At 38.0% G+C, this 126102-nt stretch overlaps 11 protein-coding genes, 2 long non-coding RNA genes and 3 pseudogenes across 15 annotated transcripts; 6 read left to right on the top strand and 10 right to left on the bottom strand.

Moving 5' to 3' along the window:
- Window positions 1-4780: 4780 nt before the first annotated feature.
- On the bottom strand, window positions 4781-5924 carry LOC126622289 (uncharacterized). The gene is made up of 2 exons (XM_050290976.1): window positions 5455-5924; window positions 4781-5128 (listed from the first exon to the last, which is right to left on the bottom strand). Exons 1-2 carry the CDS (start codon window positions 5897-5899, stop codon window positions 5100-5102), a joined length of 474 nt encoding a protein of 157 aa, XP_050146933.1. The 5' UTR covers window positions 5900-5924; the 3' UTR covers window positions 4781-5099.
- Window positions 5925-7557: 1633 nt separating this feature from the next.
- On the bottom strand, window positions 7558-8688 carry LOC126622288 (protein DMP4-like). The gene has a single exon (XM_050290975.1). It carries the CDS (start codon window positions 8555-8557, stop codon window positions 7757-7759), a length of 801 nt encoding a protein of 266 aa, XP_050146932.1. The 5' UTR covers window positions 8558-8688; the 3' UTR covers window positions 7558-7756.
- Window positions 8689-25374: 16686 nt separating this feature from the next.
- LOC126622286 (receptor-like protein kinase HSL1) lies at window positions 25375-36994 on the top strand. Its single transcript, XM_050290974.1, has 2 exons — window positions 25375-28058; window positions 36137-36994. Exons 1-2 carry the CDS (start codon window positions 25451-25453, stop codon window positions 36526-36528), a joined length of 3000 nt encoding a protein of 999 aa, XP_050146931.1. The 5' UTR covers window positions 25375-25450; the 3' UTR covers window positions 36529-36994.
- A 3640-nt stretch (window positions 36995-40634) lies between these two features.
- On the top strand, window positions 40635-42407 carry LOC126622285 (serine/threonine-protein kinase-like protein CCR1). Its single transcript, XM_050290973.1, has one exon. It carries the CDS (start codon window positions 40948-40950, stop codon window positions 41965-41967), a length of 1020 nt encoding a protein of 339 aa, XP_050146930.1. The 5' UTR covers window positions 40635-40947; the 3' UTR covers window positions 41968-42407.
- A 3435-nt stretch (window positions 42408-45842) lies between these two features.
- Window positions 45843-48681, top strand: LOC126622284 (NAC domain-containing protein 73-like). Its single transcript, XM_050290972.1, has 3 exons — window positions 45843-46417; window positions 46580-46769; window positions 47726-48681. The coding sequence occupies exons 1-3, from the start codon at window positions 46277-46279 to the stop codon at window positions 48373-48375; spliced, it is 981 nt and encodes a 326-aa protein (XP_050146929.1). The 5' UTR covers window positions 45843-46276; the 3' UTR covers window positions 48376-48681.
- A 1587-nt stretch (window positions 48682-50268) lies between these two features.
- On the bottom strand, window positions 50269-56506 carry LOC126622283 (uncharacterized). Its single transcript, XM_050290971.1, has 14 exons — window positions 56081-56506; window positions 55160-55321; window positions 54982-55047; window positions 54761-54901; window positions 54482-54595; window positions 54162-54263; window positions 53853-54038; window positions 53654-53743; window positions 53455-53589; window positions 53089-53211; window positions 52922-53007; window positions 52223-52835; window positions 52006-52083; window positions 50269-51719 (listed from the first exon to the last, which is right to left on the bottom strand). The coding sequence occupies exons 1-14, from the start codon at window positions 56324-56326 to the stop codon at window positions 50673-50675; spliced, it is 3189 nt and encodes a 1062-aa protein (XP_050146928.1). The 5' UTR covers window positions 56327-56506; the 3' UTR covers window positions 50269-50672.
- Window positions 56507-60147: 3641 nt separating this feature from the next.
- LOC126622282 (glutaredoxin-C9-like) lies at window positions 60148-61038 on the bottom strand. Its single transcript, XM_050290970.1, has one exon. It carries the CDS (start codon window positions 60814-60816, stop codon window positions 60394-60396), a length of 423 nt encoding a protein of 140 aa, XP_050146927.1. The 5' UTR covers window positions 60817-61038; the 3' UTR covers window positions 60148-60393.
- A 3650-nt stretch (window positions 61039-64688) lies between these two features.
- Window positions 64689-77488, bottom strand: LOC126622280 (auxin response factor 3-like). 3 transcript variants are annotated; one of them, XM_050290968.1, is made up of 12 exons: window positions 76572-77488; window positions 76383-76439; window positions 75842-76021; window positions 75628-75712; window positions 75371-75461; window positions 75135-75299; window positions 74894-75013; window positions 74744-74819; window positions 66431-66590; window positions 65477-66345; window positions 65261-65357; window positions 64689-64984 (listed from the first exon to the last, which is right to left on the bottom strand). In XM_050290968.1, exons 1-11 carry the CDS (start codon window positions 76854-76856, stop codon window positions 65304-65306), a joined length of 2142 nt encoding a protein of 713 aa, XP_050146925.1. In that variant the 5' UTR covers window positions 76857-77488; the 3' UTR covers window positions 64689-64984; window positions 65261-65303. The 3 variants fall into 3 exon arrangements, with proteins under 3 accessions (XP_050146925.1, XP_050146926.1, XP_050146923.1); XM_050290969.1 differs by having other exon boundaries at window positions 64689-65357; window positions 76572-76830; window positions 77287-77488; XM_050290966.1 differs by having other exon boundaries at window positions 64689-65357.
- A 12344-nt stretch (window positions 77489-89832) lies between these two features.
- Window positions 89833-91491, bottom strand: LOC126622279 (uncharacterized; annotated as a pseudogene).
- A 733-nt stretch (window positions 91492-92224) lies between these two features.
- LOC126622278 (uncharacterized) lies at window positions 92225-93126 on the bottom strand (annotated as a pseudogene).
- A 53-nt stretch (window positions 93127-93179) lies between these two features.
- On the top strand, window positions 93180-94005 carry LOC126622940 (uncharacterized; annotated as a pseudogene).
- A 1058-nt stretch (window positions 94006-95063) lies between these two features.
- On the bottom strand, window positions 95064-96336 carry LOC126622277 (uncharacterized). Its single transcript, XM_050290965.1, has 2 exons — window positions 96041-96336; window positions 95064-95819 (listed from the first exon to the last, which is right to left on the bottom strand). The coding sequence occupies exons 1-2, from the start codon at window positions 96206-96208 to the stop codon at window positions 95217-95219; spliced, it is 771 nt and encodes a 256-aa protein (XP_050146922.1). The 5' UTR covers window positions 96209-96336; the 3' UTR covers window positions 95064-95216.
- An 11550-nt stretch (window positions 96337-107886) lies between these two features.
- LOC126622273 (probable O-methyltransferase 3) lies at window positions 107887-109714 on the bottom strand. Its single transcript, XM_050290963.1, has 2 exons — window positions 108848-109714; window positions 107887-108371 (listed from the first exon to the last, which is right to left on the bottom strand). Exons 1-2 carry the CDS (start codon window positions 109622-109624, stop codon window positions 108072-108074), a joined length of 1077 nt encoding a protein of 358 aa, XP_050146920.1. The 5' UTR covers window positions 109625-109714; the 3' UTR covers window positions 107887-108071.
- On the top strand, window positions 109340-121564 carry LOC126622276 (uncharacterized). Its single transcript, XR_007623387.1, has 2 exons — window positions 109340-109473; window positions 121425-121564. It is a non-coding gene; the product is annotated as an uncharacterized LOC126622276 (long non-coding RNA).
- Window positions 111719-112951, top strand: LOC126622275 (uncharacterized). Its single transcript, XR_007623386.1, has 2 exons — window positions 111719-112434; window positions 112568-112951. It is a non-coding gene; the product is annotated as an uncharacterized LOC126622275 (long non-coding RNA).
- On the bottom strand, window positions 114380-121601 carry LOC126622274 (probable O-methyltransferase 3). The gene is made up of 2 exons (XM_050290964.1): window positions 120799-121601; window positions 114380-114861 (listed from the first exon to the last, which is right to left on the bottom strand). The coding sequence occupies exons 1-2, from the start codon at window positions 121573-121575 to the stop codon at window positions 114562-114564; spliced, it is 1077 nt and encodes a 358-aa protein (XP_050146921.1). The 5' UTR covers window positions 121576-121601; the 3' UTR covers window positions 114380-114561.
- Window positions 121602-126102: the final 4501 nt, after the last annotated feature.

The raw sequence follows: 126102 nt of genomic DNA, 5'->3' as shown, positions 1-126102 counted from the left end.
AGGAGGCAAAACAAGAAATAACAAATAAATAAATAAAAATAAATAATCAAAGAAATAATTAGGAAGAAATTTGATTTTTATAATAAATCTTATCATTAAAGAGATAATTATTGAATTGGATTGATTTTAATAAAATGGACAATTCCTTTTATTGGTTAAAAAAATTGGACTTATATCAAGTTTCCCCATAACAATGAATTTTATCTCCTCACATCTTCACGTGGAGGCGATGGCAACTTATATTGGCCTTCTTTTGGCGTCGCAAAGGGGTTTTCAAAACTCTATCCTTGAGAGTGATTCACTCCAGATTGTGACGGCTCTTATCAATTCTTCCAATGATTCGTCCGGCACTGGACTTTTAATTGAAGATTTGCAGGTGATCCTGTCATCAATCACTGGAGCTTATGCTACCCATGTTCGTCGCCAAGCCAACAGTATTGCTTATCGTCTAGCATAGTTTGCCCTTACTTCAAATTCCACAAGTAACTAGTTTGAGGAATGTCCAGACCTCATCTCATATTTACTTTATGAAGAAGCTATTTTGTAATCGATGTAAGACTGTGTAATTCAGGTTTTCTTATTTGCAATGGAATGAATCTATCGAGTATTATTAAAAAAAAAAAATTATATATATATATAGAGCTTTGATTTTAGGGCTCTGAACTCACGGGATGGACAAATATGATATTGTAAATCAAAAGTTTAAGCTCGAAGTGACAATGTCAATATATGACAATCACTCGTTTCAATACATGAGATTGAAGTTGACAAAAATTGAGTAACACTTAAGTTTTCGCAAAACAATCAGATGTCCTACACAAAATAAGCTTGTATAAAACACGTAAAGTAAAACAACTAATTAGTTTGACAATTGATAGGCGAGAAACTCTACATAGTCAAGTAATTTCTCGTTTACAAAAATCATCTATGTATATATAGAAATTGTATTAGCCTAAAAACATTCAAAGTTAATGAAGATAAAACTAGAAATGCTGGATTTTTTTGGTATTTTTGGATGCATAGATCAAAGATTTTGAGGCCTATCACAGACATGATCCGATATAATTGTGGATTTACCCGATCCACATCGACATCACCTTTCAACCATTGGGCCCAATTCAACAACTCCGCACCGCCGCAGTCAAATGCCTCCGCTATATATCACCACCTTTGGCCTCATGATCTCTCAGTTAGTCTCCGCGAACCGGATCAGGTCCGCAGAGTGTAGTGTTACTGAAGATATTCCTCCCTGTTTGCAGAGGCTATGGCTGCGTTCACAGGCCACTGGACCTGGATGGTGTAAGGGTGTTCACAAGATGGACGACTTTCAGTGCAAACCAACCCAAAAATCTTACATAACCATACGTGGGATTCTTGTTGAAGAATTTGGATAAAAACCATGGGATGTTTAAAGACATGACAACCAAAGGTGTTGCTCCAAATGTGTTTACTTACTGCTCATTGATGGTTGGGCTCTGCAAGTTATAGGAAGCCTGTCTATAAATCTAACAACGCCAGAAGCTGAAAGCAGAATAACAGTTATAGACAGGCTTCCTATTATTTGCATACATGACTCACGCAATACAAGAAGATGTACTGGAATGAGGATCCTTTCCGGATCTTCTTTGTGAAGATCCTATCTTGATCCTTTTTGTGAGGATCCAAAGATCTCCAATCAGATTCGTTCTCGTATATCATGCGACCATAAATCATTATAAATATTTTTATTTAAAATTAAATATAAACAATATCTGATGAAAATTGACCACGTGATGTACGATGAACTGTAGATTTTTATGTTCAAAAATATATGTCTTTCGTATGTATTAAGAGTTAACAACTAACTCATATATATGAGTAGTAAAGAACCGGTTACAACCACCCATCCCTATACAAAACTCTTGGGACAACACAAAGATAAAAAACTGAGAGGACTTATAATACTAACAGCTCCATAACCTTCTCCATGCTGCCCGTGCTTGTCTTTGTCGAAGACCACACATGATGTGAAGATAGAAAGCTGACAGGACAAGAATATATGCTGCCCGTGCTGCATGTGCTTGAGTTTATTGTACAATATTCAAGAGTTGCTGCCCGTGCTTGTCTTTGTCGAAGACCACACATGATGTGGAGATAGAAAGCTGACAGAACAAGAATATATGCTGCCCGTGCTGCATGTGCTTGAGTTTATTATACAATATTCAATGTCCATACTTCTTGGTTCCAACACCCCCCCTCAAGCTGGATCAAGGGGATTTATTGAGCCAAGCTTGCCCAGAAGACGATGAAACTGAGCAGATGGTAGTGCTTTGGTGAATAAGTCAGCCAATTGATCATAACTACGAGTGAACACAGTGTGAATGACCTGAGATTGAACCTGAGATCGAACAAAATGACAATCCACCTCTATATGCTTCGTTCTTTCATGAAAGACAGGATTAGCAGCAATGTGCATGGCTGCTTGATTGTCACACATAAGTGGTATGGAGTTGGAACAATGAAACCCTAGATCAGATAGAAGACCTTTGAGCCAAATAAGCTCACATGCAGTGGCTGCCATTGCACGATACTCAGCTTCTGCACTAGACCGAGCAATGACCTGTTGCTTCTTGCTTTTCCAAGTTACAATATTGCCTCCAACAAACGTGCAATAGCCTGTTGTGGACCTTCTATCAATGGCATTGCCTGCCCAATCAGCATCAGTGTAACCACTTATGCTTGTGGATTGGTTATTTTGCATGAGAATTCCCCGTCCAATGGACCCTTTAAGATAACGAAGGATCCGTTTGACAATGTTGAGATGATCAACGGTGGGAGAATGCATAAATTGACTAACTATGCCCACTGCATAGGTGATATCAGGACGAGTAATGGTGAGGTAAATTAACTTACCAACCAGTCTTTGATAATAACTCACATTATGAAGAGCTTCCCCATACATAGTAAGCTTGAGCTTGCTGTCAATTGGAGAGGTTGCAGGTTTGCAATCAAGAAGATTTGTCTCCTTGAGAAGATCAGTTACATATTTTCTTTGATTTAGGAATAGTCCTTTGGATGAGGTAGCCATTTCTATGCCAAGAAAATACTTAAGCCTCCCAAGGTCTTTGATGGCAAAGGTCTCTTGTAGAGATTGCTTTAAGGCTGCAATCTCAGTTTCACTTTCACCTGTGATTATGAGATCATCCACATAGATAAGAATCATCAATCTTCCTCGCATTCCTGTTCGAACAAATAGAGAGGAATCTGCATTGCTTCTAAGAAAACCAGCCCTTTCCAACACTGAGCTGAGCTTGGCGTACCAAGCTCTTGGAGATTGCTTTAAACCGTAAATAGCCTTGTGAAGTTTGCAGACCATACCATTTTGGGCTTGAATATAACCTGGTGGAGGTTGCATGTACACTTCCTCTTGTAATTCTCCATGTAGAAATGCATTTTTTACATCCATTTGATACAAGGACCAACCAGAATTAACTGCCACAGACAAGAGAACTCTGACAGTGTTCATCTTGGCTACTGGTGCAAAGGTTTCTTTGTAATCCACTCCAAAAGTTTGAGTGAATCCACGTGCAACGAGTCTGGCTTTGTGCCTTTCAATTGAGCCGTCAGCTTTGAATTTTACCTTGAAGATCCACCTGCTGCCAACAGCCTTTTTTCCAGGTGGTAAATGAACAAGACTCCAGGTTTTGTTGTCACTCAAGGCTTCTAATTCCTCTGACATTGCCTTCCTCCACTTAGATGATTGGTTTGCCTCCTGAAAGGTGCTAGGTTCAACATTATTTTCAACTTCAGTGAGAAATGCACTGTGAGACTTTGAGAAACAGTTGTAATTGAGAGTTTTAGTGTGAGGATGCCGTGAGGCATAAGTAACATAGTCCATCATCTTAGCTGGTGGCTGTCTTGTTCGAATGGGATATCTCCTAGCTTCTAGAAGTGGTGTTGTTGGTAGAGAAGGGCTTGGGTCTGTCTGAGCTTCACTTGTATGCTCACTGATAGATTGAGAGTGTAGTTGGCCCACACTTGGAATCAAGTCATCTTGAACTCCTTCAATGATTTGACCATTGTTGATGTGATCCTCTGCTAGTGTATCATGGTCAGTGACTCTTGGTAAGGGAAGCAAATCACTCAAGGTCTCATTCTCATTAATATAAGTCTCATTGCTTTTATAGTAGGGCATTGTTTCATCAAAACGAACATCCCTTGACACAATACATTTCTTTGTGATAGGGTCAACACATTTGTATCCCTTCTGAGTTGGTGAGTACCCAACAAAAATGCACTTCACTGCTCTAGCTTCCAATTTATCACGATGAGGTGCTTGCACATGGACAAAGCAGCTGCAACCAAACGTTTTAAGATGCGCCAAGTTGACTGCCCTATTGTTTAGAGTTTCATGTGGAGTTTTGAACCCCAATACTTTACTTGGAAGTCTATTAATTATATAGGTAGCAGTGAGAACAGCATGTGACCAATATCTTTTGGGAACATTCATATGCAGCATTAGAGATCGAGTTTTTTCAAGCAGATCTCTATTCTTCCTTTCTGAGACCCCATTTTGTTGGGGTGTCCCTACACAACTGGTTTGGTGAACAATCCCTTGTGAACTCAAGTACTGAATCATGTTATTGGACAGAAACTCAGTGCCATTATCTGACCTAAGCACCTTAATATTTGAGTTGTATTGAGTTTGTACAAGTTTATGGAAGTCTTTAAATATGCAGAAAACCTCACTTTTTGATTTCATAAGGTATAGAAAGGTAGTACGAGTGAAATCATCAACAAATATGACAAAATATTTGTAACCATCCATTGATTCAATTGTAGGTCCCCAAACATCCGTGTGTACTAACTCGAATGGTTTACATGTCTTAAAAACAGAAGTGACAAAAGGTAGTCTGACTGACTTTGAAAAATGACATGTTTCACACTCAAAGGGTGATTGACAAAAACCGGGAAACAATTTTGACAAAACAAGTTCAGATGGGTGAGCAAGTCTTTGGTGCCAAAGTTGTTGATGTTCAAAATACTTGGTTCCAGCTTGAAACGCTTTAGGCATGACTGAGTTTTTGCACAGGTAGTAGAGACCATTAAGGAAGAACCCTTCACCAATCACTTTCTTGGTGATGACATCCTGAAAAACGACGTTGTTTGGTGAGAAAATGACATGGCAGTTTAGGGAGCTTGTTATCTTTCCTACTGAAAGTAATTGAAAAGGAAATGAGGGAACATATAGGGCTAATGACTCATTATTGTTTGTGAGTATACTAGCTTTTCCCTTACCCAAAACTGACACATTTTTTCCATTTGCAATTGACACTAGTGAGGGGTTTTTGAATGCTTGAAAATTATGCAGATTTGAAAGTTTGTTTGTCATGTGATCAGTGGCACCTGAGTCAATTATCCAACAATCATATTCAATGCTTGTTTGTAATGCAGTGGAGAAAGCATTGAGAATACCTGAAACCTCTCCTTGTTCTGCAGATTTGTTATTGGCAAGAAATCCTGCAAACTGCCCCAGCATGGCAGCGTGTTCTCCATCCTCCTTTTGTAAGTTTGATGCAGTATTCCCATGATCCTTGGTTTGCAAGTACGCAACAAATTCTTTTATAAGTGTCACAGGACTTGTAGTGAAGTCCATGGATCCAAAAGAACCCCCAGAGGTGACGTTTGCTGCATGATGACTCTTGAAATGGCTTGTTTGTGAAGGTTTTGATGGAATCATCTTCCCATCTTTGGTAAATTTGGGCTTTAACTCGGGATGAAGGATCCAACACTTTTCTTCCACGTGACCAACACCATTACAGTAGGTACACTTGAGATGGGAATTCTTACCTTTGTATATTTTGTGGTTTGCAACATAGGCTAGAGCTTCAGTTGGCCTTGAGCTAGACTCACCATTCATGGCTTTCTTCCTAGCTTCTTCACGTTGGACAATACCACACACACTTTTGAATGTTGGCAGTTCTTGACTCATAAGTATATGGCTTCTGAGATCCTCGTACTCAGAACTTAAGCTTCCCAAGAGTTGGTATATCTTATCTTCCTCCCCTCTCTTTAGTAGCGTATTTGCATCTGTGGTGTGTGGAAGATACATATCCAGTTCATTCCACATGGTTTTGAGCCTGCCAAGGTGTTGTACAAAGGACTTCCCATTTTGTTGAATGCATGCAATGTCTTTCTTCAGTTGGAACACCCTTGCATAATTGTTTTGATTTCCATACATGTCCTTCACCGAGTTCCACAAATCTTGTGAGGACTCTGAGTAGCTAAAAATTTCTGCAACATGCTTCTCCATAGTATTGAGAAGTAAGGACATGACGAATTGATCTTTGCAGAGCCAAGTCTCATAGGTTGGTGAGGTGATATCAGGAGCTTCGATGCTTCCATTTATAAAACCAATTTTTCCTTTTCCTCCTAGAGCAAGTGAAACTGCACGAGACCAAGGTAGGTAGTTGAACTCATTCAGCAAGGCTGAACACAAACGCTGATTGGTGTTAACCTCAGTGTCTGAAAAATTTGAACAAGAATTACGGGAGGTTTTATCCTCAACATTTACTGAATCTTCTTCAGCCATGGCTCAAGGTTGAAGGAGAGAAGCAGCGGAAAGAAATGGCCAGAGACAGGTTAAAGAAGGACCCGCTCTGATACCATGTAGATTTTTATGTTCAAAAATATATGTCTTTCGTATGTATTAAGAGTTAACAACTAACTCATATATATGAGTAGTAAAGAACCGGTTACAACCACCCATCCCTATACAAAACTCTTGGGACAACACAAAGATAAAAAACTGAGAGGACTTATAATACTAACAGCTCCATAACCTTCTCCATGCTGCCCGTGCTTGTCTTTGTCGAAGACCACACATGATGTGAAGATAGAAAGCTGACAGGACAAGAATATATGCTGCCCGTGCTGCATGTGCTTGAGTTTATTGTACAATATTCAAGAGTTGCTGCCCGTGCTTGTCTTTGTCGAAGACCACACATGATGTGGAGATAGAAAGCTGACAGAACAAGAATATATGCTGCCCGTGCTGCATGTGCTTGAGTTTATTATACAATATTCAATGTCCATACTTCTTGGTTCCAACAAGTATGGACATTGAATATTGTATAATAAACTCAAGCACATGCAGCACGGGCAGCATATATTCTTGTTCTGTCAGCTTTCTATCTCCACATCATGTGTGGTCTTCGACAAAGACAAGCACGGGCAGCAACTCTTGAATATTGTACAATAAACTCAAGCACATGCAGCACGGGCAGCATATATTCTTGTCCTGTCAGCTTTCTATCTTCACATCATGTGTGGTCTTCGACAAAGACAAGCACGGGCAGCATGTGCTTGAGTTTATTATACAATATTCAATGTCCATACTTCTTGGTTCCAACATGAACGGATGTAATTGAAGGATGAGGATCCAGATCCTCACAAAGAGGATATCCTCGGAGAGGGTCCTCATTCGCACTCTTCGGTTCATATGAGAAATAATTATCTCAACCGTTTCTTAGTCGGTACCTCAAACGATATTTGTAGTTATCTGATCAAGAGTTGAGATGTTTAAAAGTTCTCTTTCAATGTGCCATGGATTTGAACTGGGATTTACAAAAAAAGGAGAACAGTCATATAACCGGCATTTACGGAACTTGGAGGAAGCCGGAATGGAAAAAAGAATAAATAAGGTTGTATGTGCAGGGTTTGGCAATTTTAAGTAGCACGCAGGCAAATATGAATTAATCAAGCAAAAGAGGTGTTGCTAACTTGCAGACAGCGGGAAGCCAATTCCATGGCGCTTGGTTGGAAACACAACAAACAACATACTGCAAATGACGCCAATGCCAACTGGCAATGCTGTGAGTACCTCCTGAGCCTCATCTGACGGCGTTGGATAGAAGCAATTCACTACATTCTGATCGAAAAGTGCAACAGCTGCGAATACAAGTATTGACATGAAGGCATGGAGGAAATCTATAAACTGCAGCCGGAAATTTGCAGCGACTTCAGGTGATATGTTGGCTGATCCATCAATGATCCATAAGCCTTTGAATGTAGCGAACCCATAGCAGACATTTCCATTCTTGTCCCGAAAGCTGTCAGTGAAACTCAGTAGAAAACTTGAAGCCCCACAGAGGGCTACAAGTCCAGCAGTCATGGACCGGCTGACTGAGTCACAGTTGCCCAGGTTTGTAAATATGGGTGCCAGAAGCTGAAACGCAAGAACCGTTCCCGTTGGCAAAAGATTGGCCAAATGAGCTGTGCTCTGAAAAGTCTGGCGAATGGCTTTCTGTATCAGCGTTCTTTCCTCTTCTGTCGCGGACTTTGGTGCATCTTGCAAGAGGGGGAGTTTCTGCTCACCATCATGCAGGTGCCGGGATTCCTCAGCTTCTACCTTGATCTCCATCGACCAGAATCGTTTGATACGTCTCTTATCCCTTAATGCTTTGGTCTCTTTTTCTCGTCTTATTTTAGCATTTTTCTTGTGAGCATAATGTTGCATAAATAGGAATAGGAATGAAACTTGAGTGGAGGTAAAGGGAGGGAAAGAGTAGTTAGTCATGACTTGCAAGGAAGAGAAACCTAAAACTGGAGCCGAATTATAGATAAAGCAGCAAGCAGAATTCCGAAAGGAGAGTTTGGTTTCGTGTTCGGTTTTTCGCTGTCTGTCTATCGATCACGGTCTTTCAGAGTAGTAGTCACAAAGGGAGGGAGGATCAGGTTCAAGAAGTTGGGGAGCTTTTTTGTTGCTGAAACGCAATGCGCATTGCTTAAGGGGCAAGCTTCACAAGAGGTATTCTTTACTTTTATATTAGTAGTATTTCTAAATTTAGAAGTGGGGACCCACAATTATTTGTTATTTTGCTTTTGTGGTTTTTGCTTGGAAACATGAAAGATTGGTGAGGATGAGAGAGGGAGGTTAGGCTTCACTTTGAAGGAATTTGTTGTTAGATCATACATGGTGTCATATACTCATACCTTGCACGTTATTACTTTGTAAGCAGGTGTGAAGATTGTCTTGGAACTAATTCGCTACCCAAAACAGCCCATATTTTCATTTACGGACTTGTTAGAGTTTGGATTGGAAGCGATTGTCACACACACACTCTCTCTCTCTCTCTCTCTCTCTCTCTCTCTCTCTCTCTCTCTCTCTCTCTCTCTCTCTCTCTCTCTCCCTTCTCAAACGAGAACCAAGAGAAGAAGTGCAAAGGGAGAAAATAGGGGTTTGAAAATCACTTCCTTTGCATCAACTTGTTTCGTGACCAAAGCCTTATAAAATCTTTATCTGTTCAGACATACGAAGCGCATGCATCAAAGAAGAAAAGTAGTAATTTTTCCTCTCAAAGATAAAATACGGTATCTCTTGACATGCTAACTGGATCTATAGGGGTGGATTTATGACACCACTTTTTTTACATAATTTTTTTATACACGTTTTTGTGGAGCCCACTCTGTAATGGGTTTTAACGATTCGAACCGTTTATCTTTTATAACATTATTCATAGGTCATCATTGCAAAAAATGGACAAGGACATTCATTTATAGTGAAAAAAAGAAAGACAAATACGATTATACAAAGACACCCTAAACCTTAATCCAACGGTCATATGGTTTCAGACTTGATGATTTTTGGTAGACACGATCTTGGAGAGAAGACCTAAAAGATAAACGGATCAAATTATTGAAAGACATTACGAAACGAGCTCCACAAAAATATGTGTAAAATTATGTTAAAAAGTGGTGTTACGAATTCGCCCTCATGTGTATTGTGATCGCTTCGCTTGTAATAAAATATTTGGTAAAAAGTTTTCCAATGTGGTAAAAGTGATGGTTTAATAAATAACTTTCTTCACTTCATGTTGAGTGAGAACTTGTTATGGAAATGGTTGGGAGAGGTGTCCTGCATGACTAGGACTGGTACCTTAAAGCCCGCCCATTACAAATATGGTCTAAGGCATCACACACACAAACTAACAACCGAGGTGCTCATGCTGGGCTCAAGATACCAATTTGGGCCTCCAATTCGGAATTCAATCATGCTCTTAAAAGTTTTTTTTTTGTTTTGCTTTACTTCATTTTTAAGCAAATTGAAAATTGTTGGGGTTTACCTCCTCTTATTAGTGAGGACTATCATAACACGAGTAAACCGTTATCATAACGTTTTGTGTTAATAAACAAAAATATATAAGATTTTATTCACGTGGAGTTATATCATTAATACAAGACGCTACCATAACAGTATACTCGTGTCATGCAAGTTATTCTCTTTTGTAAAAGTTTTCTTATGAATGACATGGTCCGAATTTCCGTTAACAAAATTTTCATTCACTTCTCCCAAATAATTGCATTTGATTCAAAATTCCTAACTACTCTCAGTTATTTCACTTCACACCGTAATTGTGACTTGTGTGAGGAAGACAGATGCCAGTTAGGCCAAGTGTCGTGATCGGCGTATTAACGGGGGAGAGAGATGTGATGTTGAAAGGGTTTTGACAAAAGTGTGCGCCCTCCTCTAATTTGGTAATTTGGCATGAACATAGGATAGCCATTACAGACAAGAAAGATCACGCCTGCACCTAACTCTATGATTTTAGCAAGCTACGTTGGGCAGCTGCATGCACTAAACCCTTTTAAGCCTTCTTCCTCGCTTTTTTCCCAAGTGATTAGTCCTAGCTAGTAGCTAGCTTGTGACTTCGTAGCTTCTCAGCCTGCTTTTTGGGATGTCATCCGGTACAAACTTATCCACAACGTACATTTTGGCCATACATTTTGAATAGTGTTTTTCATACATCATTTTTTACTTCACAGTCCACACACCTCTTTTAATTTTTATCTATTAATTTTTTTTAATTCATTCGTCTAATTGCCGAAAATTGAGAGAGATGTATGAGAAGTAAAAATAAATGTGTGGATAGTAATACCCTACATTTTAGTGGTTTTTTTCTTCGTTACAAGGTCTTCAGTTCAAAGTCACATGGATTACTAGTTCGATTTCAAATACACCTTAAAATAGAAATACTGATGTATTAAACAAATGTGAATTTCTACTAAAATATCTTAAAGGTAAAAATGAATCTCACTTTAAAAATATATATTTCAATTGTATATATGAGTTAAATCAATTGATTAGTTAGGTTAACATATATATGTCCTTGCACCTGAGTTTGAATTGACAAATCACTCATTCATTTGTTCCTTCTTGGAAGAATCTTTGAGCTATTAGATTGCAGATTCTGGTCTGAAACTGTTTATTACCAGCTACAACTGTGAAGCTGCTTTAATTCCATAAACAACAATTTCTAATTTCTAACTGTAATTACCAGAACAATACTAGCATCTAGAGCAGGTACCAATGTCCTCCCATTTTTTTGAATAACCTAGCTATTGCCTTTTTTTTATTTTTATGGAATTCATGATGACCACCAACCCCAACTTCCTACTCCTTCAATGATATCAAGATTGTGAAATAATGACCCCATCAAAACTGGACCCATATATTATAATTTTGTTTCTTTAGGACATGATCAAATAAAATGTAACATATACAATGGAAAAGGTTTCTTCTGGTACATTTTAAAGTTGTCCCCATTTTTTGTCAAACATACCCTACAAATGCAAAGCAAATGATCATCTGGAGAGAAAGATATACCTGGTGTGCGTTCTGAATGATGTTTCTGGGTGTGATGATGAATTCTCAACTTTTACTTAACAAATCATGGGTAGCCATGGCCAATGGCACAAACAAGCATGTAGAGACATATGATCATGGGATGGGAAGGAAAGATTTTACCTTTCCCTTCCTTTTTGCTAATTTTGATAGCTTCAAACTTTTGTTGGGTTGTTTATTTCGCCTTCCTTCCAGTTTTCAGTACCTATTGATTTTGTTTCTGCTTTTTCCCTAATTTCAATGATGGTATGTTTTTGACGCCGACTCTTGGCGCAATAAAAAGATTGTTCTTTTGTGAGCAAAAAGTCATTGTTTCAAGTTGTAAAAATAGTTTTTTTGCAAAGCAAATGTAAGACTGGGGACGATAAACGTTCTCCACTCCGACCTCACAAAGCTGAGGTTTTGTTGACTTAGGATCGTCCAATGATGGCATGTTCCCATGCATACCAAAACTATGAAATCAATTTATTATTTTGAACTTCTCAACAATTCAAGATATTTTATTTTACACAAGCAAAAATTAGATGAAAATCGAACACAAGACCTCATATACAAAGATGAATGTTCTTGAGTACTTGAACTCTGCACACAGCTTGCTAACTATTAAGACTATGTTTTACTTCTAAAATTAATAATTTAAATTCAAATTTTCAGTACAAGTCTTGTTCATCTTAAATTCAAATTAACTACAAGTAACTAGAATCAACAGCTTTGACTCCTTTCCAATATTTATGAGAAATCAAATTTTATACGTTGGCTTGGAAGAAAGAAATGAAAAATGCTGCAGTTGGTAAATAAATTAGTCATATGTATAAACCTGATAAATCAGAGTAAAATTGAATATGATTTAAGCTCACAGATTTTGGAAAAACAAGACAAAATGTCACATTTGTTCCTAGATTAGTCGATATAATCCACTTCATATTAGATTTAAGTATTAAATTTAGCAGATTAAGTATTAATTAGACTTGCTGCTTACTGGAATCGCCATGCGTTGAAATTTCATTTTCTTCCAATTTTTATATAACATGCGTTCGTGTCAAGCTTCTGTCTTGCATGATTTCATATCGCAAAGTCCAATGGGTAGTCATGCATCAATCACTTTTCCCACGTCAAGTCTCTCCCTCTCTCCCTCTCTCCCTTCCCTTTGTTTTTCTTCGACTTCAAGAATCTCTCCTCTCGTGGGTCGTCCTCCATTTGACTCTCCAATGGCTATAAATGAAAACCAGGCTTTGAGGAACAGTAACAACAAACATAAAAATACTCATGACTCCATTGACTTGGTCACTAAATTAAGGCTGCCACCATATCAGTCTTTATCTGTGCAAAATTTCTCAATTCTCATCCCCCACTACTACCACTAGTGACCAGTCTTGGGTTTAAAGCGTGAGCAGTGATATCCACCCTTTTTTTTTCCGTTCTACATATTTTCAATTAATATCTGTTAGTTAATTTTTTTCAATTAATTTAATTTGATAGTAAAAAATTAAGAAATATATATAAAAAAATATAAAAAGAAGTGTGCAGATAGTACCACCGTTAATGCATGATTCATTGTTTCTACAACATATTCAAATAATTTTTCACATCATGTTGGTGTGGGCACGAAATTAGAAGACCTTCCTTTAAAACTATATGACATTAATTTGAGTTAATTAAATTAGTTACAGCAATTTACTTTCGCTTCTGTACTCAAATTCTAATCTTTTTCTTCGTAATTACTAATTAGCGTTTATTTATTCATACACATTTGGAAAACCATATTAACTTGGTACATAATGTTTTCAGCTTTTTCTAACTTAGAGGTTTCAAGTTTCTAGTCAAAGATACTCAAGTATGTACTCCATTTCGACTACTAAAGTCAAAAAGACACTGCATTCCCCAGTCAGATTCTGGTCCAATTCCCGTTGATAACATTATTTTTTCTTCACTTAATTTGGTTATGGAATTTATTAGACGATTAATTCAACATTGTCATTAAATAAGCCAGCATCTTACGTGGTGGTGATGTAAGTTGGTTCTTCTATCTTCTAATTTTACTAGTCCATAAGGGTGCGTTTGGTACGCAGACGGAACGGGACGGAACGAATGTGTAATTTTTTAAAAAGACATGGGGTATATTTGTCTTAAAATGGTAAAACATTGTGTTCCACATACGTGGAACAAACCCGTTCCAGGGGGAGGTGGGACGCAAAAACACCCAAAATCTGTCCGGTAGAACAGCCCGTTCCACACATTTTTGGAGCACCAAACGCGGGATGGAACGCCTCGTCCCGTTCCGTCTCGTCCCGTCCCACGTACCAAACGCACCCTAAGGGACAAGGATTGTCTGCTCTCCCACTTCCGGTGCCCTCCCGTGCCCTCATGTCAACATTTTATATTACTATTCATTTTTGTCTTATTATCTCTATAAAAAAAACAATATAAAATGTTGACGTGGCTTAACCATGACCTCACAAAACAGGAGGGCACCAGAATTGGGAGGGTAGACAATCCTTGTCCGTCCATAAGATGTTCAATAGTGTACCTTTCTCAATGATTGTTTTTTTTTTCTTGAAAAGAGAACCAACTAGTGACTTCATCATACAAAAGTTAACTTTTTTGAGAGTCGGGATGAGTCACAAAGCATTTCAACTTCTTCTAACCATCATCATGTGATTCCCAAGCGTTTGAAATCGAGCTCAAAACGTACTGTATGAAATACAGTTTTGAAATTCGTCTCCAACCACAAATTATCTCAGGGTGGTTTTCTCAATGATTGATGGAGATGATAAAGTTTTATTCCTCTTCTTGGACTCCAATGGGATTTTAACACATAACATAATCCTACTCGCATTAATCCTGGTTTTGTTTAAACCTTGTTTAAGAAAAAAAGCTTCCAAAAATCCTCTCAATTTAGAAGTCGGTGCTGGGTTTATGTACAGCTGGGCATGCACTGGGTGTTGGTTTCCTATTGAGCATGATCTCAGCCAAAGACTTGTAAAGAAGTGAAAAAGTTGTCTTTGCCATAACCTTTCTGTCGTTAAATCCTTTGGAGAAGAGAAAGAATGAGCATGCTTTCAGACTTTCAGTATATTCATCTTTTATCTATATTTTTTATGGCCAACATGTAACTGCATCAACTAGAAAATTAGCCACTCTAAAAATAATTCGCCCAAAAACATAATTAAAATTGGGAGCTAATTGGCCCTCCAAAGAGTTACACATCGACCTATAATATGCATATTTTGTATTGGACTTCCAGTTAAAGAATTAGATTAAACATGTACATAATGCTATGCATAATTTCCTAATCCAATCATGTTTAAAAAATAAACTCCAAACAAATCCATATGCTAAAAATAAAAACTAAAATAAGAGAATAAAATCTTGTGGGATCTTTCACTACCAATGATTCAGAAGAGTAGGGAAGTGAGGAGGCCTGTCAGAAAAGAAGAGAAAGCAAAGCAACACTCCAAAAGCCAGATGGGAGAGAATTTCCACAACTAATTGACCCAAAAAAAAAAGAGAATTTCCACAACCAGTTGAGAAATATCTTTTTAGTTCATTTTTATTACACAAAAGGGATTTAGTGTTTTTTTTTTGTTTTTTGTTTTTTTTTTTTTGGTAAACAAGGGATTTAGTTTAGATAGAGATAAAGTGGGAGATGGTAGCATGGGAAGAATGAAAGGCAGGATCGAAGCAAGAGAGGACAATTATTATTGTGGTTAAGGACAGATCACACTAATGTGTTGGATCCACCATAGCCCTTTGGTAATCTTTTTCTATCTTTAATCATCACCCATATTATGATTAATTAAACTTTAAGGCAATATTTTTCTCCTCAAAGTTTGTAAGGCAATATCTTTGCTAGTAGGTCCACAAAATAGCTCTTAATCTATTAAGGGTGATGGAGAAATTTTGATTAGTATTGAGAATCTGAGAATTTTTACAAATTTAGAGTATTCAATCAGGATTTTAAGTCATTTTCTGAAAATTTAAATGTATTTATTCAAGATTTTATACGGATTCATTCAATTAGAAATTGATTTTAAAGAATTTAAAAAAATTAGGAAATTCGAGAGAACTGAAGAGATTTCGTAGTATATTTTATGCATTTTCAAATTTCACCTTTCCCCCTGATAATTTATAAATTTATATAAAATCTCTAGAAATCAATTATATAAACCTTATCAAAATTTATTGATTTATAAATTCATTAAAATCCCTTAAAATTTTAATTGAATACACCTTTGATGTTTTACATGTTAAACAAGAGTAGGGAATAATGACATAGTTTTTATGTTTCACTTCTAATATATATAAACAAATATATATATATATATATATATATATATATATATATATTGGTTATAATATATGTAGAATAGTGAGATATATAACTGTGTGTCGGACAGTCGGATTCACCAAATTACTCAAGGTGAGTTAGAAAAGGTTTATACGACCGAGGTGGATTGTATGTCCTCTTATTTCCATACTCTTCTTATTCTTTTCTGTTTTGTGTGGTCACGGTTAAAGCACGTCAGCATTTTATATTCTTATTACTTTTTTTTTTATTATTTTATAAAAAAATCAATATAAAATGTTGACGTGGTTTAACCGTGACCACACAAATAAGAGAAGATGAGAAGAGTTTGAAAATGGGAAGGACAAACAATCTACCTCCTTATATGACTGAGTTAGAAAAGCTTATACACCACTAGGGGGACAAGGATCCTCTCTAGATTCTTTTTGTGGAGATTTGGATATTAATCAATCGTGTCTATTCATCAGATATATTGCGATCAATTTTCGTTAAGTACTATTATGTTTAATTTAAAATAGTTTATAACCGTACGATGTACAATAAACAGATACGATTGATTGATCATCCGGATCCGATATGGAGAGAATCCTACTCCGCACTGGGGTTTCTCTTTTTCTGTCCTTTCTTTTCAAGGTCAGAATGAGTCTGCTGCTTTGGAGTTTGGAGTTAGAAAAGGTTATAGCACTACGGTTTTTGTGCCTGTTCTTTTCTGCATTTTTGGGTTTCTGGGTATGAATTATTTTCCTTAATTTTAGTACAATAAAGAGAAATAAATCATCATTTAGTTGGACCATGGCTTCTTGATCTTTTCTTTTAGACCAAAAATCTATGTTTAATCAAATCAAAATTATTGACTGCCAACTGTTTGTTTTTTATAGTTGGACCACCGTTTTTTAGCCAGAGAATTGGTGATAGAATATCTATTAGCAGACCACCAAGAAAATATTGTTAATTTAATTTTTCAAAGAAATATAGTTAATTGAAGAGAGGAATGTTACAAACTATACAAAAAGGGACATTTTAGTTTATACTGAGACTAATTAGCAAGGTCGATCAAGCACGAAAGCCACATCAAGCCTGCAATTCTAGCTAAGAAGTGTTTCAGAAAGTTCCCAAAAAAAAAAACTTTAATCCCACTTGAACTTGAATTCTACTTAAATCATACTGGATTGTCTTGATAAATTAGGCATTTTTGTTCAACTAATGGCATCTTTCAAAATTTTAATTTTTACTTTAGTACAGTAATTTAACGTAGTAATATCATTTTATAATTTCTATATATAAAGGAGTATCCTCAAATGGTGGAACGTTCAAAATACTACATATTTACAATTAAATTAAAAAGAGTTTAAGTCAACACATTTTAAATAATTTTTTGATAAAACATATATAAAAAAAATTCTTAAATCATTTTTTTTCATGAAAAAAATTTGATTTTTAAATTATTCTTTTTCTAAAAAAACCATAAAAACAACTTAATTTAAAATACAAAAGTCAATTGCCATGCGTCAAGAGACTAGTAAAAATTAAACCTGCAACTCTACTTAAGAAGTACGTTTTTTTTCAGAAATTTCCAAACAAAACTTTAATCCTACTTAAATAAAAAGTTGCTTTCTACGATGTGAATCATAAGCCTATGCGTATCTTGTAAACAAACTGACAGCAATAATTATGCAAATATAGCTTTTGGCAACAGCGAGTGACATGTAAGCCCAGCCTCATGCAAACGTGATCAAAATTTGGTAAAAAAGGACGTGAAGTTTCGGTTTTACTAGGCTGAATTATTAGCAAAGCTTTCAAGTTCATTTGGCCTTTGTCTGAATCATGCGTATATACCTGGGAGTTCATGGGCACTTGACTCCTCTTTTCACGCGGGTGACATTCAAATCCCCCCCATGATCTACAACAGTCTTTACCTAACAAATTCACTGTTGATGTTCCCCCTCATACTGTTGGTGGAATGCTAGGGCATTCCCCTTTGTGCATGCACGGTAAGTCGTCGATGGGTCGTGAGATTTACTTTCAACGGTTGATATCTACATGCACCATGTAGGCGGCCATCCTAACACAACTCAAATTGTATGTTGTGCTTCGTGCTTCAACTAACATGTCCTGTATTATGTGTATTATATTGTCATACTGTAAATCTAAATTCTGTATTTTACCATATTATTGAGATTGTTAACGGAGTTGATTATTAATTGTATATGAGTACAGATTCATAATCTAACAAAATATATTTTTATTAAGAAAATATTATGTAGTACTTGTTCTTGTATGTAGTAACTTGGAAGACTTCAAAACATTTGCATCGGGGACATAGATAAGTTAAGCATTGTGTCTATCACTCTAAGTCTCTGACGTTGATCGAGCAAAAGAATTGAAGTTGAATCAGATGCCAATTTAATCACAATTAAATTAGAGTGGGTGGTCCATGCTTAATGTTACAACATACGTTAGGTGGCATTCGTTAATGCAAAATTAAACAAAAGTTGATAAGTTAGAGGTACAATTTATGGTGATATTCAAATGTTGTGATGCCGATGTCACTAACATCAGAGAGCAGTCATCATACTTGTTTCTGACATTAAAAAATTATCTCTACTGTATATTTATTATTTACTCGAAAAGAGAGAAAAAACCACAAGAAAAAAAGGGGAATGAGAATTCTCTATGTTTGATGTTTCATGCAGTATCAAATCTCAATCGTACGAAATTTTCTTCAATGGTACATATAGTACTCAGGAAAACTTGAAGTTTGTAAATTCATTGATTAATTTTGCCAATTATCAAGTTAATGTGAATCCAGATTATATGTCAATTTGAGTTTTTGCATTTTCTGCTTGATCTGTAGTGCCAACAATGTACTTATGATCCTAGAACTTTTCATATCAAATGTTATTTGCTACCTATCCATGATCATAAGGGTGTGCCATGTCAATCTATGTTCAAGACCTTCAAGATCAACCTCCTCATACAATTATTCATCTTAATACACTATTTAATTACAAATTTACGCTACTATGCTCTTGGCTATATAGTTTAAGGAAAACTAATAAAAATAACATGAAAATATTGAGTTTTAATCAAAATGACAAAAAAGGTTGTAAGTGAATAGTATCATAAGTGACTTTTTAGAGTAAAAATATTATTTTATTTAAGAATGAACAGTATCAGAAATGTTTAGTTAAAACTTTTTATATTTTATGATTAAAGAAACGTTCTATGAAGTATTTGTACAATTTTTGCTAATTAATAATTACAAACTTCATAAAAGCATTAAAAGGGTACCCATTAATTTACAATTTATGAATGTTGATGCTGTCCACGTATCAAATTTTGATTCGGAAAGGATAAGATAGGATGCTATCTCTTTGTATCCTTCCCAGCAGCCAACTTGGAAAATGTTCAGCACGTGCCTTTGGTTTCACACTTTCAATCAATATCCTTCCGAAGTCTACTCAAAGTCCCAAAAGCTTCTTGGGGATTTCAAGTCACCTTCGAGGCAATCCATCACCATCAGACAAAATTGTTATTAGTTTTTATTAATTTAATATGTGATTTATGAGCAAAAAATGAAGATTAAAAATTGAAATAAAATATGTACATATCATATTGTCCGAAAATTATTTTATTTTATTAGTTTTCCTTTGGGAAAAAGATTATGATTAGTTGCCCGTAAGTTTATAACTTTTCAGCTGTTAGGGATTAGAGTTTGCTTTAATTTTTCTTGATAAATATAATGCTTTGAATTTTGTAAAATAATAAGTTTGTTAAAATGTAATATCTTCGAGTTATGTAGCCATTTCGACAATGTGTTTATTGTTTCAATTAATAAAATATTACAATATTTCTATGTTTTCGATTAATAAAATATTCGTTTTAGTTTTGTATTATCTCTGATTTTTGGTTTATAAATGTGCTGCCAATTCCCAGACTCTACCACCAAACAAATGACGATGTAGGCTCAGCGTTTTATAATTTCTTTTAATTTTCACCAACCTTTAAACTTTGAATTTTTATTTTCCAGAGATCGGCACTTTGAATTTCAGAATTTAACTGTCGGCATAAACACATACAATTAAGGCAGCTACAAATGGAGTTGGTGGAACCTTAATGTAAATTCAACAACTTATGCAATGCATGCATGTACAAGTACACCTGATTACGTATCCGGACAGGCCAGCAAAATAATGACATTGCGTTCTCCATATCTACATGTCTGACATCTACTATGCATGCCTCTCCATGAAGCTTTCTCTAGATCTGCTTTAAACAATTATTTGAGAAAAAATGAAGGTGATTTAGGGCAAAAGCAATGATTTTGAAAATAATAAGCTTATTTAGAGGAAGACAACATCTACATTGTCGAATTACAATCATTTTTGAGAAAGCTTGAGAGGTCAAAGTGAAAAAAAATTGAGGTTTCACTATGAAACTAATTTATAATGTGAAATTCATTCTCAAACTTACCTATAAGGTTCATCCTCCCATAAATGTGAAATTCATTCTCAAACATAAGGACAATTGATGTGTTATTTTGATATATTATGTTACTATGCTACAAATGCGAATTGGTATTTTATAATTATGTAAATTTGTGTTTGACAACCCGTTGTGTTAATTTGAAAGATGCTACGGTTAATCAAATATATATGCACACATCATGGAACGATAATGGAGTACAAGCTCCACATGTATTCGTTGCTAGAGATGTGGTGCTATACGACCAGGGTCACTCACCCATGCATGGTCTGAACCTAGCGTCGGCGTTTGATATGGAATCCTAAATGTATCGATGCTCAGGACAAATCCGTACGCGAGCGATTAACTCTAACTCTACTAAACTAACCCTATAGCGCTACTACTCAGATACAAGAAAAGATTATTGTATGCATGCCAGATACACAAAATTGTACGAAAGTGCATTATGCTCGACAAACTGTGTGGCACTAGTCAAATTTTCAGGAAGGAGAGATTCAAGCCTGCATGGGTTAACATGCATGTCCTAGTATGACAGCAAATGAACAAAAGCCACGTGTAGGTCACCCCAAGGACGTAAACAAGAACATGTCCAATTTACCATGGCTGGTGTCGGGGCATGGAGCTTTGTGGCCTAAAACCGACCCATTTTTGGGCAAGGGAAAATGACAGTGAATGCAGAATGCCAAGAAAATTGATGGGGATTCGTAACAAACAGAAGAAATTGTCGACAAAAGGAAAATATTGGACCAATGTGGCAGCTTTCACTGCCCCGATTTGGACTTTCTTTGGTAAAAAAACAGACACATCTCGTTTACACTATTCAGTTTTGCAAGACCAGTGGGAATTTCATTCGCTCAATATTGTGATAATGTCTGCATGTCACTAACCATATGCAATATAGCATAATATATTAGTATGTCTTCCTAGCGACAAAAAAAATGTACGAAGTGTGAACTTATAAGCTTATTTTTTATAATTTAGGAGCATTGTGTACAAGCCACCTAGACCACGTCATTCGTATGATTAGATTGCTAATTTGTTTAATTGAGTTATATGCCAAGTATAAGACTATAACTCAACAATAAGCTGTCTTTACACAAAAGCATAAGACTTCATATATTTTTTGTCTCATTCAATGTGAGAGTTACCTTTATCGTGCAACATTTGTACACTTGTTTCTCTCTAGTTCAACACCATTGATTGTCACATGGAAAACTATATTTATACAAACATGCACTTGAACTCACTCTTTTTTTTTCTTTTCTCCTCTCTCTTTCTTTTACTTTTTTTTTTGTTTTAAAAATACTCTCGATAATTTTAAAAGTATTTCCGAATAAGCCCGTATACTTTGTATAGCAAAATCAATCACAAGTTGCACACAATGCACATACTAAGTCGTCAAATAAGCTTAAAACAAGGGTTATGTTGCAAAACTCACGCCTAGGGATGGGCAAAATATCGTGGGTTTGGGTAACCGCGGTTACTCACCCATTTAAAGTTCACGGTTACGGTTATGTGTAACCGTTTAGATGAACAAACGGTTATGAGTATAATCGTTTATCTGTGAAATTTAAATTGGCGGTTATGGATATTACCTGCGGTTATAAATGGATATCCATCAGTTATGGGTATTATCCGAGGTTATAATGGGTATCCATTTACCCATTTAATTTAATATATGTAAAATTACCCATTATTTTTCAAAAAATATTTTTTTTTAAGAAAAGAAAGGAATCGATTTTTGACAATGATAAAGTGTCTATTTGTACATTTAGGGTTGATGAATTCATATGTTTTTTTAATGTTAAATAGTTTCGTGGTCATAACTGATTAACTATATGTTAAATTAATTTATTCAATCGATTATGGGTATTATCCTAAGTTATAAGGGGTATCCATTTACCCATTTAATTTAATATAATGGTTATATCGGTTATGGGTATTACTTTGTGATCACTTACATCTGTTGGATTCATGCTAACTGGTGTAGATGTTCTTAAATGAGATACTAATTCAATTTATACATTTCTTTTGTAGGTCTCTTTTGGTGACAACGAGTCGATGAAACTTTGTGATTGAATGTGCTAAAGCATTAGTGTTCGAAAGTGTTTAGTTTCGGAATATTTTGAAGCTTTGAATCATCTAGTATTCAAGATAATGACTATTTTTTGTTTTTAGAAGCTTTACTTTGTAATCATATGAATTATAATTAAAGACATGCTTGGGTGCAGCAAAAAAATATTGTTCATAAATTATTATTTCAATTATTGGAATTGTATGAGGACTTAAATGATTAAAATAGGGAAATGCATACAAAAATGTACCTATAAAGGTATTTAATTGTCAGAAAACGAAAATTATGACAATTTTTTTTTTTGTAATTTTCAATTTGTAAAAAAAAAAAACATGTAGACAAGTGAAAAAAAGGGGTAAATGGGTAAAAAAAAGGATAAACATGTTCAAAAATAGGTAAACGGGTAAATGATTATGGTTAAATGGGTAAACGGTTATGGTTAAATGAGTACATGGTTATGGGTATAGTTAACAGTTCATAAACGGTTATGAGTATGTGTATAACCGTTTATGCAATTACCCAACAGGTAAATGGTTATACGGGTATGAACATAAATGATTATGGGTAAATAACCGCGATTACCTGTCTGCCATAACCGTTGCCCATCCTTATTCACACCCCAAGAATTTGAAGTTTGAAAATTCCCTAAAACACCTGTTGAAAACTTACGACTCACTGAATGAACATAAAAAATCACTTCGGGGTCCTATTTTTTACCAGTGGTTTTTCCAGGGATTTACAAACTGCTGGTCTGCCTCTGGCCCTCTGATCAAAATCTCCAGCGAATCTCGGGCGTCAAATTGATCGGATGGCTTGATGTGTACTCTAATAATTACAATTTTTGGCAGATTTACAACCTTATCCCATTGTACATGAGTCATACCAATCGATTAGTGTACGTAAAAGAAAGAATATTTATGTTGGAAGAGATTTTCAAGTATTTTCTACTAATTACATACTAAAAAGAGTCTACTAACTTCATTAATTGTTTAAAGGGTTTGTTATTTACTTCTCCGTTATAAATATGAACTTTAATAAGTTTTCTTAAATGGTGATGTTTAATTTAATTTTTTGTTTTGGGGTAGCTATATGCATCCATGAATGTTGTTCTTCAATAAACCTAGTACGTATTTATCAAAACTTGTGTTTTATTGCATGCTTCATGGCGAGTATAAATTGGTGTGTTTTTAGTTTATTTTAGAGAATCATTACGTTCAGTTTTATGTCAAGTCTTTTTATTTTTTTATTCAAAGTACTCTATATATTTTCTTAAAGTCTTTTCTAAGTCTTCTTAAGTCTCCCTATATCCCTTATGCCCAAAAATTCTGTTTTGTAGTCACATTTCAAACAAGAGTGTCGGTAGGTTTTTGGTTTACGTGTGCAAACCACCTTAAGTGATTTTCTTTAATCTTATCTTAAAATGCAGCCACTCCTATTTTATCTCAGATATCCTCATTTTTAATCCTATTATTTTTTTACGTGTCCACACTTCCAATAAGATATTTTCATCTCTGCTACACTTATTTTTTCTGGCTTATCCTATTTTTGATAAAATCATGCACACTTTGTAAGTGGGTTGGGTTGGGTTATCCTATTTTTGGTTCTATCATAAACCGGAGACTGCCAGTTGACCATTGCCATCTTAAAAGTTTTTCCTTTCCTCGACCTAAAACTGCCAAAGCTAGCTCAGCCTCCGCCCGCCACGGTCGCTGGTTCCACCGTAACCGTCAGACTACAATCTCACTTGCCAAGCGTGACTCACGCATTTGGTCACGCTAATCTTGCATTTCAGCTTCCACTCAGAGTCACACAGAAACTGATCTGACTCGTAACTGTCTTATTCTGGTAATTAAACACGATTAATCGCAGCCCTCCCTCCAACGCCAGCACTTCCTCCTGGTTCCGCTGTTTTGCACCGCCCTTCTCAGTCACTATCGCAACCGTCAATCGATGATACCGACGTGGTCGGTCCACCAATTCACCTCCACATTTCCTGTCATTTGACCATTCAACAACCTTATCGTCGTTATTGTTTGAATAATTAATGGATGAAAATTAAAGTACTTAAAATATATGTTTTGAAATTGGTAATGTATTTCTATGAATTACTTGAATAAAGTTTTGAGATAATATTAAAATTTTCTTTTATTGTTAATTTGGTATGTAACTTGTTGATACTATAAATGATGACCGCTAATAAGTAAAATTTACAGTCACGTAACATAAAGCGTTAGAGTACGATTAGTCATGTTTTCATTTTTGAGTAAATAATTACTTGTGTGTTTTGTTTTGTGAAAATTTTCATTATTTGCAAGGCAATATTATATGATTCTAGATTAAGAACATAGTTAAATACTTATACGTATTTAGTACAAATATCATTCGACGGTTAGATATTGATTTTATATTAAATACATATAATACTATAAATAATTTTAACCGTTAATTGAAGATTGTATTAAATATATATTAATATTATATTTAATCTATTAAATTACACTAACATAAAAAAAAATATTAAAAAAAAAATATTTAAACCACTGCAATGAGGTTGGGTAAGATTATTTTCAAACCACTTTAGTTTATTTATCTTTTTACACACAAAACATTTATGTCGAGAATGATGTTAGAAAGATTATCTATTGAAATTATATTTTGTAAATCACATGATGTAATGGTTGATAGTTAAATTTCTTTTATAATAATATAAAAAAATAATTCAACGATTAATGATGTGATTATCCACATCAAATAACATAATATAAAAATGTGGTACAAAAAACATTAATCTTACTTTTCCCTCCATCCCACTCTTTCACTAAAAACCTCACATATACGAACACCTCCAAATATTATTCACCCCACTAACACACCGTACCTTACTCCCCCCACTTCTAGAAGCAAAATCACAACACAAACGACAATGCTTCTCTTCCTCCCCCTCCTCCTCCTCCTCCTCCTGCCGCCACTCCCCACCACCCTCTCCCTCAACCAAGAAGGCCTCTACCTCCGACACTTCAAGCTCTCCCTCGATGACCCCGACTCCGCCCTCTCCTCCTGGAACTACGCCGACTCCACCCCCTGCAATTGGCTTGGCGTCACATGCGACGACGCCTCCTCCTCCTCCCCCGTCGTCCGCTCCCTCGACCTCCCCAGCGCCAACCTCGCAGGCCCTTTCCCCACCGTCCTCTGCCGCCTCCCCAACCTCACCCACCTCTCCCTCTACAACAACTCCATCAACTCCACCCTCCCTCCCTCCCTCTCCACGTGCCAAACTCTCGAGGACCTCGACCTCGCCCAGAACCTCCTCACCGGCGCCCTCCCCGCCACCCTCCCCGACCTCCCCAACCTCAAATACCTTGACCTCAGCGGAAATAATTTCTCCGGGGCAATTCCCGACTCCTTCGGCCGCTTCCAGAAACTCGAGGTCCTCTCTCTCGTCTACAATCTCATCGAAAACACCATCCCGCCCTTTCTTGGCAACATCTCCACCCTGAAAATGCTCAACCTCTCCTACAACCCGTTTCACCCGGGTCGGATCCCGGCGGAGCTCGGCAATTTGACGAACCTCGAGGTCCTCTGGCTCACCGAGTGCAACCTAGTCGGCGAGATTCCCGACTCGCTAGGTCGACTCAAAAACCTCAAGGATTTGGACCTCGCCATCAACGGCTTAACCGGCCGGATTCCGCCGTCGCTCAGCGAGCTGACCAGCGTCGTCCAGATTGAGCTCTACAACAACTCATTAACCGGCGAGCTGCCGCCTGGAATGTCGAAATTGACCCGGCTGAGACTCCTCGACGCGTCCATGAACCAGCTGAGCGGGCAGATTCCCGACGAGCTCTGCCGGTTGCCGCTCGAAAGCCTCAACCTTTACGAGAACAACTTAGAGGGGAGCGTGCCGGCGAGCATTGCGAACTCTCCCAACTTGTACGAGGTCAGGCTCTTCCGAAACAAGCTCTCCGGCGAGCTGCCCCAAAATCTCGGGAAGAACTCGCCGCTTAAGTGGTTTGATGTGTCGAGCAACCAGTTCACGGGCACCATTCCGGCGAGTCTGTGCGAGAAGGGACAACTGGAAGAGATTCTAATGCTACACAATGAGTTCTCCGGCGAGATCCCGGCAAGGTTGGGCGAGTGCCAGAGCTTGGCCCGGGTCCGATTGGGTCACAACAGGTTAAGTGGGGAAGTTCCGGTGGGCTTCTGGGGGCTGCCGCGCGTGTACTTGATGGAGCTCGCTGAGAATGAGCTTTCTGGGCCAATAGCGAAGAGCATTGCCAGAGCCACGAACCTCTCACTATTAATCCTAGCGAAGAACAAGTTTTCGGGCCCGATACCGGAGGAGATTGGGTGGGTGGAAAATCTTATGGAGTTTTCCGGTGGTGACAATAAGTTCAGTGGGCCTTTGCCGGAGAGCATTGTGAGACTTGGGCAGCTGGGGACTCTGGACCTTCACAGCAATGAAGTCTCCGGTGAGCTCCCAGTTGGGATCCAATCTTGGACGAAGCTAAACGAGCTCAATCTGGCAAGTAACCAACTTTCCGGGAAAATCCCAGATGGAATTGGGAACTTGTCCGTCCTTAATTACCTTGATCTTTCCGGGAATCGATTTTCCGGGAAAATCCCATTTGGGTTGCAGAATATGAAGCTCAATGTATTTAATTTGTCCTACAATCAGCTCTCAGGTGAGCTTCCTCCCCTTTTTGCTAAAGAAATATATAGGAATAGCTTCCTGGGGAATCCTGGTCTTTGTGGAGATTTGGATGGGTTGTGTGATAGCAGAGCCGAGGTTAAAAGTCAGGGGTACATATGGTTGCTTAGGTGCATGTTCATTCTGTCTGGTTTAGTATTTGTTGTGGGCGTGGTTTGGTTTTACTTGAAGTACAAGAACTTCAAGAAGGTGAACCGAACCATAGACAAATCAAAATGGACGCTGATGTCGTTTCACAAACTGGGTTTTAGTGAGTATGAGATCTTGGATTGCCTTGATGAAGATAATGTGATTGGTAGTGGGGCGTCGGGGAAGGTGTACAAGGTTGTGCTGAACAGTGGAGAGGTTGTTGCTGTAAAGAAGCTATGGAGAAGGAAGGTAAAGGAGTGTGAAGTAGAAGATGTTGAGAAGGGTTGGGTGCAAGACGATGGCTTTGAGGCGGAGGTAGATACTCTGGGGAAGATTAGGCACAAGAACATTGTGAAGCTCTGGTGCTGTTGCACTGCTAGGGACTGCAAGCTCTTGGTTTATGAGTATATGCAAAATGGTAGTCTCGGTGATTTGTTGCATAGCAGCAAAGGAGGGTTGCTGGATTGGCCTACAAGGTTTAAGATAGCTCTAGATGCAGCGGAGGGGCTTTCTTATCTGCACCATGATTGTGTTCCTGCGATTGTTCATAGAGATGTGAAATCAAACAACATATTGTTGGACGGGGATTTTGGAGCTCGAGTGGCGGATTTTGGAGTAGCCAAGGAGGTTGATGCAACTGGGAAAGGTCTTAAATCCATGTCGATCATTGCAGGTTCTTGTGGTTACATTGCTCCAGGTTAGTCAGAAAGTTTCTCACTGACCAAAATTTTGTTCAAATCGCTGTTTAAGTTCAGTTGAACTCCGCCTATGTCTTACATGGCCGGTCCCAAGCCCGGATAAAGGAGGAGGGGGAGGGCGTCAGGTAGTCGACAGCCGGCACTCCATGATCACGTCGAATCCTTATGAAAATGAATCCAGAACAAAATCGCGCTAAAGCTAGGGCGTCACCCGTAAGTGGCGCGCTGTGTGGCCCGAGCACAGTGATAAGTGAGCAAGGGTCGCTGTATCTCCATCGGCACCCGGATGCAGTGTTAAATGAGCAAGGGGGCCATAGAAACTTCTTTTCGAACGACTCCACTCAAAGTTGTTTGGGAGCATATGCTCCTATCAACTTTACCCGGGACACACAAAAGAAGTACTTTGATCCTATTAGACGGGGGAGGGTGAAGAAGCTAGGACAGAAGGGTAGAGTTCAAGAGAGCAAAATGCGTTTAGGAACGTGGAATATAGGAACCTTAACGGGAAAATCTATGGAAGTAGTGGAAGTTATGGTGAGGAGAAGGATAAATATTATGTGCCTACAAGAAACTAAGTGGGTTGGTAGTAAGGCAAAGGATCTAGAAAACTCAGGGTTTAAACTTTGGTATTCGGGCACAAATAGAACGAGAAACGGTGTTGGCATCATCGTGGACAAGACCTTGGTACAAGATGTTGTAGATATCAAGAGGGTAGGAGATAGAATCATGGCAATCAAGATTGTAATAGGACAAGAACTTATCAATGTGATTAGTGCGTACGCACCTCAAGTAGGGTTGGATACGAGTTCGAAGGAGAAATTTTGGGAAGATCTTGGAGACTTGGTGCAAGGAATTGCTCAGACGGAGAAGTTATTTATAGGAGGAGATTTAAATGGACACGTGGGCAGGGAGACAGGCAACTATGGAGGTTTTCATGGTGGCCATGGTTTTGGGGAGAGAAACGAGGATGGGGAAGCTATCTTGGATTTTGCAATGGCATATGATCTCTTCTTAGCCAACACCTTCTTTAAGAAGAGAGAAGAACATGTGATCACCTACAAGAGTGGGTCGTCAAAAACACAAATAGATTTTCTTCTAATGAGGAAAGGGGATCGTATAACTTGTAAGGATTGCAAAGTTATACCAGGAGAGAGCGTGGCTAATCAACATCGCTTGTTGGTGATGGATGTACATATCAAAAGAGTAAGACAAAAGAACAAGACTTGGAAGTGCCCAAGAACTAGATGGTGGAATCTAAAAGAAGAAAAACAAGCCATTTTCAAAGAGAAGGTAATCACCCAATGTGTGTGGGATAGAGAGGGGGAAGCTAGCCAAATGTGGGATTCCATGGCTAGTTGTATCCGAAAAGTAGCAAAAGAGGTATTAGGAGAGTCCAAGGGCTTTGCCCCACACCAAAAGGAATCTTGGTGGTGGAATGAGGAGGTACAAACAAAGGTGAAGGCTAAGAAGGAATGTTGTAAAGCCTTATACAAGGAGAGGACCGATGAAAATGGTGAAAGGTATAGAAAAGCGAAGCAAGAGGCGAAGAAAGCTGTCAGAGAAGCTAAGTTAGCGGCTTACGACGATATGTATAAACGACTAGATACCAAAGAAGGAGAGTTGGATATCTATAAACTAGCTAGAGCAAGGGAAAAGAAGACAAGGGACCTAAACCAAGTGAGGTGCATCAAGGATGAGGATGGAAAGGTTCTTGCTACAGAGAACGCGGTTAAAGACAGATGGAGAGGTTATTTTCATAATCTTTTCAATGAAGGACATGAAAGGAGTGCTTCTTTAGGGGAGTTGAGTAACTCAGAAGAGTGTAGAAACTACTCATTTTATCGTCGAATCCGGAAGGAAGAAGTGGTTGTAGCTTTGAAGAAGATGAAGCATAGAAAAGCAATAGGCCCAGACGATATACCAATCGAAGTGTGGAAAGTTTTGGGAGAGACAGGTATAACATGGCTCACTGACCTTTTCAATAGGATTTTGAAAACGAAGAAGATGCCAAATGAGTGGCGAACGAGCACTTTGGTACCTATCTACAAGAATAAGGGCGACGTACAAAATTGCATGAACTATAGGGGTATTAAGCTAATGAGTCATACAATGAAGCTCTGGGAGAGAGTCATTGAGCATAGATTGAGGCAAGAGACACGGGTTTCGGACAACCAATTCGGGTTCATGCCAGGGCGCTCAACCATGGAGGCAATCTATCTCTTACGAAGATTGATGGAAAGATATAGAGATGGGAAAAAGGATTTACACATGGTCTTTATAGATTTGGAAAAAGCGTATGATAGGGTCCCAAGAGACATTCTTTGGAGGATTTTAGAGAAGAAAGGAGTACGAGTAGCATATATCCAAGCTATAAAGGATATGTATGAAGGAGCAAAGACTGCCGTAAGAACTCATGAAGGACAAACCGAAAGCTTTCCCATAACTGTAGGATTACATCAAGGCTCATCCTTAAGTCCTTACCTTTTTGCGTTGGTAATGGATGAGTTAACAGGACATATTCAAGATGATATTCCTTGGTGTATGCTTTTCGCAGACGATATAGTGTTGATAGATGAAACTCAGGAAGGGGTAAATGCAAAGCTTAACCTTTGGAGAGAAGTGTTGGAATCTAAAGGTCTTCGCCTAAGCCGATCAAAGACAGAATATATGGAGTGCAAGTTCAGTGCAAATGGAGGCCAAAACGAGTTAGGGGTGAGGATTGGAGATCAAGAAATACCAAAGAGCGACCGTTTTCGTTACCTAGGATCTATCTTGCAAAAGAACGGAGAATTAGATGGAGATCTCAACCATAGAATACAAGCTGGATGGATGAAGTGGAAGAGTGCATCCGGCGTGTTGTGTGGCCGCCGTATGCCACTGAAGCTCAAGGGAAAATTTTATAGGACGGCAATAAGGCCGGCGATGCTGTATGGCACAGAATGTTGGGCGGTGAAACATCAACACGTACACAAAATGGGTGTAGCGGAGATGAGGATGCTTCGTTGGATGTGTGGGCACACGAGAAAGGATAAGATTAGGAATGAGGATATCCGGGGTAAAGTAGGAGTAGCCGAAATTGAAGGAAAGATGAGAGAAAATCGGTTACGGTGGTTTGGACATGTGCAAAGAAGGCCTACTGACGCTCCGATTAGAAGATGCGACTATGGGACAGAGGTTCAGGGCCGAAGGGGTAGAGGAAGACCTAGGAAAACTTTGGAAGAGACTCTAAGAAAAGACTTAGAGTACTTGGATCTAACGAAGGACATGACACAGGATCGAGCACAATGGCGTTCTAAGATTCATATAGCCGATCCCACTCAGTGACTTGGATTTTCCAAGTCTCCAACCAAGAAGTTTTCCTCACTCGGGAAATTAAGGGAACACTACCCCAACCTACATGCTCCACTCAGAAAGCTTCAACATACAAGCTTCAACAAAAGAAAATTCAAAGAACTTAGCGAAGAAGGCTTTGGTGTATTTAACACAATACGTTGAAATGAAGGAAAGCTTATTTATTGATATCCCCGATAAGCTACAAATATGTACATATACATGAGTCAAAATAAACACACAAGAGGGAGCCTTCACAAAGGTTGCTTAGGAGAAGTCTCAGCAGTCGGTAGAGCCCCAGAAAGAGAAGGCACCGGAGGGGGATCATTTGGAGCCTCAGTACTGGACAGAACCCTAGGAGGAGGAGGCATCAGAGGTTGATCATTTGGAGCTTCATTACGCGGTACAGCCCCAGAAGACGAAGGCAATAAATGCCTTTGGAACAAACCCACAAATCTCTGATGATCAAGTAAAACCTGACCATCAGTTTCCTTCATCTGGTCAAGCTTCCTCTTCATGTTTGTAGCATAGTCATGTGCGAGCCGGTGCAACTGTTTATTCTCATGCTTGAGCCCTCTAATCTCCTGTTTAAGACTCATCACTTCAGCCGCCAATGATTCAACTTGGCGGGTTCGAGCAAATAGGCGTTGGGCCATATTAGACACAGAACCTGCACACTGAACACTGAGAGCCAGCGAATCCTTAACAGCTAACTCATCAGACCGTTTGGAAAGTAGTCTGTTATCTTTGGGAGTGAGAAGGTTCCTGGCCACCACCGCAGCGGTCATATCATTCTTCATCACGGAATCCCCAACGGTAAGAGGACCAGTTGGGGAGACGAAGGATGGGCGCCATATGTTGTCTGGAGAAGGCGGGGCTGCCTCTTCAACAAGGTTCAAGTCAAAACGACGGTCGGAGGGGCCAGACATTTTCAAAGGTGTTGAAGAGAGAAGAGGTCGGACAAATCAAGATATTAGAAGTGCAAGAATGAAGCTTCTACTGGTGGAGATTCAAGTGTGCTTTGGAACTTAATGCCAGCCTCTATAAAAATCTGCACTCGACGGAGCTTCAGAAATCAAAGAGGCGCCTGCTCAGAAATCGAAGAGGCGTTTGCTTTCTCAAAAGTTGGGCTGCTTAGAGATCACGAGGGTTGATCTCAGAAATCGAAGAGCCGTTTGCTTTCTCAAAAGTAGGGCTGCTCAAAGACCACGAAGGCCGATCTCAGAAATCGAAGAGGCGCTCGCTTTCTCAAAAGCTGGGCTCCCTAGAGACCACGAGGGCCGATCTCAGAAATCGAAGAGGCACCTACTTTTCCAGCCTTGTCAGCACCTGTCACACGCACACTCAGCTTTGCGGAAATTATGGGCATTCTGTCAAAGACTTCTGGGGAAGTAGAAAACACATGAATCTTACTGTTCAATCACCCACTTCCCTGTGTGTCAACCTCTGTGCTTCGTGGCAAGGTAGACTAGCAAACATGCCCAACCTTTACTCACATTCGAGAAAACACTCCCAACAAGATTGCTTGCTCCAAAATCGAAGAGGCACCACCCTCCGAATCTCGAGAGCCACTCTCCCAACATGATTACTTTCTCAAAAATCGAAGAGACACTGCTCCCCGAATCTCGAGAGCCAGACCCCCAGCATGATTGCTTTCTCAAAAATCGGTGAGGCACCGTTCTCCGAATCAATCGAAGAGGCGCTCGCTTTCTCAAAAGCTGGGCTGCTCAGAGACCACGAGGGCCGATCTCAGAAATCGAAGAGGCACCTACTTTTCTAGCCTTGTCAGCACCTGTCACACGCACACTCAGCTTTGCAGAAATTATGGGCATTTTGTCGAAGACTTCTGGTGAAGTAGAAAGCACATGAATCTTACTGTTCAATCACCCACTTCCCACATGCAACAATAACTCATGGGTACCACAGATCACTTTGCCAAAGTTCTCTGCCAAAGTTGAGCACGTGAAGCTTGCAGCTCCCACTACATCGCTCTGACCAAGAAAGGTAAAAGAATAGCAAAGAAACAGCACTAACAAAGTTTAGACACATAAATTTTGAAGGTCTAGCTACCATATTATTACCCACAAGGGTAAAGGAACAGTACCACTGCTGGATAATTGGAAAGTCCCTGTGTGTCAACCTCTGTGCTTCGTGGCAAGGTAGACTAGCAAACATGCCCAACCTTTACTCACATTCGAGAAAACAGTCCCAACAAGATTGCTTGCTCCAAAATCGAAGAGGCACCGTCTTCCGAATCTCGAGAGCCAGACTCCCAACATGACTACTTTCTCAAAATCGAAGAGAGGGTAAAGGAACAGTACCATTGCTGGATAATTGGAAAGTCCCTGTGTGTCAACCTTTGTGCTTCGTGGCAAGGTAGACTAGCAAACATGTCCAACCTTTACTCACATTCGAGACAACACTCCCAACAAGATTGCTTGCTCCAAAATCGAAGAGGCACCGCCTTCCGAATCTCGAGAGCCAGACTCCCAACATGATTACTTCCTCAAAAATCGAAGAGACACTGCTCTCCGAATCTCGAGAGTCAGACCCCCAGCATGATTGCTTTCTCAAAAATCGAAGAGGCATCGTTCTCCGAATCTCGAGAGCCAGATACCACAGACCACTTTTTCAAAGTGCTCTGACAGAGTTAAAACATGTGAAACTGGCAGCTCCCACTACCGTGCTATGACCAAGCAGGGTAAAGGAATAGCATTACTACTTGTTGTTAGGGAGACTCCTATATATGTCGACCTCCATCCCCAACGGACAGGCAGACCTGCAAAAATGCTCAACCCTTCATCATATCTGAGAGGGCACTCCCAACAAAGCCTTTCGAAATATTCAGCTTTCTTTCCCCCCGATAATACCTCTGCAAACAAGCTATACTAGAGCAAGAATATCTCATATCATCAGGGTTAAAAGCAAGAGTATCCCATATCATGCTTTTTCCCTGTTTTTTCTTTTGGCCTTGTTTTTACCTGCAAGACAAGGAGAAAGAGAGCAATCAGTCAGTACTTGGAATCAAGCTTCCAGCCAGGAACTGACTGCCTGGAACCCCTTACCTGATTACTTACCTGGCATTGCTCTCGAGTACTCATCTTCATCATCTTATGTTTCCAGGGAAGATTCCGCATCTGCTTGAGGAACAGATAGGGCAAGTGCGAAGGATACAAGGAAGCATGTGGAGACAAGCGTAACAGCACACGTGCCGATACATCCATTACTCTGTCAAAAGCAAAAGTATCCCATATCAGCAGGGTGGAACGTACTCTAGATTTGATGGACTTGTTTTGACCCTCAAATTCTTCAGTCGGCCTTATACTCTGGAGGAAACCAGAAAACCCTCCAGCTCAGTTCAAGAATAAGCCTGTGGAAAGTTACTTCTTCAAAAGCAAAAGTATCTCATATCATCTCTTCTCATTTTTCTTCTCTTTATCCTTCATGCTGCTGCAAGATGGGGAGAAGGTGAACAATCAGTCGGAGCTCTGATTGCTTACCTTGTCTGTCACCTCTTTCAGCAGACCCCCTAGCTCGGCGACTTGGGGGACTCCTACTACATGGTTTGTATCGCGCTTGACCAAGCCTGAAACTACAAGTAAGCTTCAAGTGAAATTGATACATTACCTTGTGCATCTCCACCAGTTAAAGATACCACCCCTGGATGGAGGAAGAGTACTTCCAGAGAAGATGCCACATCTACCTATGAGACAGATAAGGCAAGTCAAGACGACACCACACTCCGATACTTAGAAGTTTCGTGATTACGAGATCATTATCCCACAATATTTCCTAATGTCATTTGTACTAAATCATTTTGTACTCACTAAAGGAGAGCTTGAACCTATGTACTTGTGTAAACCCTTCACAATTAATGAGAACTCTTCTATTCCGTGGGCGTAGCCAATCTGGGTGAACCACGTACATCTTGTGTTTGCTTTCCTATCTCTATCCATTTATATACTTATCCACACTAATGACCGGAGCAATCTAGCGAAGATCACAAAAAGCGACCGTTTTCGTTACCTAGGATCTATCTTGCAAGAGAACGGAGAATTAGATGGAGATCTCAACCATAGAATACGAGCTGGATGGAAAGAGTGCATCCGGCGTGTTGTGTGACCGTCGTAGGCCACTGAAGCTCAAGGGAAAATTTTATAGGACGGCAATAAGGCCAGCGATGTTGTATGGCAGAGAATGTTGGGTGGTGAAGCATCAACACGTACACAAAATGGGTGTAGCGGAGATGAGGATGCTTCGTGGGATGTGTGGGCACACGAGAAAGGATAAGATTGGGAATGAGGATATCCGAGGTAAAGTAGGAGTAGCCGAAATTGTAGGAAAGATGAGAGAAAATCGGCTCTGGTGATTTGGACATGTGCAAAGAAGGCCGACTGACGGTCCGGTTCGAAGATGTGACTACGGGACAGAGGTTCAGGGCCGAAGGGGTAGAGGAAGACCTAGGAAAACTTTGGAAGAGACTCTAAGAAAAGACTTAGAGTACTTGGATCTAACGGAGGGCATGACACAAAACCGAGCGCAATGGCGTTCTAGGATTCATATAGCCGACCCCACTTAGTGGGAAAAGGCTTTGTTGTTGTTGTTGTTGTTGTTGCTGTTTAAGTTCAGTTGAATTTGTCTTGTATGTTGATGTTCTTGTAGAAGTTTATAGCTTTTGACACTGAAATTTCACAATGTCAACTCACATTAGTTAATTTTTAACCCTGCTATTCTAATCCTGTTGCAGAATATGCGTACACTCTCAGAGTGAACGAGAAGAGCGATATATACAGTTTCGGTGTGGTTATTCTGGAGCTGGTGACCGGGAGGCTCCCAGTCGATCCAGAGTTCGGAGAAAAGGACTTGGTGAAGTGGGTCTGCACCACATTGGATCAGAAAGGGGTAGACAATGTGGTTGACCCAAAACTTGAGTCTTGTTACAAGGAAGAAGTATGCAAGGTCCTCAACATTGGCCTCCTCTGCACCAGCCCTCTCCCGATTAATCGTCCATCAATGAGACGAGTAGTGAAGTTGTTGCAAGAAGTTGGCACAGAGAAACATCCCCAGGCTGCTAAAAAGGAGGGGAAATTGACCCCCTATTACTACGAAGACACCTCAGATCATGGAAGCGTAGCTTGAGAAGTAAGAAAGAAGTCCATATGGTTTCGTTGCGAAAAAGCAATTGGATATGGGGGAAGTTTATATGTTTAAGCTTTATTTTTCCAGTTTTTGAAGCTTTCTAAAATCCGACTTCCCAAATATCATTGTCACCCTCCTCTAGGGTTTTGGTCTTCAGAGAGCATGGGAGGGGAAGAAGTTGAAGATGAATTACTTCAGAGAAGGGTAAAAGTTACGAGGGGGGTTAAATTGTTCCATACTGTATATTTTTTAACCACCAGAATTATCATGTTGTAAGCTTAAGCAGTAACTTGCCCTCCTTACTCTGCAATCTGTCTGCATTGAGAGACCTCAGTGAAAGTGATGTATAAACTGTTTAATGATTGTGGTTTTTCGTGTGAAATCACTCAGGTGATATGTATGAGCAAACACTTGTAGCAACTTCCAACTACTTTTGTGAGCGAATTTCTGTGAAATTGTTCAGCAATTGTGCCTGTGTGCTGTGTGGAGCCTGCGACTTTGTTCCAGGTTTAAATGCTTTGACCATTCTCTCTATTTGAGTATCGAGAGACTTCCTTCGCACTTGGAATGTCATAGTAGCGGTATTTATACACTGTCGCGTGGCAAAGTTACTGCCAGTGTGCAACTCGCTTGAAAATTCTATTGAGAGAACATCCGTATAGTTTGAATTGTTACTGTAGTGATATCTCAAGCTAATTATATATTGTCACACGTGAAGATGAGTAATTATCCATGACTCAAACATGTGACATTTTGGTCACAAAAAAACAACATTTTTTGTTGCGTCAAGACTCGTCATTTTAACCCAAAAAACAAGCAAATTAACAATAAAATTTTGAAATATTGGTGGTGGAAATGAAGAGAACTTACATGGAAATTTGAGGACTCCATGGTTTGAAAATTGGCTTGCTCACCCCTATTCTCCGTTCATCGAGTTTGAACAATAAAGAATTGAAATATGTTCACCAAAAAAAATAAAGAATTGAAATATTGGTGGGTGGAAAAGAAGAGAACTTACATGGAAATTTGAGGACTCTATTGTTTGAAAATTGGCCCCCTCACCCCCATTTTTCGTTCATCCAGCTTATTCGTGGGTTCTTTCTCTTTGTGATCGTGGTGGATCAGTGATGGTGGTAGCTTCTGTGGTGGATGCAGTAGTCTTCCAAATCTAGAGTTTTTGTTGTTGTGGGCTTATTCTTTTTGGGTCTTTGTGTTGTATTTTCCTTTAAATTATGCTTGATTATGGATTGCCTTACGGCTTTCTATTTCATGTAATAGTTTCTAGTTTGACAAAAAAAAAAAAAAAAATCGATGAAATGTTTTATTTTTATTTTTTTGTTGCTTAGCTTGAAATATCAACATAATGTGTGAGTCGCGTAAAGTACAGAAAGAGTGACAATCCCATGTGTAGGTTTATATTGCACTAACAAGATATATTGGTAGGGTTAGCCCTCATCGGGTCCAGTCGTAACTAAGTGAAAAAGTGATCCGCTACTTAGTCTTATAAGTTAATGATATTTTCCTGTACTTGTAAGTAAGAAATTTTAAACTCGATTCTTATCAAAGATAAATTTGATCTACATTATCGATAACTCATTATAAAACTAAATCAACTATTTTCTCTTAGTGTATATAATATCGTTTGTCTTAAAAAGTAAAAAAATGACCCATGTTTGAGCGGGCTCCCATGGAAAATGACCTGCCAAGCTAGGACATGAGAGAGAGAGAGAGAGAGAGAGAGAGAGAGAGAGAGAGAAAGAGAGTTTAAGTTGGTGGTTGGTGGGATTGATGGTCCAGCAGAGGCAATTTAGTTAAAACTGTGAAAAAAAACTAGGTTGGGCCCCACTGTTCAAATTTGATAGTAGTGAAGTAAATTCAGAGTTGTTCCATCTTGTGAAGAAAATCCAAATCTGCGCTCCACTTTTGGACCATACACTTCCATCCTTTCCAACGGATTCAACGCTGTGACTGCTGGTTTAGGTCACGACCTCTCATTTTGAGGGAAGTTGTAATGAAATAAACGAAAATGATTATAGTTGTACATTTTGATAATAAGATAAGAGACAAATAGACAAAATTTTAATTAAAGAACTATTGCTCTAATTGAATTAAAGTTGAGATACAATTGCTACAGTTTCCTATATTTTGAATGAGAGAAGCTACGAATGAGAAATGATAATGGTATCTGATTATTTAAGCACGAGATAAACAAGTTGTTCATCTATGTCATACTTGATTTCAGTGTGAGACAAACTTACTTTTTTCATTCTTTGTGTTACCGATTACATCATACGTAGTTGTTCATGTGGTAAGAATTGTCTTAACCAACTAAATTCGCCGAGTATTTCTTTTCGTTTAAATGCCTACGAAGGGAAATAAACTTGGATTTTATATGTGGTAAGTGAATGATTAATGAGTTGATGAGCTAATACATTTTTTTATTAATATATGTTAGTCAAATATTAACACATTCCAACAGCTAAGCACCAACTTAATCAAGTTTTGAATAATTTTGAATAAGGTTTTATCCTAATTCCCACCACTGGGCCTCAATGGTTATTTCACATGAGGGTCCGAAAATTGTTAAACGAAATCCACAACAAAACATGGGCTTCAAGAAGCCCATCTAGTGTCATCAAATTATGGTCTGTCGGGCCTTTTATGGAATTGAGATTGATAAGAACAAAGTCCAGTACTCCTTGGGTCTATATGGCCAGGTCACAACCATGAATGATCAACTCAACACACTTAAAATAGAATGACAATTCATACTCCGATTAGCAGTGTCACGTTCGACTCATATGTGAAAACGATATATACTTATAGAGAGTTCGAAATTATGATTCGGGTATATGTGGCTTCTTGTGGATGAGTTAACTGTCAAGAAAAAAAAAAATCTTAATGTCAATTAAGATGTTGTATTTGTCAATTAAGTTAATTGTGAATCAGTAATTAATTAAGATGTTGTAGTTGTCAACTAAGTTAATCGTGAATCAATAATTACTTAAGATGTTGAAGTTGTCAATTAAGTTAATTGTGTGCTGCAACCTTTAACTTTTGTCTTGTTTATTTATGCCAAACAACATAAGAACAAACACATGAGCAAAAGGTGGGTGAGTTGATGATCCAATTAGTGAACGTTACATACTTTTAACTGATTTTGCGTATTTCCAATTCCACACAAACATTCATAAAACGTTTCGTATTACTTACGCAACATAGTAAGGTTTTTCACAATTAACCTTGAATATTTTAGAGTTAATAAGCTCTTTTTTTTTTAATACAACGATATATTTTACAATAAAGAAATGGAGAGTTTGGCAGAGCTATGGTAACCTAATTTGGTATTGAATTCGTCATCCACGAGATTCGAATATAAAATCTTTCACTTACAAGTAAACAAGAATACTACCAGACCGTAGTATTGAGTGGCAGAGTTAATAAGCTTCTTGGAATCACTTTTTAATCTTAATATTATTCCTTACTGCTTTCTCTAAGGTACCGTTTGGTACGTAGATGGGAAGGAACAGAACGGAACAGATGATGTAAATATTGAAAAAAATAAGGAGAAATTTTGTCATAAAATGTTATAAATTTGTGTTCCACGGATGTGGAACGGGTCGTTCCAGGGGGAAGAGGTGGACCGTGGAACGAAAAATCAGCCAAATTTCGTCCCATGGGACAAACCGTTCCACAGTTTTTAGACGCACCAAACATGGGACGGAACGGCTCGTCCCGTTCCGTCCCGTCCTGTCCCACGTGCCAAACGGTACCTAAGGAACCCAAATCATACCTAAGCATTATCAAAATTCAAAGCACAAAATTTTATAAGATTAAATGTCCCATAAAATTATTCTTGCGTTTTCCAAAAGTTTTCTCTGACATAGACTTGCAGGTTAAAGATCTTTTACAAAAGGAGGAGGATTCTCTCCCATTTTAATTTCTCTTTCTTTTCTTTCTATTTGAACGGTCACGGTTAAGCTACATCAATATTTTATATTAATTTTTTTTTATAAAAATAATAAGACAAAAAATAATGTGTGAAAGAAAAGGAGGAAAAGGGATAAAAATAGGAGAGGAGAAAATCTTGCTTCTTTACAAAATCATAAGGAGGCCAACTCTGAACCAACATATAACTAAACTATGACCCGGACTTCCAAGTTTCATACCAATCCACCCTAATTTTCAAAACAAGATGCTCCCTTTTCTTGCTAATTTTCAAACTTTCATCTAGTTTAATTCTGTTTTGTAAGCTCACCATATTTCAAACCCATATATACACACACAGACACACAGACACACAGACACACACACACACACACACACACACACATATATATATATATATATATATATATATATATATCCATCTTCCTCTTCCCTTGTTTTCCGATCACTCTGATCAGACTAGATAAAAACATGATGAAGCACGGTAAGGATGTTGCCTATCTTTTTATCATATCCATACTTTGCACATCGACTGTTGTTCTTGGTATCGTCCTTACTCTTATCCTCCTCTGCAAGAAAAAACCAGTCCAAACCCAAGAAACACCACCACAAACCAAGCCTAGCGCTCAAGTGTATCTCTTAACCGACATAGACGTTGCCACAGACGGTTTCAACCCCCGTAGAATTGTAGGCGAAGGCCGGTTGGGAACCGTCTACGCCGCCATATTCGAAAAGGGGGAGATAGCAGCAGTGAAAAGAATACACTCTAGGCATGTTTTGAGCAATGCAGGGTTTGGGTTTTGTAGAATACTTAGGTCAATATCTCTAGCTCAGCACCCCAACATAGTTCCAATTATTGGGTACTCAGAAGGCCCAGGTGAGAGGATTATAGTGATGGAGTTTGTAGGCATGGTGTGCTTAGACTACTATTTGCATCAAAATCCAGACGGCGCGTCGTTATTGGACTGGAACCACAGGTTGAAGATTGCAGCTGGAGCAGCCAAGGGGCTTGAGTATTTGCATGAAGGGGTGACGCCAAACATAATACATGGGTGTGTCAAGGCTACAAATATTTTGATAGATGTCAACTTTTGTGCTAGGGTTTGCGATTATGGGCTCTCATTTTTGGCTCCCCAAGAGAAGAGAGGCCTATTGGGATGCGTGGACGACGAGTATTGGGGCGGTGGGGGCGGAGGAGGAGGAGGCGGCGGCGCTTGCAAGGAGAGCGACGTGTACGGATTTGGTGTGGTTTTGTTGGAGCTTTTGAGTGGGAGGTTGTGTGAAGAAGGGAGGCTTGTGAATTGGTCACTGCCATTGATCAAGGAAAAGAGGTTTAGTGAGTTTTTGGACCCAAGACTTGTGATTCCTTCTGATATCATGCCTCTTGTTAGATTGGCCAAAGTTGCTTCTGCTTGTGTTGGTAATTCCAGAAAAAGCAGGCCTTCAATTGGTCAAGTGGCAACCATTTTGAGCAATTTGGAGATGGATTGAAAGTATGACTTGAAAATTATTTGTTTTTGTTCCTTAAAGTCAGAGTGGAATGCCATGACTTTTCGTTCAAATTAAGTTGCTATTATTAGCATATGATGAGAATTGGGTTCCAGCAAGGATTTGAAAATTTAGGGGTTTTCTCTTTTGACTTTTTATCTATACTTTTCGTAGTCTATAAATGTAAAAATTCATATAGTTAGGTTGTGACAGTGAATTTTTACACGTGCGAGTACATTACAATATATTTCAAGAAAAATACTTAGCTCGTTATTTCTTAAATGCAAATTAGAATCAGATGTGTACGTAAGATATCTTTTTTTGTAATTATAATTTTTTTTTATGTGTATCCAACTGTAATCTATAATTAAACAGTGTTGATTTGAAGGGGGTTGAGAGGAATGTTGAAATAAAATGTGGGCGGTGGCTTTGTCTTCTGGAAAGTGAATTTGATCTTGCTTTCGTGTTGATTGAGATCTTTTGGTGCCCAAAGGGACCCCATTTTTTGTTTTGTTTCTTTCAATCAATTTCTCTTTCGATCTTTTGAGTCCTTTGTTTGCTTGTTATTGCTCAATCATTTGACTAAAAATCTCCTGTAAATAATTTAAAAACCTGATTTATTGTCAATTGGTTGCATATTTATCTAATAAAATCTACTCGGGATTCACACTTTGTATATACGTTCATTGGATGGTGGTTGAGTGTTCCAACCTGTCATGATGGACATAAACATTGTATAATTTATAACATAGGTTGTTGTTATAATTATACTCCTGGATTTTGGCGCTATCTAAGGGATGAAAAATAGCAAGACATTGGTAATTCGATGAGTTTGTAATTTAAGTGATTAGAAATATTTGAATTCGAATTTTACCCGATTAAACGCTTATATTAAAAGGAAAAAAAAAACTCTATTATATGGGTTGATTTTCACGGGAGTTGACTTCTACATTTTTATTTTTTTATTTTTTATCTTCGTGCACTCGTATTCATTTTTAGTTCAAATTAAGTAAAAATTATAAATAAATAAAGGGGTGTGATATCCCTACACCCCTAAATAAATTACAATGTGCTAAATGTGAAAAACAATATCGAAATATATGTGTAGACATTGAAATTTTGGATTTTCATGTTTACAATCTGTTTACACAAAGAATGTCAACATCCTGGTAGGAATTTAGAACTACCAACAAGGATGGTAGTTTGAATATTCCACCAACAATTCAACTGCCCTTTATTGCAGAACACAGGCAGAAATGAAAAACAAAAACCTGTACCAACACTAGGAATGGGCTGAACATATGAATTGTAGTACAAGTAAACACGATTCCTCTGACATGCGTTTGTTGAAGTCAAATTCCCAATGCTATGGATCATGGCCCAGATCTGTAGGATGGGCTGAACGGATGAATTGTAGGAAGATTATTAAATTTTGACAAGGACAAAGAAACCAGGGGAAAAAAAAAGATGCATTTGTTGGATGAAAGTATCGTATAAGGATGTTTCTCACGATTAATATTTACTTTAGTCTTCTCGTTTACGGAACTTGTGATAAGCAGTAATTTTATGGTCGTTATTGAAGGATAATTTTGAGAAAGAATGCCGGATTACCTTTTTTTCATATAAACTTTGATTGCACTTGACATTACGTTGGTCTCACCGTGTGTGGAAGATGTTATAGTTAGACAGCTGTATCGAATTTTTGAAAAAGCACAAGTTGTAACTATGGAGCTAAACAACACAAGGTTTTTTTTGCAAGAGAATTGTAGCTGACATAATTAAAAGTATTTATTCATGTCCTTGAGTTCATGTGTTCAATTCCCACTCATTATATCGTTTCTACAGAAGGACAAGTAAATACTTTTATGCTAAATAAGTTTTTATTCTTCATCCAAGAAGCTTATAAGAGCATTTATTCTTTCAATTAAGGTCATGCTTTCGATTCACCCCCTTCTAGCTAGTATTGCTTGTATGAAATTACGAGGAATGCTAAGGGGATTCTCCATGAACTATTTGTCACCTCACAGTTTAACGTCAATTATCATACCAATATTATAAAACATTGTGCCAAAGTCATCATGAGGTGGTAGACCTACTTTCGAGAGAGTCCCATTAGCGTTTCTCATGAAATTACACAGACAAATGCTCTTCAATATCACTTTCTTTCCTATCTTATTGGTACATGACCCCAAGAAACAAGAAAAATAAATCAAAACAAAAAACCTGGAGTATCTATTTGGCTTGGTCCAAGTCAAGTCTCCTATTCGAGAAATTCTCATCTCATCCAAAGTCTTCACCATGGAAATTAGAACCAAATTGCTGCTATTGTTTCCCAAAAGTAACCATGAGTGATGCAAAAAAGTCTTTGATTCCTGTGCAATCATTCTAATTATGAAACTTAATCGGTCACTCATCGGTTTAACTGCACTTTAGTTCATATAAATTCATATATTGACAAGGACTTTGAATTAAACTAGAGCTTAATCTGTTAATTTAGCCCTAATTAAATATTTTTAATTCAAGCTGATCAGGGTCTGAACAAAAACAAAACGACGGACAAATATAAGAACACGAGACCGTTTTATGTATCTATCTGATATCTAAATAGGGCAACAACTTGACAAAGTTCCCAAAACCCTAATCCTTACGTTTAAGTTATAACAAAAACACAATCCTAAAAGGCCAAAGCTTCATGCTTAAGCTTCCTGTTGCGTGTCTTCCTTGAGAAGGTCACATATATGTATGTGTCGGCTGGTACAAGAAATATATACGAATGGGCAGTTCATCCCTGCAACCACGTCCTTTTCTGCAATGACAGATGCCATCTTATTATCCAATGAAACAAGGCCATCTGGCTTAGGACTGCATGTGGCACATGGTGGTTGGAAGGGAGTGGATTGTAACTATTGCGGATGGAGGCGGTTGCAGTGGATTGTTGCTCAAATAATTTGAGGGTGAACATCGTAGACTCGTAGTCGTGCTGCCTAAGCCAAAGTGACATATATTGCATACCGTATTTAATCGGCTTTCTGAATTAATCACTATATTAATTTGTTGGAAAATACGTCGAAAAGGATCCATAATTAATAATAAAATAATTAACAAAGACTGATTATTGCATGACAAGCATTACCATAGCACTGAAACGTGTGGCCGTGTTAATTAATTAGCGATTACTGCAAAGACAGAGAACATTTTATCGAAAGCAGCAACCACCCTCCATCTGCAAATGTGTCTTTTTTTAGAGAGAGGGAGGGGAGACAGTGATTCCTTGCTTGCCGTTAGAAGTCTACGCGAAGAAAGGGAGAAATGGGGAATATATGCAGCAGAGAAGTTGGTACTGTATAAATATTTTGATTTCAAAAATGTTAATTTATATATGTGTAAGTAGTTAGTTTTGGGTTGGTTCGTATGTAGGTGTCCATGAAAATGTACATATATCTTTAAGGACACTCTAGGTTGACACTGCAGCTAAAGTCCCAACTCCAACCCTAAATACCGAAGCCCTTCTCTCTCTTCCCCTCTTTCTCTCTCTAAAGAGGTAAAACGTCCCCAAAAGAATCAGGTTGCCCCCTCTCCACTCTAGCCACCCTTTTATTTTCTTTCATAAAATCTTTTTTTATTTTTTTACTCGTTAGGTATGTGTTATTTATAATTAACTCCATACCATAAATAACTCTTTTTTTTTTTTTTTAATTATGGTTTAAACCCTCCTTTTAGGACAGAAGTGATACCCTTGGGAAAAAAGAAAAGGAGGAACCAATTAACTATAAAGACTACACGGATTCTATTGTACACACGTATGTACACAAGCATAACCAAACTTGACGTCCAAGCAACCTTTTCTATTTCTAGAAAATTCATTCTTCTCCCCGTTCTTTATTTTATAGCTTAGCTCAGCTTGCTACCCTTTGTTCTACTTCTCTCTCTACTCTCTCTCTCTCTCTCTCTCTCTCTCTCTCTCTCTTATGGAGGCAGTTCTGTGTGAAGAGATAATATCATAAAGGAGAATACAAATGGGAGGAGAACGATCAAATACCAATCTAGATATTCCATCCAAAACATCAATATTGAAGAAGAAGATGATGAGCAAAAAAGTGGATATGGTTATGGAAAACGTGCTTTAAAAGTGACAAGCTTGCTGGTTGCTTGTCTGCTTTGCTTGCACTAGGTCTTTTCTTTTGTTTTTTTTGGGGTTTGCATAATATTTTGAGAGCTTCTGTTGTGTGTATATTTGGAAGAGGTGGAGGAAATAACAAAAAGATTTGGGGTTTGGAATGAGCCTCAAAGAAAAAACGGCAGAGATCAGATCATGACATGGTGCAACGACTCCGACGATGAGAGGGCTATTCAGATTGTCAGCCCCCCTCCTCCTAATAACCCTAATAATCCAAATGAATTTCGGAACATAACTTGCCCCTCTTGTGGACATCACATAGAATTCCAAGACCAGGTAATAGATATTCACTTATTTTTTACGTATATATATTGCGAACCAGTGACCTATTGTGAATTTTTTGAACTAAATTTTACTCTAAATATTAGATTTTACATGAACTAATTGTTTGTTATCACTTTTCATTTCTAATTTTTGGGTCTATGTGATGTAATCTAGGCAGGAATTCATGATTTGCCTGGACTACCAGCAGGAGTGAAGTTCGATCCAACTGACCAAGAAATTCTTCTACATTTAGAGGCAAAGGTTTTGTCTGACACCAGAAAGCTGCATCCTCTCATTGATGAATTCATACCAACGCTTGAAGGGGAGAATGGGATTTGCTACACTCACCCTGAAAAGCTACCAGGTTATTATTATTATTTATTTTTGGTAAATTTTTGCTTTTGTTTTTCAAATAAAACCCTATCTATGAATGGTAATTAAGAAGCGCGGGCATTATTATTAATCCTCATTCAATGGATTGCAAAACGAGTAATGCTAGGTAGACTAGCTAATTTAGATCATATTTGCAAACTATGTGATGTATCACCAATAAGAAATAAATATATTAATCAACACTTAAGTAATAATCTAATCATCAACAATCATGTCATATGATTTACAAAATATATAAAAAAAATACATGGTCTATCTAGCATTACCCTTGCAAAACTGACGTGATTTAGTCCACAAACATATATACTCAGATATACTAACACTTGGGATTTGTTTTTCGACCTGTTTTTTATAATTTGTTTAATTTTTTGACTTGTGTTTATGTATTTATCTATTTTTATACAAGCAATATTAAAATGATGAAAATTAAATATAAGACCTCGACTTTCATAATTAAATATTCTTCACCACGTCTCTATTTTTATTTTTAGATGTCACATTGAAACAAACATATAACCAGCACATGGGTTCGCTTGCTTCTCCTATAAAATCATTCAAATTAGTATGTTTGTGTTTTATACTTTTTTCTTTTCAAGCATGTTTTATGCATGTGAAGGGACAAGTTGGTAATACATATTTGGATGTTAATACTAAACGCAATCGCATGCATATATACATACATACATACATATATATATATATATATATATATATATATATATATATATATAGTCTTACAGCCTTAATTAGTTAGTTTTCTTAACTTTACTGCTTTATCATGTTAATCTTTAATTTTCAACATCTAATTGTGACACCATTTATGGATTAATTTGTTCAACTTAACCTCAAGTTTTCTTTTGTAATTGAAATTATTTTTACGTGATAAAAGTACAACATATTTTATTTGGACATCTGACGTCCATGCAGGAGTGAACAAAGACGGACAAATCCGCCACTTCTTCCACCGTCCCTCGAAGGCATACACGACTGGGACCAGAAAGCGAAGGAAGGTTCACACCGAAGAAGATGGAAGCGAAACAAGATGGCACAAAACCGGCAAGACAAGGCCGGTTCTTGTCGGCGGAGCAGTGAAGGGTTTCAAAAAGATCCTAGTCCTCTACACCAACTACGGGAGGCAAAGAAAACCAGAAAAGACCAATTGGGTCATGCACCAATACCACCTTGGCAACAATGAGGAAGAGAAAGATGGGGAGCTGGTGGTGTCAAAGGTCTTTTACCAGACACAGCCTAGGCAATGTGGATCAAGCATCAAAGATGTTCCAACGTTCGATCATCACAAAGGTGTGAATATAAGAAGTGGGCAAGGGAATGATGGTCTAATTAGTGCTGCTGCCACTAATCCTCTTCCTCTAGCAAAGAAGGCAGGTCTTGTGGAGTACTACAATCCTGGAGGTCCTTTCATGAATTATGATCATCATCAACATAATCATAATCAAGGGGGGCATAATAGAGAAAGCCCACCTCAGCTAATCCCAAATTTAGTTGTCCAAGGTGACGGGTCTTCGTTTGTTCGATTAACTTCAGATGCAAGCAAAGGGAAGCTCGAGAGGAAATAGCGTGATTTGACAATATTGGACATGGATGGAAGAGCTCCCTTTTTCAGATGAGGTAGCTATATATATATATATATACATAGCTAGGGTTTATGTGGAATACTACTACCATGATCAAATAAGTTAATGATTACAATATTAAGATTTTTGGTGACCAAAAACAATAAGAAATTAAGGACAATATATTTTTACAATTACTTTCGGTATTTTTAACTCATATTAATGTATTTATGTGTATATATATATACACAGACACTGTGATCTGGGATTTTATGACGATGAGCAATTGATTATTGGGAGTTAAGATGATGTTTTTCTTTTAGAAATGTATATACAGACGATTATACAAACTTTTCTATCTGGTTAATTTTTCTGATAGGACATTAACGTTTGATCATTAGCTTATGATTTTTTTCTGCACCTTCGTTCATATATTTTTTTATTTTATAATATATGTAGATTCAAAGTACGGCTCTGATATACGTTTCGTCTAATGTGAGTTATATGGGACCTGGATTGTCTCCCCTCCCCCATCTCATACCTTTCTCATTCCTTTCTATTCATGTGGTCATGGTTAAGCTACTTTTGGAAATTTGTCAAACAAATAAGAATTAATTAATTAACAATTTTCCCATATATATTATTACTCAGGAGATCAGTCATCAGTCATGGAAACTTGAAAGTCTTAGCGAAGTTAATTTGTTTGAATTTTATATAGGACCCTTTTGGTTAGAGTTTGGGGTGGAAGATTGTGTTAAGCCACAAAATGAGTTTATTATGGAAGTCAAATATAAGATTTCTCATTTATAGATGAAAGAAGAACATCACTAAACTGTAACATTAAATTATGCTTTGAAAGCCTTATGGTTTTACCGGGGAAAAAAATGACATCTTTGAAAGCTTTACTTGATTGATTGCAAGTGACCCTCTACCATAGTGGTGGTGAGGAGTGTTGCTCTTGCACCACGGCGTGGACTTGAACTCCATCGACTCCTAAATCTAACATTTAATCCAACAAATTTATCATTTGACAACAAAAAAAAAGAAAAGAAAAAGAAGCCTTACTTAACTATGAGAGTAAAACAATTGTGAATATTTCACTTGTAATCAAAAGAAATTCAGAGATGGGTAATGTGTATTTACTATATTTTTCATATCACATTTATAATATATCTCTAATAGAAACAGAGTTTACCAATATGATTAGATAATAGAAGTGATACAGAAATTTGATAATTCCAGCAATTTTGATCAGGAACTTTTCTCTTTGCCCGCAGTAATTACTTTACTAGTTTATACCTCCTTAGTAAATTTACACAGGAACAAAACCCTGGAGCCTTTGAAGGAAAAACGAAAGAAAAGCTTCAGCGCTGCCGATTTCTGCCTTCGGCTATGGGGTCGTTGCCAAACCCATCCCCTCCCTCTCTTGTCCTCATCTCCTTCCTTCTTCCCTGTCACCCCTTCTCCCATCCTTACATCCCTAAAGACCTTTATGGGGTCAGCCTCGTTCTCTCTCCACATCGGCAGGAGTCGACGATGGATACACCAAACAACGATTGACGGTGATTTTGGAGCCGAGCACGATTGTTGGTGAGGCCATCAAGTTGTAATAGAGACGAAAGTGAGCTCGAAGGTCCTGCTCCACCCTTTTCTTTAAGAGGAAAATCGAACACAAAATTTCGGAAGCAGAAATAAATATTTCTAACAATATAAATCACGAATCCCTTGCTTCTTTATGAATACAATACAACTCTATAGTAATGATAACGGACAATAAAGGGCCACTAAAACGTAGTTTACAGGCTTCTAGTGCTCATTTATTGGAGATATATAATTTAAATCGAACATTTATAAACCATGTGCAAATTCCTCGTAAATATTAGACTGCCACCATCATACGACCCAATTCTGTTGCTACATATCCACTGAGCAACTCCTTTGCTCAAAATCTGTCTATATAGTACAAATAGAAACTAAGTTTGTCATTAGAACACCCACACAGAGACGCATGATAGATCACACCGGCGAGCTACAAAGAAACATGCTCGCGAGTGTAAAACTTGAGACGACAAGGATGCAAAAAATACACAGATATAGGCAAATTACTGATATCTCACCTATAGAGTAGCTGATCTCAATAGCCTAAAGCGCATTAATATTTCAACCTTTTGTTGTTACGCTAGAATAATACACAGTATTTTTAACAATGCTGGCGAGGTTTACCAGAAAACCAAACCATCGAGAACTTGAAGCTGTTGCTAGATACTGGACTAGTCACCTGCCCTGTAGATTTCAACTGGTCACAACTTCTGAAGGATGCATTTCTCGTACAGATCAAGCCATTCTTTTTTGCTAGCATTGCTTCTCAACTCGAGCACTTCGGCACCAAAATTATGTTTTGTCAGTTCTTGCTTAATTTTTGTGACGGTGAACTTTTTATAGTCTTCCGGATTGGTTTGCTGACTCTGGGTATCATCATCTCCCTTGAATACTGAACCACCATCTTCTGTTTGTGTGTGCTTTAAAGGACTGGTAGTACTTCTAGACCTCTTATTCACTCTTAAAATCCGATCACTCATCTCCATGTCTTGAACAGAGTCTATGCCCACTTCATGGTCGTCTACCCTTGAGCGTTTCCCATGGGAAGCAGTCTTTAGCTTGCTATCCAATGCTGTTTCATTCAGCCGAACAGAAGTCAATTCTTGCTGGAGTGAATCAAGCTGTGATTGTGCAAGTTGTAGCTGATGAGACAGGTGGTCTGCCCTATTGTTTGCATCTGCATGTGCTGCACGCTCACTTTCCAGAAGGCCTTGAAGGACCTGAACAGTACTAGTTCTCTGCTCATTATTTGATTTCAATAGCGATTCTATTTCTTTCTCTCGTTCTTCAACTCTTCCCTCCAGTAGAGTAACTTTCGAATGAGCTTCCATCTCTGATACACGAATTCTCTCTAGTTCAATATCCACGTCTCTTTTTTCCCTTTGCAAACTTTCAATAAGCCTCTCAGCCCTCTCAATTTGGGCCAATCTTTCCATTGCCAATCTCTGCATCTCACTCTTTTCCTTCTGAGCAGTATCTGCTTGAGCCCGTGCTCTATCAGCAATATCAGTCGCTCTTGTTGCTTCCTTTTCAGCAATTTTGCACCTTTCTTGCACTTCGTCAAATCTTTTAATCTCAGATTCATACTTCTGCTCCAGATATAGCTTCTCCTGCTCCAGTATCTTTTTCTCTCTCTCAAATGAGTGAGCCTTTGCATTTGCAGCTTCTAATTTTTGAATGAACTCCTTGATTTCAAGCTTCATGGATGATATTTCAGCATCATAACTATCTACTTTCGATTGGGCAGCCTGCAAATGATGTGCATTGTTAACAATCACACCATTGATAAATACATGTGTTGAAATAGACACCGCACGAGAAGAAAACATGCAAAATAAGGATTCTTCTTGATCCGAATTTCAATGATTTCTAGGGAGCTTTATTATGGGAATAGTCTAATGCTTTAGAACAACATAATAACCCCACTGTTAACCTCCCAACAGTATCACCAAATGATATGCAACTATAATCTTATAATTGTGAAGATTCAAACTCAAAAAACAATTCTTACAAAGTGTGAAGATTCAAACTCACCTTCAATTCTAATCTTAGAGTTGTCAAGCACTGCTCAGCATGTTCAATCTTTGCCGTCTTATCCTTTATTTCCTCCTCCTAGATATTTTATAAACAAGAAAAACAAGTCAAAATATGTTAAGAAACCAGAGAATTGGAGTGTGCATGTAAATGCGTGTGTTTGTATGTGTTTCTGCACGTGTGTGTGTGTGTGTGTGTGAAAGAGAGAGAGGATCACCTTATCAGCCAAAGTATCAGCAAATTCTTCCCTCAAGGCATCTTCTCTCTTTTGAGTTTCCTTACTTGAACGCTCTTGGACAATTGCAGCCTTCTCCAGAGCAGCTTTTGCTTCTCTAAAAGCAATGTCATACTTGCGTTTCCACTCCTCAGCCTCCTCTTGTGCAGACTGAGCTTGTTCCCGAGCAGCAGCCAGCCTTGCTTCACCAGCACTGCATCGGGACTTGAGAATTGCAATTTCAGAACTCCATTGATCTTCCTCAGCCTTCTGCCTTGATAGGACATGTTCATATTTTCTTTTCCACTCTAAGGATTCCTGCTTTGCAGAATCCAATGTTTTAACCAAACTAGAACATCTCTCACCCAATGAACTGTGATTACTCTGCAAGTTATTTATGCGGCCCATATATTCATCAGCTAGCTTCTTCTTGTCATTGATCGCATCCTCATAACGCTTAAGATATTCAGACTTAGACTTCTCACTGGACTCCAGCCGCTTGTTAAGTAACCCCAACTTATCTTCTAATGAGCGGCATCTCAACATGAGGGTACTCTTCTCTGATCCAGCTTGGTCAATCAGTCTCTTGACAAGGTCAAGTAGTGGACCTTCAAAACTGTGAATTTGGATTTTGTGCAATTGAAGTTAATATGCACTCATACATTAATAAATAAATAAAGGAAATAAAGACAATTGGTAAACCTCTTTTGTAGGAACATGGTCAGTTTCTGCCATTTTGCTGGACCATGACTTGCTGCTTCATAGTCGGATAGAAGACCATCAAGAACCTGGAAAAAGAATATCCAAATATATAAAAACGCATGAACGAAAATGTTAAAAGACCACAGAAGCAACCCATTGTTCCTTACATTAAGAACATTATCAATATTAGCATCACTAGCATGGCATGCTGTTCTCAGCTTCCTTTCCATGCTTTGTATGGCATTTGAACAGTGCAACTCTGCCTCCATATATGCATTCTTTTTACAATCCTGTGAGTAGCCAATTTAAACAAATAAGACCAGCATACAAGAGATGAGTTAACAAGAGCGCACATATGCATGATAAGTGAGCTATTGTCACCAAACTATTTATTGTCAGAAAGAATTCAACTGGTTGTGCCAAAGCCCATTAATTGTACTATGGATAGTGTGGATGTATATGCAGTTCTGCCTTGCATGCATGTCTGTGTTGACAACCTACTAATTATAAATTTGCTTTGTATTGCACTGTACCTCAAACTCCTTTTTCAACTTTTTGTGGAGCTCTGCCTCGTACTTCTTCCTCGGTGGACCAACTCCTACAGCACCATCATTGAACGCAGCCAATGATTTCTGAACTGCCTTTTCATGTGCTTCCCTGAATGCAGCCTACAACACTTGGGATTAGTAAACAGTATATTCAACAACAATTAAGACATGATGCACAACTTACTTCTTCGGGATCTTTCGGATGCTGAAAAGCAGACTTATACACCTCAAGAGCAGAATCATATGCTCTTCGGCAACCATCTTCTTCGACACTCTGCAGAGTAAGATTAAGATTAACAGACCAAAAACTTATCAGGGTAAAGTATCTTATCGACTCTCTAATTTAATACCAATCACAAAGGGAGTTCAGTACAAACACAAACCTGCCATGAAGAGGATATGGTAGGCACCGCCCCTTTATTAAGAGCATCAAGATAAGACTGTGTGATACCAACTAGAACTGGACCTGTCATCATTGTTGCCCCAACTTGCTTGGGCCTTGTTCTTTCAAAAACAAACTTTGTCAATGCATCTAGCCCAGCTCTGAATTCAGGCCTTAATTTGTCCAACTGCATTAGAAAACCTTAGGCTTCAAAACAACTAATAGAAAAGAAAGAAAGTAACAGGGTTGAGCTCATGACCAACAAGAGAGAGAGAGAGAGAGAGAACAAAGACAGCAGTTAGTTACTGACCTGAATTTCGTCAAGTCTTTGAAGATCATGTTCATTGTTCAAAGGCCGCACAAGGGTGAAGCATTCTCTGTCTGGAAATAGAGCTCGAATGGAGGCTCGTATCTGTATTGGTCATTCATACAGTACAATAAGCACCTCCAAGCCAGCATACATTGATAACATAAGTTGGAAATGGTAGTGCTCAATGTGCCTACAGAGTCATAAACAGCTAAAAAGGGTATATCTAAAGCAGAAAATGCCTGTTGAAGGAACCATGTATGAATGGGCAAGGGAACTTCCTGAAATAATAAAGTCAAGAACTAAGAAGAGCCAGATAATACCTCATTTTTAGCAACTACGTCCCTTTTTCTGTCTTCGACTGGCTTCAAAGCAAGCTCCAGATAATCACGGGGTGTTATCTTTCCACTCTCCTCTGATAAATCCAGATAGAAGTCCTGAAACCAAGGCAGTAAGTATTACCACAAATGGAAAACCATATAACACATTCTACTAAATACACTGCATCCGCAGGAAATAAAAACAAAAATAATAGCAGCCGATGAACCGTTGTAGTCAATGGCACAAAGATTAAAGAAACAGGTTAATTCAAAACCAATTACCCTTAGAAGCCACACAAAGATTGGGGAGAACTGCCCAATTTCAGAAGCTGTGGTTCCTCCAGAAGCTTTAACACGTATATGCTTGGTCATTTGAGTGACAAGAGAGATACGATCAAGTGAACCTTCATCTATACCACCCATCTAAAACAAAGCAAAATTAAGAATAAAACATAAACCATATACAGAAAGAAGGTATAAAAGCGTCAGCATAGTTTTCTAACCTGGTTGTAAATAAACATGCTAGATAGGAGAACCGCTAAGGAAAATATCTGTGTGCTGTACGTTTCCTGTAAGATAAAGATAAGTTACGAGTATTACAATACAACTGATAATGCTCATTTTCACAAATTGTATAATGAGCTGAAACTAATACGTTATAAGCAAAGAATGAAGGCTAACCGTCTGATCAAAAGCATCTATTCCTTCAGTATCCAACAGTAATAGATTGTATTCAGTCCCATCCAATGCAGTTCTCTTAAAGGGCGCACTCCACAACCATAGCCCTTTCGTACATGGGCGATGTGTAGATGCTACTTGAAATCCACCACTCCTACCAAGAAGCTACAACAGAGAAGTCCAAAAACAATTATGTTACTTTCAGCAACATTAAACCAGTTGGGAAGAAAAACAAAAGCAAGCCTAGTGGTCATAAATTCATGGAGGGAAAGAGCTGATCAGAAACGGTAAGTTCTTTAAACAGTAGGTTCCATCTCTATATCTTACCCTTATTGTGCATCACACCCCAGTTTTGTTTGACCTTATAATCAACATCTAACATAACAGTACTCCATCGTAAATGCATACATCCTTGTCTGAAGAGTCGATAATACCCAAACATTGTTGCAAAAACATGACAAGTCCAAGAACTAGAGAAACCTAAAGTAACCCTACAATTATCCAAGTCTACGACAGTGAGGTAATTCCACCATTATCCAAGTCCACCAAGATCCACACTTTGGCCTTTCAAAGCACGTCCAATCAGCCAAAAACCGAGACCTAAAGTAAAGAAATCGTCTTGGTAGCAATCACCAAACCAATAGAGCAAGGGTTAGCTCTCCAGCGGGTCCACAGGTAAGTAGGTCCATTACTTTTACCGGAGGCCCTTCTCACTCAAGCTAAAGCACTTGCTTTTCTCGTTAGAGACCAACGTCTTGGGGCTAACGTGGACCCTACAATTCCTACACTTAATTAACTCCCCTAATTCTACAATGCCTTACAATCATAAACCCTAGAATTCAATTCACAGAGAGAAAACTGAAGCAAAACGATAATTAAGATATGTCCACAAAAACTGAGAGAAGAAAAGACGAGAAACCGAACCTGGTTCAGAATAAAGCTCTTGCCCTGGCGGGCACGGCCGCAGACCGCGACGATACCAATGGGTTCCTTAACGAGCTGCAGCATGGAGACCGCCTCCTGATCCATCCGGAACTTCCCATTCTCGTCGCAGTAGACGAGCCGTATCGGCCTCGGGGGACCCGTCACCGGTCGGGAAGGCGAGGGAGAGAACGACGGCGACGGCGACGACGGTGAAGAATCGTCTTTGCCTCTGAAGAATCTCCTCATGTTTCACCGTCGCTCTTTGTTACGACGTCGTTCCGTGATTTTGCCTTCCTTCGTCCAGTTCACTGAGGAGAGAGAGAGAGAGAGAGAGAGTTTTAAAATTGGGGAGGGAAAGAGGTCGGAGGTTTTTGGGGAGCTTTACAGAGCAGCGAGAAGGAGACGGGGCAGAGTCAAATTACGATTATGGGTTTGGTTGTCGTGGTGGAGATTGAATTATGTGAAGGGCTTTATTGTATTTGTATACAAAGGTGGATCCCAAATCGAAAGGAAACTAATAAAAAGAGTTTGAAAATTATGAGTTTTAAAAATAAAGAGTAAAATGAATAGCATCAAAATTGACTTTTTCAGTATAAAAATATAATTTTTTGTTAAAATAAATAATATCGAAAGTTTTTTTGTTAAAGTTGGGAAATCGGAACAGCAGCGTGGAAACAAAGCTGACTTTGCAGTCGGCTCAGCTGCTACAGTATTTGCATCTTTTCTGAGAAGTGTGTGACGCAGGACCGCCACTAACTTTCTTTTGTAGCAATGGCGGCCCAAAAGCAAGCCCAATAACTCTCAGCATTGCTGGGCTGGGAAGACTATCAAGTTCATTTGGGCTGGGCTGAGCTTTGTGCGTGGGAAGGTAGGGTGATGAGAGAGGTTTAGGTCCGTTGGAAAAATTGAACATTAAACCTTTGGGTGCATGGCAAATGTGTTTGAACTTGAGGAGGTGCCAAAATTTCTATAACTGCATAGCTTCTTGTTGTTGCGGCCGGTGCTCCCTAACAGTGGTCGAGCTTGTGCTGATCCTATACAGGTCTTTACGTCCAACTTTCGTTTGTTTGCCACTTATTATTATGGTCTGAGAGTATTCTTCTTCACTTGTAAGTGAAAGGTTTTAGATTCAATTATCGCCAAATGTGAATTTGAACCACATTAGTGTTAGTCCATTGTGAGGCTTAGCCCACTTCCCCACTTCCCCACTCCCTTAGTGTAGATAATATTTCTTGTTGTGCATGCGCTATCCTGTTAGGATCATAATAAGAAAAAGAACAAGGGTAAAGAGAAATTCCAAAAGCAAGAATTGTAAATGGTCATTTCATTCATGCCTCTCGTAATGAATCTATTCGACTATTCCACAGAACATGTGTCCAAATGAATCTGTCAACCTACGTCGTACTAATTTCTAAATAACAAGTATTTTATTATGTCAGTACAAGTAACATTTTGGAAGAGTGGAAAATCGAACGCAAAACCTTGATTATCCACAGGCTCCCTAATTTGACTAGAGGAAAAAAACAATATAAGGCTCAAAGTTGGCTTATGAAGGTGGTGGCCGGACCAGATAGGATTTTGGAATTGCAAATGTTGATGATACCAAAACACCCAATAGAAAGGAGTAAGTTATTAAACGTCAGAGTTAAATAAAATAAATTCAATGGAAGGTCTTCGGCCTTCAAGGCATGCCGCATGTATTTGGACATTGGAACGTTAAATTCTTTAGGGAGTTTTGAAGCTCTTGGGGGCAATGGTAAGACAACCTATGCAATGTATATGTATAATGATCAGCTCGTCTAGCGGCATCCGATTTTCATTTAGTTAGAGGAACATGTAAGTTTACGATTCACACAATATATATAATTGTATTGTTACTGAGTTGGATGCCGAATTGTGTACAAGTATGGCTTCTCAGTAGCAGTATTTTTTATCACCATTCTCAAGTACTGATAATGTTTATTACCCTGCTTATTATTATTTAAACTCATGTAACGGTGATAAATAGGATGGTGAACATCACCATCACTCGAATATAGTGATAAAAAATATTCTGTATTCTTATAAATACTGAACAATAATAACTAATTGAGTGAATTTAAAGCAGTTGTCGTAATGCACATGTGGCCCAACTTGTATTATTGTTAAGGTATTGAATATTATATGCAGTGGCTACGCTGGAAATGGTAACCATTGTTGTTGCAGTCGGATGGGATCATGGGATGATCTTAATTAACAATTAAACAATTGATTGGTGCACGTCGTGAGGTTGTCATTTTCTCACACTCCTATTTTATCTTTATTTGTTTAGAGAAGTGTTAAGATGATTATTTCAAAAGTGAAACTTCATATGGACTTTGTCATTTTATGTCTTTAACATAATATTTTATAATATTGACATAAATGTCAGAGCCAGAATTTTCAAATAATTAGGTCATAACATTAACAACAAAAAAAACTTTATTGGGTCATTTCGTCAAGTACCTAGTAGACACTGCCAATTCCTACCAACATATGTCTACAACTATTATATTGTTTGTAGAGATTGTCGCTATTGGATGCGAGATATTGTAGAGTAATGTTAAATATTTGTCAACTAAGGTATTTCAGTGAGCACATGGTGTGCACAATAAGGTCGCATACAAGAAAAGAGAAAAATGAAGATAAATATGATAGAAGAAAATAGAAGTAAGAGGAGGATGTTTTTATTTAGTTTGCCGTAATTGTTTATAGATGTCAAATACAATATACAAACAAATATACATGAGGGTTTGATGTTGTTGGGGTCAAGTTTAACCAAAGACCCCATACTAAACTCCATCACAGATTGATACGAAAATTAACGTTAAATTGTGAAGTGGCAAAAAGTCTATAAAGAATTTCATTTTGAAAGAGCATCCTTAACATTCCTCGTACACATCCACTCTCAAGTAATCATTTTCATAATTCATAACTGACTAATCATTTCCTTAAGTCATCTACAAAGACGGTTATGTAGGGGCAAGGCCAGCAATTTGATACCGAAATGGACTTGTACTTATGACTTCTGGTCCAGGCATTTAAGCGTGTGGAACCCAAAATCCACCACCACAATCCTTCTATGTTATTTATTTAAAGTAAACTAATATTACAGACCGACACATTTTTCTCCCCACATTTTTTTTTATGCATCAATTTTTGGATTTTATTATCACTGTTTATTGACATGAATTATGCTAACAACAGTCACGGTATTTGAGATTGTCAATTATTAATACACATTGGTATTCATATTTATTTTTTGTTCCTCTATAACTTAGTGACAGTAACTCATATGATGACGATTTTTTTTTGCAAAAGCTGACTTGTATCTTCTTTCCCTATAACCATTACTTTACTTTTACTAGAATTTTACTTATGTTGCTCTAACATTACATGTGTAATAAGAGTTTAAACCCGTTCATATGCAAACTCTTGTTTTAGTTACTTTAGGTGGATAACTATTAGTTATGAACTGACATTCTCGTTAATAGTTAAGAGTAATGTTAGGGAGATTAAATTTAATAAGCTAATTAACATAGAAGTTGATGATTAGATTATAGCTTAAACGTTGATAAACGTGTTGATTCTTATTGATGATACATTATTTAATTTGTAAATTTTATTTACAAATTCAACCTCATTGGCATTACCCATTGTTCAAACAGGACACGCCAGCATAATCGACTTTACCTTCGTAGCATTTTTTATTAGTGGATGTACGAATCGACGCATAATAGAAAAAAACTAGTGGAAAAGGCCATCTCAGTAGGGTAGAGATTTTTCAATGTGACCATCATACAGAATGATACACCATGTATCATTTATATAAATGATGAGATATATGTGTTAAAAAATTAATAACTTAAAAAATAAAAATTTTCACCACTTACATAAAACATATGATGTACTATCCGTATTCCTATCACAACTAAAAATTTCTGCCAGACAAGCATGGGTCTTACTTGCAGCAACCAGCTCAGCCCCATTGGATGTTGCCTGCTGTCCATGATTAGCATAAATTTTGAAAAATCACATCATATCATGGATTATTACTAGAACTTTCAGATTAATTATCTCCCAATAACTCGTGTCCTACAAAAATATTCAACAAAATTAAAGACAGATACATGAAGAAATGATCACAGGATCTGCAATTTTGGAGCTGCACGTGTGAAACAAGTATTTCTTCAATCTTTTTTCTTTTTTTTTTAAAATCCGAATACGATTAAAGTTCGCTGAATTACAAGCCCAAAACCTCCAAAAATAATACAGAAGAAAAGGTGAAGAAAAAATCAAAGCCACAAAGCTCCGGCTTGTTTTAACACAGGCACAAGTTCACCTGTAATATGAGTAGCCATAACCCTCTCCAAACCACCAAACAACTTCCCGCCAACAAACACCACCGGAAACTGCGGCCAATCCTCCTGGTCTGCTCCGATCAGTCTCCGCAGTTCAACGACAACCCCGATCTCGTCTTCCTCGTCCACCTCGAAAACCGTAGGGTTGACTCCGTGACCGAGGAGCAGCCGCTTGACGACGTGGCACATGCAGCAGCCACGTCGTCCGACAACCGTGACAGCATTCTCCGACACCATTTTTTGTACGCTGGCCGCCGCTAGGTGTTGCTCACGTGAGGCGTCGCGTGAGGACGGCGTCGCGTGGCCGGCTCGGGTGCCCGGAATCCATGTTCCATATGGGATAGTTTGTGATTGCATATTGCAATTAAAGTTCAACTTTTTCACAAGAGAGAGAGAGAGAGAGAGAGAGAGAGAGAGAGGATTTTCAGAGGGAGGGGCGGTGATGTAGAAGTGGCGTTTGAGGACAGGGGATTTATAAACGGTAGAGAGAGAGAAGAGAGAGAAGAGAGAGGAGAGAGAGGAGCGTAGAGAGAGAGAGGATTTTCAGAGGGAGGGGCGGTGATGTAGAAGTGGCGTTTGAGGACGGGATTTATAAACGGTAGAGAGAGAGGAGAGAGAGGACAGAGAGGAGCGTAGACTCTAACGTCAACGGCAGTTGCGCATTGTTCGACGTCACAGGTTGCTGTGGGTGACGTTTACTTTCGTCACCCGCGTTGTTTAACGCCGGACATATTCTCCAAGTAGGGCTAACAGATGATGCACCGCACACGTTGCCATTAATTTTCCCACCCGTTTTTGCGATTTTTGCCTTTGTTTGTTAGTACTCCAAGCTGGCCATACTCTTTTGCTCTCTTCTACTTTTGTAACGAAATTAAAATAAAACCACAACCCTAACATGCATGAATCGAAGAGTTGTGCTAGAGATAGTTACTTACGTTCGAGTTAAGGTAAAATATTTGCTCATGCTCTTTTGGTCTTATGTTCTTTTTCTGACGATGTTAAAATAAAAAGTATGATTCACACATGTGCTTGCATGCGAAAAAGTTGTGTCAACGACGATATTTAACGACATATTATCAATTGTTGATTTTTGTGAGAACATTTGTGTCGATATATAACTGACAGATTCCAAGAATTAGTTTCCTTGTAGTCAATATAGGGTATGTCCACAAAAAAAGGAGTTAAAAGCAGCATGATGTCTGCATGATACATGCCTAACATAATTCACTAGTACTTGGAGAGACACCTGTCTATTTCCCTTTTGCTTCTCTAAATGATGTGTATTTAACTTAATATTTGTTCATGCATGATATAAAATGATACTTTATCATTAATTCAGAGTTATTAGTAGTGTGAAAATTATCAGCACGAGCTTTTTTTTTACAAAAACAGAACATAAAATGTACTTCTTTTTTATAAAAAGGGAACCAATTGGTGGCTTCACCACGGCAGTACACCATTTTGGAGCCGAGAAGACTCACAGAAGCATTTTAACATTCTCTTGGTTACCATCGTGTGATTTACCAGCGCCAGGAATCGAACCCAAAACATATCATGTGAAATACGAATCTGAAATTCGTTTCTAGTTAGTCACTAGGTCACCAAATGGTGATTATAACATGTATTTCAATTATTGCGAATGAATGTTAAATTTTTAATAATAACTCATTTAAGTTATTAGGTGGAGGGTTTCTTGAAAAGAAAAGGAAAGAAAGAAAAGTAAGGTGGGTGAAAGGTAAGATCCAATTTCACCAAATTCACTAGACACACAAATGTTAAAATTAGGCAACTTAATATAATAAAAAAGTCATTTACAATTTAATAATATTCATCTTTACTTGTAAGTAAAAAATATTATGTTTGATTTTTACTAAACGCAAATTTGAACCATATTTTTACTACCCAATTGAGGCTAGGTTCACCCGCCAGATAATATCATTTTTTATAAATAAAAAATAATAATAAAAAAACATATCCGCATGCAACCAATAGAAAAATAAAAGTGATATCCTAATCTCAACTATTTGCTCATCCCAAATTATCCCAACTTTCACGTACTGACAAAAGCCGCTCGCGGACGGTGCGTCCGCGGACACGTAGTAATACGACAACAACCCCATGTCGTCACCCACCCACCGCACACCGTCATTTGCTTACCAAAGCAGTCACAATCACAGCACGCCACGTGGCGTGAAGAAATGACGCTGATCTGATCATCAAAAACCTGGATTCTTGAGCATGTCGTTTTCAGTCGCGGTTGGAAGCCCTCGCGTCGAGAGATATGCTGAGATTTTTTAATGTGACCGAAAAATGAGGTTATAAATCACGTGTTAATGTATAAATGTTGGGATATTTATGCTAAAAAAATAATAACTTAAAAAATAAAAAATTTCACCAAGTACATAATAACACGTGTTGTAACATCCGTGTTCCCGTCACAATGAAAATTTTCTCCCTGACATTTTGCCTTTCTCTCTCCTGCTGACGAGTGCGTGACGTGGACGTTGCTTTCGTTGCATTATTTTTTTCTATTTTTTTTAATTCTGCCCACGTCATGAGGAATCAGTCAAAAACACAAGGGGTGGAAATTCTAGTCATAGCGGTTGTTACAAGCTTCTTATAATTTAATTACATGTTTGAATTAATCTGAGCCGTGAATCACATGATCATCGATCTGAATCTGATCATGCGGGGGTCAACGCTCTTATCTTATTCTTCTTTTAATATAAATTATGTTATGGATTTGTAAATATCGTTACATGATCTTGTGACATTTTATGGGGAAATATATAATTATGGTAAGTATCTGAAATTTGTTACATGAATTGGTCAGATCGATGTTATTATTCTAAATGTATATGGTATTTTTATTATGATTTGAGGACGGAAGACTTTTGCGAATTGACGGCTTTATGATCACATGTTGAATGCTATACTCGGATGTGATATTTTCCTTGTGACACTTAAAGAGTTTTTCTTTATATAAGTATTTAATGGCGATCACTGTTGTGGTAAACGTTTCTTTAAACAAGTATTTAATGGCGATCACTGTTGTGGTAAACGTTAAGTACTTATGAATATGCATGAATACGATTTTGAATCTAAGATCCCAAGTTATCTTGTGATTATTTTTTTTCTTCTTTAAAAAATGGGGATTAGTTGATGGGTTGTTATGGTAATCCACCCTTTCAGATGCCGGAAAGGCTTATAGAGACATTTCAGCCTCTCTTTGGCCACCGTCGTGTGATTCACCAACGCTAGAAATTGAATCCAAGACGCCCCATGTGGAACACGAGCTTAAAATTCGTCCCCGACCTCTAAGTCACCTGATGGCGATTAGTTATCTTGAGATTAATGTAGCCAGATTGATGCTTGATACATTAACGCGTAATTTATTTTCTTGTTGAAAGAAAAACAAAGTTAGGTTTACCAGATCAACAAGAGGAAAAGACCTAATTGGATTACTGCGTGGAAATGAGCAAGTTAGCATAATAAAAATAATAATTCTGTGTTTACTTTGAAAAGCAAAGGTGGTTAGTCAGTCAATTGGACATGGGACTCAAAATAAAACCAAAATCTACAAGTTGGGGGTTTAATGTTTTAAGAAAAACTAATAAAAAATGCTTGAAAACTTTAGGTTTTAACGATAAGGACAAAATAAAGAGTAAAATGAATAGTAACATGATTGACTTTTTAGTGTAAAAATATGATTTTTCGTTAAAATGAACTCTATCGTTTGCTTTTCGTTAAAATTCCCAATGTTTTATCCAAAACCCAAATCTTTTCTTGTGGGACAAATAAATTGGGTCTAAATACATATTTCATACGTCAGCTGTCAAGTTGCTAACATTTTTATGAGAATTTTAACGAAACACTCCCGGTACTGTTCACTTTTAACGAAAAACCACATTTTTACCTTTAGTTGATACTATTCACTACACCTTTATTTATCATTTTTCATTCAAACTAAAGTTCTTTTGAACTTTTCGTTAGTTTTCTTGTTTATAAAATAGTCATCGTACACTCTTCACTAAAAGTCCTACTAACCATTAGACAACCACTTAGGAGTTGTTGGTCTCATGAACTTGGTTTGCTCCCAAGTGGTTCAAGGTTCGACTCTCCCACGATACCCACCTAGCAAATGCTAAATTTTCTCGCTCCCCAAATGTTCTGCAATCAGGCAGGCAGGGGTTTAGTAATTAGTCGGGTCAAAGACTCGGATACACTAATTTCAAAATAAAGAAATGTTATAGATCGGAGGATTGTGCCTTGGCAGACAAGCCCTCTTTCAACAGGGTTACATATGAGGGATAAGCAATATTAAATATAGATTCTACAAACTTTTGTTCTCAAAGCTGAATTAACAATACAAATCAAAGTCCCCTGGAGCGCTTAGTTACAACTTCTGCCTCAAAATTAAGTTACATAAATGACAGCACACACATAATCCCGAAGAAAACCTCCGCCTGTCGAGAGTTTTCTTCATCGGTACAACGCAAAACTATTGATATTACAGTAACATCGCCTGCCAAAAGCGAAATTCAAACAAATAAATGACCGGAACACAAGCATCTTCTTCATGTTCATCCGGTTTACTTAAACGACTTTGGAAGGATATAGTGCGGCGACAAACATGGCCATGATGAGTTCCATGGGTAGGGTTTATAAGCGGACTTCAAGGCATACCATATGTAAGTTTTGACAATAGACGGGCAATGAAGAATGCCATGTAGATTCCGATGCTAGGTTGCAAACAGAACAAAAATAGACAGATACAATAAGTAAACGTACGAGGACTTACTAGTTACTGCCTCGGATCATCTGCAACAAGCACAGGATGATCACTATCCTTGTAAACAGCTTTCCATCCTTTCTCCGCGCCAGTCAAAAGCCCAATCCTAGACATAAACATCCCACTTGCTAATCAGATAATCATTTGCTTCCGTCAAATAGAAGATTAAATACCCCAGTCGTAACATTTGAAAATTGTATTTCATGCAGCAAAGAGGTTGCTTACTTTAGTACAGGTTATTCCAACTGTTGAGGTCATCAAAGGAGGCTTTGAATGAAACTGCACTCCAACATTGGGGTTGCCCTCTTGATCCGGAACACATTTGTCCTCGGACAATGAGAAACCAAAGAGTCTACAGCTACCTTTGATTGGTGCAACAGAATCCTGGCTGCCACTAATTGTTGATTGACTTATAACTGGATGAGGTGAAATACCATGCTGATTGTAAGAATGTGTGCCTCCACGATCTTCCCTGCTGAAGTTACGTTCACCGAATGAGGATGATGTTTGCCTTCCACCATCATGTTCCAAGACATGTGGAGTCCGATTTACTCTATGGTCCTCTTGGTTATGGCCATTGTATACCGAGTTGAATTCCGCAACTGGATTCATTGCTTGCTGGAACATTAACACAGACGAAGGTGATGAAACTTGCACAGATGGGGCAGATGAGTGCACATTTGTATTATTGCTCTGCATCATGGTGGACCATCCATTCCTAAAGCCAGGCACCTGAAAACCATCATAGAGTCCAGGTCCACCATATTCATGAGCTTCATTAGAAGCGGGAGCTCTTCCATATGGTGAGCTTGGAAATATTTCTTGACCTTGCAAGACCTTATGGAATCGGAATGATTCACCAAAGCCTATGCCTTTTGAGGCAATCTCAGAATCCACAAGTGACTGTCTGAGACCATTACCTCCAGCAGCAATCCCAGAACCACCGGAACCGTGGAAGACTCTCCTTGCTTCAGATGGATGCGAATTCAGACCACCTAAACCACTGAAAGGAGTATCAAACCCCGAAATTTCTTGACCTTGCAAGACCTTCTGGAACCTTAAAGATTCCCCAAAGTCTGATGTTCCAATCCCATCTGAAAAGGAAACACTCAAATAAATCAATTATGTTGCAGAGACCAGTGTTATGATGACATGTCGTGGTACGATTGCAGGACATACTAGGAGCTGGAAATTCTGGTTTTGTTGCAGACAAGCCAATCCTGGACCGCTTCAAGCCAGTTGTCATTAGGGTATGGGAACTAGAAACAGAACCAGATCGCTCAACTTCCCATGGGGAAACCCTGCCATGCTTGCTTGTGTCTATATCATCCCACCTGACCTGCAATAGCAAAAGAAATGTTCAAACCTATATATCTAGTGCTAATGGCATGAGCGAATACCGGAAGTCAATATGGACATGCTACAGAATAGAGGAAACATAGTTTATGATATTTAGGTAAACGACTTTCAAGACAGTGAAAATTAACTCACTATCAAGACATAATTGCTCATAAACCGTGAGTTTCTACTCCGTAGGACTATGAGTAGGGTGGCTTGATCAACAACAACAACAACAACAACAACAAAGCCTTTTCCCACTAAGTGGGGTCGGCTATATGAATCCTAGAACGCCATTGCGCTCGGTTTTGTGTCATGTCCTCCGTTAGATCCAAGTACTCTAAGTCTTTTCTTAGAGTCTCTTCCAAAGTTTTCCTAGGTCTTCCTCTACCCCTTCGGCCCTGAACCTCTGTCCCGTAGTCACATCTTCGAACCGGAGCGTCAGTCGGCCTTCTTTGCACATGTCCAAATCACCGGAGCCGATTTTCTCTCATCTTTCCTACAATTTCGGCTACTCCTACTTTACCTCGGATATCCTCATTCCCAATCTTATCCTTTCTCGTGTGCCCACACATCCCACGAAGCATCCTCATCTCCGCTACACCCATTTTGTGTACGTGTTGATGCTTCACCGCCCAACATTCTGTGCCATACAACATCGCTGGCCTTATTGCCGTCCTATAAAATTTTTCCTTGAGCTTCAGTGGCCTACGACGGTCACACAACACGCCGGATGCATTCTTACACTTCATCCATCCAGCTCGTATTCTATGGTTGAGATCTCCATCTAATTCTCCGTTCTCTTGCAAGATAGATCCTAGGTAGCGAAAACGGTCGCTTTTTGTGATCTTCGCTAGATTGCTCCGGTCATTAGTGTGGATAAGTATATAAATGGATAGAGATAGGAAAGCAAACACAAGATGTACGTGGTTCACCCAGATTGGCTACGTCCACGGAATAGAAGAGTTCTCATTAATTGTGAAGGGTTTACACAAGTACATAGGTTCAAGCTCTCCTTTAGTGAGTACAAGTGAATGATTTAGTACAAATGACATTAGGAAATATTGTGGGAGAATGATCTCGTAATCACGAAACTTCTAAGTATCGGAGTGTGGTGTCGTCTTGACTTGCCTTATCTGTCTCATAGGTAGATGTGGCATCTTCTCTGGAAGTACTCTTCCTCCATCCAGGGGTGGTATCTTTAACTGGTGGAGATGCACAAGGTAATGTATCAATTTCACTTGAAGCTTACTTGTAGTTTCAGGCTTGGTCAAGCGCGATACAAACCATGTAGTAGGAGTCCCCCAAGTCGCCGAGCTAGGGGGTCTGCTGAAAGAGGTGACAGACAAGGTAAGCAATCAGAGCTCCGACTGATTGTTCACCTTCTCCCCATCTTGCAGCAGCATGAAGGATAAAGAGAAGAAAAATGAGAAGAGATGATATGAGATACTTTTGCTTTTGAAGAAGTAACTTTCCACAGGCTTATTCTTGAACTGAGCTGGAGGGTTTTCTGGTTTCCTCCAGAGTATAAGGCCGACTGAAGAATTTGAGGGTCAAAACAAGTCCATCAAATCTAGAGTACGTTCCACCCTGCTGATATGGGATACTTTTGCTTTTGACAGAGTAATGGATGTATCGGCACGTGTGCTGTTACGCTTGTCTCCACATGCTTCCTTGTATCCTTCGCACTTGCCCTATCTGTTCCTCAAGCAGATGCGGAATCTTCCCTGGAAACATAAGATGTTGAAGATGAGTACTCGAGAGCAATGCCAGGTAAGTAATCAGGTAAGGGGTTCCAGGCAGTCAGTTCCTGGCTGGAAGCTTGATTCCAACTGCTGACTGATTGCTCTCTTTCTCCTTGTCTTGCAGGTAAAAACAAGGCCAAAGGAAAAGACAGGGAAAAAGCATGATATGGGATACTCTTGCTTTTAACCCTGATGATATGAGATATTCTTGCTCTAGTATAGCTTGTTTGCAGAGGTATTATCGGGGGGAAAGAAAGCTGAATATTTCGAAAGGCTTCGTTGGGAGTGCCCTCTCAGATATGATGAAGGGTTGAGCATTTTTGCAGGTCTGCCTGTCCGTTGGGGATGGAGGTCGACATATATAGGAGTCTCCCTAACAACAAGTAGTAATGCTATTCCTTTACCCTGCTTGGTCATAGCACGGTAGTGGGAGCTGCTAGTTTCACATGTTTTAACTCTGTCAGAGCACTTTGAAAAAGTGGTCTGTGGTATCTGGCTCTCGAGATTCGGAAAACGATGCCTCTTCGATTTTTGAGAAAGCAATCATGTTGGGGGTCTGACTCTCGAGATTCGGAGAGCAGTGTCTCTTCGATTTTTGAGGAAGTAATCATGTTGGGAGTCTGGCTCTCGAGATTCGAAGGGCGGTGCCTCTTCGATTTTGGAGCAAGCAATCTTGTTGGGAGTGTTGTCTCGAATGTGAGTAAAGGTTGGGCATGTTTGCTAGTCTACCTTGCCACGAAGCACAAAGGTTGACACACAGGGACTTTCCAATTATCCAGCAATGGTACTGTTCCTTTACCCTCTCTTCAATTTTGAGAAAGTAGTCATGTTGGGAGTCTGGTAGTCGACAGCCGGCACTCCATGATCACGTCGAATCCTTATGAAAATGAATCCAGAACAAAATCGCGCTAACCGAGCGCAATGGCGTTCTAGGATTCATATAGCCGACCCCACTTAGTGGGAAAAGGCTTTGTTGTTGTTGTAGTCATGTTGGGAGTCTGGCTCTCGAGATTCGGAGGACGGTGCCTCTTCGATTTTGGAGCAAGCAATCTTGTTGGGAGTGTTTTCTCGAATGTGAGTAAAGGTTGGGCATGTTTGCTAGTCTACCTTGCCACGAAGCACAGAGGTTGACACACAGGGACTTTCCAATTATCCAGCAGTGGTACTGTTCCTTTACCCTTGTGGGTAATAATATGGTAGCTAGACCTTCAAAATTTATGTGTCTAAACTTTGTTAGTGCTGTTTCTTTGCTATTCTTTTACCTTTCTTGGTCAGAGCGATGTAGTGGGAGCTGCAAGCTTCACGTGCTCAACTTTGGCAAAGTTATATGTGGTACCCATGAGCTATTGTTGCGTGTGGGAAGTGGGTGATTGAACAGTAAGATTCATGTGCTTTCTACTTCACCAGAAGTCTTCGACAGAATGCCCATAATTTCTGCAAAGCTGAGTGTGCGTGTGACAGGTGCTGACAAGGCTAGAAAAGTAGGTGCCTCTTCGATTTCTGAGATTGGCCCTCGTGGTCTCTGAGCAGCCCAGCTTTTGAGAAAGCGAGCGCCTCTTCGATTGATTCGGAGAACGATGCCTCATCGATTTTTGAGAAAGCAATCATGCTGGGGGTCTGGCTCTCGAAGATTCGGGGAGCAGCGTCTCTTCGATTTTTGAGAAAGTAATCATGTTGGGAGTCTGGCTCTCGAGATTCGGAGGGCGGTGCCTCTTCGATTTTGGAGCAAGCAATCTTGTTGGGAGTGTTTTCTCGAATGTGAGTAAAGGTTGGGCATGTTTGCTAGTCTACCTTGCCACGAAGCTTCTCTTCGATTTTTAAGAAAGTAGTCATGTTGGGAGTCTGGCTCTCGAGATTCGGAGGACGGTGCCTCTTCGATTTTGGAGCAAGCAATCTTATTGGGAGTGTTTTCTCGAATGTGAGTAAAGGTTGGGCATGTTTGCTAGTCTACCTTGCCACGAAGCACAGAGGTTGACACACAGGGACTTTCCAATTATCCAGCAGTGGTACTGTTCCTTTACCCTTGTGGGTAATAATATGGTAGCTAGACCTTCAAAATTTATGGGTTTAAACTTTGTTAGTGCTGTTTATTTGCTATTCTTTTACCCTTCTTGGTCAGAGTGATGAAGTGGGAGCTGCAAGCTTCACGTGCTCAACTTTGGCAGAGAACTTTGGCAAAGTTTTCTGTGGTACCCATGAGCTATTGTTGCGTGTGGCAAGTGGGTGATTGAACAGTAAGATTCATGTGTTTTCTACTTCCCCAGAAGTCTTCGATAGAATGCCCATAATTTCCGCAAAGCTGAGTGTGCGTGTGACAGGTGCTGACAAGGCTGGAAAAGTAGGTGCCTCTTCGATTTCTGAGATCGGCCCTCGTGGTCTCTGGGGAGCCCAGCTTTTGAGAAAGTGAGCGCCTCTTCGATTTCTGAGATCGGCCTTTGTGGTCTTTGAGCAGCCCAACTTTTGAGAAAGCAAACGCCTCTTCGATTTCTGAGATCAACCCTCGTGATCTCTAAGCAGCCCAGCTTTTGAGAAAGCAAACGCCTCTTCGATTTCTGAGCAGGCGCCTCTTCGATTTCTGAAGCTCCGTCGAGTGCAGATTTTTATAGGGGCTGGCATTAAGTTCCAAAGCACACTTGAATCTCCACCAGTAGAAGCTTCATTCTTGCACTTCTAAGATCTTGATTTGTCCGACCTCTTCTCTCTTCAACACCTTTGAAAATGTCTGGCCCCTCCGACCGTCGTTTTGACTTGAACCTTGTTGAAGAGGCAGCCCCGCCTTCTCCAGACAACATATGGCGTCCATCCTTCGTCTCCCCCACTGGTCCTCTTACCGTTGGGGATTCCGTGATGAAGAATGATATGACCGCTGCGGTGGTGGCCAGGAACCTTCTCACTCCCAAAGATAACAGACTACTTTCCAAACGGTCTGATGAGTTAGCTGTTAAGGATTCGCTGGCTCTCAGTGTTCAGTGTGCAGGTTCTGTGTCTAATATGGCCCAACGCCTATTTGCTCGAACCCGCCAAGTTGAATCATTGGCGGCTGAAGTGATGAGTCTCAAACAGGAGATTAGAGGGCTCAAGCATGAGAATAAACAGTTGCACCGGCTCGCACATGACTATGCTACAAACATGAAGAGGAAGCTTGACCAGATGAAGGAAACTGATGGTCAGGTTTTACTTGATCATCAGAGATTTGTGGGTTTGTTCCAAAGGCATTTATTGCCTTCGTCTTCTGGGGCTGTACCGCGTAATGAAGCTCCAAATGATCAACCTCTGATGCCTCCTCCTTCTAGGGTTCTGTCCAGTACTGAGGCTCCAAATGATCCCCCTCCGGTGCCTTCTCTTTCTGAGGCTCTACCGACTGCTGAGACTTCTCCTAAGCAACCTTTGTGAAGGCTCCCTCTTGTGTGTTTATTTTGACTCATGTATATGTACATATTTGTAGCTTATCGGGGATATCAATAAATAAGCTTTCCTTCATTTCAACGTATTGTGTTAAATACACCAAAGCCTTATTCGCTAAGTTCTTTGAATTTTCTTTTGTTGAAGCTTGTATGTTGAAGCTTTCTGAGTGGAGCATGTAGGTTGGGGTAGTGTTCCCTTAATTTTCCGAGTGAGGAAAACTTCTCGGTTGGAGACTTGGAAAATCCAAGTCACTGGGTGGGATCGGCTATATGAATCTTAGAACGCCATTGTGCTCGATCATGTGTCATGTCCTTCGTTAGATCCAAGTACTCTAAGTCTTTTCTTAGAGTCTCTTCCAAAGTTTTCCTAGGTCTTCCTCTACCCCTTCGGCCCTGAACCTCTGTCCCATAGTCGCATCTTCTAATCGGAGCGTCAGTAGGCCTTCTTTGCACATGTCCAAACCACCGTAACCGATTTTCTCTCATCTTTCCTTCAATTTCGGCTACTCCTACTTTACCCCGGATATCCTCATTCCTAATCTTATCCTTTCTCGTGTGCCCACACATCCAACGAAGCATCCTCATCTCCGCTACACCCATTTTGTGTACGTGCTGATGTTTCACCGCCCAACATTCTGTGCCATACAGCATCGCCGGCCTTATTGCCGTCCTATAAAATTTTCCCTTGAGCTTCAGTGGCATACGGCGGTCACATAACACACCGGATGCACTCTTCCACTTCATCCATCCAGCTTGTATTCTATGGTTGAGATCTCCATCTAATTCTCCGTTCTTTTGCAAGATAGATCCTAGGTAACGAAAACGGTCGCTCTTTGGTATTTCTTGATCTCCGATCCTCACCCCTAACTCGTTTTGGCCTCCATTTGCACTGAACTTGCACTCCATATATTCTGTCTTTGATCGGCTTAGGCGAAGACCTTTAGATTCCAACACTTCTCTCCAAAGGTTAAGCTTTGCATTTACCCCTTCCTGAGTTTCATCTATCAACACTATATCGTCTGCGAAAAGCATACACCAAGGAATATCATCTTGAATATGTCCTGTTAACTCATCCATTACCAACGCAAAAAGGTAAGGACTTAAGGATGAGCCTTGATGTAATCCTACAGTTATGGGAAAGCTTTCGGTTTGTCCTTCATGAGTTCTTACGGCAGTCTTTGCTCCTTCATACATATCCTTTATAGCTTGGATATATGCTACTCGTACTCCTTTCTTCTCTAAAATCCTCCAAAGAATGTCTCTTGGGACCCTATCATACGCTTTTTCCAAATCTATAAAGACCATGTGTAAATCCTTTTTCCCATCTCTATATCTTTCCATCAATCTTCGTAAGAGATAGATTGCCTCCATGGTTGAGCGCCCTGGCATGAACCCGAATTGGTTGTCCGAAACCCGTGTCTCTTGCCTCAATCTATGCTCAATGACTCTCTCCCAGAGCTTCATTGTATGACTCATTAGCTTAATACCCCTATAGTTCATGCAATTTTGTACGTCGCCCTTATTCTTGTAGATAGGCACCAAAGTGCTCGTTCGCCACTCATTTGGCATCTTCTTCGTTTTCAAAATCCTATTGAAAAGGTCAGTGAGCCATGTTATACCTGTCTCTCCCAAAAGTTTCCACACTTCGATTGGTATATCGTCTGGGCCTATTGCTTTTTTATGCTTCATCTTCTTCAAAGCTACAACCACTTCTTCCTTCCGGATTCGACGATAAAAAGAGTAGTTTCTACACTCTTCTGAGTTACTCAACTCCCCTAAAGAAGCACTCATTTCATGTCCTTCATTGAAAAGATTATGAAAATAACCTCTCCATCTGTCTTTAACCGCGTTCTCTGTAGCAAGAACATTTCCATCCTCATCCTTGATGCACCTCACTTGGTTTAGGTCTCTTGTCTTCTTTTCCCTTGCTCTAGATAGTTTATAGATATCCAACTCTCCTTCTTTGGTATCTAGTCGTTTATACATATCGTCGTAAGCCGCTAACTTAGCTTCTCTGACAGCTTTCTTCGCCTCTTGCTTCGCTTTTCTATACCTTTCACCATTTTCATCGGTCCTCTCCTTGTATAAGGCTTTACAACATTCCTTCTTAGCCTTCACCTTTGTTTGTACCTCCTCATTCCACCACCAAGATTCCTTTTGGTGTGGGGCAAAGCCCTTGGACTCTCCTAATACCTCTTTTGCTACTTTTCGGATACAACTAGCCATGGAATCCCACATTTGGCTAGCTTCCCCCTCTCTATCCCACACACATTGGGTGATTACCTTCTCTTTGAAAATGGCTTGTTTTTCTTCTTTTAGATTCCACCATCTAGTCCTTGGGCACTTCCAAGTCTTGTTCTTTTGTCTTACTCTTTTGATATGTACATCCATCACCAACAAGCGATGTTGATTAGCCACGCTCTCTCCTGGTATAACTTTGCAATCCTTACAAGTTATACGATCCCCTTTCCTCATTAGAAGAAAATCTATTTGTGTTTTTGACGACCCACTCTTGTAGGTGATCACATGTTCTTCTCTCTTCTTAAAGAAGGTGTTGGCTAAGAAGAGATCATATGCCATTGCAAAATCCAAGATAGCTTCCCCATCCTCGTTTCTCTCCCCAAAACCATGGCCACCATGAAAACCTCCATAGTTGCCTGTCTCCCTGCCCACGTGCCCACGTGTGCAATTCATCCTAGTTAGAATACGGTGAAGCCGGCTACATTTTTTTTGTTACCTTTTGCACTCTCATGCTTCAACTATTGTTGAGAAAAGCTTATCATAGATTTGTTCATGACAATGGTTTTGGGAATCTCAAAGTAAAATAACCAATACGTATAGTAAGTCTCCCATAAAGAAGATAATACAGAATTTATGGTACGCTAAAGATAACTTTTGGTTTAGTACATTGGCATTCACCACCCGAACCTTCTCAAGCAGATACTTATAAGTGCAAACAAAGGGGAAAAAATAGTACATAAAAGTTTTGTGTAGAAAATACGTACAACTAGGCATCTCCATTTTGAACCAGGCCATCTTACAGGATCCAATTCACTAATCCCCGTTATCAACCCAGTGTATCTGCCAAAAAGAAAAATTTAATAAAAATTTTGCACAAAACTACTTCAACTATTTCAAAAGTAAGAATGCCAAACCTTCGCTCTGCTGCATCTTCAGTTTCAAAACGCATTTTGATCCTCATTCCAGCACAAAAACAATGATCAAGGCTCCTCAAAAACTTATGGGAAGGTATTATGAATTCAGAAGAGCTGGACCTACAAGATCATGGACGATTATAAGGAAAAAAGATGCAGAAGGAAGAAAGGTCTAAAGTCTCAAGCACGATAACTTTCAACATTACTTTAGGAACATGTTAAATGATGAGCACCAGATTACCTTGGATTGTAGTACACATTAAAAGCATTCTTCGCGAATATAGCATTCACCACATCAGTGATAGTGCTATAGTTCAATTGCTGGCTACAAAGAGTTGGACAAGTAGCAGAACTTTTAAACTGGGCTGCCCTTCTAATTCCTAGCCTCAGTTCTCCATCGTCACCCCTATTATAAATACTGGATGAGAATTATAAATAAGGGGATCCAAAATCTCTTCAATCGAAGGGTTTATATACCTAAGAAACAGCACTGCATCTCCAGAGACGAGCTTCTTCTTGTTCACAAACGCACTCCACCCAGTGGTGAGCAAATGCCTCCGCGGCTGCCCTACTCAAACCAATTAGAAAAAAGGAATAAGAAACAGAAAAACGTTGAATCTAAAGCATCCAATTTACAAAGTTCATTATAAAACTCTAATAAGATTGCTACCGTATCATGGAAAGATAAACCCCCAACTAATGAAGCACAAAAGGGATCATATTTTTTGTATTACCCCTATAGATATGCCGGAACCTCCACTCCAGGCCATGCAGATCCTTTGCTACAAGCTCTTGTGAAGGCCTTTGTTGAGTGTAATCCTAAAAGCACAATCTATTCGTCTCAAAAACAAAATACTAATATGTACTTGATTAGACTAATAATTTAGTCTCAAAAAAGTTATGCAGAAGCTAAACCAAAAGTTGGGGGAGAACATGAACTAGGAATACCAGGGGAGGAAAGCAATCCTCGGCAGCACGACGAGGCACAGAGAAGCCTCCGTGAGTGCTAGTATCAGAAGCAGTAAGGGTTTTGCAGAACATGTGGGGTGTGGTTGACGTCCCCATTGCCTCAACGTCCTCCTCGGCATCTGCATCGGTTACCCCTTGCCGCAATCTGTGCTCAATTTCCTACACCGATTAAAGCATTAGTGAAATCACCTCAATGTCAATGTTTAACAGACAAAAACATCACACGATCACCAGGAAGAGCAAAGAAAATTAAAAAACATCAACCCCGAAATCGAATTGTATAAATTATAAGTAACTAATTCATAAATTTGTGAAATGACTAATTGTAAGGAGACAGAGATGCTAACATATAATCTTCGATAATGCCAAAGTGGGAAAGAAAGAAAGTGAAATTCTAAAGCTTGCGTTTTTAATTGTTTCGGTTTCTACGGAAAGGGAGGATTTTCTCAGAATTTTTGTACTTTTCGAGCATTTTCTCAGGAACCAAACAAAAAATCAAAACTTGTACAAATAAACCCACCTCACTTTCAGGAACAAGGGAAACCTGAGCGAAGACATCGTCAGTGCCAGTCTCAGCCTGCGACCAAAAAAACCCTCAAGAAATTGAGAACCCAGATAGCAAAACCCCAAAAGCTATCAAATTTCATCAAAAATCCAAAACCCCAAAAGCATGGAGAAAGAGAGGCTCATTGTATAGAGAGAGACTGACATGGAGCTTGACATCGACAACCCGACAGAAGAGGTGGGGCGGGAGATCATAAGCCGAGGTCGGAAAATCCGAGACTTGCTCCAGGTGGCCCTGCGGCAGATACACCACCACACTCCCTTTCTTCGGCAGCGAAATCAGTGGGCCCGCGCAGGCGTGCCAGAGCTCCATGCACACCGACGCCGACGAACCCAGAGCGTCGGAAACAGAGGAAGCCGAAGACGGCGAGCCGGACGATGGCGTTTCCTCGTCCTCCGTCGCACTGTTCAGATCAATTAGACCCGCCATGTGAAATTAAACAGAAACTGTAAGGACCCAACAAGCGAAAGAGGAAGAAGAAGAAGGAGAAAAGCACTTTGCTTTTTTGCTTTTTGCTTCTGCTTCTGCTTAAGCTTGTTTATAATATGGAGAAGAGAAAAGAGAGCAGATGAGGTTTCAATTCTCCTGCATTTTGAGAGATGGGTTTGATGGCATTTTTGCTAAAAGAAGCTCAGAAAAGCACTTCTCTCTCTTTTCTGCTTAATTCTTAACTTTTATTTATTTTTCTTTTGGACGGGCTTTTGGGTATCAAATCAAAAGCTCAAAGCATTTACAATTTGGGAGGTGAGAAAAAGCAAATGGAAATTAATACCCAAAAAAATCAGATAATTTAATATGGGACTTCTTTTGGTGTTGAATTGAATCCCTTTTTGGGTTTTTAAATTACAAAAGATTAAACCTTTTCTCTCTGTCTGCAGGCTGAACTGCAACCCTGCAACTGCTGGGTGTGATGTGTGGCAGAAACAGTGTGTCAGAGAGAGAGAGGAAGAGAGAGAGTGGAGGTCTTGTACGGCACCCCCTGTATTTCCGGGCGGATGTCTATTCTGTCCCCTTCTACTCCGTCAAATCCCACTCGTATCCCCCCCTCCCTCTTCCTTAATCTTCATTCTCTCCTTCCTCCCATATTTAATTTATTTTAATTAAGAAGGATGTAGTCAGACTAAGATTTTAAAAGATTTTAAGGATTTTAAAAGTGATATATTTGATAGGATTTAAGAGGATTTAAAAATCCTACAAAATTCATATAGATTTTAAAGAATTTGAATGGATTTGGTTTGTAGATTTTGGTAGATTTTCATATAATTTTTTTATTGAAAAAAAAAAACGAAAAAATATTTTCCCCTTGCCTTAGTGTACTCGATGGTAGTGGGTTTGCTGTCCTGAAATGCATGTCTTGGTTGTATCTCTTTATCTAATTTTTCGATATGTGTCCTTAGATTTAACAGACCATTAACACTATTAATTCTTATTAAAACATAATTTTAAAAATACAATAAAAACTCTTTCGTCTTCTAACCTATATTGCCAACGACCGCCTTCTCCATACCATTAAAAAACATCTTCGTCTTTATACCCCTTCCTCAACATCTAATCACACGGCCTGGAAAGATGACATCATCAATCTAATTGATATCGTCAAACATCACTGAACCTACAACCGCTATCTAAAATTGAAAGGAGAAATAGTTGAACGAAAATTTTGGGTATGAAATTACAATTCCAGATTATGCAATGATGATTCATAAGGATTGGATAGCATTTTAATGGGTCTGAAATGCAATTGATCATATTGCATAATCTGGTTTATGCGGATTGCGGATTGCGGATTTGAGGATTGTCAAGATGGAAAAAGATTTGAAATCCTAGGGTGCGAGGTTGGATTCTTTTTAGTTTTGGTTATATATACTTCTTGCTCTCAAATCCCACAAAATCCACAACTTAATGAAATCCTCCAAAAAATTTTTTTTTTTTAATACACTTAGATTTGGATGGACTTTAAAATCTCTAATAAAATCTCAATGGACTACACCTAGATTTGGTTAGGGCATAACTGTTCAGTGCTATAATATATCTTTTAATTAACTACACTAGGATTTCAAAGTCTTAAAATCATCTCAAATCCAAGTTTAACTACACCCCCCTAAGATTTTGACAAAACCAAAAACAAACACTTTCTCTCCATTGCTTATCTTTTGTGAAAGCAAACCCCTATTTGGTTTGTCTTCTCTTGTTTTTGTCACCATTTTTGAAGTCATTAGTTTGCTAATTTATCATTTTTTGGATTCTACTTTTATAATTTAAGGGAACAACTTTCATACACGTAGAATGTTATACGACAAAGTGTTTAGTTTATTACACGAGCAGTTTTCGGTTTGGACTCTTAAATCATGTTGTTGTACATTCAAAGACTCTTCATGATTGGATCAGAAGGTGATCATTAGTGCCAAAATACAAGGCGCGGGATTCAACGGCCTGCACCAAAGAATTTCTACTACTGCATATTGCCAAATATTCAATTTCTCACATATCAGTACGTGATTGACTTGAAATCTTGATAACGTGCCATTCAAGACAATTTTTTTTGTAATTTTGGGAGATTTTTTGGGTTTTATCTTCTCCTCCCTTTATTTCTTGGGGTCAGTTTCTCTTGCACAACCAAACCATTTGGTTAAACTGGCCAAAAGATAGTAACAATATGGGCAATAAACTAAAGTGTACTCTTACGAAACTTCCTTTTTAGGGCAATCCTTCCTCATCTCACAAATCTAAATTGGGTTGCTATTTTAGCAACCTGAACTGGTAGGCTTTATACATTCAACTTCGGCAAGCTTTTACCTTCACCACTCACTCGGTAACTTGGGAAAAAAAGAAGGTTTCAAATTCAAAAGTCACATGCATAATCTTTAAGACATTCTTCTTTTTTGCTGCAAATTTACCCAACTGCTTTATCTGCCCATGTTTGGATTTTTCCTTAAGAGTCTTATTGCTCATTATTTCTTGTTTAATTTCTTAGGGCAAAAGTAATGTCAAATGTGGGTCTTTATGCTTTATCAGTTGGGGGACAAGTAAAAAGATGGCAGTTCCCATTTCTGCATTATACAAATTTAGATGGAAGAGAATCCTACTTCAAGTAAGATATATTATAGCACCGAACAGTTATGCCCTAACCAACTTAACTATCATTTTCTTTTTTGGTCGGAAACTATAACTAATGATCAAATTTTGTTTCTCACATCTACATGGACTTTAGTAAAAACTTGTTTTGCAAATTAAAAACGAAAATTCTACTATGCTCCAATTTATGACGTACCTTAACTGGAGAGCTAGATTTACATAAAAAATTAAATAGTCAATGATCCAAAGACCAAATATCACTATTTATACTATACGTATTGAAAATTATGATTTTTATTTATAAAAAAAATTATTATATATTTGATTGAAAAAGTCAAATTTAAATATGGACATAGATTTCAGCAGGATCTCCCCCATCAAGTCCTAAGGAATCGGAGATCCGGACTCTTGAAACTTAATCAAGCGGCTACAATTATTATCACTTATAGAAGGGCCCCCTGTTTGTAGCCGTTAGATCAAATTTTAACGATATGGAACTCCAAATCCTTAGGATTTGGTAGGATAAAATTTGGCTGGGATCACTGTCCTTTAAATATAAGTTCACAAAAGTGGATCACACTTCAAAAAATACTAAATATTATCAACCATTTTTCAACAGACTATGGAGTCAAAGACATAGGTCGTGATTAATTAGGTTTTCACATGCAACATTCTTGCTTGTTAATTGTTATTCCTTGATACCAGCCTTTTTTTTTTTTGCACACAAACCTAAAAATTTTGACAAATAAACTATTCACTCATGAAAATCAAACCCATACAACCTTTCCCCATAAAAAAAGGAATGACAACCAAACTTTAAATAATTGTCACAACTATTTGGTTCAACGATGTGAATCACACGATTGTGATCAGGAATTTCAGCCTCTAAGTCTTCTCAACTTTTTAAAGGGTGGATTGTCATGGTAAAGTCACCAGCTGATCATTTATAAAAAAAATGTAGCTATTCACTTAAATTTTAACGGTTTCGGAAACTTATTTGAACTGCTAATTAAAGTAATGTAGGCAGGTCCAAATATTTTTTTTTTTGGTTTTTTAACAAACGATATTACACTAAAGGGGTGGGATAGTGGGTTAACCCTCACAATGAGCTAGTAATAATATGATTCAAATTTACCTTTGGTGAGAATCAAACTTAAAAAAAATTCTTTTATAGCTGCAAAATACATGTAATAAAACCTAAGAACCCCCTCCATAAGGGAAACCAAAATGCCCTATAAAAGTCCTTTTTATTTTAACAAAACAATATTCTAATTAATCTTAATTTGAAAAAACTTTTATTCGAATTTTAGAAGCAATATGGCTCATCGCTTTTCTTTTCTTAATTGCTAATAATAATTTTTATTTTTTTAGTGAGGATGATGAAGGATTAAGCAAAGCAAATTACTCTTAAGGCTTGGTCATCGAATAAGGACATATGGTGCACAAGTAAATACTTTATTATTAAAATTACAGATTATTGCGGTTACGACTTTAATGTTCTTATATATAACAAAAAAAAAATCTACTATACTATACTATTTGGCATGTACGGTATAAATTAGGGTAAAACCGTCTTTTTAACTATTGGATAAACAATTGTGTCACAGTAAAGGAGCAGGTCTTTATCTGACCAGAGCCATCAACTGCATAGAACCCAGTAACCACAGGGCCACAGGCTATAGGGCTATACACCTATACATATATATATATATATATATATATATATATATATATTTGTGTGTGTATACACGTTAGGTTAGGGTTTAGTAGCTTCAGTCTCTTTTGCAATGCTTAGGTGAATAACCCGGATAAAACGGGTTGCAACTTAATGCCCGATTGAGTAAATGACTCGGTTTTTCGATTTTATCTTGTATAGGAAAGTTGTCAACTACCACTCGCCCTGTGAGAGCGTTTGATACACACTTTGATTTCGTGTTTGTGGAACAACAAATGTTTATCAAGCTTTTATTTAGAGGAAAACTAGGGAAAAGTCTAAAAAAAAATTCATTTTGATGAAAATTTATTTTTAAAGGTATAGTGAATAGTGATAGTTAAAGGTAAAAATGTGGTTTTTCGTTAAAAGTGAACAATATCATAAGTGTTTTGTTAAAATTTCCTTTATTTAGTGGTGTTTAATTGTCAATGATGAAAGTGTCTTTTATTTTCTTTCTTTTGTTTTGAGTCTCTCAATTCAGTTCGAGTTAATTATTAGTTGCAGTAATTCAATGTGGGTTTGTTGCGCATTTTAAGAACGAAATAGTAACATTTATTTTTACCTTTTATACATTTATCTTAATTTTCGATTCGTCGGATTGAATAAACTGAACAAGATTAGTGGAAAAATTAATAAGAGTATGTGAGAGGTAAAAAATGGTGTGCGAACAACACTACCTTAGTTTTATATTTTAAATTGCCTATGTCGAAAGCTAGATTGGAAAAAAAAGGTTCTATTAAGTTTCAAAATGAAATATTTTCTCTATAATGCGATACTCTATTTAATTATCTAACAACATATGGATATTTAAATTTAAATATAAAAGAATTGACACACTGATTGATCAACTTACATAATTCACAACTCCGACGAAGAAAACTTTTGAAGCTGCAGGCTAATCTAATTTTCCATTCTTAAAAGTTGAGAGGTAATTAGGGTAAGAGAAAATTAAAATTTGTTTGTGGAGCAAGGAGAACTTTTGACTCAGACTTTTTTAGTGTCCTGAATACAGAATAGAACTTCACATGTTATCATGCAATTAGAGGAACAATTAAAAAAATTGTAATTTTCCGATTACACAATGACATGCGTTTTAACGCTCTCTTGTTTTGAGTACACTAAAAAAATTTCTTAAGCAAGCATGAGGGATGGAAAAGGTGTTATGGGAAGCTTCAGGTTTTTTTGTGTGTATTGAATTGCTGTGGCTGTGGCTGTGGCTGGTACGAAAGAGACGTGTCTGCAGCTGCCTTTATAGGAGCGTGGGTTGGCAACTTGGCATCATAATTTGTTTCCCTTTTGCCTCACTTTTTAACTTTTTTCTGTCAGTCCCACCCACCCCACTAATTTGTTTTATTTTCCCCCTTACATTCCTATATTTTTGCTTTCGACCCTGGATTCTATAAATTATTACTTATTACCCTCTTCTTTTTTCATTTGGTTTACTTTTTATAAATCTAGGAGTTCATACTGTATAATTTAGATCATCTTTATTTGGATTTTGATGAGAGTTATTGAAAAGTTCGTTGACGAAATAACCATGGACCTACAATCACAAAACAAGCTTCAATGCTGTCAGTTTTGTCAAATTATCAGACTAAATACTTACTTTCAACAATACCAATATTATTTTCATCTTGTTAATTATCACATGCACATCAAACATGAGTGAAGTTTTATCACAAAATGTTGAGTTTTAGTTGGAATGAAGTTAGAATATATAACCCAAAAGATTTTGATTTTAGTTTTATGACAAAAGACTTCGGTCTTAGCTTTACAATGATATATATTTTTCTGTTGATCTCACAAGAAAATTTCCAAATATTTTTCGGAAGAGAAATATTATACGCGACAATTAAGATTTTAAATACTCTAATTAATAAGAAGATAGCCGAATTTAAATAAAAGGGTCTTGCTAAGACCATCTAGCGAGCCCTTTTGTCAAAACGAGTCTCTTTTAATTCCATTTTAACTAGTCCTTGTAGGTAGGGGTGGGCACTTAGAATCGAAAACCAAAAATCGAAACCGAAACACGAACCAAATTGAACAGCACCGAATGGTTTGGTTTTGCGGTTTTGAAACAATTTTGGTTTTGAAACTAAACCGCAACATAGAAAACGATTTGGTTTCGGTTTTGACTTTTGAAAACCGCATCGCAAATATTAATAAACATTTAATTAAATGTCCATATTAGATTTCATGTTTTAATTGGTTGTTTGTTAGAATCCATACACTTAGTATGGACTCAACCACAATAGAATATTATCATTCATCACTTTCTTTTGTTCATTAACTCGAAGGATCATTGTTATTTTATACCATCACACACACATATGTACAACCGTGGACTAATCTTGTTATTAAGAGACGAACAATGATCTAATGAAGTTCACTCATTTGAAGCATGATATCACATATTCTAGTATGAAAGTTTCGCTCACATTTAATGAATTCAAAGTTATTCAACTTGTTTTATGTTATACCTTATACGGGACACCATTTTGTTGCACAAACATATTTTACATCACAACTGCATGCAACATGCTAATTGCTTACATAACAAATTTCTTTTTCTTATTGCTACTGGGAAATGCTTATTAATATGTTAAATTACAAATTCTACATTTCTTCTTAAAAACCAAACCAAAACCGTTTGAAACCGCACCAAACCAAACCAAACAGTTTGGTTTTCATTTCGGTTTTGGCTTCAAAACCACACCAAACCGAACTGCAAAAAATTTTGGTTTCACTCAAAACCACACTGAATCAAACCGTGCCCACCCCTACTTGTAGGTAACAAATATGGGACTACACCAACTCTTAATCTACTCCAGTCCAATGAAGTCCAGTGATGGCAAACAAACACACCCTTAAAGTAAGCTAGTGGGGTTTTGGAACTTGGGGCTGGGATTTCTTTTAATAAGAAAAAAATGTCAAAACTTTTGTAAACATCGAATATCAGCCATTTGTTTAAATACTGAAGGTGGATTTGAACTACTACATTATTGCTATCTCATTGTGAGGCTAAGCTCACCCCTACTCCTTAATGTAAATAATATCGTTTGTTCAAAAAAAAAAAAAACTCAAAAAAATCTAAATATCTCACTCACATTCTAATAATTTCACACTTTCTTAGCACAAAATAAAATTTTCCCATATATTTACTCATTTTCTTCCTACTTTTTCTCCAGTTTAATTAATTTTAAACAATACATAATAGTTGATGAGTTATACTGAGTGTTGTACACTATAATATTCCTCAATATATTATTAATTAATAAAATATTTAGAAAAAAAATATAGCTCATGCACCATTGGAGATGAAAAAGGGATGTGCGGAATGGAAAAGGGGTGTGTGGAGGGGTGTGCTATCCACACACCCCCTTTTACTTATCCCACACCTCTTATTAATTTATATCATTTGATATTTTTCAATTCATCTGATCCAACGTCCGAAAATTAAAAGGACGTAAGAGAAGTAAAAAATGATGTGTGAATATCACATCCCATGACAAATTATAACCACTCTTCTAAAAACTCTATTTTTAGTGTGCTATATATACGAATGGAGGCCAAATATAAGAATACCATTAGAGATGACCTTAGGTTAGAAAACATCATTAAAAAGGCAAAACTTAATAATGTGGGAGACAATCTGATATCATAATGTTGTCCTAATGGTGATCAATTAAAACTTAATTAACCAATCTTTTTAATAACATCCTTCGACTACACTCATATCGTTGTACTCGAAACACTTATTACGTGGTGTATCTCTTTAGGTGTTATATAGATGATATGGTTAATGTATTATAATTTTAAAAGTATAATTAAAAAAAATAGAATAACTCTGATTGAAATTACAACACTAGCCAACGAGGGTTGGTTCAGTTGGTAAGAATGTGCTTGTGGTTAACCCCCAATCCAAGTCGATCCCGTTGCTAGCTGTTTTCGTTAGTGCACGATCTGTAAATTTCTACGTAAATTTATATTAGTTGCAACTAACAATTAAGTGTCATGCGTAAGTTTCTCGGAATGATGTCCGGTGGCGTGGTAAAACTGTAAGTGAACGAAATTAAAATTGTTGCTAATGCAGTTATGCTTTTACTGGGTTTGCGCAGGCTAATAATTTGCTCACATAAATGTGAAGGAATCGAAGTGAAGAGTGAAAGTACCCCTTTTTGCAAGTTGTTGGATTTTGTTGTTGGATTTACGTGAAAGATTTGATGAAACTAAAGTACTTTTCACCGTCTCTGAATTTTTCCAGAAGAAGAACGTCAAATGTGGACCTACTGCAAACAGGTATAACTAGGGCATCTAGATGAATAGTTAAACATGTTCAAGATTCAACGCCATTCTAATTTGTTCAGTTTTATTGGTTTTGGTTTAATAATTGGTAATCATTTTAAGATTCCTTCTACGTTAACATCATGTAAAATTGAATATTTTGAACCATGGGTGGACGCGGTCAAGAGGTCAATTGAACTTTCTAATTTCGATAAATCTCTATAGATGACTTTGGTGTTGTTTTTTTTAAAAGTTAGAGCAGAGCCGGTCCTGAGGGTATGCAAATGGTGTTACAGCACATGGCTCCTGATCATGATTTAATTTTGCCTGTATAGATAGTGTATATATATATATATATATATATATATATATATATATATATATATTTGCAATGATATACCAAATTATACTAGCTGTGTTACTGTGTAGTTGTCTTCCAAGTCTTATTCATGGATAATGAACTGGGTTTGACCATACCCAGCGGCTTCTTTGTGTGTTTTATTTTCATTTCTTTTGTGTTTTAAAAGCATGAGTTGTGTTTTATTTTATTGTTATTTAAAGCATGGCATTTCTTTTGTGTTTTATTTCAATTTTTGTTCGTATTTAAAAGCATGACTTGTGTTTGATTTTAATTTTCTTTTGTTATTTAAAGTATGGTGTTTTGAACCAAAAAATATAGGGATGTAAATAGATACCTAGCCACCATATTCTTATCTCAATTATATACAATCATAATTAAAATGTAAAAGAAAACAAAGCAACCAAAATGTATGCAAAAATAAGGAATTTCGAACCCAAAAACATAGGGATGCAAATAGGTACCTAACCACAACACCAGTCTTTATTTTTTTTACCTCAATTTATACATAATAATAAAAATTAAAATGTGAAAAAAAAAATATCAACCAAAATTCTATACTTTTTAAAGGCCTCCCTTGGAGTCTCGCACAGGACCCCCAAAATCTCAGGGACGACCCTGAGTTGGAGTTACCCTTTGTACAATTGCTTATTAAAATGCCTCAAAGAGGAGTTGCTTGTTTTAGTATGAATGATGGAACTCTGGTTTAATTTTTAAAGTTATTGTATTTGTATGTGTAAGAAATGTTTGTGAACTTTTACATGTGACCCTTTAAATAATTTTTCCTAAATCCACCATGTTTGAACTTTGAATATCTTCTGCAAGAATGATTTCATTGATACTGAATAAGTGAACATACAAACCCTAGTGTGGCAATTGTAAATCATGCAGCAAATCCGCAGCCAAGTGAGTTCACAACCTAATAACCCTACAAGGTTCCACTTTGTGCAAAACCATGTGACACATTGCAAATACGAATCCAGTGGGCCAATTGTCTCCACCCTCTCCTACCCCCACCTTTCTTGATTCTTTACCATGGCACATGACCTACTCTTCTTCTTCGCGCCTGGCGCCTTTGTCTCAGCAAAAACCCATGTATCAATAGAATGAATTACCAAGATGAATTCACATTCATTTGACGATTTGGTTTAATAATATATTATCGTGTGTAAAACCTTTTTGTGAACATGTTCTAAGTAGTTTGCTCTCGTATATTAAACAAACATATAACTCATAGCATGATATTTTCATATGCCTGAAAAACAACAAGTACATCATGTTTCACTATATAAAATAAAAATAAACTTTTTAATCTTCCTCTCATAATATTAAGACACATACAAAACAAATAAGGGTGTGCTATCCACACACCTCTTGATAATTTATGTCTATTGATCTTCTTCAATTCATCCGATCCGACGACCAAAAATTTAAAAGGTATGTGAGAAGTAAAATGGGGTGTATGAATATCACATCCCAACAAATATACCAACTCGGACTTAAATTACATTGAAAAATCTCTCTAACTCAATACTTGTTTGATTGGCGAGTGGGGAAAGAAAAAGGTCAAGATCATCGGTGGTATTAGGGAGACCAACCATTTAGATTAAAATTGGTTCGTTAGATCAAGTCCACTAGCAGCCCAATTGGCAGGGCAATTGGGTAAAATTGCCTACGGCCCCCAAAAAGGCGTTCCAATGGTCCAAAAACTGGGAGGCAATTAAGCACAAGGATTGTCTGCCCTCCCACTTTTGGTGTCATTCTGTTTGTGTGGTCACGGTTAAAGCACGTCAACATTTTATATTACTATTTATTTTTGTTTTATTATCTTTATAAAAAAACAATATAAAATGTTGACGTGTCTTAACCGTGACCACACAAAACAGAAGGGCACGAGAGGGCACCGGAAAAGGAAAGGCAGACAATCATTGTCTGGCAATTAAAGGAAGGGCAGGAGCCCATTGGGTTGCCCTGCCAATTCATGCCTCTAGGCTTAAATAGTAATCGCTCTTGCTCGTTCCTCTTCTCCAACAAGTAGAGTTGCACAAAAATAATTACTTTTCAGAGTAAATTTCACCGCATTTGTCCTCCTTAATCGATTGGACTCGCTCTTACGACTAAAAGGGCCCAAACGACTAAAGGCGTCGCTTTTGCAGGAGAGACCCCTCGACTTTTACGGGGGTGCTGCCCCTGCCCGCCTCTGCCCTACCTGAGTGCCTCTGCCTCTCATCGTACTTTTGTCACTTCAGTCATCCGCAGGCACCCGACGTCATTTTTTCACTTACGCCCCTTCTCCGTCCCCTTCCTCGCCACGCGTTGCACTGACGAAGGGCTATTTCCGTCATTTCGGTGATCTGCGCCCCACAGCTCAGCGCTGCAGGTAATTTAACGACTCAGAGAAAATTTTCAGTCCGCCTTTTTTCCTTCTTGCAGGGCGTGAGGCACTGAGGGTAATCCTATCTCCAGATCGGATGACACGTGTCGAAATATGTGTGGAGCGTGAGGACCACTCAGGAACTGCATCGGTCGTTGTCGCTGGCAGAGGCTGTCGGGTTATGCTGTATGGTAAACGTTTGGTATTTGATCGTACGGTCAAGATTTGATGAAATGGACCAAAAATGAACATATGCTTTAGGTTTTAAACCAAATTTTATAAACCGAATGATGTGTTTGTTAATGATTGGATTATTACTTAAGTGTTGATGAACGCACTTATTTATTATTGATGACACATTATTTGGTTTGCAAATTTGATTTAAAATTTTGATTTCCATGTAGACCCATAGCTATTATCACAGGATGAAGACACTCGGAAACATCGTATCTTCTTAAAAAAAAAAGTTTAATTTTCAATCAACGGATCAGATGAATTGAAGAAGTTCAAAGTACAAATTTTAACAAGCCTATACGAAAGATAAAATAAGTGTGCGGATAGTACCACTCTTTCGTTTTAGTTGCAAAAGATATTGATACAAGGAATACATATGACATCAAAATACTGACTCGATCCTCCCTAAACTCAACATTACATTTGTAACAAATTCAACGGGTAATACTAAGGAGATCAAAATTTTAAACCAAATATAATAAACCAAATAATATGGTTGTTGATGATTGAATTATTATTTAAGTATTGATTAACATGTTTATTTTTTATTGGTGACACATAATTTCATTTGCCAATTTAGTTTAAGAATTTAATCTTTCTAGTATGAACATAAAGTTGGATGACCTAAAAAGTACGTCAAGCAAAAGCACATCAAACTTTTAAAATATTCATCATCCATTCACTCTATTTTTTGGTTTCTAGATTGGAATTTATTGGTTACTACGATAAGTCTTTCAGAACTCTCTTTTATATTACACATGTAGAGACCCATCTAGTTATATAAAAACTCTAAGCCAAACTGTTATTGGACCAAACTATCATTCTCGCCAACATTTAGTTCTCAAAAAGATCACATGAGTTAACTTTGTATTGATTGGATAGTATATGTCTTCCGTTCGAGGCCATGAGGAGCAAATTGTTGATGAGGAGGTGGATACTGGGCATCAATATTATGGAAATACAATTTCAAGTCACTGGAGCTCAAGAATTCGTAAACCAGAACATATTGATTTTGTTAATTATATTTAACGGGTATTGATCTAGTTTCCCTGCTTGTTTTATTTTTTGTTTTTCTTCATATTATTAATAAAATCTAATAAAGGGGGAATGGCGTGGGGTTTTATGGGTGCAACGGTCATTTCTTCTTCAGGAGAAGGTTGGTGCCTCGCACACGACGACTGACGAAGAGCTAATCTCGCCTAATCATTCTCTACAATAATTATAAAATAAAGAAAAAGAACATGTCTACACGTTTGAATATTCTAATATACAACCAAATAAGTGGTAGGTTTCTATATTTTTCAGAGGCAATCGAATTGATATACTTGCTTGATTGAGTTGACCTAATAACGTGCATGATCCTATCCTTGTCAAAAGACCTGTATATACTCCATGTTACATGCACTGTTGCACATTGACGTTCTAAGAAGTAGTAGGGCTTACATTATTGCATTCATGATCCATGAAACTTTGATTCAACTCTACAGACGTTAAGCTCAGGAAACCAACAATAACCGTTCATCTCTAGCATTGGCCGACGCCGGGCACTTTTGATCACCGCCGGAGTTCTTAAAATCGTGGCAAGCTAGGATCACGACCGTCGCGACAGACGAAGTAAACATGGGAATGGGTCCAGAAAACCACAACAGAAAATTGAGAGCAAAGTAGAGTGCTCTAAGACCCAATGACCAAAATTCACTTCCCCTTTCAACTTCTCTCTCGGCTTTCTTCTTTTCGCAGTGGCTCCCGGTGCAGTCAACAGGTATTTTGGGAGCAACTCCACCCCTACCCAAATGAATAGTAATTGACTGCAACGAATAGTAATTAACCAAGTGCATTTTCATCCATAAAACTAAATAATCTAGTCTATTTTACTAAAATATTATTAATTTTTATTATAAAATAATTATTTTATTTTTAATTTATGACATTTTCTTTATTTATAAAAAAAATATCATTAATTTATGACATTTTATCCTTTTTTTATATTTTTAAAAGTTTTTGACCGAAAAATCTAGACCTTTGATCTGAAAATGGAACGGTCCAGATTGTGCCACGTCACTAGCCATTGGGTTTGAATTTCAATTTTTTTTTTACCGTTGGAAATCCAACGACTGAAGACGCGCCACGTGGCCATATCTCGCGCCCCTTCAGTGTGCCTGCAGCGCGGGGCTTGCCGTCGATATCCTTATTGGGAATGCGCGCGTGTTTCCCATGTGCCTGACGCAAAAAAAATTTCTGGCCTTCGTTGATGTTATGATGGCGTCAGCATGACGCCATAGAAGCCGGTTCCTCCCTTAGTCTATTTTGGGCGGCCTACAAACTGAGGTGGACTTTGGGCCGGCCTATTTTGTGGGATGGAGTGAGTTTTTTAGGTGCCAACCTATTTTTTCGGGCTTTGGGCCAGCCTCCAAAGGAGGAATGGACTTGCTCTGAGTGGACCAAGTGCCTGGCTAATTGAACAAAAGCATGAAAAAGCAAGGAGAAAAAAATGTCAAGATGCAGATGTACTTGATGGAAATAGTTGAAGGGTTTGTGTTGCCATATATTATTTGCTTTGGGAAGTTGTTGTTGGAGTTTGCCATCCAAGCTCCAATGAGAGCACAGAGAGTTAGAGAGATTGATGCTAAGGGCGTAGTTGCACTTGTATTGGAGGAAATCACATCAAGAGCTGTTTTAACTTTCTTTGCAACTTGAACATCTTCACCCTGATTCAACCAAATGGTAAACAAATTAACACGGAACTTGCAAGGCTCGTAGCTGAACTGGTTAGGAGCATTCACCCCTACCACAATATCAATCAAAAGATCACGAACTTTGGAGAAATAAAAGAAGATACGGCACCTACCTGCAAGATTTTTCCAACCCAAACTTTCTTGTCATTGTTTTCAGAACCGATGGCAGTGGAAAGAGGGTAATTGACGTATTTGTAGAGGAGGAAGAGGTGGTAGATTAGCATGATCAAGAGCCCACTTGGGACCAACACCACATCTAAGTACTCTTTCTGAAAATGCAGAAAATCCATAGCTTCTAACCTCATGGTGCTAAAAACTATAATGCAGTAGAGGGGATTTGTTCTGTTTATAAGCTGTCCTGCCCAAGATTCATGGGATATTTCGGGATTTGTTTAACAACGTAATCTTTGACTCGCTTTTGATTGGCTGTATACTATAACTTAATTACTTCAGTTTCCAATTTATATGCAGCTAGTAGTTGACATTGTAAGATGTTGCAAAAATGGAGACTCACATATGCTGAATATTCTGTGCAAGTTCTAATTTGCAACTCAAATCTTATCACAAGAAGACCCCTTTACTCATATATATTAGCTGAGGAGTCCATTGTGCATGGATTTGTTAAAAGCACTCATTGACTTCCTCTTGCATAAGCTCCAAACAAAACATGCTTACAAAAGTTTCTTTTATTAACAATTATCGTTCGTGAAATTTGAACTTTGGACCTCTCTCAACCTGAGCGAAGATTGGATGCTGCTAAACTAAATGTCCAGGTCCAACTTGCTTGCAAATGTTGTAGAAGCTGGCCTTACCATTCCGTTGACATATCAAGCATGCTAGACTATCATTATTCCTTATACTACCTCTCGTGCAATTAGGGATTGAAATTTCTAACATGAGTAGGATTGTTTATTACTTGATGAAAACCACAAATGACAGAACAAATATGTCCAACAAGGAAGAAGAATATATGGTTTTAGCTGTGTACAAAATTCATGCTCAAGAAATAAATAATACCCTTCATTTACATAGCGATGACTTGCTGATTCGTATCTGGCTTCTTGACGTCATGGCAAATTAGGATCAGAACTTTTACAAGGGAGGAAGCGAGCATCGGTGCAGGTCCAAAAAACCATAGAAGAAAATTGAGAGCAATATAGAGTTCTCTAAGCCCAAGTGACCAAAACTGAACTTCCTCCTTGAACTGCTCTCTCGGCTTTTTTACCATCGATTCTCGTAGTAGCTCCCACAGTGCTTAACAGGTAGTTTGAATGGATAAAGTGGCTAGTTGGTTGAACAAAGCATGAAAAAGCAAGGAGAAAACAGGTCAAGAGGCAGATGTATTTGATAGAAATAACTGATCGGTGTGTGTTGCCATATATTAATTCTCTTGGGACGAAATTGTTGGTGGAGGTTGCCATACAAGCTCCAATGAGAGAGCAGAGAGTTAGAGAGATTGCTGCTTTGTTTACTTGGAGGAAATCACAGTAAAAGCAGGTAAAACATTCTTCGTAACATCTTGGTCCTGCAGCCATCAAAAGTAAACAAATTACGGTTAATAGCGTTTGCGTACCCTTGCAGTCGAGGTCCTTCAAATATCGCTTGTATTAAAAAAGGACACATGATGCTTACCTGCAGAAGTTTGCCAACCCAGTTATTTTTGTCCATGTTTTCGTATCCAATGGCAGTGGAAAGAGGCTGCATGAGGTACTTATAAAGGAGAGGAGGAAGAGGTGGTAAATCAGCATGATTAGAACTCCATAGTTTTCCGATCTCTTGGTGCTAAATGGCGATGAGTAAGGGGTCTTCCTGTTCTGTTTATAAAGGAATAGTTCCGTCCTTTCCTGTCCGGTCAAGTCCAATCCATGATACTTGATTAAGGAATCCCGAAAAATCCCAAGAATCATGGGCAGGGCAGCTCCATTATAAACAGAACAAGACCCCTCCACAGCTCTACTGCATTTTCATTTTTAGCACCATGAGATTGGAAGCTATGGGTTTTCAGGAGTACTTAGATGTTGTGCTAGTCCAGTTCGGACTGCTGATCGTGCTAATCTACCACCTCTTCCTCCTCTACAAATACATCAATCACCCTCTCTCCACTGCCATTGGATCTGAAAACATTGACAAGAAAAATAGGGTTGGAAAAATCTTGCAGGTAAGTTTCATATCTTCTTTAATTTCACCTATTTTTGTGAAGTTTCTTTATATATACTACTCTCAAGTGCATGGACGAAAGCTGTTAACCATTTGAGCTACGAGCCATTGCATGTTCTGTGTTAATTTGTTCACTGTTGGTTTCTGCAGGGTGAAGATTTCAAGTTGCAACGAAAGTTAAAACAGATTTTGATGTCATTTCCTCCAATACAAGTGCAACTACGTCCTTAGCATCAATCTCTCTAACTCTGTGCTCTCTCATTGGAGCTTGGATGGCAAACTCCATTAACAACTTCTTACCAAGTGAAATAATATATGGCAGCACAAATCCATTAACCGTTTCTATCAAGTACATCTGCATCTTGACATGTTTTCTCCTTGCTTTTTCATGCTTTGTTCAATCAGCTAAGCACTTTGTTCACTCAAACTGCCTTTTAGCCACCCCGGGAGCTACCGTGAAAAGCGACGTGAAAAAAGCCGATAGAGCAGTTGAAAGGGGAAGCGAGTTTTGGTCACTTGGGCTTAGAGCACTCTACTTTGCTCTCAATTTTCTGTTGTGGTTTTTTGGACCTATTCCCATGTTAGCTTCGTCTGTCGCGACGGTCGTGATCCTATCTTGCCACGACTTTGAGAAAGTCTGGCGGTGATCAGAAGTGACTGGCATTGTAGGCCAAGGCCATGGCTCCATACGAACTATCAAGTTTGTAGGGTTAAATCAAATTTTCATTGATCGTGAATGCGATAATTTCCAGTTACTTAGGTTATCAATTATGTACAACCTTAAGTCAATGTGTGCATCTCTCGTCTTCGCTTGTTTTTGTTTGGCATGCCGCTCCTCCTATATAGATTCTTCTTTTTCTGCATTCGGATTTCTTGGGCATACCGACCTACATGTTTATCTCCCCCTCTTGATGTATGGTAAGGTTTGTGTCCCCTCTCCTTTTCTTTTATTTTTTAAGAAGGGTAAGGTTTATGTCCCTATCTTTTTTTGTTTTTTTTGTTTTCTTATTTGATGAGAGAGAAGTTTTATGTCTTCTTGACTAAGTGTAACTTCTTATTTTTAGATTCATAAATTTCTTTAGTATCATCGAGGTTCTAAAAAAAGGCAATGTGTGCTTCTAATATGGAGTATGTACACATGTGTTTTCACAAGGATGTCCTATAAAACAAGTTGCATACATAAGTTTGCTTTTATTATTGGGAAAAAATAATATTATTGGGAAAAAATAATTTTATTACGCCAAAATTAATTAAGCAATACTGTCAATTCAACTGCCTCTAAATAAAATATAGAAACCAACAACTTGTCTTGGCTATATATAAAGAGTATTCAAACACACGTTTCAAGTTAGGTAAAAATCGAACTTGTAGTGCATAAGGTTATCGACATCTCCAAGTACTAGCCAATCAATATAAAATTTACTTTAGTATAGTAATTCTGACAACCGATAATATTAAAGAAAAACACTTAGATCAAACTACAATAAAAGAAAAACCTCTTCATACATAGTGCACTAGTAGTCGAGTGCAATAACAGTTGATTTTTTTTAACAGTTGATATTTTTTTCTTTTCCCAAAACGAGGATACTAGGTGCTTATTTGTAATAATCATACTAAATTCCAATCTACTAACAAAATTTTGGGCCATTGAAGGGAAATGTTGAAGTTAATCTCCCAATTTCTAGCTTCCAAAACTCTTTCGTGGTGTTCGTAATACATTGTTTTTTTTATTTTTTTTTATAATCAAATTACAATTTGATCTTTCTTGGCAGTATACTCACATAAATCGATTAGCACTACTAGCTAAGGAAACCTACTACCCAACAACTCCAAACAAACATGCATACACGATTGACAATTACGCAGTACTACTAGTCGTAGTTTTAACCGTTTCTGTATGATGCTGAATGGTCACAGCCACCTCTGAGATTCTCTCGCCGGTGTGTTTAACGAGCTCCTTTCCCGGAAGCTGATGCTGATGCAATGGTCTGGTGTTTGTGTCAAGGTTATGTAGAACTATGACCAAAACCATGGAGGAAACAAACATCGGAATCGGACCAAAAAACCACAGCAAAAGAGTAAGAGCAAAATAGAGTGCTCTAAGCCCAAGTGACCAGAAATCACTTCCCCTTATCACCGCCATCTGCACGTACCACGCCGGAATGTTACTATCTGGCATGCTGATCAGGTAGTTTGCATGGACAAAGTGCCTTGCTGATTGAACAAAGCATGCAAAGGCTAGAAGAAAACAAGTCAAGAGGCTTAGGTATTTTATTGTGAGGATTGATGGGTTGGTGTTGCCATAGATCAATTCACTCTGGAAGACTGTCTTAGTTGAATTACTTCCGAGCCAAGCTCCAATGAGGGAGCTGAGAGTCAAGGAGATGGAACACAGAAAAGTTGCTGCTGATGTGTTGGATGAGATCACATTTAAGGCTGTGCCAACATCTCTCTTGTCAACCTGCAATTAAAGTTATTTAGGTGCAATGAAAATTAGGTTATGCTAGGGTAATAGGTAGCAGACCAGATTATGCAGCAACTCAACATGTGCATTATGAACCCAAATTGGATGCTAGGGTCACAACTTTGGAAATCTCAAAAACTTTTTTCTTGCACCGATGCCTGTCAAGTTGTTACATAATCCGGTCCGCTAATCGAGAAAGAGGGAGAGATTGTAATTACCTGCATAATTCTTTCAGCCCAAGCTCTTTTGTCATTGTTTTCAAAGCCAAGGACTGTGGTGTGAGGTTGATGGAGATATCTGTAGAGGAGGATGATGTGATAGACAAGCATGATGAACAGTCCACTTGGGACCAAAACCAGATCAAGGTCCTCCTTTCCAAAATTCATAATTTTTTGCTTTGCTGGTTTGCTAACTTCTGAATCAAGGAAGTGGTGATTAAGTGGATTCTAATTTACAAATAGGTTTTTTTTCATATACAGTTCCCAAATATTGTAGGAGGATCATAATTTCTTTGGATTTGTTGAAGGGAGCCTTGACTTCAATTTCGGCTGCCTGCAAGAGCGACTTGGATTTGCCTATTATTTAGTACTAATTAATTCAGACCAAATGACCAACCCACGTTTAAGGACACTAAAAAAGAAAAACAACAATTTCTAGAAGTGTTAATTTATAGGGCAAAGATAACAGATAGGAGCTCCTCGAATCCATAATTAATATTGCAAGATTGTTTGCATATGAGTTTCTGGTTCTTACATACCCTTTTGGTTTTTGACTGCATTGGTTACTTAGGAAAAAACTTTTAATAGCATTGACTGACTACAACAACACATTAAGTAAGATCTGTATAGGGTTAAGTGAAAAGAAAAATACAAAATAGTCTCGCGCTTTTGTTAAAACTGACATGATCTATCCAAAATTTTCTGTTTACTTTGTGTTCTTTGTTTTGGTTTCTTTGCAGATTTCTCTTGGCCAAGTTGCCATATTGAAGTTAAAATCTGGAACTTAGAAAATTTGCAAATATGGAAAATGAAGAAAGTTAGGCATGTACCCTTTGTTTAATGTGAAAGTGAAGAAAAATCCCCCAATCTTTAAGTCAACAACCCTTTTTGGGGTCACAACCTTCATGAAAAAGTTTTGATAAAAAATGCTCCCAAAACAAAAAAAAATCAAAAGTAACTCAAAATAATGCATCAAATAATGTAGGGGTATTTTCATCATTTTACCATTGTTTTTTTTTAATAATTAATTTTTTTTGTACATTTTTTTAAGAGAACTGCTAAACCCACCCCGTTGTCTTATTTCACCACCCACGTTATATTTACACCCACTATAAAAAGTTAAAAAATTAAAATGTTATTTTCTCACCCACTATTATTCCTAAAATAACCCTATATATAATTAGAGATAAATTTCTTTAAAAAAAAAAGAAAATAAACAAACCTTCTAAAAATAGGAAAAAAAAAGAAAAAAAACCATGTTTCCTTTCCAAATTCCAATTTGAGTGTCCTTTTCGAGATGCATACCAATTTGAGTGTCCTTTCCAAATTTTCCCTAACCTAATTAAAACAATTCCAACGAATTCTAGGAATTCTCATAGGAAAACATGAAACAAATTGTACCTTAACCTAATGCAAATTCAAATAAAAAGTCACAAAGCTATGCTTCAATTATTCATGTCGACAAATCAAGATGGTCCACATAAAATTATCTTTTACCTGTTTGACGGAAACATAGTCATCTACTTGTTCCATAGAAATGTCATCTTCTAAATTCATTCTTTTTGCTTTCTCTGAATGAAAGGGTATGAAAAGGATGAGTTAGGGTTTATGGAAGACAAATTTTCTAAACTTTTCTTTTCTTTTCTTTTTTTATAAAAAAAAAATTAATGCAAAAAGGAGTAAGTAAGGTCCCTATTAGTCATTTTACAAATAGATAAATTTGTAATTAAAAAATTCATAAAAAGGTGGGTGGGGAAATAAGACACCGGGGTGGGAATATCACCACTCTTTTTTAATTAGTAACTTACAATAGGTTAGCAATAATGTGATTCAATCAGTTGTTCATTAAATATTATTTTCTCTATTTTTAAACACGTTCAAAACATCTTAAGAGGCACGTAATACTGGTTATAAAAAAAGTCTTACGCATGCGCATAATAGTGTGATTAAATTAGTAATCAAATCTTTATATATAAAGCCAACAACCCCTTATGGGGTTACAAGCTTCACCCAAAATTTTTGAACAAAAATGCTTTTTGTTTTTGTTTTGAACGAACGATATTATCTACACTAAGGGGGGAGGGGGTGGACTTAGCTTCACAATGGGCTAGCAATAATGTAGATGAAAATTGAAAGACCGATTTTATTATTTGAATTCAGCTGCTTTAATTGGTTTGTGAGAAGTTTTTTCTAGCATGATCTAAGATTATTTATTTACTTCAAATATTTGACTTTCCTTTTGTCAATTCACACATATAAATATATTTAAAACATGTAAATCGCACGTAGCACGCAGTAATTCAAAAATGTCTTCTGCACGTGCATGAGCGCCTGCATAAAGGCTAGTTATCTATCAATGCAAGAACAATTCTTTAATTAAAACTAGGGGAAATGCTAGAAATAGTCACGTACACGTGTGGGATTGTCATAATTATTAATGCTTGTAAAGCTACAAAGAACTATCAAAACAAATTTACACACATGTGCATGATTGATTTTGATTTTCTTTTTTGTTGATAGACTGATTCTGATCATTCATGTTTGTAATATTTACAAAGTGGTCAAAATTAATATACATGCATGAGCGACTGATCTTGTGACAACCCATTCCTAGTTCTACGATTTTATAAAATTTTAAAAGTATGAATTTACGAAAATGCCCTTAGAGGTGAGGGTATTGACTTTCCATTACCAATGTATAGTGAGACGTACAAAATATTCTTTTAGCTTATTCATGTAGTACTCGACAATACGGCCGCGTAGGCGCAAGTAGAAGCGGATTGGAGTAATGATATTACCATTTATTATTTTATATAATTTCATAAGTAACATTATATTATTTTAAGATTTTCTTGGGGGTAAGAAATAAGAAGAAGGAGAAGAAGAAACGGAGGGGAGAAGGGAAAAAGAAAGAAAGAAGATGGGCACTGCCCAATCAGAAATGAAGAGAGGGAAAATGACGAATGGGAGAGAAGAACCAGGAGGGAAAAAAGAGAAGAAGAAAATGAGGGAACCCAAAACGGGTCTTCCTTGACCCATGTGACCTGACCGACAGGAACCATAGAAATCGATGGTTTCCCAGCCAAATTTTGGTGAATTAACCCAGACCACCACCTGGAAACAATCCCACGACCTCCCCTCTTCCTTTTTCATCCATTAATTGGTGGATTTTAAGCTTAGGTTTTGTGATTTTGCACCAACGACTTCGAGGGCACCTACGGCGGCAATCTGCCATTTCTGAAACAATTCCATACAATTACCACTGCCAATTGACTTCCCTTGAGGTCTAGAACAAAGCTCAAACAACCTTGGAGGTGGCGGAGCACCGAAGGTGACGGATCGAAGTCACCAAATCTAGGGTTTCTGGCGGGTTTTAGCAAAATTGGGGCTTTTCCAAGCCAAATTGGACTTGGCCACATGCGACGATGGTTTGTGATGTCTTGATATAAGTGCTAGGGAGTCGTAGCGCGGACCTCAGGTGAGTGAGTCTTTTCCTTTCTATCATGTGTGTGTGTGTGCGTATATATATATATATATATATATATGATTGATATGTCCTCAAACGGTTATAAATTGATTATTGCATATAATTACTGTGAATGTCGTGAAATACTAATGCGAACTACGAATGACTTGATCCCTGTTTAGGGTACGTAGGCAGTCTAACGAAACGTTAGATGCAGCCATAACATAAATGAGATTAAATAATTGAGACAATAGCCTTGTTTGGGAAATTGTGCAAGGTGAGGGACATTGGTAGAAAATGTGAGATTTAACCTTATGATTCAGGGATTGGATGTTGGTCATAAATCATTGTGTGAAGGATCAAGAATTTGAAGTAAAGAATTGTAAGTATTGATAGTTAGTTAAACTAGTGTTTAGTTGAGCTTGTCATCGATAATTATTCCTTAAAATTTATAGTTCGGGAGTAGAGCATCATAGATTGTGAATTTTATGCCACATTATTGATATATATATATATATATATATATATATATATATATATATATATATATATATATATATTTGGAAGCACTACGATAAGGTTAAGTTTTGAATTGCATCAAGGCATGTCTATAAGTATATTATTGCGCATAATTATTATGAATGCTTTAAGGTACGTAGGTGAACGTGGGATGCATAGATAAGTTTAGGTGAGTATATGTTGTGAAACGTGGGATGAATAATTATGATTACATTTTATTTGGAAAGATCGAGTGATGGCATGACTATATTATGTTTTAAGCAACTCCGACACTGTTGTACGGATTGCCCATGAGTCGTACATGTTATGTTGAGATGTATTGAGAGCTCATAAACCTGCACCCTGGTGTTAATGCTCCCGCCCGTGGCGAGGGCACAGTCTTTCACATGATGTTCACCTCCCACACCTTACGCTCACCTTGGATACAAGGTAGGTGCACAGTCCTGTCATACATACCACTTTAGGTGGTTCCGACTCGTAGGTGACCCACGATTATTCGTACAATCTTCATGTGATCGTAGCACTTGAGCGTATTTATTTACACCCAGTCCTGTCGTACAGACCATTTTAGGTGGTTTCGACTCGTGTGCATGTATACTTATTGAACTATAGATAGTCGTACAGGTCATTATAGGTGACTTCAACTTATGAGCTAACATATGTGATGATATATGGATAAGTCATACAGGTCACTAGAGGTGACTCTGATATGGATAAGTTGTACAGGTCACTATGGGTGACTCCGACTTATGAGCTAGCATTGCTTAATGAGATATGGTTGTAGTCATACAGGTTACCAGAGGTGACTCCGATTGGCGTGCTAGTATTGGTTATTAAGCACTTGATTATTTATATTGCTAATGAGATGCTGTGATGTGGCATACTTCTGGATTTAATGTTAGTATACCCTTGATTTCATGTTTATCCATAGTATGATTTTCTGGAAGCTAAACATGTGTTACGGAGATGGATTATATCGTTTAGAAGGTCTTTACTAAAGCTTTATTTTATGGCCACTCACTCTAGTTTTTATCCCTCTAGGTCTAGTAGCAGAACTTTCGTATCGACGAGGATTCGTGGCAAGTTTTCGTATTGGAGATTACCTTCAATGGTATGAATTTTGATCCACTTTACTGTACTTTACTTATGCTCTGACGTCACGTGTGAAATGGATTCATTTTCGCTCATAGCGCACTCTTACATTTAAACACTTTTAGGTTTAAATTTATCTACTTTTTTCCACATCATCATACTTTATGGCTTCGTCACCCTCCATGTGTCGACCATCACAGCCCAATTCGGAGTCCTAGTGGACATCCCGGCTCGGGGTGTGTCAGATCCTATCACTCTTTTAGAGTTAATTATATTAATCATTAATAGGTCCTGTTTGGCATTGGTTTTTTCACCAAAAACTACTTCACTTTTTTAATTAAGTAACAAAAACCAGTTTTTAATGAATATTTTGTTGAAAATACTGGTGGGTTAAGGAAGTTCACGGAAGAGGAAGAAAGAGAAAAGAGGAAGAGGAAGAGGAGAGGAAATAATAGAGAGTTATCTTTGTACTATTATTATTCCAGACTCTCAATGAAAGCACCACTGCTGCCCCGAGGATGTACTCCAGTCACATTGACTGTAGAGGAACCTCGTAAATTTTGTGTCTTGTTTCATTTATTCCACTGCACACACCGTCAATTTTACAACACGTTATCAGAACGAGAAGCTCTTATGTCAGTGGAAAGTACAACGCCATAAATCTGGTGAAGCATTACCTACCTCTCACCTCTGCTAGTGAAAATCTCACAGAATAAAAGGTATGTCCATTTTCTGTCTCTGCCATTGCGCTTGAAGCGCCCCACCGAATTCTAGTGAGAATTGAAATTTACAACGACTTGCAGTCATCACGAGATGAGAAAATTCGTACTTGACAACTAGTTTCCAGAGATCCAGAAGAATTTCATCACACTTGGAAACCTAGATCGCGTCGTTTTCGACGGATCTCGAGAACTCCCATGAATACTCGGTTGTTTGAGATGGTGATGGCAAAACTGACTCCACTTAAGCCTCCCTCTCTTGTGCCTCCGTCAACCCCACTGTCATTGATGTCTCTGTAGGAGGTTCTTGCTTCGCGATGCCATGTTCCCTAGGTCATGCAAGAAAAACTCCAGTTTCTGATAGCCTTTTGAATTAAATTGAATTTGGGCAACCTTCACAACAAGCCAGTTGGCCTTGCGTTTCGAGACTGGCAGAGACAGAGAAGGAAGAAAAATAATAGAAAATGGGGATTGATGGAATGGTAAGGCACATGTGTGGTGTTGACTGCACCCTAAGAAAACTAATAATAATAAAATATAAAGGGATTTGAATGGTGCACGACACTATTTGGTCAAAATAATAAATAAAGACATGGTGCATGGCACCATGCTGTAGAAGGAAATAAAAAATAATAAAGGTTTGAATAAGTGCTGACAAAAGAAAGAAAAATAATAAACAAAATGAGGTCTAATACTTCTTGTTATTTATGTAAATTGGTGTTAGTTTAAAACCCCTTCACAAGTTCTATTTACTTTAAAGCAATTTATTTACCATGGACGGTTTTACCGCCTATTGCTTTAAGTTTTGATTTATGTGAATGATGCTGAATTAAATCATTTGTCACAAGCTTTATTTACTTAAATGCAATTTATTCACTATGGCTGGAATTACTGCTTATTGCTTTAATTTATTTATTGTACTTCTTTTTATTACGATGAGTACATACTGGACCCGAAGTTCCTTGATCTGATCAGATCAGAACCTGAAGTTTCTTGATCCTCATCACATAAAATGATTGGACCCGAAGTTCCATCATACAGAAAGATCAGGCATGAAGTCCATTGATCCTGAAGATCAGGACATGAAATTACTTGATGAGCACCATAAGTTTGAAGTGCTGCAGTGGATGAAATTGATTACATGCGCTCTGCTCATAAAAACAAAATTGCCAATTTTTACATGGGTACATGCTATTTTGCATGATGCATTATTAATTTGGTTGAGACATGTTACCAACCATCAATAGTTCTCAATACAACTCATGTTTGGGAACTAGCCAAACATTATACATTTACGAGTTTTTGGTTGTGTTATCTATGTGCCTATTACACTGCCACAATGTACTAAAATGAGGCATCATTGCAGATTGGGCATTGATGTTGAACATCATCTATCATTCAATATTTAGAACCCTTGACTGGGGATATGTTTACCACGTGGTTTGCGGACTGTCATTTTGATAAGACAATTTTCCCGCCGTTAGGGGGGAGAAAATATCATTCCAGAAGAATGATGAGAAAAGACCATTCCGGAAGAACGAAGAGAAATTGTCTTATTTTGATTCACAAAGCAATCAACATGAAAATGAAGTAAGAATAATTGAATGATGCAATGATGTGTCAATCAAATGCCATATGCATTTAATAATGCAACGAAAGTGATAAAATCACATGTACTTGCTGCAAATGTGCCTACAAGAAATGATTTCTTTGTTGCACACCTGAAGCGTGGCAGCCAAACTAAAAAAAGATTCAATATTCCGAAATAGGAAGAATATGACACTTATAAACTATTGCATTCTCAAAGCATAACTGTTGTATGCCAGAAGTATGACAGTCGCCGAATGGATATAAGTCCCAGAAACGACAATTCGCGGACATGGGAATGTTGGTGTCTCATGCATGAAACATGATAGACATATAGGTTCTAAATGACTCAACGCCCAGAAGTGGAGATTAAAATCCAAGCTCTATAACGCTGAAGAAAAGGTTATGATCCACATTCTCTAAATTATAACTATCTTGGAAAAGATAGTATAATGCCCTTGAAGAGGCAATGGATATAAGTTTTTATGCATGCGCATGCACATGAGAATATGAGATCATAGATTGATGATAACCAATGGTAATTTTGGTTTTTATAAGTAGCTACTAAATTCATCAAATGAGCTGTGTTGATATTGAGTCCCGTTCTTTTTCGTTAAAGGAAAAATTATTGACCAAAGATGGAGAAAGGCAATTCCATTACAATTTTGTAAGAACGTGGAAAAATAGACCTATATACTTGAATACAATACAAATAGCAAAAAGATGTTGAACCAATGAGGTTACATTGGGCATTTGTAATACAATGAAATACACTCACATGATATGACATAAGGTTACTAATTGAAACCTAAAATTATACTCTTGTAAACGAGTTCATATGATTGGAGAATTATATACGAAGGGTTGTGAGTCGCCCGCATCATATCTCCAAAAGTAAATCCCTCAAGCATACATGGGAGCAAATTGTTCTGTATATATTCCAAAGGAAAATGTGTCATGAAGTGTAGAAAATCCCTGAAGGATTCAAATTGCTTGAAGTAAGCCCCGGAAAGGTAAAACATGAATTATGTACTCAATACCAATGCATGGTATAAATTGCCTTAGTGAGTACTATCATTATGATATTGTTGCAACATACTAAAATCTCTTGCAAAAGTTAATTACATTAAATTAGAACTCCTGAAGAGTTGATGATATTAAATTGAGACTCCTGAAGAGCCAAGAAAGATTATAAAGTGTTGAGATAAATATTGTCTCGAGCTGCAGATCGAACAATCTACCAACATGAATCTTATCCATGATGTTTATGATATTAAAGAACCATTTGGATTGAAGATTATGAGTTGAATACTCAAATAATGTCGATACTAAGAATGATCATTTATCTTTGTGAGGGTAAAGATAAATTGATATTTGGTCAAGAAGTACCACATCTTAGGAAAATATATGTTGTATTGTATTCAGCACAATACACTGAATGAAATAAAGTTTATCTATTAATGTCTCCGAGAAATTACAGACATGTACATACACATGAGTTAAAATGAACAAACATGAGGGAATCTTCACAAAAGTTGCTCATGTGAAGTCTAAGTGCTCGACAGTACCCTAGAAGGAGGAGACATTGGAGATTGATCATGTGACACCCTAGTAGGCAAAACACCAGAAGGGGAAGACATCAGCTGCTTTCAAAATCTAGCAACGAACCTTTGGTGATCACTTTGAATCCAACTTTTAGATTCCTGCAGCTGGTCGAGCTTTCTTTTCATACTTGTAGAGTAATTATTTGTAAACACGTGTAACACTCTATTCTCGTACTTGAGCCATCTGATATCTTGTTTAAGACTTGCCACCTCTGCCATCAATGATTCAACTTGGCGAGTTTGAGCAAGTAGGCATTGACCCATATTGGATACAGAGCCCGCACATTGAATACTAAGAGCCAAAGAGTCTTAAACGGCTAACTCATCAGACCATTCTGAAAGGATTCTGTTATCTGTTGGAATAAGAAGATTCCTAGCTACTATTGTAGCGGTATGTTATTCCTCATCACAGAGTCTCCAACTGTAAGATGACTATTCGAAGATGACAAGGACGGTGCCATATATTATCCTGATGCGGCTCGTCTATATCCCTCCCGAGACTCAAATTTAAACAAAGGTTAGATGGGCAAGCCATTTTCAGAAAATGATGAAGGAAAAGAAGGTCAGATAAATTAAAATCTCAGAAATACAACAGAGACAATTCTCACAGGTTGGAAATCTTCAAAGTGTAATTTGAATACAATCGATATCTCTATAAAAGAAGAGGCAATAGAGCCATTTGTTCAGAGATCGAAGAGGCACCGCTCTCCAAATTTCAAAACCCACATTTTCCTGAATAAAATTTGTTGGCATTTTTTCAGACGCAATCTCAGCTTTTTCGGAAATCGCGTGCAACTTTGTCGAAGATCTCTGACAAAGTTGAAAATGCTTAAATCTTACTGTTCTAATTACACCACAGTTGCTGACAAGAGTAAAGACACATCACCACTACTTGCTAAATCTCTATATATGTCAACCTCTGTTCTCCATAACAAGGCAGACCTGCAAGAATGTCTAACTTTTCCTCATCTCCGAGAATGCATCTTCAACACAGCATCTCGAAATACTTAGTTTTCTTCCTCTTTGAGAATGCCTCTTCAAAACAAGTCATACCAGAGCAAGAGTATCTTATATCATCAGGGACGAGAGCAAGAGTATCTCATATCATGCAATCTTTCTGTCATTTCCTTTGTCCTTGTTCTTACCTGCAAAGACAAGGATAAAGAAAACAATATGTCGGAACCTCTACTCAAATTTCTGGTAAGGAACTGACTGCCTTGAACATTTCCTGATTGCTTACCTAGTATTGCTCTCTAGTAGCCATCTTCAATTGTTGTTGGAACTGGGTCTCTAGTCACTAAGAAAGTGATGAACCATCCAAATGCAAGGGTTGCATTCCACTCCTGCATCAGAGGACAAAAACTACAAGAAAAGATGTCACACATGCATGGGGGAAAACCAGGGAAAATACCACTTATGCAAGGGGAACAAGTAAGGCAAGTGAAAATGATACATTGAAGCATGTGGCGACAAGCGTAACAAACACGTGCTGATTCATTCCCGACAAAGCTAAGAATCACTTGCCACGTGAAGCTCCTCATGATCCAATTTCATTCAAGATGAAGCCTCGACGACCTTTGAAGAAATCACAAGTCCGATTCAAGATTAAGTGTCCACCACCCTTGAATCAAATTCAGCTCCAGATAAAATGAGTAAAATTCAGACATTTGATGCAAGTCTAGCAGAAAGCCCTTCAGCCCAATTCAAGAAATAGCTTGTGAAAAGTTAACAACAGGTAAAACACCTTTTTCGACAACTTTTTTTGCTAAGAGACTGAAGCAAAATGATCAACAATTAGCCTAAATGATTTGAAATCAGGAGAAGATACTCATAAGGGGATCATCCAAAAACAGATCAAGATTTTAACGAGGCAACTGATGTTGTTATGTGGGCATCCAATGGGGAGTGTTGAAAATACTGGTGGGTTAATGAATGCCCACAGTGATATTGAAAACCTTGGTAGAATTTTTCAATGTCCACACATAGATTTTCAATACCTACACAAAGTGATGTAGACTTTGGAAATAAAAGAGATTGTATTTTCAAAGTCGTGCTGTAAATTTCAAAATACAAGAATATGTTTGTATGGAGTTGCTCTATAAATAAAGCGCTCCGACTGTTATCAAAATATACAAAGAAGTAATGATGTTCACGGAAGAGGAAGAGAGAGAAAAGAGGAAGAGGATAGGAAATAATAGAGAGTTATCTTTGTACTGCTATTTTTCAAGACTCTCAATGAAAGCACCATTGCTGCCCTGAGGATGTACTCCAGTCACACTGACTGTAGAGGAATCTCGTAAATTTTGTATCTGGTTTCATTTATGCCACTGCACACACCGTCAATTTTACAAAATATTTTCAATTTTTTTGTAATATCCTCATTAATTTAAAAAAATGAAATTATTTATCTATGTAGACACATTTTATCTTTGAAGAATAAATTGACCACCACCTACCAATATAAACCCTAACTTATACTGCCATTGCCATTACCATTACCATTGGTGCCACCACCACACCACAATCGCGTCACCAGCACCACCAACACGACCACTACAACCACCACCACAAGCATGACCGCCGACGTTACTACGTCACAATCGCCATTGCCATCACCACCACTATAAACACAACTGCCAACACTACCATCACAACCACCACCATCATCGTTGTCGCCATCCATACCATCATTTTTACATTTGTTGCACAATCACCGCTCCCTCCACCATTGTTGTTGTCATCGTCCCCACTATCATGTCCACTTTATGTTATTATATATAATTTTATATCAATTTTACATTAAAATTGATCAAACACTTTTACACTGTTTTCGTACTCACAACACTTTTATGAATATAGTTTATCAAATGCTCAACAACTTTATTTTGCAGCTAATTATTCTTAAAATATAGCAGAAGCAGCTTTAACAAAAAGCACATCAATCCCAAACTGGTCCATAATCATATAGTATGCATTTTGACAGTACTTATTCAGCAATCAGCATCCACATAAATCATATATATTACATGGTTGCTTCTAACTTTCTAAAGAAAAACTTCAATGAGGGATCTCAAACCAAATATTGGTGTCACCTTGTAGCCGCTGAAACCAGCCTCCAGGAAGAGCTTTTTCCAGTCTTTCTCGCTCCTCTCTCTTCCAGTGACCACAACCATCATAAGCAGATCAAACAAGAGCTTTGCTTCGGTTATTTCATGCTCATCTTTCTCTTCATTTATCACTATGTCTATGATTATAACTTTCCCTTGGCCATTGCTTGCAATTGCTTCCCTGCATTTCTTCAAAACCTTCAAGCATTCCTCATCGCTCAGAGCATGCAAAGTCAGCTGCCAATTACCCAATTTTCACATCATATAACCAAAACCGTCTTTGTTAAAAACTTAAAACCGCTTTTATTAGCAGCAGTCGAAAATTTAACACAATTTTAAGTGCTTTAAAGAAAAGTACTTGGAACTTCTTCCTCAATCACCATTTCGAAAAGCAGTTCAGCTCCAGGTCCTTTTAACCCATAACCGCATTTGTGGCATGTTTAGTTGGAGTCCAGAAAACCATGAATGATTCAAGTTTGAAATAAACATATCATCTTGGTGATCTAAATACTTAGTTGTTCATGTATGCCACTAAACTTTTATGCCAAACGTTACTGAAAGAATTTTTTGCTATCTGAAAGCGCTTTTAGCCATTTTTAACTACTTCCAAACATTACCATATTCCATTCCATCTTGTTATAATAGGCTAAATAGTTGATGCAATTACATATAGTCAAAACGGAAGATAATTGAAAAGTCGAAAATTTGCTTACCTTGAGGAAAACAGCATCCGCTGGAGGGATAACCTGGAACATGTCTCCTCCAACAAACTTCAAATTCTCACTGTCTGGCAAATCAGCAACAACGTGTGGAAATTCAAGAACTGTGCATTTCAGTTGAGGGAAAGCGTCACAGAGAATCCTAGCAACTTTTCCAGTCCCACCACCAACATCAACCAATGAACTCAATCCATCAAAGATTGGCTTGCAATCTCTAATCACCAAGTTCATCATTCCAGAATCACTAGCCATTGCCTTGTTGAAAAGACTGTTGAATTCAGGGTTTCCTTCCCCGTATTCCCAAATCCCCATCCCATGAGCGCTCTCGAAAGGCGTGACCTCGCTTCCTCGGAACCAGTTTCCGAGGAACTGCCACGGTGCTGCGAAAGCTGGATCGAGCATCGCCACAACGAACGGAGACAAGCTGGGTACTTTGTCTTTCAGGAGGAGCCTAGAAGACGGTGTGAGATCATAAGCCTCTTCTTCTCCTTCATCTGCTTCTACATGATTTTTAGGAACTTGTTTTCGTGCAAAGAAGCCGGAGTGCACCATGAGGCGCATGAGCCGGTGCACGTTACCGGTTTTAGCCGGGTGGATCTGAAGTGCTGTGACCAAGTCAGGTAGAGAAATGGGTTGTCCGTGGCGGTCAATTATGTCCGGTATGCCGAGCTGCACTACACACTTGAGTGACATAGAAGTTATGAAGCTGAATACATGCTTGTACAAATGGGACTGTGCTCCAAACAAATCTCTTGCTTCATCTCCCTCCATAACTATTCTGAAAATTCTTTAGTCACTAACGAAGCAGCCCGGTTTTTATACAACTAAACTAAAGTCATCTCCATCTGAAAAAGCTATACATAGCTCCGTTGACAATTATAGTCATCCTAAACATAGCCGTCAATAATTATTAGTTTTAAGCTTATAATTTAAATTTAGTGATTAATTAATTAAATTAATCGGATGTTTTCAAATTTAGCCATTAAATTTAAATTAATTATTGTAACTGAAAAGTTAGCTCCTAAAAAAGGCTATAGGGACTAAATTTAGCTAGCCTGATACCCCTCTAGTCAAATAATGACTTGTTGTGCTTTATAAAATTATAGACCAGCCATCAATTAAAGATAAATTTTTGGACAAATCGAGTCACTTTTTAACTTTTAAACATTTGGAGAATCTAGTCATTGTGGTTCTGTCACGGGGCGTTCATATGTGCAGCGTGATAGAGAAAAGTGTCATGACCGAATGATGAAAAATTATTTCATTGAGTGTCCGAGATTTCCTGCTCATGATTTTCGAAGGTGGTTTCGGATGAGGAGAGAGCTTTTTGAAAGCATCTTGAATGCAATTGTCAATCATGACCACTACTTTGCAAGGAAGCTAGATGCCACATGCCAACAAGGTCTATCACCTCATCAGAAGCTCACATCTGCTTTTCGCATGCTAGCTAATGGGTGTTCTGCAGACTCAACTGACGAGTATTGCTGACTTGCAGAAAGTACTGCTATTGAGAACCTGAATGTAAGGCAATTGAAGGCATATATGGAGAGAAATGTAAGAAAGATAAATTGGAAGAATTTTAAGAGAAAAATGAGTTTTGTGTGGATGTTTGAACAAATACATATGTATTTATAGAGTTTTTTGATGAATTTTGAGTTAAATATATTTTTTTAATTATTTTAGTCGTTGGATTTAAATTTGGGCCATTAGATTTGATTATATTCGATCTTAGCCGTTGGATTCAATGTATTTTAAAATAACATATTCTAAAAAAATTAAATTTAAATCTTGACCATTGGATCAACCAACGGTCCTTAAAGCCCAGCCATAGGATCAAAATTATAGTCATTGGGTTTTTGTGGGTGGCCGACACACACCTGGCGACGGGGCCCACCCTGTCGGGAAACCTTTGCAAGCGCACCGCGTGGGGCGCGTTGGAGAGTGGGCGGGCTGATACTGGCCCAACAACCCGCGAGTCCACTCTCATAGGGGGGAATTTTTTGGGGGGGGGGTATTTGGCCCAGCTTTGGTATTTGGCATTTAGCCCAAAGTTTTAGCATGAGTTGGAGAGTGTTTTGGGGGGGGGAATTTGGGGAAAATTTTAGCATTTAGCCCACCTTTGGAGATGGTCTAATCCTCTCTATTAGAGATGGTCTTAGAATCATGATATCAAGAAATAGTCAAGAAACATATAACCCTCCACCATATTGGATATCCCTAAAGTACGCATTATATTACATCATTGCTAGAAAGATAAGATAAGACTTTAAGAAAGTGGCATTTTTGTAAAAAGCAGACAATAATTGTGCACTACCGTTAATTGATATTTGTCGGTAAATAAAAATATTAATCCAACTAATATAAATAATAAATCCAGTACCTACTAGGTAATTTAATCCAAATAACAGTCTCTATTGTTTTATCAAAAACAACAAAAAGGTAATTGTGTTGGGGTTTGGTTGTGCGGAACCAAGATTCAAATAGCAATTATATTACAATACAAATCACAGTTGAATAAAATAAATAAGAAATAAAGAACTAAAACATTTTTGTACTTCAATTCTTGTACCACCACACATTCAGATAACAAATATCTGAGCCAATCCAATCAAATTGACTATTCAAGCCTCAATGTCAGTAGACTTTGACTTTAATATAAATAAAAAACCAATAAAAACTAGCACATACTAGGGGTGGGTTCAAAAAACCGAAAACCAAACCGGACCGAGGCCGAAAAAACCGAACCGAAAAAAAAAACCAAACTGAAACTGTCAAACCGAACCGAACCGAATCTGGTCAGTTCGGTTTCAGTTTTTGAGGTTCGGAAACCGAACCGATATATATATATTTAATTTTTTTTTTCAATATTATAAATAGTTTAGTCATACAATCATAACAAAACATAACCTGTTGCCAAGTTGGTTTCAGGGAAAATTTTCAAGTTGCAGCGCAAGGTTTCGAACCCTCATGCCTCCAACATTTCAGAAAAGTTTTTTAATTTTTTTGAGAAATCAACAAAACCCTTTAAGTTAACCCTAGCCACTAGCAATAGCAGCCACACCTTTTATTCATTCCCCTCTTCCCTATCTCGTTCCCTTCCCTGCCTCCAGTGTAACCCTAACCCAGTAACCTTCTCGCGCAGCCGAGCCTCATTTTTGTCTTTCTCAAACTCTCTGTCTCTCTTGGTCTTGAATCCCAGGCGACCCGCGACGGCGCGACCCTTCTCACTCTCAATCTCTCACACCTCGCCCTCGCCGTGAGCTTCTTCTTGCAGTTTCGAGCCCCAAAAATCAAACGCCGCGGCAAACAGGCGCTGAAAAATGGATGGGGGGAGTTCCGGCGCTGCTTCCGACGCTGCAATCGAAACCCTATGAACCAGAGGATGGTGCTTCGGCGACCTCGAACAAGTGAAGGCGATGATCCTGATCCACTCCGCCTTGTCCGATGACACGCGTATTGTGGTGGATTCGGTGGAGTTGGAGCTCACCAACATGGACCTCAAATCCATCTCCTTCAGGTCCTTGCCCGACCCACATACCCTCCGAAAGTCCTCTCACCTCCTCGGCCCCAAAGTCCTCCAGGTATTGACTCCTCTCCGTAATTTCTCTCGTGAATTTTCTGGGTTCACTTTGCATTTTCTATTAATCTGCCGATTTTCTGGATTTATTAGTGTTATGAAGTGACTGAGACCTATGAATGTGTGCTCATTTTCAGTGTGATTGTTTCTTGGATTCCGATTCCGCCCCACAGAAGAAGAGTTGGTCCACTATTACTTGCAGATGAAGCTCGAGGGATACTCCAAGCATATATATGTCGAGCTGTGAATAGAAGTTAAGAGCTGCGAATTGAAATTAACTGCATGCATATATATTATTATCTGCTCGCACAAAAAATTATTTCTAATTATCATGCTATGTCTTTGATTCTGGCAGTTATGGATACTCCAAGGAAAGATTTGTCTGGTCTTTGATATCTGCTGTTGGTATCTTTTGGCAGTTATTATTTTTTTCTTTCTAATATCTTACCGTTAATTTCTTAGATTATCTATTGTGTTTGTAAATTCTATTGCGGTTTTATAGAATTTGTCTGCCTCTTCCTCAGCCCCCTCCAAATATTCAGTATGCAGCTCTTGTGATTAGTTGCTCATTTATTATTGAAGGTACAGCTTGATGCATTATCTTTCAAAACAATGATGGGAAGCCCAATCATATGATTAGTTTTGGAAAAAAACCGAACCGTTGAGAACCGAACCCAGCCCTAGCACATACGATTATTTTTATTTTTTATACATCTTTTTAATTTTTAATCATTAGATCAGATAAATTTAAAAATAATAATAAACAAAAATTAACTAAAAATGTGTAAAAAATAAAAATAAAAATGTAAATAGTATACTCCAAATTATTTTGTCCAAAAAATAAATTTGTCAAATTAGATGAGATTCAAATTCACATTAGAGTACAAAAAGAACACTCATTTTCACCACAACGATCAAGAACCACCTGCAAACTAATGCATAATTTTGGGTTGATTGTAAATTGCACAAATCAAAGTACTGGAATTATATCTATCAAAATGTGAAAATGAAGAAAAGTCCCCCAATTATCTATCAATGCAAGAACAATTATTTAATTAAAACTAAGGGAAAAGAAATACTAGAAATAGTCACTTGCACGTGTGGGACTGTCATGATTATTAATGCTTGTAAAACTACAAAGAACTATCAAAACAAATTTACACACGACTGATTCTGCCTTTTTTTTTTTTTATGCTAATAAACTGATTATGATTATTTATGCTTATAATATTTACAAAGTAGTCAAAATTAATATACATATGTGTGCGACCAATCATATCACTCTTTAGAATGAATTATATTAAATCATTATTAGGTCCCTTTGGTATTTTTTTTTTTTACAAAAAACTGCTACACTTTTCAGTTAGGCAATAAAAAATGTTTGGTAAAAATAAAATATCCTGCTCTTAAAAGCTTCCTTAATAAAAAATGGAGTTGAGCCTAAATATTTTCAATTTTTGTAACACTTTCATTAATTTTTTTTTTAAAAAGAAGAAGACATTATTTATCCCTTTAGACACAATCACTTACCACTACAAACCATAACCTCTTACATCACCATTGCCATTACCACTTATATTGTTGTCAGCACCACCACACCACAATCATGCTGCCACCACCACAACTACAACTGCCACTACCATTATTGCTGCTACAACCACCATCATAACCACAATACTACCACCATTGTTACCTCAGCACCACCACACCATAATCACCTTGCCACCACCACCACAACTACAACTGCCACTACCATTATTGCCGCCGCCACCACCACCATAATAACCACAATTGTCACTTGTCGCGTCACTACCACCATTGTTACCTCTGCAAGACTGCAACACAACGACCAAACCCCTTTATTGGCACCACTACCTCCAGCATCACAACCATTACTCTTACCACCGTTGTCATCGTCATCGTCCCTACTATCATGTCCATTTCTATCATTGTATAATTATATCACTTTTTACATTAAAATTTACCAAATAATTTTACACTGTTTTTCATTCTCACGACACTTTTATAAATACAGTTTATCAAACGCTCAACTACTTTATTTTGTAGTTGATTATTCTTAAAACTCAGCATCCACTTAAATCATACATATTACATGGTTGCTTCTAACTTTCTAAAGAAAAACTTCAATGAGGGATCTCAAACCAAATATTGGTGTCACCTTATAGCTGCTGAAACCAGCCTCCAGGAAGAGCTTTTTCCAGTCTTTCTCGCTCCTCTCTCTTCCAGTGATCACAACCATCATCAGCAGATCAAACAAGAGCTTTGCTTCGGTTATTTCATGCTCATCTTTCTCTTCGTTCATCACTATGTCTATGATTATAACTTTCCCTTGGCCATTGCTTGCAATTGCCTCCCTGCATTTCTTCAAAACCTTCAAGCATTCCTCATCGCTCAGATCATGCAAAATCAGCTGCCAATTACCCAATTTTCACATCATATAAACAAAACCGTCTTTGTTAAAACCGCTTTTATTAGCAGCAGTCGAAAATTTAACACAATTTTAAGTGCTTTAAAGAAAAGTACTTGGAACTTCTTCCTCAATCACCATTTTGAAAAGCAGTTCAGCTCCAGGTCCTTTTAACCCATAACCACATTTGTGGCATGTTTAGTTGGAGTCCAGAAACCCATGAATTATTCAAGTTTGTAATAAACATATCATCTTGGTGATCTAAATACTTAGTTGTTCATGTATGCTACTAAACTTATTGTTGGAGCAATCTTAGAAAATATGAAAAAATAACAATATAATTTCAATGATAATAAATCCAATTCACAACATCAAGTATATATGAGATTAACATAAACAACTAGAGAGAAAACTAGAAAAACTGACAAACTTGGAGATTGAGGCTTGCATAAATGCAATGTCCAAAAGACAAAATTTCGCTCATACTCTTGTGCTTGTAGTTCGTTAGGCGTCCGTCTTCCAGGATTCAACAATCTATGATCCGAAGTCAAAGCACTTCAATCTTCAGACTTTGGCAAACGTCTATATTTCGTACTCTCCAGACACGACTTGGAATTTGACTAAAAAAGAATAAAAGACCTCGGAGAAAACTCTACTCTTAATTATTTAGACAAGTGGGATGGTTGAGTTTATATCAAACTCAAGCCACCCCTTTTGAAATATTGTGATTGTTGCCTAAAGTTCTAACGAACAAATGCAACTCCTAAATTTGAATTCAACTATAACACTGGACTCTTATTTTTCATTCACACAAAAATTAATATTATAAAATAATACTATAATATATAATTTCCAACAATCCCCTAGGGCTGGATTGGTATGGGATACCGACCCAAAAATGGGATCCAGAATCCCAAATTGATTCTTTTTGGGATGGAAATCCAAATCCCGATCTCAAACCGAAATTTCGGTATTTCCGAATTTCAGGATTCCCGAAATATTTTCGGGATTTTGGTATGGTTTTGGGATTCCAATTCAATAGAAATTTGGCTTCTTGTTAATGGAAGAAGCTGATAATTCAATTCAAACTTGCAGATCGAGCATGCAAAGCAGAAAAGAAATAGAACATGCAAAGCAGAAATCGACCATGGAAATCCAGAAATCCAAATCAACCAAATCCACATAAAATTAATCCAGAAATCCCCTGAAAATTAATCAAGAAATCCAAATCCAAATCTAAACAATCAAAAGCTCTAAATCGTAAATACCTAATTTATAAATCCTCATTCGAACACTAATTTAGAGAAAGCTTCAGAGAGGATAGAGAAAGAGATGGATCGAGCTTCGAAGATTTGAGAGAGCTTTCGGCAGTAGCTCATTCCTCTCTTTGCTTCTCAACACGAAGAGTGCTGCTCTCTGTCTCAAAAGTTAAAACCAACTCAAGAGCTTTCGGCAGTAGCTCCTTCCTCTCTCTTTCTCTCTCTGCTTCTCAACACGAAGAGTGTTGCTTTCTGCCCCAAGAGTGCTACTCTCTGCCTTAAGTGCTGCTCTCTACGCCTTCTGTTAGTGGGATCCAAAAGGCTCCTGCTTTTGAGTTGGGAAATGGGAACCGTTTTGTTGCCTTTTTTTTAATATTATTTTTTTGTCTTCTGTTAGTGGGAGCCAAAAAGCTCCTGCTTTTGAGTTGGGAAGTGGGAACCGAAAGCTAAAGAAACAAAACATTTCGGGATTTCAGGATTACCGAACAAATGGGATTTGGAAACCAATCCCATACCGAATACTTCGGTATTTTTCGGGATGGGATTACCGAACTTCGGGATAGTTTTGGTTTGGGATTTTTTCGGTTTGGTTTGGGATTTTCAGGAATTTTTTCCAGCCCTACAATCCTCCACATGAATGAAAAATTGGAAGAATTTGAGAGTACAGGCAGATAAGAAATGCATCAGGAGATGTATCTTTTGGACTTGAACCTACTCTAATGAATACTTATCGGATTTACTTGGTGACACAATGGATGAGGAAGATCTTGAACTGTTCACTGCTTCAGTAAACCGAGACAATAAGCAACACACATCTCTTATCCTAATTTATTACGATTCATACGATTGTGTTCATTTTGATCTTGAACAAATCCTGAATTCATGAGAGCTTCAGAAAATTTAGACATCTCATTCTCATAGAAGCGATCCACTTCTACTCTCACATAGGTGACCATTGATTAAGAATAGTTTGCTCTATTCCTCTTATGAGTAAACTGCCGATTTGCCCCCTGAACTATCACCCAACTTTCGATTTGCCCCATGAACTTTTTGATTGGAAAATTAAGGACTTAAACTAATTTTTTTGGCCGATTTCCCCCCTACCATTAGTTTTTCATAGATTTCATCCAAATTAACGTTAACTCTTATCGTGTGCAAACCACGTAACTCTCATTTGTGGACAAAAGCGTCATTTCACTAGACATTCAGACAAAAAAGCTATAGAATCACACATATTTGCATAGGTTTATATTTTAGAAATCTAAGATTTTCAATTATTTTAAAGAATGAAGCGACCGAACTACCTACACATGTTGTGCATATGCTTCCATTTAACAGAAATTTGGATGGAATGAATGAAAAATTAACAGCAGGGGGCAAATCGGCCAAAAAAATTAGTTTAAGTCCTTAATTTTCCAATTAAAAAGTTCAGGGGGCAAATCGAAAGTTGGGTGATAGTTCAGGGGGCAAATCGACAGTTTACTCTTCCTCTTATTTATAAGATAACAATGTCATTAAGTATAAATATACATCCTAAAACTTTTGCAGACAACATACTTCTTCCATCATAGAAATGAGGTATATAGTGTGTTAGCTCATTTGAATCATGCCCAACTAGTTTTGCCTATTGAACTTAGATTATGGGATCTCCAATCAACTAAGTAAGGTTTATGTCTAGCTGATTCATTAGTTATGTTGACTTTAGCCTCATTCCCATCGATGATCAACTTACTCTTTAGTCAATCCTTTAATAATTGGTACCACTTAGGTTGACTATCTTTAATGGTATACACAATCCATCTTATGAAATTATATTTCATACGAAGTAGATTTACCATGTAAGTCCACAACTATACATGTTGGGACTTTAGTAAGTAATTTGCTAATATTTGGGCATACTCCCTTACTTAAGGTATTTGTAGGAAGGTCTTTAACTCTTCATACCTTAAAGTCACTCATTATAAGAGATAACTGTTTTTATATTATCTCTCTTTTAAGAAACAAATTACTCTTATTTGGACATCGTGTTTAGCCATTACTCGGCTAAATTATCACAAAGTACATCTTCTCTAGCCTTACCTAAGGCTATCTTCAATTCCAGTATACATTATGCATTTGCACATCCAAATGTACTTTGACTTCAAATTATCAAAATTCAATTAGTCAACATCATTGAATTCATAACATGTTCATTAACATTATTGCTTATTAAGCATCATCATGTCTATATTAATTGTATATACTTACTCAATAAGCATCAGTTTTAGTGCTTCATCATTCTCTTTATGAAATACCCCCACACTTTCTGTCCATTCATTGTTTTCTACGACGATGATAACTCATCTAAAAATGAGTTCAAAGATTTATAATTTGATCAGTAACAACAAATTTTATTTCGCGCTTCCAAGTCCAAATTATTAATCCCTTGGGCTTCTTATCATTCATAATCATGACTGGTAGGAAAAATCCAGTTTTTAGTTATGCAACTCTTATTAGAAGTGCTCATCATTCTATAAATATGCTTAACTCAACTGATTTTACAAAAACACTAGAAAACCTCAACGTTATATAAGGTTTCTTTTCCTTAATATTGCATAAATATTAAGAAACAAAGACGGATTTCAAGTTTCTCTAGCACTATGGCTTTGAAGCCTTCACATATAAGCCAGTTTCATTTTAGTGACAATGAAATCAATGGTTCTCTTTGTGACAACAAAGTTCTTAGTCACATACGGACATAAGGGGGTTATCTTCTCTTTCGTGAAGAAAGAACTTATCGCATTGTGGATTAAATGCATCAATTCAAACTCATTTCTTTCTGGAAAAGGATCTGAGTTCACGAACTGGTATCACTGTAACCATTCAAAATTTGTAGATAAAACAAATTATTGAATCAAGCCATTTCACTTGGCCTTAACCGACACCTATTTTCAGTGTAAGCGTAAACCGACCATACTTCAGCATGGGGCCTATCCTGGCCACATTGATTTCAAATGATGCAGCGATTTGCAATCCCATCAAGAACCGTTGTGTGATTTCTAAATTCCTCCATCAGTACAAATATGTCTTGCATATTTTATACATGCAGATAGTAAAATAATTTAAGGACTTATGAAATCTTACCACAGCTTATTATCCACATTCTAATAACGATGTCTCATTTTTCCAGAGAAAGGAATTGGAAACACCGACAATTAGTTATTTAAACTAAACTACATATATGTATAAAGGATCAACATGTGTTTTACAGAAATATGCATGTATCATAAAATCAAACTTCAGTGATCCAGATTAATGCATAAACTAACCTTCCGATAAATTATATAAGAAAGTGCATGATCCTCGTGGCATGTGTACATGCATGCCAAGTCAATTAATAGTTAATGAACAATTCGACACGTACCTCTTACGGTGTGAAGGGTCAAATTTTCAAGGACCTCAAAAAAGATGTTGGGACCCCTCTTTTGTTTGAATCAAAATCATTCAAACCAAAATGCATGAATCAAACTAGTTTCCAAAAAAAAAAAAAATGCATGAATCGAACTCCAATAAAATCTATTCTTTTTTTTTTAATGTTATCTTCATCAACATCGTTAAGAAACCATTTAACAGGCACAACGGTTGGCAAGATTTTGAATTGGCAAAACCAATAACATATCACAAGAACTGATCATCATTCTCAATGTCTAATTTTTAGAGTATTGAACCAACAACAATAACGTTAAATGGCAAAAAGAATTAAATAAACAATACCTTAACAAACTGCTCATGTGATTCTTAATGAAGATGAAGAACAATACCTTCACATCAATTTGCATGTGTCTCAAAGTCTAAATTTTAAACGGCAATTTCACTAACATATATTCAGATCATTCTTTTCTACTTTCTCAATATAATCATTTCTTAAATCCATATTTGTCTAATTATTGCATAAGAATTTGTCTTTAGATTGTTGGAGCAATATTAGAAAATATGAAAAAATAACAATATAATTTCAATGATAATAATCAAATTCACAACATCAAGTATATATGAGATTAACATAAACAACTAGAGAGAAAATTAGAAAAACTGACAAACTTGGAGATTGAGGCTTACATAAATGCAATGTCCTAAAGACAGAATTTCGCCTCTACTCTTGTGCTTGTAGTTCGGTAGGCGTCCATCTCCTATGATTCAATAATCTATAATCCGAAGTCAAAGCACTTCAATCTTTGAACTCTAGCGAACGTCTATATTCCGTATTCTCCAGACACAACTCGGGATTTAACTAACAAAGAATAAAAAACCTAAAGAAAACTCTACTCTTAATTATTTAGATGAGTGGGATGGTTGAGTTTATATTGAACTCAAGCCGTCCCTTTTGAAACATTGTGATTGTTGTCTAAAATTCCAACCAACAAATGCAGTTCATGAATTTGAATTCAACTATAACACTTGACTCATTTTTCATTCACACAAAAATTAATTATTATAAAATAATATTATAATATATAATTTCCAATACTTTTATTCCAAACGTTACTGAAAGAATGTTTGCTATTTGAAAACGCTTTTAGCCATTTTTAACTACTTCTAACATCACCATATTCTATTCCATCTTGTTATGATAGGCTAAATAGTTGATGCAATTACATATAGTCAAAACAGAAGATAATTGAAAAGTTGAAAATTTGCTTACCTTGAGGAAAACAGCATCCGCTGGAGGGATACCCTGGAACATGTCTCCTCGAACAAACTTCAAATTTTCACAGTCTGGCAAATCAGCGACAACGTGTGGAAGTTCAAGAACTGTGCATTTCAGTTGAGGGAAAGCGTCACAGAGAATCCTAGCAACTTTTCCAGTCCCACCACCAACATCAACCAATGAACTCAACCCATCAAAGATTGGCTTGCAATCTCTAATCACCAAGTTCATCATTCCAGAATCACTAGCCATTGCCTTATTGAAAAGACTGTTGAATTCGGGGTTTCCTTCCGCGTATTCCCAAAACCCCATCCCATGAGCGCTCTCGAAAGGCGTGACCTCGGTTCCTCGGAACCAGTTTCCGAGGAACTGCCACGGTGCTGCGGAAGCTGGATCGAGCATCCCCAGAACGAACGAAGACAAGCTGGGTACTTTGTCTTTCAGGAGGAGCGTAGAAGACGGTGTGAGATCATACGCCTCTTCTTCTCCTTCATCTGCTTCTACATGATTTTTAGGAACTTGTTTTCGTGCAAAGAAGCCGGAGTGCACCATGAGGCGCATGAGCCGGTGCACGTTACCGGTTTTAGCCGGGTGGATCTGAAGTGCTGTGACCAAGTCAGGTAGAGTAATGGGTTGTCCGTGGCGGTCAATTATGTCCGGTATGCCGAGCTGCACTACACACTTGAGTGACATAGAAGTTATGAAGCTGAATACATGCTTGTACAAATGGGACTGTGCTCCAAACAAATCTCTTGCTTCATCTCCCTCCATAACTAAATTGAATTTTACGGCTTAACCTCGTATATTTCATAATTCTGAATAAATAGGTACATACAATCCTATTTGTAAAAGGAAACAAATAAAGGACATATTATCCTTCCTAAGCAAGACTCTAATAATTACAGAATAATTACATTCTTTTCTCCTAACTATTGACTTATTCCAATACTCCCCCTCAAGTTGGAGCATAGATATCACTCATGCCCAACTTGACTAGTGAATCATCAAAACGCCTACGACACACGGCATGGGTAAGAATATCTGCAAGTTGTTCTTCTGAGTTCACAAACGGTATTGACACAATCTTCTTCTTCAGCTTTTCTTTTATAAAATGCATGTCAACCTCCACATGTTTAGTCCTATCATGCTGTACCGGATTCTCAGCTATTTCTCTAGCAGACTTATTATCACAATACAACTCCATTGCTTCTGTCTGTTTAAAACCGAGACTCCAAAGCAACTTCTGTAGCCAAAGAATCTCACACACACCCTATGCCATTCCCCTATACTCGGCTTCAGCAGAGGATCGTGATACTACATTCTGTTTCTTGCTTCGCCAAGTGACCAAATTACCTCCAACAAATGTAAAATACCCAGATGTTGATCTTCTATCAGTCACATCACCTGCCCAATCAGCATCGGTAAAACCTTCAATTCTCATATGTCCATGACACGCGTACAAGATCCCTTTACCAGGTGCAGACTTCAAATAAGCCAGGATCCTCATTACTGCCGCCATATGATCCACACTTGGTGAGTGCATGAATTGACTCACTACACTTACAGCATAGGCAATATCCGGACGAGTGTGAGACAAATAAATTAGTCTTCCCACCAGTCTTTGATACCTACCCTTGTCAACCGGTTCTTGATCTGGATAAATCCCCAAATAATGTTTTTCCACGATGGGAGTGTCCACCGGTTTACATCCCAGCATTCCCGTTTCTTTTAATAAATCCAAAACATATTTACGTTGAGACAAGAAAATACCTCTAGATGATCGAGCGACCTCCACACCAAGAAAATATTTCAAATCTCCCAAATTCTTCATCTGGAATTCGGCAGCCAGGTTTCGTTCCAGCCTCATCATTTCTTCTGTATCATCACCCGTTATTATCATATCATCCACATAGATGATTAAGGCCGTCACTTTTCCACTCCTCCGTTTCACAAATAACGTATGATCTGAGTGACTCTGATAATACCCAATTCTTCTCATCACTTGAGTGAATTTTCCAAACCATGCACGAGGCGATTGTTTAAGTCCGTAAAGTGACTTTAACAATCTACATACTCCGGTTTTCCCTCCGGTATTGAACCCTGGAGGAAAATCCATATATACCTCTTCTTCCAAACTTCCGTGGAGAAACGCATTTTTTACATCAAATTGTTTCAGTGGCCAATTCAAATTTGCAGCTAAAGAGATTAGAACCCGTACCGTATTCATTTTCGCCACTGGGGAGAAAGTCTCCTGATAATCAACACCATAAGTCTGAGTATACCCCTTTGCCACTAACCTCGCTTTATACTTGTCTACTGATCCGTCTGCCTTGTATTTAACTGTAAAGACCCATCTACACCCAACTGGCTTCTTCCCTTTAGGTAGCTCGGTTATCTCCCATGTATCATTCTTATGTAATGCCATCATTTCTTCATCCATTGCAGCAGCCCATTTAGGATCCTTCAAGGCTTCCTTAACTCTAGTTGGTGCCTAGATTGCTTCTACATTATTCACCCAGGCTTTGCGTTCCGGGGAAAGGTTCGAACACGACACATAATTAGCTATTGGATACTTCACTTTTCCTTCCGGAGAAAACCTGTCAGGAGGAACACCACGATTTTGCCTTGGTGGCAACTTATATGTACTCACAATGTTATCTGAATTAGGTACATGATTATCAGTAGTACTTACCTCAGGGATATTCAGAGGAGATACATTGGACGACACTATCGAAGAAGAGAGAGAGGGGGTTGTTGATTCGGTAGGTAGTGGAGTGACTGGGTCGACATGAAGCTGCCGAGTTTCTTCACCACCCACGGCAAGCTGTTGCCGAGAGGGCTCAGGTGGCTGTATAACCCTCCAATGCTCGGCAGGCTCATGTGGAGAGCCTTCACGGCTCCTTTCATGTGGAGAGCCTTCACGGCTCATTTCTGCAGTATGCCGGGAGCTTTCACAGCTCCCTTCTTCAGTACACTTTGTTCCTGAGCTACATATTTCCAACCACCCAAGATCACCGATAATAGTCTCCCCCTAGTGATCTACCATAGAAATATTCGGACTCCGAAAAAGTAACATCCATAGTCACGTACATATGACGAGTTGCAGGATGGTAGCACTTATACCCTTTCTGTTGAGGAGCAAAACCAAGGAAAACACATCGGTGGGCACATGGATCCAACTTACTTCGATGAATCTTATGAATGTGAACATAAGCGACACATCCAAAGACACGAGGAGTAAGAGTATGGGTGGACACAACTGGAACAAACTCTGTTAACACTTGGAGAGGTGTACGAAAATCCAACACCCTGGATGGCATACGGTTAATGACATATACAGCATAAGTAACGGCATCATGCCAGAACTGGTTAGGTACAGATGCCCCAATAAGCAAGGCACGGGCAGTCTCCAAGATATGACGGTTTTTTCTCTCTGCAACTCCATTTTGTTGTGGGGTATGAGGACAAGTAGTTTCATGCAAGATTTCGTGATCCTGGAGAAAAAGAGACAACTCGGCACCAATATATTCACCTCCATTATCATAACGAAGAACCTTAATAACAGAGGAATATTGTGTTGCAATCATTTTGGAGAATGATTGAAACACCATACTCACATCACTTTTATTTTTTATCACATAAATCCACGTCATACGTGTACAATCATCCACAAAGGTAACAAACCATCGAATGCCAGACAAAGTACTCACAGGAGAGGGACCCCAAACATCAGAGTGCACAAGATCAAAAGGTAACAATCTTTTATTCATACTGGAAGGAAACGAAGCACGATGACTCTTCGCGAGAATACATACTTCACAATGTAAGTCTGATTCTTTTATTTCATGAAATAAACTAGGCAACATACGCCTTAAATATCCAAACGAAGCATGTCCTAACCGACGATGCAATAGCCACACTTATTGTAAATTATTGATACGGGATGCTCGAACTGCATTAGCTTTGCCAGGAACGACGTCATCCACATAGTACAACCCCTCTCTCTTAGTGCCACGCCCAATTATCTCCTTGGTCTGAATATCCTTAAGTAAACAAAACAATGGATACATAAGTACAACACAATCTAATTGCTCAGTAACTTGAGGAATAGATAACAAATTATGAGACAACGAGGGAACAAGTAGGCAATGATGAAGAGGAAGGGCCGGCGTGAGGTGCACAGTGCCGGCCCCCAAAACCGGTGATATTTGTCCATTAGCAGTTGCAATACATTTCCGAGAACTCGTTGTCATACTAGTAAACAAATTCTTATCAAAGGTCATATGATCGGTTGCACCTGAGTCTAGAATCCAACCTGTATGATGTTCCGTATCAGAGGCTAAAAACACATGCCCCATACTACCTGGAATGGTCGGGGTTTCACTAGGAGTGGTCCTAGTCAGCAAACTTTGACTTGGATCACCAAAGGGGGGTACGACATCTTTAGGAGCAGTGGCCATGGATGCACGACCGCCACCTGCTGCACCAGCACCTCGTTCCTTTGCACGCAATTTTTTCTTCAATTCCGGAAACCATTCTGGTACTCCACGTTTCTGAAAACAGGTATCTTCTGTATGACGGGTTTGCCCACAAAAGGTACACTTCAAGTCATCCTTATTTTCCCGAGTAAAAGGCCGAGAAGTTGTTGATGATGAAAGACTAAAGGTCCGGCTACCCGAAGGTGGCCGAGACACCATAGCCACGGGAGAGATTCCCCCCTGATTCCCAACGCCATGACTACCCATCATTGTTGCATGACGTTGCGCTTCCCGCCTCACAATAGAGAACACTTCCTCCACAGATGGTAAAGGTTGTGATCTCAAGATATCACTCCGCACCTTATCAAATATATCATCAAGCCCTGCTAAGAAGGCATACACACGATCAAGTTGGATCTCCTCTCGAAGTGTCTTCAAGTCACCAGCACATTCCATCTTGATTGGTCTCCTCTGATCCAATTCTTGCCAAACAGTTTTTAGTTCGGCATAGTATACCCCGATAGGCCTCCCTTCTTGTCGAAGTCTGAATGACTTCACTTTCAACTCATAAATTTGAGAAATATCAGACCCATCATAATACGTTCGAGCAACTTCTTCCCAAACTTCTCTAGCAGTACAGAGATGGATGAAAAAACCCATGATGGTAGGATCCATGGAATTAATCAACCACCCTTTCACAATGGCATTCCCCGTCTCCCAAGCTTCATACTCGGCACTGTCCTCCTTGGGTTCTTTGATGCTTCCTGTCACGAACCCTTTTTTACCACGCCCTGCGATATGCATCTCCAATACCTTGGAC

Source organism: Malus sylvestris, chromosome 5 (assembly GCF_916048215.2).
Source record: "Malus sylvestris chromosome 5, drMalSylv7.2, whole genome shotgun sequence".
Classification (NCBI taxonomy): Eukaryota; Viridiplantae; Streptophyta; class Magnoliopsida; order Rosales; family Rosaceae; genus Malus; species Malus sylvestris.
This window is presented reverse-complemented; position numbering and strand designations above follow the sequence as displayed.

Bases quoted from the DNA above. Each gene is read 5' to 3' on its own strand.
- LOC126622289 (XM_050290976.1), bottom strand. From the start codon at position 5,899: ATGAATGGTGAGTCTAGCTCAAGGCCAACTGAAGCTCTAGCCTATGTT. The intron at 5,129-5,454 runs GTATTCTCAATG...GTCGTTTTTCAG, and splicing joins AGAACAAGGAGAGGTTTCAG to GATGTCATCACCAAGAAAGT.
- LOC126622288 (XM_050290975.1), bottom strand. From the start codon at position 8,557: ATGACTAACTACTCTTTCCCTCCCTTTACCTCCACTCAAGTTTCATTC.
- LOC126622286 (XM_050290974.1), top strand. From the start codon at position 25,451: ATGCTTCTCTTCCTCCCCCTCCTCCTCCTCCTCCTCCTGCCGCCACTC. The intron at 28,059-36,136 runs GTTAGTCAGAAA...ATCCTGTTGCAG, and splicing joins TTGTGGTTACATTGCTCCAG to AATATGCGTACACTCTCAGA.
- LOC126622285 (XM_050290973.1), top strand. From the start codon at position 40,948: ATGATGAAGCACGGTAAGGATGTTGCCTATCTTTTTATCATATCCATA.
- LOC126622284 (XM_050290972.1), top strand. From the start codon at position 46,277: ATGACATGGTGCAACGACTCCGACGATGAGAGGGCTATTCAGATTGTC. The intron at 46,418-46,579 runs GTAATAGATATT...GATGTAATCTAG, and splicing joins ACATAGAATTCCAAGACCAG to GCAGGAATTCATGATTTGCC. The intron at 46,770-47,725 runs GTTATTATTATT...ACGTCCATGCAG, and splicing joins TCACCCTGAAAAGCTACCAG to GAGTGAACAAAGACGGACAA.
- LOC126622283 (XM_050290971.1), bottom strand. From the start codon at position 56,326: ATGAGGAGATTCTTCAGAGGCAAAGACGATTCTTCACCGTCGTCGCCG. The intron at 52,836-52,921 runs GTTTACCAATTG...CCAAATTCACAG, and splicing joins ACCATGTTCCTACAAAAGAG to TTTTGAAGGTCCACTACTTG. The intron at 51,720-52,005 runs GTGAGTTTGAAT...CATCATTTGCAG, and splicing joins CTCTAAGATTAGAATTGAAG to GCTGCCCAATCGAAAGTAGA.
- LOC126622282 (XM_050290970.1), bottom strand. From the start codon at position 60,816: ATGCAATCACAAACTATCCCATATGGAACATGGATTCCGGGCACCCGA.
- LOC126622280 (XM_050290966.1), bottom strand. From the start codon at position 76,856: ATGGCGGGTCTAATTGATCTGAACAGTGCGACGGAGGACGAGGAAACG. The intron at 76,022-76,382 runs GTGGGTTTATTT...TAATCGGTGTAG, and splicing joins CCCTTGTTCCTGAAAGTGAG to GAAATTGAGCACAGATTGCG. The intron at 74,820-74,893 runs GTTTGGCATTCT...TCTTTTTGGCAG, and splicing joins GAAGATGCAGCAGAGCGAAG to ATACACTGGGTTGATAACGG.
- LOC126622277 (XM_050290965.1), bottom strand. From the start codon at position 96,208: ATGAATTTTGGAAAGGAGGACCTTGATCTGGTTTTGGTCCCAAGTGGA. The intron at 95,820-96,040 runs GTAATTACAATC...CTTTAATTGCAG, and splicing joins GGGCTGAAAGAATTATGCAG to GTTGACAAGAGAGATGTTGG.
- LOC126622273 (XM_050290963.1), bottom strand. From the start codon at position 109,624: ATGGAGGGAGATGAAGCAAGAGATTTGTTTGGAGCACAGTCCCATTTG. The intron at 108,372-108,847 runs GTAAGCAAATTT...GGTAATTGGCAG, and splicing joins CGGATGCTGTTTTCCTCAAG to CTGACTTTGCATGCTCTGAG.
- LOC126622274 (XM_050290964.1), bottom strand. From the start codon at position 121,575: ATGGAGGGAGATGAAGCAAGAGATTTGTTTGGAGCACAGTCCCATTTG. The intron at 114,862-120,798 runs GTAAGCAAATTT...GGTAATTGGCAG, and splicing joins CGGATGCTGTTTTCCTCAAG to CTGATTTTGCATGATCTGAG.